A 144,179-nucleotide genomic window follows, 5' to 3' on the forward strand; every position below is an offset into this window, starting at 1 on the left:
CACACCACATGTCTGCCACCCGAAATAAGCCTAATGAACCAACATGACTTCAACACGATGTAACTCATATTAACAGTAGGCCAAACAAGATTTTCTAAAAGACAAAAAAATAAAGCAATTATTTTAAAAAGGTCTCTTTAATTAACAAACAGATTTACAGTTTAATGTCACAAAGTAGACACACTATTAGATTTCACCAGAGCCCTTGATGTGCACTGGCCTTCTCCAAGTCACTAAGCACTCAAACCACATCTCTGCCACCGGAAATAAGTCTTATTTACACTAAAAAAAATAAGACTTACACTAAAAAAAAAATCGAATTTGGGAACGACAAGTGCACTAAATGAAGTGCACTAGATGAAGTGCACTAGATAAAGTGCACTAGGTGAAGTGCACAAGGTGAAGTGCTCTAGGTGAAGTGCACTAAATGAAGTGTACTAGGTGCACTAGTGGTTAGGGTTAGGGTAAGGGGGTTAGGTTTGGGGTTAGAATACAACATTTTAAAGTATGCATACTAAATGTTTAAGTATGCATACTATATATAGATAAGCCCAGAGCCACTGTTGTGCAAGGGGCTTCTCCAAGTCACTAAGCACTCACACCACATGTCTGACACCCGAAATAAGCCTAATGAACCAACATGGCTTCTTTTCCATACTTCAACACGATGTAACTCATATTAACAGTAGGCCAAACAAGTTTTTTTTAAAAGACAAAGAAATAAAGCAATCTTTTAAAAAGGTCTCTTTAATTAACAAACAGATTTACAGTTTAATGTCACAATGGCACCAACCTACCTTCAATTGACTTTTTGAAAAATTTGAACTAACTAGACCATTATGGCTACTACAAAAAAAAAGCACAATGTGTGATGGCAGATGTGCATTCATCCTGTTGAAATAAACCAGACAACAGCCACTGATTTCTTCTGAGGACAGTAGACCCCTTTGGTGTGAGACCCGTCTTCCTCCTGAATGCTAATAAGATCCAGCTCACTTTCTTCAATGCTTGATTCTTTCCTGCTAGCATCTTCCTCTTTTAAATGGGCAAATCAGCAAAAAGCCCCCAATAAGTCTATTTGGAAGCAGCTGCTGTGTAATTGGATTTGTTATTAGTTGAACTGTCAGTAAATTAAAAATTGATCTTGGGGAACCGTTTGGAAAAAAGGCGAGACTACCTTCGGGCTCAGAAGTGGGAAGCAGCGCTGCAAATAGATCGTGAATAATTTCTCAAAGATTGGTTCTTCTAGAACCAAGACATTGAGAACATCCATTGCTACACACATACCAACAAGTTTACCACACACACACACACACACACATCAAACACACACACACAAATCTACACACAAACATGTTAATTTACTGGCACCTTGAGGGTCATTTCTCTTCAGAACACTTGTCATTGTTGACGCTAACAGTGTGCCACTTTTCAAGCCTTTGCCGATAAAGTCATTACACCACATGTGCATACATTACCAACTAATTAGCACACATTAACAACTAATTAGCACTACTTGCCATTTAGAGAAAATTAAACAGTTCGAGACCATTTAGCCATGAGCTAAATACTCACCGGCATCTCACAACCAACACTCTTCTTTACAAATATTATTTCAACATACAATATTTGTTACACTATATTATTTTTATGTAGCGACATGACAAGTTACCTTGTCATGTAATTAAATGCTTTTTTTCTGTTCAGTAATGAGCTAAATATTAGCATAATCTGCATAGTGTAATTAGGAGTCATGGGAATCTTTGTCAGCTTTTGGCAAACTGTTTCTCAGTTTTTTTCTCCAGAAGAGTATCTTAAAGCAACCTGTGTCATTTAAAGTGTTTGAGACTAAGAACATAGCGTAGCCAAATATCAAGAATATTATTTAGACTTTGTTAAACATGCCATAAAACAAGAGGTAAAAAAAAATACAACTTACATTGACTATTTTTACCCATCATGTGTATAACTCGTTGAATTGTCCCATTTTACCTAGAAACAAACAAAAAAAAATGTATTACCAAGTTTTGATTGCACCTCATCAGGGCTCGAGTGTCCCTTAGTCTCAAAATCTGAACTATAATCATGAGGATTAGCTGTGTTTGGCTCCCTAGTACACCCTTTAGCACTTCTTCTCCTTCTTTCAGGATTCTACTGAGATTATGTGTAAAACACGGTAACTGACTGATGATCTGCTGGCAAGAGTAATGAAAGCATTAATGTGTATATATTTCCCATTTCCCAGAAGCCACTGCATGTCCATGTTTTGATTACCAAGGTTACCATAGTAAACAAAAACTGTCACAAAAACTTAAACTATCAGTGGGAAAAAGATTTTTTTGTTAGCAAACACAAGCAAATAATTTACATGATTTGAGTTCCAGTGAAAGTAAACTGCAACTACTTGTTAAATGCTATTGGTCATGATACAGAAGTGCTCAGAATTTTTTTTTTCTGATGTTTAATTATTTCTGAAATTAAACTAAAACATTAATAAAATCAAGTAAACAAGAAATGCTTTTAAAAAATAATATAATCAAACTTTTTATGCACAATTGATCTAACTGAAACTAAAATGGTCACTTGATCACACACCTGGTTCATTGTTAATGAGCACATGTAATCCAACATTACACTTCACTATTTGACTTGCATTTGTTGTTCATGGTTGTACTTGTTCATGCTCAGGGTTCCAGCTTCTTGTTCATGCATTTACTGATTTTATATTTTGTTTGTAAGTTTGCTAATTCAATATAAATATCTGCTTTTCCCTCGCACTAGATGACAATATGTTACAACATGGTACCATGTGCTTGGTGTGGATTGGTGATTCTATGCACAGTATGTTAAATATTTCATTTAAAGTCAAAGACCATTTTGACATCTTGTACAATGAAAAACCAAATTAAAGGTGATTGCTGATGCTTGAATGCATGAATAGATTAACAGAAGATCATACATAAGTGACACCAACCCCAGATCACAGCTACTCCCTGTCAACACATTGGAGACAAACAAATGCATGTGCACCCCGCTGCCAAAACTCTGTCAGGTTGCTCATGATGAGAAGCACAAAAGAGCTGCCTCGCACAAGAAGAAGAGAGATGCACTTTTCATTTATGTTTCATTAACATTTCTCTTTCTTCTTTACCTTACATTTGCCTTGAAAAAGTCTCTCCTCAAGCATCACAGCTGAGCTTCCAAATGTCGAAGCAAAGAAACTCTTGTACCCTGAGCATGCCAATCACTAAGACACCAGATCTGCACCGCCTGCACTCTTTTCTCTTCCTTTACTCAGAGCGTGTTAATGAAAACGCTATCATGTCATTTATCGTCATTGTGATTTTTGTTCACACTATGTCCACATCATGCTGTATTTGAAGGTCACTGTTGCAATACACAGTTAGTTTGGGAGCTATAAACTGTTCTGGTGACATTTCATTCACTTTTAGCCATATGTACTTTCTGATGGCTTTCAATACCAGAATGCCTTCTAAAATAGTAGTAGGAATAATAATAATAATAATAATAATAATAATAATTATTATTATTATTATTATTATTGTAATTATTATTATTATTATTATTATTATTATTATTATTATTATTATTATTATAGTAATAATAGTTATTTATAATGAGCTTTTCACCATAAACATTGACAAAAGAAATCTGGAGCTCCCTGCAAAAGTATTGGAACAGCAAATTTGTTTAGTTTGTCTGTTTGTTATTTTGGTTATTTGAACTTAAAAGCCAAAAAAACCCCCATATACATACATATATATTATATGCACCTATATATATATATATATATATATATATATATATATATATATATATATATATATATATATATATATATATATATATATATATATATTACATGCACCTACGATGACAATTTCAGACCCCTCCATGATTTCTAAGTGGGAGATCTTGCAAAATAACAGGGTGTTCAAATACTTATTTTCCTCACTGTATATATATATATATATATATATATATATATATATATATATATATATATATATATATATATATATATATATATATATATATATATATACAGTAATATAATCAATTGCACTATAGATCAGAATTTCAGCTTAAATTTTTTTGCTAGTTACATTTTTATGAAGAGCAAAGCATGTTTTGTAAAACCTGTTAATTTCCATTTAAGTGATCAAAAAGAATAGAGCATTGAACAATTAATAGCTCTGAATATTTACTCTTGGTTTGAGCCCAATTATTTTCTGTAAAAACAAGATTTATGTTTAAAAAAAGATAAACCAATATCTGCTATTTGGGGAAGAAAAGCAAGCAATTTAGTAGGTATGAAAAGTCGAGAAACTCCACAAGTATTATGAATGTCTTAAAAAAGATTCAAGCTGCGTGTACACTAACAACCAGACAATGATTAATCCATTCAGGAAGCCCCACACCAGTTGATTACAAAAACACTGTGAGAAATGTTAAGAAAAAAACAAATGTGTGCAGAAAGAAAGGATCTGTGAATGACCCATCGGTCAAGCAACAAGGAGGTAGTGTTTGCATGGCTTCTAAAGGCTGCTTCTGAAACACAGTCACTAATCTTGATTGATGAACTTAGTCATGATGGTAGAAGCAGATTGAATTCAGAAGTCTACAGGAACACATTGTCTGCCAATTTACAGATAAATGCATTCAATCTAATTAGGGTGACAATGGCCAAAAACACATTGCCAACACAATAAAAGACTTCTAAACTGAAAGTTTAGTGTTTGACAGGCTGACCAAGTCAAACACTACAATTACTACCCAATTCATTCTAACAGCATTTAAAAAAATAATAATAAAAAAAAAAAAAACTGAAGGAAAAAAAACAGAACAACTGGAAGAAGAATGTAACTGTTTGATGCAGCTAATGCAAGCTAAAATATGATTGCAAACATTAAGTACTGTATTATTTACTTTAATTTGTAACTGATTGCATTAGAAAATTTTTACAAACATATTAATTTTGGCACTCAAGGAGTATGCTAAATATATGGCTCGAGACCAGTCCTCCCGAAACAGCGAAAGCTAATAATCCTGTATATATTGTGGTTACAGTGACTTTCCAGTGAAACATGATTAATGGCTATAAATTCAAGAATGTTATCTATAAATTGTGTTTACATAATTTGTTATAGAGTATAATGATGTACCAATTACTATTTTATATAGTATAACTCCAACATTTTCATCAAGTATGCAGATGACACCAGCGTGGTCAGCCAGATCAGCAACAACAACGAATCGACATACAGGGAAGAGATCCGAAGCCTGACAGCATGGTGTGTCACCAACAACCTGACTATCAACACCACGAAGACTAAAGAGCTCATCGTGGACTTTCAGAAATCTAACAGCAGGAGACATTTCTCAGTCAACATCAATAGAACTGATATAGAGCAAATTCACAGTTCACATCTCTGAGGATCTGTCCTGGCACCAGAACACAGAACACTTCAGCTCTGGTTGGGAAGGCACAACAACGCCTGTACTTCTTGAGAAGTCTCAAGAAAGCTCATCTGTCCCCAGGAATTTTAACGAGTTTCTACCACTGCATCAGCGTCTCCACTATGTGTGAATGCAAAGCCCTGCAAAGGGTGGTCAAAATCGCCCGACGCATCGCTGGCACCCAACTATCTGCCATTAAACACCTTCACCACAGCAGATCTCACAACATCATCAAGGACTCTTTACATCCCAGTCACAAAGTGTTTAACCTCCTTCCATCAAGAAGGAGATACAGAAACATACGCACCAGAACCAGCAGGTTCAGGGACAGCATTTTTTCATCCACCATCACACTACTGTGTACATGGTTCACTTTAAAAACACTGTATATAACTTCTGTACAGTTATACATACAATGTACATATTACATACTGAATTTTTTTATACTCCTTATTCTCCACACATATTGTGCTGCACTATTTTATTTGTGTATTTATATATATATATAGTGGACTTTTTTGGACTACTGCTATCTCCTTTATTCACTGTATATATGTTAACATATGTCGCCATGGCTTGCTCAGGGATAAATGTACACCATTCACCTTAACTGTTAAATTCTGTAAAGCTGTTATGAGGCAATGTCTGTTGTGAAAAGAGCTATAGAAATAAACTTGACTTGACATGCTACATATTTATCTGCACTATTTGCACGATTGCCACTTTTTGCACTTCTGGTTGATGCCAAACTGCATTTTGTGATATCATTCGAACTATCAATGGACAAATACTGAACATTTTTGAGTCAGTAAGGAGTACGAGGCCACTGACCAAACTGCTCTCTATCAAAGACAATCCATTTCACCCTTCTTTATGACATACTACAAAGACAGAAGAGGTATTTTTCTAACAGTCTTATTCGTTTTAGGAAACTATTCACAACCATTCGAATTAGGAAACTATCTGTCTGTCTTTTAAATTTTATATACAGAACCCCATTTAAAAAAAGAAGAAGAATCCCACACTGTGTACAAAAATAAAATAATAATAATGCAGTGATTAACAAATATAATAAACCCATATTTTATTCACAATAAAACAGAAAACATATCAAATGTTTAAACTGAGAAATGTGACTATTTTTAAGGGGGAAAAAAAGATCATTTTGAATTTGATGGCTGCAACACTTCTTATAAAATGCATCAAAAAACTGGAAAGTAAGGTTTGCTAAACAATTGCCAAACAGCTGGAGAAACATTTTGCAGTTAATTAAAGAAATTGGCAACATGACTGAGTATAAAAGAGTACCATAGAAAATGTATCCCTTATGCCTCCAGCTTTACTCTGAAGTAAAGATGGGCAGAGGTTAAAAAAAATTGTGAAAAACTGTATCTACAGATTGTGGAAAGATGTCTGAATAATGTTTCTTAATCTCATCATCTACAGAACATAATATCATCAAAGGTTCTGAGAATCCTGAGAAATCTCTGCATGCAAGTGGCAAGGGTGAAAATGGACATTGGAGGACCTTGATCTTTGGGCCCTTAGCTGGCACTGCAATAAAAACAAGCACGATTCTGTAATAGAAATCACTGCATGGGCTCAGAAACACATTGTGAAGTTATTGTCTATGAAAACAGTTTACCATGTCATCCACAAATACAAGTTAAAGCTCTATCATGCAAAGAAAATGCAGTCATTTTCTCTGAACTAAAGCTAATTTTTAATAGACTAAGGCAAAGTGGAAAACTTTTCTGTGGTCAGACTAATAATTAAAATTTTTTTTTCATTCATTATCTTTTTTAAAACCTTTCGGAAGCCACGATATCTAGACTAAAGAGGAACGGGACCATCTGTCGTTATAAGTGGTCAGTTCAAAAGCCTGTATCTCTGATTGAATAGGAGTGCATTTTTGAGTGAAATAGGCAGCACTCACATCTGGAAAGGCACAATCAATGCTGGAAGGTATACACAGGTTTTAGAGCAACACATTTTTTAGGGAAGGCCTTGCCTATTTCAGCAAACAAATGCTAAACCCATACCGCATCTTTTACAACAGCATCGCTTCTTAATAGAAGAGTCTGGGTGCTGAACTAGCCTTTTTGCACTGAAAACATTTGGTGCATCATAAAAATATTAGTCCCTATTAGTTTAGCCTTAATGAGCAATCCACAGTAACCATATAGATCTCAAAGTCTATTCATTTGGAATTATCCTTAGCTGCAGCAAGTGGTCGCCAGGATCAGTGTTTATATTGACAGAGAGACAGAAGGGGGGAGAGAAAAAGAGAGAGAGAGAAGAGTGGGGAAATTATGAAAAGAGAGACACGTGCATTATTAGGAATTCTTAGTATCCTTATTGTTACATAATAGTTAAAGACATTGTGTTAAATAACCAGAGTACACATTTACAATTACTCAGTGTAAACAAAAAACTATAAAGGTCATAAAATGCATACCATGAATACAAATTAATAAAACTACACTTTACAATACATTATATGAACAAATATTTTTGGACACCTGACTATAAGGTCCATATTTGCTTTTTGAATATCCCATTCCACATTTAGTCCCAATTTGCTGTTATACTAACCTCCAATCTTCTTAGAAGATGTTTCACTAGTTTTTAGAGGGTTCAGCCATAAGGGCATGAGTAAAGTCAAATAATAATGTAGCTGGCAAGCAGGAACAGGTTGGGGACTCATAGTTCAAGTGAAAAGAAGATTTTCTGTTACAGCATCCGAAGACATCCTTTACAATCATGTGCCTCCAAGTTTGTGATAACAGTTTGAAGAGAAACCAAATATGGTAGGAAAGGTGTCCCAATTCTTCCATGTAATTTATATTGGGTAGCAGGCAAACATTAAACTAACAAATAGTCATACACAATAGCTAAAAACACAAATATAATAATACATAAATAAATTTGATTTGTTGTTGAATAATGCTGAATCTTCTCTTTAACTTCTGTTTGGCAATAAAGCTGTGTGCTTTATTGCAGTCCTTGTTGTGCCTATCATACTCATCCTTACTTTAATTGCATTGTTTAATGTAAATACTCCATTTCATCCTTCTCCATTTGTTTTTTTATTTGCATATGTACCTTTAAGATAACAAAAACAATAATAATAATAATAATAATAATAATAATAATAATATTAATAATATTAATAATAATAATAATAATAATAATAATAATAATAATAATAATAATAATAATAATAATAATAGAATCTTCTTCTTTTAGCTTCTCCCATTAGGGGTCACCACAGTAGATCCTCCATCTCCATACCCCCCTGTCCTCTACATCTGCCTCTTTCAAACCAACTACCTGCATGTTTTTGGTCACCACATACATAAACCTCCTCCTTGGCCTTCTTTTTTTTCTCCGTTCTGTTGGCTCCATTCTCAGCATTCTTATACTGATACAACCCATGTCCCTCCTCTGCACATGTCCAAACCATTTTAATCAGGCCTCCCTCACCTTGTCTCCAAAACGTCCTATATGCGCTGATAAACTCATTTCTAATATTGTCCATCCTCGTCACTACCAACGAAAACCTCAACATCTTCAGCTCTGCTACCTCCAGCTCCACCTCCTGTCTTTTACACAATGCTACTGTCTCTAAACCATACAACATAGCAGGTAATAATAATAATAATAATAATAATAATAATAATAATAATAATAATAATAATTATTATTATTATTATTATTATTATTATTATTACATAAAAGCAGAATACATTCCCAAACCAATGGATCAGTCTTTGGCTCATAATCGTATATTAATTAAAGAAAGTAACTTTTTATTTTTCTCATTGAGTACAACAATAAAAAAGCAATGTACAAAATAGTTTTTTGTTCTGAAAAGTTTAAATATTTTAACTTCCTCCTGTTCTCAGTATTACAAAAAATATTTACTAAGAAAATTTGACAGTTATGATTAGAGTGATTAGCCAGTGTGTGGGTGGGTGGTTGTCGGTCTCTGAAATAATTACATGAATTAAGTTTTTAAGTATTTGTTTTGTACCCCATTTTGCATGGCAATGTATAATTCAGCTGGCATGGATTCTTCAAGTTAAAATTAAAGAATTTAAGTGCAGCCTCATCTGAACATGTTCTTTACAAACATGAAGAAAATCTGACCTTTTCAGCAAAGCAGTTATCGTCAGTAACAATCAGCAATAATCAGCTTCCTGGTGGCTCCATCCTCAGCATTCTCCTACCAATATACCCAATGTCCCTCCTCTGCACATGTCCAAACAATCTCAATCTCGCCTCCCTCACCTTGTCTCCAAAACGTCCTACATGCGCTGTCCCTTTAACAAACTCATTTCTAATTCTGTCCATCCTCGTCACTCCCAACAAAAACCTTACATCTTCAACTCTGCTACCTCCAGCCCCACCTCCTGTCTTTTACTCAATGCCACTGTGTCTGAACCATACAACATAGCAGGTCTTACCACAACCCTATAAACTTTCCCTTTCACTCTCGCAGATACTCTTCTATAACAAATCACTCCTGACACTCTTCTCCACCCACTACACCCTGCCTGCACTCTTTTCTTCACTTCTCAGCACCCTGTTGTACGCTTTCTCTAAATCCACAAATACACAATGCAACTCCTTCCGACCTTCTCCTTGAACATTCTCAAAGCAAATAAGGCGTCTGTGGTGCTCTTTCTCGGCATGAAACCATACTGTTGCTCACAGATGGTCACCTCTTCTCTCAGCCTGGCTTCTACTACTCTTTCCCATAACTTCATGGTGTGACTGTGAACCCCTGTGTGACTGTGAACCCCTGTAGTTACTGCAGCTCTGCACATCTTCCTTATTCTTAAAAAATCGGGACCAGCACACTCCTTCTCCATTCCTCAGGCATTCTCTCACCCTCCAGAATCTTGTTGAACAATCTGTCATCTGGTCCTACCGAATTTCCAATCTTCATCCTTTTAAGAGCTGCTCTCACTTCCTCCTTATTGATCCTATCCACTTCCTGCTTCACCATCTCTAAACCTATCTCTATCCAACCTTCTTTCTCTCTCATTTTCCTCGTTCATCAGCTGCTCAAAATACTTCCTCCATGTTCTCAACACACTCTCCTCACTAGTCAACACATTTCCATCTCTACCCTTTATTGCTCTAACTTGCAGCACATCTTTCCCAGCTCGGTCTCTCTTCCTGGCCAATCTGTATGAATCCGTTTCTCTTTCCTTAGTGTCCAACTTCTCATACAGCTCCTCATATGCCTTTTCCTTGGCTTTCGCCACATCCCTCTTTACCTGCTGCGGCATCTCCTTGTACTCCTGCCTACTTTTCTCATCACTCTGTCGATCCCAATTCTGTTTTGCCAATCTCCTTATGCTGTCCTGCACTTCCTCATTTCACCACCACTTTGTCTTTCTTTCTATTTCCAGATGTCACACCAAGTAACTTTCTTGCTGTCTCCCTTATCACTTCAGCAGTAGTTGCCCAATCATCCAGCACCTCTTCACCACCACCGAGCCTCTGTCTGACCTCTTCCCTGAATCTCACACTACAGTCTTCCTCCTTCAGTTTCCACCATCTAATTCTTCTTTCATTCCTCACTCTCCTCCTCTTCTTCTTCACCTCCAAAACCATCCTACAGACCACAATCTGATGCTGTCTAGCTCAGACATGGGAAAACAACGGCCCGCGGGCCACACACGGCCCGTTGGGTTTATTAATCCGGCCCGCCGAACGTGACCAAATTCTATTAAAATAGGTACGGGTAAACATTGTTCAATTTACCTTTCCCCTGTAATGCCCACGTTTCCCCTAAAGATGTCGCACTTCAGCTCCATTGACGTTGTTCGCGTGCAATACTTTCTTTTTCTCTTAAAAGAGCTTAATCTGATACTCTTTAAAAACTGCAACAGTTTCTGACGAACACCTCGGATCTATCCTGAGAATTGCCACAACAAAACTTACTCCAGACTTTGATGAACTGGCAAAATAAGGAGTTCACCAACACTGTTCCTACTGAAACTGAAATATATATATATATATATATATATATATATATATATATATATATATATATATATATATATATATATATATATATATATATATATATATATATATACAGTACAGACCAAAAGTTTATATATATTAATATATTATATATACAGTACAGACCAATAGTTTGGACACACCTTCTCATTCAAAGAGTTTTCTTTATTTTCATGACTATGAAAATTGTAGAGCCACACTGAAGGCATCAAAACTATGAATTAACACATGTGGAATTATATACATAACAAAAAAGTGAACTGAAAATATGTCATATTGTAGGTTCTTCAAAGTAGGCATCAAGAGAATGCCAAGAGTGTGCAAAGCAGTAATCAAAACAAAACCTGTGGCGGTCGTTGGTAACTTGGGCCTCGTCCGATCCAGTTTGAAATTCTTATTTGTGATCTGCATGTTTTATGCTGGATGCCCTTTTAATGCAACCCTCTTAATTTATCCGGGCTTGGGACCGGCACTAAGAGTGCACTGGCTTGTGCAACCATAATGGCTGGGTTATACTTTTTTTTTTATAATATACAAAAATTTTCAATGTTGTCTTTTTTTTTTTTATAATATACACAAATGTTCAATGTTGTCTGTAGACCTTATTCTACTTAAATTCTTTCACAATTTGAAAGTAATGTTGCTCAATGTAAAATTGTAAAGACTTTGAATATCTCATTAATCATGATATAATTAAAAAATTCCTAGATTTTTTTGCAAGGGACAAGGGTGAAAATCAATAATGGTATTTGTGTGCATTAGTGCCTATAGAATAGGCAGCTTGCTGGAAAAGCAAACACCATCTGGAAAGGCACCATTAATGCTGAGTGGTCTGTAAAGGTTTTAGATGACATCTTTGTTTCAGGGAATGCCTTGCATATTTCAGCAAGTCAATGCCAAACAACATAATTTATTTGTTTCAATAGCATGGCTTTACACTAGAAGGATCCAGGTGCTGAACTGGCCTGTCTGCAGTCCAGACCTTCCACCAATAGAAAATATTTGGTTTGTCATTGAACAATATATACAACAAAGAAACCCAAAACTGTTTTGCAGCTTGAATCCTTGATCAGAAACAAAGGGACACCTTCCTCTCCAGAAACTCAATTTGTATAAGTGTATAAGGAGGGGAAAAAAAAGAGGGGATCCTTTACAGTGGTAAATATGCCCCTGTTCCAACTTTTTAAACCTTGCAGAATCTTACTTGGAATAAGACTGCAACAAACATCCCCCATGTAAAAACCTTTTTAATGACAGGGTTGACAGATTGTCACCAAAAAAAAGATAAAATAAAAAGGTCAGTCAAAAAAAATTTCACAATCAAAGGTTTATTATAATTGCAATTTGTGTCTTTCCTATACAGAACCATTTCTATTGTATTTCCTTGTTTTCATGTGGATCATATACATGAGAAGTGAGTATGAACAATGCTAAGCATGGTTCCCATGCAGTAGCTGAAATTACCTATTAGATATTACCTTTATAATCCCAGGAATCCTTCCTTTGTTTCTCTGGTGTAAATTTTAAGATGTGGTTGGACTAGAATTTTTTAACAAACATGGAAATCAGTGGATAAATTGACAGCTACTTTATGCCCATATTGGCAATAAACTACCCATAACATGACTGTCACATAGCACATATTGAACACACACACACACACACACACACACACACACACACACACACACACACACACACACACACACACCTGTTTCATGTTTGTCCTTAATGATCTCTATTTCCCTTCAGGAACTGGAGCTGCATGCAACACCGCTTTGGGAACGCCTCTGCATGACCATGCTCTGAACTACGTGTGTAATCTGTCCAACAGAAGAGCGTGATGTCACTGGCAGGGTGACGTGGCGACTAGGAAGCTATAAAAGCCTTCTGGAAAGGTAAGAATGTAAGAAGGTAAAAGAAAAGAAAATGGTTAAGAACAAGCAATTCTTTAGGCTGTGTGTTTCTCCTTGCCTCCCCTTTGTCATGGGTGGATATACAGAGTCTGTGTGTTGACTGTCCGCATTGCGTACACATGTCTATGGTCCCGGAGCACAGGCTTTGAGAAGGCCACTCTCACCAGTTTCCTCGCCAGTTTATGCCCATATCTGTCTTTTTCCTCACCTGCCAGATCCAGCACCTTCTTTCAGGGTTCAGAAGCTTGCTCATTAGGGGTCCCCCCCTGCGGAGAAGAGGGGAATGAGGGGGGTGCCATACTAGGTGAACCTGTGATCTTGCCTCCACAGCCAGTCCAGTCCGAGAAACTTTTGGAGGAAGTGACTGTTAGCTGTTGCTAAGCTAAACATCGTTTGACCAGCTAAAAAGCAGGAATTACGTCCTCAAAACAAACTAGTTGCCTCCACACTGGTGCCTGCCTTTCTGCACACCAAGGTGTCCAGATCATGCAATAATCCTTATTCAGCCTGCCTCTTCAGCCCCAATGTAACCTTCTACTCTAAGATAGTGGGACTGAAGGAGTACATTTATGGGACAATTCCCTGGATCTCTGGTGCTGCATCGTCCCAAGCCTCTTCTGACCTCCTCTGCTTTGCTGGGCAAAGCATACACAGCAGCGAGTCAGGTCAGTGGCTGCCTGCATACCATGGCAGTCTTGCAGGCATGCCAGGCTGACTTGCTTAAGGAGCTGGACGAGGGAGTAGATATTAAGAACAACGGCATCCTAGAATTGTGTCATGCCACAGTCCATAGGCCATGCCTGTATGCCTTCCCCCCATTGCACTGCTCCGGGGAGAGAGTTCCGTCTTCTTCCGGTAGCCCCTTGTCCGCCGGGCCGGTGTGATGCCCACGAAGGTGTGCCCACATTGTGTATTAGTTGGTTTTTATGTAGTTTATTTTTATTATATACTCTTTTTTTCCAAGATTTATTTTTGTATAACATGTAATGTAAAACAGTAACACATACATGCAATTATACCTCTGCGCCTGTAGGGGGGGCAATGGGACTAGTTTGCCTATGCATCGCCGGAAATTTCTCTCATAACTGAGAAAGATTTAATGAAGGCAAGCCACAGTTTCTGTGTCATCCTTTTTGTTCTCCACTTTTCAGGTGGGTAATATGTTTGAACTTAACAACAGTTGTTGTTATGGCTTTGTGAACATTCAGAGACACTTTTGGTGTTAGTGTAAAGAGTTTTTTCACAAGGCTGGATAAATGCTAATAAAATTAATGCTAATGCTAATGCTAATGTAGCACGGCACCGCGCTAATGTTGTTTAGCAAAGGTAACGTGGCACCGCGCTAGTGTGTGCAAGTAGTACTTTACGTCAGGTTTGTGTAAGCCACGTGCTTATATTTTCACGAGTCAAAATGTGATATCAGGCTCCCTGCATTTTGTTATATTTTATATGTATAGAGATTTGGTTTTACTTTAAAATGATGTTAAGAGATGTTTAAATATAAAATTATATGTTAGTTAGTCTACACGTTTAAAGAAGCTGACAATAAAAACTGGCATGTTATTTACAAGTTGCTGTGAAGCATGTAGTATAAGAAACACTGAATGGTGTGTGTAAAAGTGCATTTAAGGTGCAAGTAACCAGCATGTTAATCTGGAAAGTAATGTAGAGATGTGAAAATGGTATTGTAACAGAATTTGTTTATTTTTGGAGTTTGTGTGGTTTATGTCATGGTTTAAAGACACTCCAATATGTCTAAGAGGACAGTGAATATGGACAGTGAAATAAACTGGATAAATGGACAGTGTTTACAGTGCAGTGAATAACATGTCAATAAACAATAACTGAGAAAGATTTAATGAAGGCAAGCCACAGTTTCTGTGTCATCCTTTTTGTTCTCCACTTTTCAGTTTTATACAGCTCTCTACAGGCGCCACAACCCGGTACCTGTAACAGTTTATTGGGGGCTTGTCCGGGAGCTTCTCCGCTGTCAGGGTGGAAGATGATCCAGTGATACAGACACCTGGGACCAAAGGTGACCAGCCAGGGAACTAGCCACTCATTGGGGAGAGAGATTCGATACGGTTCCAGGCCGGGTGACCCATTGCGTGAAAGAGGGAAGCACTCATGGCAGACAGTGAGAGGAAAAGCTTGGTGTGGACCATCAAGAAAGGCCTGCTCACCCTTTCTGCAGATAAACTGTTCTAGATTGCAAAGTCGCTGTGTCCTGTGCCAGGGGTGGACCAGTCAGCAGTTTCATGCACAGTAAGCACTTGCAAGAGTCTGAGGATGAAGGCCTAGCTCACTTGTTAGAGTTGAAAGAGGTAGTTGTAACTATTCAGTCATGTGTCTGACATACAAATGTGTGTAAAAGGTGATGCTGTCTCACATGTTCCACTGTCAAACTTACAAGTTGATATCACTGGTGAGGAAACTCAAGCTAATGTTAATGTAAATCCAGTTAATGGTGAGACTGTTGAAGTTGATGCTAATGCAATACACCCTTTAGCAAACACAGCTATCAACACACACAACTCAGAAATACAGAAATTACTGTCTAGCTATGAGGAACTTAGTAAGAAGATCACACAGTACATACCCACCTCCACTCTGCAGTCCACACTCCATTCACCTGCAAAGTCACAGTTCACATCACAGAATAGGGACGCATTGAACACTAGACGTTTGGGTGAATATCCCACAACTGTTGCTCATGACAAGTTGGTCTCATTAAGAGAGTTGTCCTATCTACATCGTAGAGAGTTCAAGATTCAGGGTGGTCAGATTGGAGATCATGGTTCAGACATCAGTTATAACAATGTTTGCCGCCAGATTGAAGAAGGGGTAAAGGAGCAATTTAGTGATGCAGAAACTGTTAAAGCTGTCCTCAGGGCAATAAAACCTGGAAATTTCAAAGATATGCTTATGAACAAGGAAGATCTGACTATCGAAGAGTTCAAAATTTTTCTTTACTCCCACCTTGGTGAGCAAAACACCTTGGAGCTTTTCCAGGAGCTCATGTGCACCAAACAGAAGGACAATAAAACACCTCAACAATTCCTGTATAGAGCAATAGGGCTTAAGCAAAAGATCTTGCTGGCCTCAAGACATGATGATACAGATGTGAGGTACAGTCCAAGCACAGTTCAGGATGTTTTCCTCCATACTGTACATCAACGCCTGGGGCCGTCGAGAACTCAAACCATTGCTTGCAGATTCTAGTGTGACTGATGAGACAATCATAAAACAGATACAAAAGATAATGAGCGATGAAAGTGGAAGACAGAGGCGTTTAGGTCCGGCCACCCGTCAAAGGCTCACGACTGTGCACAGTGCTCAGGCTGAAGCAAATGTCATTTAGTCTCCTGGTGTCAAGGAGGAAAAAGTGGAAAAGAAATCAAAAACAGATGTGATCCAACAGTTGACAGACAAAGTTGAGAAGCTGACCAGCCTTGTAGAGGTTATGCAACAGTCAATACAAACACAAAAACCGGGACAAGTCAGGCATGCACAGAGAGGTAAGACAAACGACAGGAGGGAGAAACCATATGGATGTCACAAGTGCATTGAACAGAACTACTCCGCTTGCACTCACTGTTTCCGTTGTGGCGAAGACGGTCATCGAGCAGTGGGATGTCTGAAGAAAACGGTGCAGCAGGAAAACTGGAGCCAGTCCCTGTTGGGGGACAGACAGTGACTGGATCCCTAAAGTCCCAGACACACACCCGCCATACCAATGACCCAGACACACAAAGTGTGACAGCCGTTCAAGCACAAGGCATGACAGAAGTTCAAAGTCAGAGACAAACAAACCCAACCTCTGGTACACCATTTCACATCCTACCGAACAGCAAAAGTGGGCATCTTGCCAAACTCATTGGAAGAAAAGCTCTCACCTACTGTAACCTGAATAGTCCAGCTGTGACTGCTTTGCTAGATACTGGAGCTCAGGTGAGCATGATTGACAGAGATTGGAAAAACAAATACTTGCCAGATACCATTGTTAACTCGCTTAGCGAGATTTTTCAGGATGGAGAGGAGCTGAAAGTCTGTGCAGTTAATGGTGACATGATTCCATTTGATGGCTGGATATCCCTAACAGTTAATTTGATGGGAAATGAAAATCCTGCTCTGTCAGTCACTGTGCCATTTCTTGTCAGCAGTCTTACCCTGGAGAGGCCACTACTGGGCTTTAATGTGCTGGAGGAGATGATACAAGCACAGCCTGAGCAGCTAGTCCCCACACTCACTACCCTACTTTGTAACGCCATGTTGATATCAACTGATAAAGCAGAGCTTCTTGTAAGCTTCATCCAGGCCAGTAAACCCTCTGTACAGTGTGGACGTATACAGACTGGCAGACAAGATGTTGCCATTCCAGCGGGTCAAGTAGCCTGAATAAAATGCCAAGTCCCACCAAGCATGGACTCGTCTGATTTAGCCTTCCTGTTTGAACCTGATGATAACGCATTGCTGGCCGACCTGGATGTTGGCGGTGCTCTGTTGGAGGTGCAAAACCCAAGGAAGCCATATGTAGCTGTACCTGTTGGAAACAACACAAAACACTTAATCCTTTTACCAAGAAAGACAGCTCTTGGCTGCATTCATACTGTTGAGAAGGTGATTCCAGCGGGCCAGCCCAACAACCCAACACCCACAGTAACCATCAACAGTGCTGTTTTAACCCCTGATTGCCCCAGCCCACCTCCATGGCAACCTAATGTTGACCTTAGCCATCTTAACGAGGAAAAAAGGTTAGTGGTCAGTGAAATGCTTGGTGAAAATGATATTGGATGCATACCAAGCCTACAGATGTCGATCACACTTGAGGATACAATACCCGTGCAAAGGACTTACTCTTCAGTCCCTAAACCACTCTTTAAAGAGGTAAAAGAGTACATACAGGAACTGTTGCTCAGAGGCTGGATAGTTAAATCCAAATCCCCGTATGCTGCTCCTGTTGTCTGCGTCAGAAAAAAAGATGGAAGCTTGAGTCTGTGCATTGATTATCGCCTCCTGAACAAGAAGACTGTCCCTGACCGACATCCTCTACCTAGAATACAGGACCTGACAGATACCCTTGGTGGCAATACCTGGTTTAGCATATTGGACCAGGGCAAAGCCTATCACCAGGGTTTTGTTGCTGAAGATTCCCGCCATTTCACCGCCTTTATCACTCCTTGGGGGCTTTATGAATGGGTCCGTGTCCCATTTGGATTGTCGAATGCCCCTGCAGCATTCCAGCGAAGCATGGAAGAAATGCTTGGGCCTCTCAGAGACGAGTGGTGCATCCCATATCTTGACGATGTGCTCTGCTATGCAAAGACATTCGATGAACATGTGGAGGAGCTCCGCAGAGTCCACCAGGCTCTCCAGCGCCTCGGAGTAAAATTGAGGCCAGAGAAATGCGAGCTATTCAAACAAGAAGTCAGGTATGTGGGCCGTTTTGTCAGCTGAGGGGATCAGAATAGACCCCCGTGACTTGGAAGCTGTCAAAACCCTGACGAGTAAAACACCACAGACAGTTGGTGAGGTGAGGAAGCTGACTGGATTCCTGGGTTATTACCGCTCATACATTCAGGATTTTTCCCGAATTGCAAAGCCGATCTATGAGCTACTTCAAACGAAGTCAGGAAAAACCCGGATCCCAGTATGAGGTAAAAGTGCTGGGGGACCACAATTACCCTCCCGAGAACCTGTTAGCTGGACTGCTGTACACCAGGGAGCCCTTGAACAATTGGTCACTCTCTTGACAAGTCCACCTGTTTTGGCATACCCTGATTTCCACTTGCCTTTCACTTTACATACCGACGCTTCAGACCGAGGCCTTGGAGCAGTCCTATACCAGCGCCAGAATAGCAAACTGAGAGTCATAGGATATGGGTCAAGAACACTCACACCAGCAGAACGCAATTACCATCTGCACAGTGGGAAACTGGAGTTCCTTGCACTGAAATGGGCAGTGTGTGAGAAGTTCCACGATTACTTATACTATGCTCCACACTTTACTGTCTATACAGATAATAATCCGCTGACTTATGTCCTGGGGACGGCGAAACTCAATGCGGTCGGTCACCGGTGGGTTGGTGAGCTCTCTGATTTTAGATTTGATATTAAATACAGGCCCGGGAAGTCAAATGTAGATGCAGACACTTTGTCTGTATAAATAAGCTGTATTTGGAAAATGATCTCCTTTACCGAAGAACTAAGGAGCAGAAACAGTTGGTCCTCCCCTGCAAATACAGGGTGCTTGCTCTGAAATATCTGCACAATGAGATGGGACATGTGGGCACAGAAAGAGTCCTCCACCTTGCTAGGGAGAGATTCTACTGGCCCTTTATGGCAAAAGAAATAGAGGATTATGTCACCCGAAAATGTCCATGTATTAAGGCCAAGAAACCTACCACCCAGATCCGTGCACCAATGGGCAGCATCACGTCCAGTTTCCCTTTAAAGCTCGTGTGCATTGACTACTTGCATTTGGAAGCCAGCAGTGGAGGTTATGAGTACATTCTAGTAGTGCTTGATCATTTCACCAGATTCGCACAGGCGTATCCCACAAAGAACAAGAGCGGTAAGATTGCGGCCGAGCGCCTGTTTAGCGACTTTATACCGCTGATTCAGATGATGATGATGATTACAACCCAGGGTATTGGTTGAGAACCCCTTAAGTGAGACAGGAGGCAGGGCCTTCTACCTACCTGAGTATTCGCCAAGCTTTATCCTGGCACCTTCAGAAAGAGAAACTACCCAAGGCACTGATAAGGTCCTACATGATCTCACTAGACCTATGGAAGAAAATGAAGGCAACCAGCATGTGGAGCCCAGCACCGAAAGCCGACCCCTAAACCATCTTGTTGAGCAAGACCACACAGAACTGAGAGAAGGTCGACACGTGAAAGGAAGCCAAGACCGTTTCTCACCTATGAAACATTAGGTGAACCATCAACGCAGACACACACTAATCTTAACTTAGTTTCTGCTCACTTATCCCCATACACACCCATCACCCATCTCCCTTCACCCCCATACCTGCCCATGTCATTCATTACCCCAATGAGTCTACCAGGTTTACAACCCATCTTGTACACTCAGACACCGTACCCACCATATACCCACCATACACCAGTCACATATATTCCATCCACAACGCTTTGCTATTGAGTAGAATTTCGATTACTAAGGATCTTTATGATTAAAGAACAGTTTAAGATGTTTGGTTAATATGTTTGAAGGAATGCCAGGAGCCATTCTTATTTTGTCGGGGAGCGTGTGATGCCCACGAAGGTGTGCCCACATTGTGTATTAGTTGGTTTTAATGTAGTTTATTTTTATTATATACTCTTTTTTTCCAAGATTTATTTTTGTATAACATGTAATGTAAAACAGTAACACATACATGCAATTATACCTCTCCGCCTGTAAGGGGGGCAATGGGGCTAGTTTGCCTATGCATCGCCGGAAATTTCTCTCATAACTGAGAAAGATTTAATGAAGGCAAGCCACAGTTTCTGTGTCATCCTTTTTGTTCTCCACTTTTCAGATGGGTAATATGTTTGGAAACTTAACAACAGTTGTTGTTATGGCTTTGTAAACATTCAGAGACACTTTTGGTGTTAGTGTGAAGAGTTTTTTCACAAGGCTGGATAAATGCTAATAAAATAAATGCTAATGCTAATGCTAATGTAGCACGGCACCGCGCTAATGTTGTTTAGCAAAGGTAACGTGGCACCGCGCTAGTGTGTGCAAGTAGTACTTTACGTCAGGTTTGTGTAAGCCACGTGCTTATATTTTCACGAGTCAAAATGTGATATCAGGCTCCCTGCATTTTGTTATATTTTATATGTATAGAGATTTGGTTTTACTTTAAAGTGATGTTAAGAGATGTTTAAATATAAAATTATATGTTAGTGTGTTAGTATATAAAAATATGTTAATTAAAAGAGTTAAAATACACAGTTATATGCAAAGCTCTACACGTTTAAAGAAGCTGACAATAAAAACTGGCATGTTATTTACAAGTTGCTGTGAAGCATGTAGTCCAAGAAACACTGAATGGTGTGTGTAAAAGTGCATTTAAGGTGCAAGTAACCAGCATGTTAATCTGGAAAGTGATGTAGAGATGTGAAAATGGTGTTGTAACAGAATGTGTTAATTTTTGGAGTTTGTGTGGTTTATGTCATGGTTTAAAGACACTCCAATATGTCTAAGAGGACAGTGAATATGGACAGTGAAATAAACTGGATAAATGGACAGTGTTTACAGTGCAGTGAATAACATGTCAATAAACGATAACTGAGAAATATTTAATGAAGGCAAACCACAGTTTCTGTGTCATCCTTTTTGTTCTCCACTTTTTAGTTTTATACAGCTGTCTACAGGCGCCACAACCCGGTACCTGTAACCCCGGCCATGGTTGCGAACCTGGTAGCCCTTTTTTAAACACCCTCCCTAGGAGATTCCTCTCAGGTGGGATCTCTTTTCTTAAACAGGGGCACTCTATTTTACCCCCACCTGGAGTTGTGGAGTCTGTGGCTGTTGCCCCTGAGGGTCAGTCTTTCCTCACAGACATAATAAATATATGTATAGAAAGTTTAAAATGTCTTTTACATAAACCAGTTCACATCGAAAACTAATTTTCTCTGATTTTGTAATCTTTATGAAAGTTAGAAGAAATGGTATCCGGTATCACCTCATTAACCGTCCATGTGGAAACATAGCAAAAGTTCCGTTTGGTGTCCTGATGATTTACATAATTTAAACCACCATAATTACTTTAAAACATTTACAATAATTTTTTGTCTTCATGCTCTATGTTGAGTTTGGTTTCACTAATAATAAACTTGCATAAAGCATCCATATTTCTCCATGTTCCTGTTACTTAGAGTATTAAAAACATTAATATATGTAAAAAAAAAAAAAAAAAAGGATTAATATATGGTACATTAAGAACAGATAGGAATGTGCGATTAAGTAGCGATTAAATATTTTATTCGTTGCCAACCCTAATATTAACAAGACACTGTGTTTGTTTCACATAATACAAATGCCGATCTTATTATTAGATCCATGGGATCAGTGAGGATGATAAATATAAAAAATGTTTTAATGTAATGTTGTAATGTAATATACCTTACATTAACTGGCAAAAAAGTATTAATTTCTTGTGCAAACAAATGTGTTTTTTTGTGATTTCTTCTTTTGCAAAACAAAATTGTATTGTTCCACAGAGAACAACACTTTCATTCTCTTCAAGTTAATAGGCATCAAGTACATTACACAGGATTTTGTAATGCCGCCTAATTACACCATAATACTGGCATCAGCAGATACGCTGACAGTTTAATTCGGTAGAGTCTTAGATTGAGCCTAACACAGTATTAAGCGAAAAAGACGAAGGTAAATATTATTTGCACTATAGAAGGAAATATCCAATATGTATACTGTATATTTCCTTACACATTTTCTGTTTTGTTCTATTTTCTTTTTCTCTCTTTATTTCACAAGCATAGCTTAACAGCAATATTTCTATATTATCTGTTGTGTGTGTGTGTGTGTGTGTGTGTGTGTGTGTGTGTGTGTGTGTGTGTGTGTGTGTGTGTGTGTAAAAGCTATTATATTCCCATAGAAACCTAAAATTGTTAGGAACACAGAAAACAATAATAAAAAGTTAACATACTAAATGTTGACCTCTCTCTGGAGAGTCAGCAAGGTTTCTCCTGGCCTCAGTAAGTACCTTCCTGGCCAGGCATGAAATGCAAATCCAATACCCCACCTCTCTCCCCACTGCCATACCCTTTTTCTTTCTGTCCACTGGAGTTTATAAAAACCTTGTTTCATTGCAACCTTTTTTTCACCCTGCTCAGTATGAGCTTATCTATAAAGTACTGTTTTTTGCTTAGATGTAAATTTGCTTAACAGGTAAAGACACAGCTAAGAACTACAAGCATGTACGATATATCTCCTTGATTACACTAAAAAGTTTTTAATATATTATAGTAGTAGTTGTAGTAGTGCAGGAGCCATGGCTTAATGGTTAGCATGCTTTTCATCATAACTTTTTAGTAGCAGGTTGGAATCCTGCAAGATTTCCCTGATGTTTTCTCCAGCTTTTCTTCTCCAAGTCCAAAGGCATGGAGACCATGTTGCCTTACAGTTGGACAATAATGTGAAAAAAAGTATTTCACTGGCGTTTTTCAGGTGTGAAATCTTCATTACTTCCTAAGTTAATCACCCAACCTGAAGCCCTATATGATTCACTTATCGAAGACAACAATGTTAGCTATAAAAAAGGTGGCACTAAATATGGCTGCATTACCAGCAATGAGATGCACATCTGTTGTCTGTATACTGCACATTCTATAGAAAATTATTGCCTAAAGGCTTAATAGGCTGTCAGCTGAAAGGTAACTATAAAAATAATAGGGCAACACAGAGGAAGTACTCTCCCATTTACCATGACTGTATTCTTCAATTTAGGGGAAGCCGTGAAGATTTGAAATACCGTTTAACCATACCATATAATAAAAAAAACCATTATTGTCAAAATAGGTGCCAATAAAAGTGAGTACACCCTAAATGATAACAGCGTTGTATGTTGTTTAACCATGCAAAGTTCATGTTTTATATCTGCTTGACAGGACCATACAAATTTGTGTATCTTGTATTTAAAATATTCTAAAATTAGGTGCTTTGAGTACAATTCTCTCATACTGACCACTGGATGTTCAGCATGGCACCTCATGGCAAAGAACTTTTGAGAATTTAAGAATTAGAATTGTTGCTTTCCACAAAGAGGAGGCCATATTTGGCTTTAAAAACATTAGTAACACCCTAAAACAGAAGTTTTCCAAGAGGGGCTCCACTTGGAACAGGCCTCACAAGGGTCGATCAAAGAAGGTAAGGCCTCATTCTGTGTGTCAGGTACAGAGGCTGACTTCAAAAAACAGACTCATTAATGCAGTGGTCTGATAAGCTTAAAATAAACTTCTTTGGCTCTGATGGTGTTCAGCATGTGTGGCGATGCCCTGATGATGAGTATTAAAAAAATTGTCTTGCCTACAGTCAAGCATGGTAGTGTTTGCATCATGGACTGGGGCTGTATGAGTGCTGCTGGTACTGGGGAGCTGTATTTCATTTAGGAAACCATGTATTTCAACATGTACTGTAACATTCTGAAGCAGAACATGATGCCCTCATTTCAGAAACTGGGCCGAACGGCAGTTTTTTCAAAATAATAACAACACAAACACACTGCCAAGATGACAACTGCCATGAAGGTAAAGGTGATGGAGTGGCCAAGTACGTCTCCAGACCCGATCACTATTGAGAACCTGTGGGGCATCCTCAAGTGGAAGGTGGAGAAGTGCCATGTGTCTAACATCCAGCAGCTCTGTGATATCATTATTGAGGAGTGAAAGATGATCCCAGCAACAACCTGTTTTTGGACAGAGTTTTGACATGTTCACTCAGGATGTACAAACCCGATTCCAAAAAAGTTGGGACACTGTACAAATTGTGAAAAAAAAACAGAATGCAATGATGTGGAAGTTTTAAATTTCAATATTTTATTCAGAATACATCATAGATGACATATAAAATGTTTAAACTGAGAAAATGTATCATTTTAAGGGAAAAATAAGTTGATTTTAAATTTTATGGTGTCAACACATCTCAAAAAAGTTGAGACAAGGCCATGTTAACCACTGTGTGGCATCCCCTCTTCTTTTTATAACAGTCTGCAAATGTCTGAGGACTGAGGAGACAAGTTGCTCAAGTTTAGGAATAGGAATGTTGTCCCATTCTTGTATAATACAGGCTTTTAGTTGCTTAACTGACTTAGGTCTTCTTTGTCACATCTTCCTCTTTATGATGTGCCAAATGTTTTCTATGTGTGAAAAATCTGGACTGCAGGCTGGCCATTTTAGTACCCGGATCCTTCTTCTACGCAGGATTATGATGCAATTGATGCAATATGTGATCTGGCATTGTCATGTTGGAAAATGCAAGGTCTTCCCTGAAAGAGACGACGTCTGGATGGGAGCATATGTTGTTCTAGAATTTGGATATACCTTTCAGCATTGATGGTGCCTTTCCAGATGTGTAAGCTGCCCATGCCACACGCACTCATGCATCCACACACCATCAGAGATGCAGGCTTCTGAACTGAGTGCTGATAACAATCCTCTTTAATCCGGATGATATGGCGTCCCAGTTTTAAAAAAAGTCTGACCACAGAACAGTTTTCCACTATGCCACAGTCCATTTTAAATGAGCTTTGGCCAAGAAAAAACGGCTGCGCTTCTGGATCATGTTTAAATATGGCTTCTTTTTTGAGCCGGCAATGGCAAATGGCACGGTGGATTGTGTTCACCAACAATGTTTTCTGAAAGTATTCCTGAGCCCATGTTTTGATTTCCATTACAGTAGCATTCCAGTATGTGGCCCGAAGATTACGTTCATCCAGTACGTTTTCCGGCCTTGACCCTTACGCACAAAGATTGTTCCAGATTCTCTGAATCTTTGGATGATATTATGCAGTTTAGATGATGATAACTTCAATCTCTTTGCAATTTTTCTCTGAGAAACTCCTTTCTGATATTGCTCCACTATTTTTTGCTGCAGCATTGGGGAAATTCGTGATCCTTTGCCCAACTTGACTTCTGAGAGACACTGCCACTCTGAGAGGCTCTTTATATACCCAACCATGTTCATCATGCCAATTGACCTAATAATTTGCAAATTGGTCCTCCTGTTCCTTATATGTACATTTAACTTTTCCGGCCTCTTATTGCTACCTGTTCCAACTTTTTTGGTGCTCTCATGAAATCCAAAATAAGCCAATATTTGGCATGATATTTCAAAATGTCTCACTTTCAACATTTGATATGTTATCTATATTCTATTGTGAATAAAATATAAGGTTATGAGATTTGTAAATTATTGCATTCCTTTTTTATTCACAATTTGTTTAGTGTCCCAACTTTTTTGGAATCGGTTTTGTACTTACATTTCTTGGCAGCTATTTGCACAAAAAAAGTTCAGTTGTTTCAGAGGAAAGTTAATCTATATTACTATACAAGCTGCACATTGACTACTCTAAAATATATACAAGTTTCATTTCTATAGTGTCACTTGAGAAGATACAATAAAATGGTTGCTGAAATGTGGGTAAACAAAATTCATGGTTCAGTACCTCAGTTGTACCTCAGTTTCAGCCTGTCAATCCTGTAAAGCTGAACTACCACGTTATCCAACTGTCCATCCCAGAACCAATACCCATGCAAATAGTTACCCAACGGATATTGAAAGAGAAAGAACGTTGCCTCGCGGCTAGAGCATGCCTATATTGTGGTTATTTAGGTCACTTAATGCGCTAGTGTCTTGTCAAACCCCTACGTCCTTTGATGAGTACAGACCATCTCACCTCAGAGATAACCAACCTCTCAAAATTGCCAGTCAAACTTATCACCCCTACATTGTCACTTCTTCTTTTGACCCTTGCAGACTCTGGCTCCTCTGGAAATTTTATCTCCCAAGAATGCCTAGAGCGCCTCCCGCTCCCTCTGGTCCCAACCGCCCTAGAGGACCTCCGTGGAACCCGAGTATTCACCAAATTAGATCTACGGAGTGCATACAATCTAGTGCGCATGTGCAAGGTGATGAATGGAAGACGGCCTTCTTCACCGGGTCATGCCATATGGACTCTCCATTTCTTCAGCAGTGTTCCAGACATTTATGAATGCAGTGTCCAGACAGTAATTCCATTGGTTTGTCATAGTATGTTATAGTATTGATGACATCCTGATATATTCTCAAAGTCTGACTGAACATTGGCTTCATGTCGCCGGAGTCTTGGAACGATTATGGGAACAGTATCAGTACAGTATCAGTCCTGTGTAGAGTTCCTGGGGTACGTACTCAGTCCATCGGGGGTACAAATTGACCAGGGGAAAGTGAAGGCGTTCCTAGACTAGCCCGGGCTCCATGAAAGAACTCCAACAATTTCTAGTATTTGCTAACTTCTATTGGAGTTTCATATACAAATTTTAGATTGTTCACTGCCCCGCTCACCTTTCTCCTAAAGGAAAAGGCCAAGAACATAGTTTGGAATCAGAAAGCCGATGAGGCCTTCACTGAGATCAAGCAGAACTTCAGTACCACACCTCTCCTACGACACCCTGATCCCCAGTTTCTATTTATAGTAAAGGTGGATGCCTTCTCCAAAGGCCTAGGGGCTGCATGGTCACAACATATGGGTAATCCTCCATGCCTCCAACCCTGCGCCTTCTACTCCAAGAAACTCTCTTCTGCCGAAGAAAACTACGATATTGGTTATCGAGAATTTAAACTGGCTCTGGAGTAGTGGCGGCACTGGTTGGAAGGGGCAACTCACCTATTTACTGTTGTCACCGATCACAAGAAACTCAAATACCTCTTAACCTCCTTCAGGCCATGGGCATTATTCTTCACGCGTTTTAACTATATAATCACCTATCGTCCTGGTTACCCTGGATACCCTCTCAAGAATCCACGCTCCAGATGATCCCATGGACCCGGAACCTATCATTCCTCCCAATCTCATCCTCAGTCCCATAAAGTGAAACATCAATGAAGAGATCAGAACTGCAACCCTTTCGGATCCTGCCTCATCAAAATGCCCTGAGGGAAGGACATTCATCCCAAATCCCTGCTGTCAGCTCCATTACCATTTCTAAAACACCTCAACACTTACCAGTGGGCAAACTGGTTCCCCTACCGGTGCCTTCCGGAAGAAATAGTGTCGGACAAGGGTTCGCAGTTTAATTCCCACATTTGGAAGTCTTTCTTTAAACTACTCGGTTTCACAGTTAACTTATCCTCTGGTTACCATCCAATGACCAACGGGCAGACAGAGCGGAAAATACAAGAACTTGGATGCTACCTCCGATCGTACTGCCACCACGATCAGAACAGCTGGAACCAGTTCCTCCCGTGGGCCGAGTATGCACAGAACTCCCTAAGTCAAGAAACCACCAGCCTGACTCCATTCCAGTACATATTTGGCTTCCAACTTCCACTGTTCCCCTGGACGGAAGAACCTTCCAACGTCCCCATGGTGAATTACTGGCAAGAGAGTCTAGCCTCCGACTGTCCTGCAGGAGGCTCAGCTCTTGTTACATCGGACCGTTCACTATTCCGAGGCGTATTTACGACGTGTCCTATCAGCTCGACCTCCCTCCCAGGTACCGCATCCACACTACATTCCTTGTGTCGCTTCTAAAGCCATTTTCTCCCTCTGCCACAGATAACCCTAGAACTGCAAACGATCCGCCTCCCTCTGAGTTGCTGGACCAACCCTCCGTGTACTCCATCCAAGGCGTTCTGGACGTCAGGGCCCCCTTGCTTGAATTGGGAGAAGAGGAACGCTTCTGGGTCCCCAGACAGGATGTCCTGGACCCGGCACTCCTGGAGGAGTTCCACTTTAATCACTCTGACTGTCCTGCACCCACCTTTTAATCACCTGCACCTGTTTTTTCCATAACAAGGTCCCCTTTAAAGAGCTCCCTCTCCATTCACTTACAATCCTATCTACCATACACTTCACTTCAATCGGGCTTCTTACTGCTCCCGTGCTTCCCTGTACTCATTTTGCATGCTCTAGTTAAATTTTTTGTTCTTTGCACTTTCGTTTTATAGTTCCCTTTGGTTTGACTTTTGTAGGTTCAATAAAACTAGACTTTGTTTTACTCCCGGTTTCTGCTGTCTGGTGATTTGTGACAATTTAACTGTTATATTTATTTCAGCATACTTTAACAAAATGTCTTCCATCCTTCATTAATTCACTCCCTTGATTTGTGGAATTGTCAGGATTTTCTCCTTTTTAAATAAATTTTTTAAGCTAGACATAAAACACGAAAGAATCCATATCCATATATATATATCAGAATAAAATATAAGGGATTCATTAACACCGTAATACTGACGTACTGTTCCAATCAAAGTATAAAATTTGTCTTGTAATTGTTTAATTGGGTCAAGATTGTGGACACAAACTACATTAGGAACTAGCTGTAACATGATTCACTAACCAGTTCTTTAACACTTGAATATAGTGTCACTGTTCACAGCACTTTTTGTACTTTGTTTGTTATTCATGGTTGTTTTCACTTTTGCCTTTCTCATGTGTTTAGTCTTTTGGTGTTTTGTTTGGTCTGTTTGTGTTTTGTGTTTGACATTTTCTGCACTTGCATCTATTTCCTGCAACCAGCTCCACTTCAGTCTTTTGTTTACTTCTTTCTAACTAATGCAAAAATACAGAGAACTGACTGAGGAAATGTGTGTGTGTGTGTGTGTGTGTGTGTGTGTGTGTGTGTGTGTGTGTGTGTGTGTGTGTGTGTGTGTGTGTGTGTGTGCAAGAGAGAGAGGTGTGATGTGCAGTAATAATTTCATTCTGCTAGACCTGCCCCATTGGTTTTTCCTAAGCAGAGTCTGCCAGAAAACGAAAAAGAAAAGAAAAGCAATAATCATCTGCAATTTGGACTCCTGAATCAAAGCCATTTTTTGACTCATTTTTGTGGGTTTATTTCTGTGGTGCCATTGTTCTTGATACATATTTATGTAATATTTCATAGTCCTAGTTTTACCAGCAAATCCATAAAATTCTACTTTTTTTCTCTCGGAAGGTTTGAGGATTAGTTTGTAATCCTAGCTAATCCCTAACTGGCATAGCCTACATTTGGCTGACTGTGTTCAAAACAATTTATCTTGTAATTTAGACTTCCAGCATTGTACTGCGCTCAGCACTGTCAGAGAGACATACAGGGCAGTTTGTACGTGTTTAGACAGCGACAGATTTTTGGAGGGGGAGCTGGTTTTAATGGTACAGAATTTTCTTTGTGGTGCCTTATATTTATCCATAGCTACCTTTCAGCAGATGGTAAATAAGTCTTTAGGCAATAATGCTTTATAAAATGTTTAGTAGTCACTACAGACAACAGATGCATGTCTCATTCCTGGTAATTTTTTGTTTCACCTTTTTTGTAGCTTTACAGATTCTTCTTCTTCTGACCATCCAAGGTGGTGAAAAAGTTTCAAGACCATCTCTGTTTGCAAAAAAATACTTTATCTATGTTTAGACACTATATATATATATATATATATATATATATATATATATATATATATATATATATATATATATATATATATATATATATATATCAGAATAAAATATAAGGAATTCATTATTATCAGTATTACGGTGTTAATGAATTCCTTATATTTTATTCTGATATATATATATATATATATATATATATATATATATATATATATATATATATATATATATATATACAGTGAGGAAAATAAGTATTTGAACACCCTGCTATTTTGCAAGTTCTCCCACTTAGAAATCATGGAGGGGTCTTAAATTGTCATCGTGAGTGCATGTCCACTGTGAGAGACATAATCTAAAAATAAATATCCAGAAATCACAATGTATGATTTTTTAACTATTTATTTGTATGATACAGCTGCAAATAAGTATTTGAACACCTGAGAAAGTCAATGTTAATATTTGGTACAGTAGCCTTTGTTTGCAATTACAGAGGTCAAACGTTTCCTGTAGTTTTTCACCAGGTTTGCACACACTGCAGGAGGGATTTTGGCCCACTCCTCCACACAGATCTTCTCTAGATCAGTCAGGTTTCCTGCCTGTCGCTGAGAAACACGGAGTTTGAGCTCCCTCCAAAGATTCTCTATTGGGTTTAGGTCTGGAGACTGGCTAGGCCACGGCAGAACCTTGATATGATTCTTACAAAGCCACTCCTTGGTTATCCTGGCTGTGTGCTTCGGGTCATTGTCATGTTGGAAGACCCAGCCTCGACCCATCTTCAATGCTCTAACTGAGGGAAGGAGGTTGTTTCCCAAAATCTTGCAATACATGGCCCCGGTCATCCTCTCCCTAATACAGTGCAGTTGCCCTGTCCCATGTGCAGAAAAACAACCCCAAAGCATGATGCTACCACCCCCATGCTTCACAGTATGGATGGTGTTCTTGGGATGGTACTCATCATTCTTCTTCCTCCAAACACGTTTAGTGGAATTATAACCCAAAAGTTTTATTTTGGTCTCATCTGACCACATGACTTTCTCCCATGACTCCTCTGGATCATCCAAATGGTCATTGGCAAACTTAAGACGTGGCTGGACATGTGCTGGTTTAAGCAGGGGAACCTTCCATGCCATGCATGATTTCAAACCATGACGTCTTAGTGTATTAGCAACAGTAACCTTGGAAACGGTGGTCCCAGCTCTTTTCAGGTCATTGACCAGCTCCTCCTGTGTAGTTCTGGGCTGATTTCTCACCTTCCTTAGGATCATTGAGACCCCACAAAGGTGAGATCTTGCATGGAGCCCCAGTCCAAGGGAGATTGACAGTCATGTTTAGCTTCTTCCATTTTCTAATGATTGCTCCAACAGTGGACCTTTTTTCACCAAGCTGCTTGGCAATTTCCCCGTAGCCCTTTCCAGCCTTGTGGAGGTGTACAATTTTGTCTCTAGTGTCTTTGGACAGCTCTTTGGTCTTGGCCATGTTAGTAGTTGGAGTCTTACTGATTGTAGGTGGGGTGGACAGGTGTCTTTATGCAGCTAACGACCTCAAACAGGTGCATCTAATTTGGGATAATAAATGAGTGGAGGTGGACATTTTAAAGTCAGACTAACAGGTCTTTGAGGGTCAGAATTCTAGCTGATAGACAGGTGTTCAAATACTTATTTGCAGCTGTATCATACAAATAAATAGTTTAAAAATCATATATTGTGATTTCTGGATTTTTTTTTTTTAGATTATGTCTCTCACAGTGAACATGCACCTACGATGACAATTTCAGACCCCTCCATGATTTCTAAGTGGGAGAACTTGCAAAATAGCAGGGTGTTCAAATACTTATTTCCTCACTGTACATACACACATATATATATATATATATATATATATATATATATATATATATATATATATATATATATATATATATATATATATATATTGTTCATTGGAATAAAACAACCTCAGTGGTCTTTGTTGGTCTTCTGTGTATCATTGCAACGGCCACACATATTTTAGGTTTTTGGTCTCAAACAACATGGTTATTTTGGGCTTGTTGAAAAGCGAGCATCATAACATAAATCAAAGTAAATTGCCAACCGATTTGTCACTTAATGTGTGTGTGTGTGTGTGTGTGTGTGTGTGTGTGTGTGTGTGTGTGTGTGTGTGTGTGTGTGTATAGCCATATGTTTTTGCTATTGTGGCTTGTTTTTTTTATTTGAAATGTGTGCTGAGTCCTTGTCAGCACTGTCAGCAAAGCACCTTATAATGACTTAGCGTTAACAGTTATTGGCACTTGTGACTCCAGATGTAAATTCTGCTAATATATACTAACAATTGTTCCCCCTGAAAACAGCAAAAAGAATGCTTTGTCTATGTGTCTGATTTATTTCTATGACATAAGTAATCATTCTAATGACTTGGTATTTAGGCTCATCATGGATTCACTGAAGGAATCAACAGTGCTTGAGGTGCCAGGTTTCTATTCAACAGTCCACTGCCCTGAATCGGGTCTTGTGTGTGTACCAATGCTGCAACAATAAACATATGATAAGAAATATAACTGCACATTACATTCTTCGGCAGCATGGTGCAGCAAAGGGTAGTGTTAACATCTCACAGCTCCGGGGTCCGTTCGATCCTCAGTTCAGGTTTATGTTTTTGCAGAGCACTGCAGTATTATAGATGCAGAGCATAAACTCTATAACCATAAAACCATTAATGGATACTAGAAGCATGGAAATGGTATAACAATAAGGTATTTCTAAAGAACATCTGACAATATCAACATTACATCTATAAAATGTTCTAATCCTCACATTCAAGACAAAGAAACTAGTAGTTGCTTTCCAAGCATGAAGATACACAGCTCAGCTTTATTAGTGATTAGCTGTAATTGTTTATTAAAAACCTATCCATCTGGTCACACAAAACTAGGTCCACCTTAATTCAGATACATTTTAAATACAGTATTTTTTTCTATATCTTTCATCCATACTGAGATACAGTTTTTGTATTTAAAGACAAAAATTCTGTTTTTAAATTTCAATCCTGGATAAATAATAATGTCTATTATTATAATGCCTTATAAAGTGGCACTGCTGATCACTGTACAAACAGCAGTTTACCGACAGTAATACCGACAGCTAGTTTTTTAGCACCACAGACAGCGTACTTGGAGGAAAACCGCACATGATAGAGATAAACCTAAAGTCAAGCATGTGCTGCTGGGAGCTACTCATCATAGCAGTGACACAAGGCAAGTGGCTTGTGCTATCGATTGCTCCAAAGCTCTAATCTTTATCTGCCACTTTCAGATTCTCCTGCAAAGCATAATTTCCAATCTCATTGGTGAGCTCCCACTCAATGCCAAAGCTTTCCAAGCATTGAGACATTTTACTGTGCCTTTCTCTCCCTCAGTCACTCCCTGCATGAATTAAGCATCCTTCACGAGTCAATATTGAATTCATATGTTTTATTTTTTTTACCCTAGCCTTGACAAGGTACAGCATGATAATTGTAAAGTATTTTATTAAAATCTTATCTGGCAAAGGTCAATATAAACCAAACCTGCTGTGGCAGAAACCTTCTGAGTGGTCTATATTTCAGTCAGTGTGCTCAGGGCTATTTTTGCTCCAAATAGTATAACCAGTTATCATAACACTTTAAGCCACCAACAGAGGTCTTAGGTGTTTTTAAAAAGGAGGAAATAATGTACCAAAAAAAAAAAACATTCAGTACTCAAGATTGTCAAGTCAAGTGATGGGGACAGGAGGGGTAAATAAAATACCAGTCTGTGAAGTGGAATTATTGTGATGAAGCATGCATATTTATCTGGAACTGAGAGTTTAAAAATACATTAGATAGACAAGCAACAAGTTCACACTAACTCATTGGATTTGATCCTGGCTTAATCATGAGGTGAACTATTCCCATGGAAGAGTCAAGCCACATCACCTGTACTTCTGTTATTGTCTTAAGAAAAAGGTAACTAGATGTTTTGGTTTATTTAGGTTTCTGGGTAAGTGTGTGTGTGTGTGTGTGTGTGTGTAAATCAAGAATAGGAAAACCTGCTTTTTTTCTTTCTTTTCTTGGGCACCACCTGTGTTTAGTCCCTTTTTCCCAGAAGCCCACCTAAAATATTCATGTCTTATATGTCTGTATACTAACTTGTTGAGTCTCCTTTTTTTTTTTACAAACCTAGCAAGGCATGTTCTTTTCAAACAGTTACTCACCCCTGGGATATAACAAATATAAGCCGTTATGCTAAATCACAGTAGATCCAAGTGTCAGAATCTTTATTAAATATCTGTATGGCACACTTTTGGCATTCTTTTAGTCAATATTTTTGCTTCCCCACTTTGAAAAACTAAAATGAGTTTGAAACTTGATGAGTTTGAAAAGTACAAAACAAAAGATCGGACCTGCAATTTTTTATCTGTGATACTAAAAGATTTTTTTTGCCCTTTATAGTACATTTATTGAATCCAGATGCATGTTCTCTTCCTAACAGTTCAACAGTTGAATGAATGTTCTTATGTGTTGGAACTTCTTAAATGGACATACTTTATTTGTTTTTTTTTCTTTTTCTTATAGTCACTTCCTATTTTGTAAAGCTCAACAAACTTTTGCCACTCGTAACAATTAAAAAAATATTCCTTGGTCTCACTGATTGTGATGAATAATAAAGGGAATTTGGCCTGTGTTACCGCATATTTATACTCCAGTGACACAGGATACCTAATCTGGATCCAAGCACGCTATCGAATTACAGACCAATTTCAAATCTCCCATTTATGTCTAAGATTTTAGAAAAGATTGTCGCTGCCCAGCTATGTAACCACTTGCAGGAGAACAATATCTTTGAAGAGTTTCAGTCAGGTTTTAGGCCCCATCATAGCACAGAAACTGCTCTAGTTAAAATCACTAACGACCTGTTTTTAGCTTCAGACCAAGGCTACATCTCCCTATTAGTTTTACTAGATCTTAGTGCTGCGTTCGACACTATAGATCATGATCTTCTCCTCGATCGCTTACAGAATTACATCGGTATTCAGGGACAGGCATTAAGCTGGTTTAAATCCTACCTGTCCAATCGTTACCATTTCGTAGATTTAAATGGAGAGCTATCCAGGATAATGCTAGTAAATTATGGCGTGCCACAAGGGTCAGTTCTGGGACCCCTGCTTTTTACAATATACATGCTTCCATTAGGAAATATTATTAGAAGGCATGGAATTAGCTTCCATTGTTATGCTGATGATACCCAGCTATATATTTCATCCAAACCAGGCGATACAGCTCAATTAGCTCGCATAACTGAGTGTGTTGAAGAAATAAGAGATTGGATGACCCATAACTTTCTGCTATTAAATTCTGATAAAACGGAGATTTTGCTCATCGGCCCAAAATATAGTACACAGAAGCTCCAGCATCTCAGCCTGCATTTAGACGGTTGTTCTGTAACTACTAGTTCAACGGTAAAAGACCTGGGAGTTATTTTAGACAGCAACTTATCTTTCAAAAATCACATCAATCAAGTTACAAAAACAGCCTTCTTTCACCTTAGAAATATTTCTAAGCTAAGAAATATGTTATCTATATCTGATGCAGAGAAGCTCGTCCATGCGTTTATGACCTCTAGAATAGACTACTGTAATGCATTACTAGGTGGATGTCCTGCATCATTAATAAACAAGCTTCAGTTAGTTCAGAATGCCGCAGCAAGAGTTCTTACTAGGTCAAGAAAATACGATCATATAACCCCAATCTTATCGTCCCTACATTGGCTTCCTATTAAGTTTCGAATAGACTACAAACTACTGCTACTCACTTATAAAGCACTAAATGGTTTGGCTCCCATGTATCTATCCAGTCTTTTAACACGCTACAATCCGTCACGCTCCCTGAGATCTCAAAACTCTGGGCTTCTAGTAGTTCCTAGAATAGCAAAGTCCACTAAAGGCGGTAGAGCATTTTCACATTTAGCTCCTAAACTCTGGAATAGTCTTCCTGACAGTGTTCGGGGTTCAGATACACTCTCCCAGTTTAAGTGTAGATTAAAAACATATCTTTTTAGCAAAGCCTACACATAACACACATCACACAGATCACATCATAACCTTGTGCTCCAGAACATCTGATCACATGCACATTATCAACTTGTGCTGTTAATATCATGAACAGCAGCTACGCTAATTCCTCTCCACTGCTTCTCTTTCTCTCCCCATCCCGAGGCATCCTGAGGTTTGGCCAGCTCCAGTCACGTCCCACCTCGTGAAGATTATGGACCTATGGATGATCATGGAGAAGTAGATGCCGAGTGTTTAAAGGCCCTGGCATGGAGAAGCTGATGCTGGATCTATGATGATCACAAATTGTTCTGTATTGTTGAAAGATTTATGACCAAACTTTTGATGTCACCCATATGAGGATGGGTTCCCCTTTGAGTCTGGTTCCTCTCAAGGTTTCTTCCTCATATCATCTAAGGGAGTTTTTCCTTGCCACTGTCGCCACGGCTTGCTCATCAGGGACAAACGCACACCATTCACCTTCACTGTTGTTTTCTGTAAAGCTGCTTTGAGACAATGTCTGTTGTGAAAAGCGCTATACAAATAAACTTGACTTGACTTGACTTGACAGGATATAATAATTTAATCATTTCCTGCCCCTGGTCATCCAGATGTAAAAAAAAAAAAAAATTAAATATGTATTTGGAATGTATATGTATGTATGTATCATCATCTTCTTTTGGCTGCTCCCTTTTGTGGTCGCCACAGTGAATAATTTTTCTCCATACTACTCTGTCCTCTACATCTGTTCTTTTAAACTGACTACCTGCATGTATTCCCTCAACACATTCATAAACCGCCATCCTCAGCTGCAAACTGTAAACCTTGTACATTATTTCATATATATATATATATATATATATATATATATATATATATATATATATATATATATATATATATATATGAGAACAAAGTATTTCTTTATTATTTGAAAAAAATTATAAAAAACAATAAAGACAATCTACTTTAAATAAAATTCTGTTTTATTAGATTTTAGCTACTTTGACTGTTCATATAAATTAAATTGAACAACTTTAAATATAAAACTTTTATAAATATAGTAACTTTTTATAAATAATCATTTATAAAAATGATTATAAATTGAAATTATAATTTCGAATTAAATGCTGCATGTTCTTTTAGTGAAATATAAAAGTTGTGGCTCCAATTAATATTGAATATATGTTTATATAATAAAAAGGTTTTGGGAATCACTGCTATAAGTAACCTAATTATTGTATAAGTGCATTTAAAAAATCCTACATCTCATAATGAAAAAATAAAAAAACGAAACGTAATTTCCTATATATCATGATTTTCTGTTATAATTGTTCGTTGTTACTGTTTTTGTTGTTGTTGCATAAATATTAGCATGATTGGGGTAATTCCTGAGCGTATTTCCACACATCAGACATTAATTAGAGGGTATTCATAGATTTTGTGCTCTCAAGCTTCATTAGTAAAATTTATGTATTTGGTGATTAGAGTGCACCATGAACAATAGTGAATTTCTTTTCATTTGTAAAGTTACTGTGGATAATTTTTTGTGCCATTTCAGCATGATTTTGCAAAATGCTTCCGAAATATTTTCCAGAAGTCCTTGATGCTTTGACCACCACATATTGATGTTATCTAGATTTGGAGATTTGTTTCAATGACAAAGTAAAACTTTCAATGCTCATTCTATAGAAAATCCACATCTGCAGATATAAGACACTGAACAGGAATTACGCAGTTACAAATATGTAATATGTAAGTGCCTTCAGGAACATCATACATTATTCATGTAATTGTCTAGCTTAATATTCCTTAATGTTTTGTTTTTTTGATAAGATTACAGGAGCTAATACATATGAATTTTATTGATAATTTTTTCTGTGGTCTTCCTGTGTCTTCTAATTGACTACAGAGAATATATGCATTCTCCTCTACCACAATAAGCAGAAAAATACCTGACAGCTGCTTCATGGAGCTTGAGAACTGTGCAGCCCAGTGCCACAGGTTTCGACTAGACTGTCCTGCTGGAGCTTTAATGAAAAATATTGAACCATCTCAATGACCCTCATGCTTCATTAGCCACTACATGCAGCCAAGGTTGCTCCACAGCCAGGCAGGTGGGTGGGTGAATAGAGTGCACACTCATAACACCAAAGCCAAAACACACATTTAGGTCCCACATGGTTTACTTAGCAAACATGAGCTATAATACAACAATCTTAATATCGGTTATATTCCTGTGCAGTGTTATGAAGATTGATGTTGCTCTTGCAGATATGAAACACCTGGTTCCCACAGATGGCTTGATCTAAATCGCCAACCAGGATTGCTGACAGTAGCAGATAACACAACTGTACTACTGGACAATTTTTGGATGGGTTTTCAGCCAGAAGCAGAAACGATAACTTTCTTGGACTTGATTAGAAACTGCTAAATTGTGCCTTGCATGGATCATGCCAAATCCTGTGCCTTACCACCAACATTAACATCTGCACACTGTCCTGATACTGTATATAAATTTGAGGTATAAAGTTATCCTGTCCCCACTGGCCTAATTATATAAATAAAGCTTTCTAAGCATTATTACTAGCTAATTTGTTCTTGCAAATTGGGAAAAAGGTGGGTGGTTGTATTCAATATTGTTTTACTCTGTTGTAAGCATAGCTTCCTTGCTAAGTAATGGAAAACAGAATGGCTGGTAGAATAGCAGTGTAATAGCTCTTAACATTTCAGTTAACACTAATGAAGAATAAAAAAACATAGTTTTCATTTCTGATGTTGAGTAGCAACATGTTGCATTTGTTCTAAAAAAAGGGCATGCTTGACTCCTTAAATATCAAGGATATTTAATTATTTTTGAGATAAATAAAAACAGAATGCAATGATTTACATATCTCATAAAACACATTTTATATATAATAGAAAATAGGAAACAAATAAAATGTTAAAAAATAAGATTTTTTTAATTGCATGGTCACAAAATTTGGGACAGGTTTAGGACATGTTTACCACTGTCTCGCACCCCCTCTTCTCTTAACAACAGTCCTGTTTCAAAAGAGGAATGTTGTCCAATTTGTGTCTGATACAGGATTCTACCTGCTTAACGGTATTTTTTTCATATTCAGACTAGTCATTTTTTTTATAATATGCCAAACATTTTCAGTTGGTAAAAGGTCTGGACTGCACTAAGTTTTAATTAAAATTTTTTTCACAGAGTCTCAACTTTTTGGATTTGTGGTTGCAGTTTAATCTAATGAATGAATCCTTTTGTATTGTATAAATTCAGTGTTTACATGAACAGCAGTTAAATGTAACTAATACATGTAATTGTCAAATCTAATATGAAATCTGATGACTGCATATATTCCAAAGGTTATAGAGTAGATATTTTGTATAACAGTTTATTGATTATTTGGTTATTTAGACCAAGAAATTCTGGGCGACCTTAGTCTAGACAGAAATCTTTTGATAATGATAGTATAACGACCCACTAACCCTTCATACTGTGCATACATGTATTGATATTACATATTTCATTGAATCAGTTGACCTATTTTGGAAACTGTGGGCCTTTTTCTGAAGCTAACATTAACGCTGTTGGTATAGATGTGGTTCCCGTCACATGCCATAAGACTTTTTTGCTTAGGGTGAGTAGCCTGGATAATCTAATCTAATAATTTTTACTAATCTTTGAGGTTGTGAAATTTTTATCTGCATTGCTTTTTTTTTTTTTTTGAGCATGACAATTCCTTCTCTGTACTTTCACAAATTTGCTATTCACTTCTGTGGTGACTCCTGATCTAACTGCACAGGAGAGCTTGGTAATACCTTAAGACCCTTATTAGCATTCCATAAACATAATGGGTCACCCATGACAATGAAGTAGGGCACATTCAGGTTATTCTATACGTTGTTAAACTTCATTCCCAGACACCTGTCTACTGTAAACAGTATCCACTCGAACAGGAAAAGGAAGAAAGAGTATTTGAGGTCATCCAATCACTCCCTTCTCTCCTTACAATACACTTGTCAACCCTGGGAGGAAAAAGGGTAAGGAATGGTGTTTCACCCAAGATTTTAGACATATTAATGATTTGATTATTCCAGTTAGTCACCTGGTACCTTATGTCAGTTAGATCTTGTCCTCTATTTCCCATGAACACACTTGTTTCTTTGTTGTTGATCTTTAGTGCCTTTCTGACTGTTTGTGATCAGCCAAATGCAGCATATTCTTCAATCAAATTTAGGCAATGTCACTACACCTGCACACGTCTCCCTAAAGGGTTTATTGATTCCCTTGTTGGGTTCTCTTCTAAGGTGCACACTGTTCAGTCTTTTCTCCAACTGCCCGATGGTTGTGATGGTTATCCTCAATTATACAGACAACATTCTGCTCTCAGCAAAACATAAACAGATTTTCAATGAGGATTTCTTGCTTCTTGGTTTTAAGGTGGCACTTACAATGCTCCAGTTCTGCCTCCGCCTGCTGGAGTATCTGGGTTTTATCATCAGCCAATGTGAGCAGCACTTCTTCTATGATTCAGTAAAAGCAATTATTGATGTCCCATAACACATAAAGGTATGCTCAGTTTACTGAATTATAAATTACTGTCATCAGTACACATCAGACTGTTCATATTATGACAAAGTAGTTAAACAGGGTTATCTAAAAAGAAAACCATATATTAACATGACTCATTACATCAACCATTTTGATATTTAAAGGAATCTCTAATTTTCCCAGACTCTGCCCCGGAGCAGAGGTTATCATCCAGTCAAATATTTAACCAAATCCCTTAAACCTGTTATCCAGGGTATTCCTTTAGGTTTATAGGCCCTATCAGCATCTGCTCAGCTTGTCTCAGATGCTGAGAATGTAGTACTCTCACACCCACTTGTCCTTAACAAAACTCATCAAGTCATCACAATCCTTAATAACATTAAAACTCAGCGCATGACTTTTCATGATAGATCTGGATATGAGGCCTTTTGGTGTGCAACTCCACAATCTCCCCATCAAACTCATTATGTTAAATAATTAATTCATGCTGCTATTCTTTTTATATCACCTGCAGCATGGTCAACAATCAATCAGTCCTTTAAAAAAAAATTTCTCATGTCTATTCCTTTACTAGGAACAGTACAAGCCCTTGCATATATACAAATTCATTTATTTATAGTAATTCCTTTATCCTGGTCAGGGTCAGGGTGGATCTAGAGCCTATTAATAAAGCATTTGGCTTAGGAGAGAATGCACCCTGCATGGTACACCACTCCATCAATGTACATTTACATTTAAAGCACTGTCAGAAGCCCTTATCCAGAGGAACTTTCAAATGTGATGGTTCATCAGTGGTACACCATTCCATTCAAATACACATATTTTCCCCCATGCTATTTTAATAATATAGGCTAATACACTGCCTGGCTGAAAAAAGGCACTACCTGGATTTAATTTAGCAAATAGGCTAGCTTCCTTTGAATAAAAGTGCAGCGATTGATATGTCTCATCTAGCAACACGTTAATTAACCCTAATTAATGAGGTGAGTAGCTTCTCATTTCTTAAACAACCATGCTGGAAGATCCTGTGGTCATAGAAATGATGCTACTAAGTTTCAGAACATTCCAATAACTGACCTGCATCAATTAAACTATACATTTATGGAGATTGCTAAAACTACTAAAATTGAGTTAATAATTGCTCAATGCATTGTTAAAACTGGAAGGATATTGATGAACCATAATATGTGAGGAAGAAATGTGATCAGAAAAAAACAACTGAATAATAGTTTTTGAAGTTCACGTAAACATTTGCTAAAAATCAAATTGTAAAAAACAATTGCTATGTTTACTAATGAAAGTTAGAGCATTTCCATTTGCACAACACAAAAAGAACTTAAGTGATTGTGACTCAACTGCAGTGTACCCTTAAGAAAACCACTTTGGGTAACATCAGGGTAAGGTGATGCACCCACCCAAGTGTAGTGCCTACTATTCAAAGTTGTGGGGGATGCATTATGATCTGGGGTTACATCAGTAGACAGAAATTGGTTAAGCAAAGTTATGTGCTCTGAAAAATGATGTAAACTGACTACCTGAATATACTCAGTTTTTTCCATCAGTGTATCTTTTCTTCTCTGGTAGAATGGGCAGTGGTTCAGGGAGCATGAGACATGATTTTCACACATGGATTGGCCAGACACCTTTAGAATATATGGAATGTGCTGGAGAACACAATATACTGACTCTCTCATCATTAATACAAGATCTTGGTAAAATCTTAATGCAACTCTGGATGTAAATAAATGTGAAATGGCATAAGCTTATCAAAACGTTGCAACATAATTAAAAGCAAAAGGCTGTCCACATTTTTTTGTTTGGTCGTTTTTGACAGACAGTGAATATCCATAATGTACAGATGGATAACAAATTAAGAAAAAAAAATAATAAGTACCACAAACCATCAAAACAGTTTAGAAGTGCCTAGGTATATATTCTACTCTCAAGGAATGTACTGGTCTAACACCATTCTATCAAAATATATTCCCTTATTGTTCTTTTGATCCTGGTTGTGTATCTAGTACATTTCTTGAAAATTCTCTTCAGATGTTCACTTGAGTTGAGATCTGGTAAATGCAAGGGACATGGAATATGATTCTGACACGATATAGCCATGTGCCTTTTTTTGTCTCTAGACCCTGTCTTATCGTCAGCATGTTTCCCTAATGTGTGCACCTGTTCCATGTTATACCATTAATTCGTTTGTTAATTTCTGCTCTTTCTACATTTTAATTATTTTTTTCATGCTTTGTTGATTCCTTGTTTCCAGCATGCATGGTTTTTAAGTGGTGTGCCTCTTTTCTTTTTCAAAATGAGTTATCTCTGTTTTTTAAATGTTGTCTACCTATGGCCCAATGTTACAGACATTGATAATGATTTTGCCAATAAAAAAAGCACATTGAACTGTGCATTATAGGCTGGATAGAATACTCATTCATTCATTTGTTCATTTATCTGTTTATAATCTGAACCTTCACTTTTCAAGTGTGTTTTTTTACAATGTGTCCATGCTAGTGTCCTCTATTTCTTGCAAACTGATGAGTTTTTACATGAAAGGGTTTGCATGGTTTACTGAACAATTTTAGTGATGCAGTTTGACACAATAGAAGCCTTTTACCTGAGCAACTAATCAGAGTCAGCTTGCTTGAGTAGTATTGAATAGATGCTGAGGAAACCAGCTCATTTATGTCCAGCTTTTAGGTCCTTTACTAATGTATTGTAATTTGATTAAAACGTACAAGTCTCTGAAATATGCTGTGCCATGTAAAAGCTAACAGTGTAGCATTGGTGTATACTATATGGGCTGGAGTAATGACTAATCCCCTTAGCTTCATTACAAAAACCACATATTCTAATTTTAACTGACTTATTGGTCACAGTGGAGATGGAGAGTGAATATTTCAAAAAAGCCAACATGAGTCAGTGCAGAGTAAGCATTTTCCATTAGCGCTGTCTTCGCTACTTCACAGGTTAACCTTTGTCTGTCATTCCCATTAAACCTCTTCACCTTTCTGCACTTTTTATTATATGGCATTATACAAGGTTCATGGCTGAGAGTGAGGAAGGTGTCTCCTAAACATTCATGGGGATGTAGAAGCAGGTGGGGGGAGTAACTATCCTTTACTTTTTACAGCTGTCCAAGCACAAGCACTCCATCATTATTTAATAAGCTCTTAGGATGGCATGTAATTTTAAAGCGATGTGGGGTCAGTGATTAAAATGCAGTCCAGCTGGGCTGTACCCTTCTTTTCCATGCTTTTTTTTTCACTGATGCTACTTCACTCTGTTTCTCTCTGTACTATCCTCTGTCATTTTTATCGGCCATTTTCTATCCACTTCCCTCTTTTGCAATTGTAATTAATCCTAATGCTCAGCTGTAATTCATTAGAGTGGGAGTATTTGTGAAAACCTCTTCCATCTAAATAGAGAGTATGACCTTGTTCGTGCTGGGTGGGTGAGAGATCGCTCCCTGTGCGTTAATTTGTGCTGTCTTTCCTTTCTCTTTATTTCTCTGCCTACTTGTGTATGGGGAATATCTATGAGGTTGACCCGAGACACTCCTCATGTAAATGGGCTTGGTGTGCTAGACATCACGTCTAGTTATCACAGGCCGGTAAGAATCTTTCTCATCTTGTGAATGAGAATTAAAACTGACATTTTGTGCTTTAACCTCATCAAAATGTTTTAATTTGAATGTGATGGAATAGGCTACATGGCTACAGCAGCAAGAACAATTTCTTTTTCCAAGCACCACGGACTGAAGATCTACAAGTCTTTACACTAGAACATTATATTGGCCATATTTAATGGTGTAAATTCTCTTATTATTAATCTCACCTTCCAAAAATACTTTTAATTCTTTAAAACTTGGTTAAACTACTTACATTTTGTCATTTCATTTTATTAGCCTGTAAGTTGGCAAAAGTGGAGGCGCAGCAGTAAACAATCTGCAATCTCTCCCCAGACTGTTCTCTTTGATTTTACGATCTTGGTTTTAAAACCGTACCAAAGCATTCAGTCTAAAGCTTTCCAGGAGCATTACTCGCATCATGAATTTAGTCACATCTTGCTACAGTTTCTCTCCATCATAGAAACCATGAATGGCTACAGTCCAAGTCTGATTGGCTTAATGTAATATAATCACTAATAAAAGGTTGTGGTCTTTTCTAATGCTAAAGAATAATCACACAAAAAAAACACCACCTAAACTAAAGTAAGTGATTAATTATTATTAATCAAATTAATAAGTCAAATGTGTAAAATTGTATTAGTGTAAACTGCACTGAACTGTTCTTGACAATGTTACCAACATTGCTACAGAAAATGGTCACATAAATACCAAATACACAATGTATTATCTAAATGTATATTATCATCTGATTTATTTTTGCAATGACACATATCATGATCACACACATCAGCCAGAGCATGTGTAGAAGATATAGCAAGTTGAACAGTTCTATTAATGAAAGTGTAAGTGTAACTGGATGAACACAATTTCTAAATGTTAGGTACAGAGTGAATAATAATTATATAAAATACGTTTTGTAGTCGTATAATTTGCTCAAGTATAAGCAAAAAAGTTGGAGTTAATACGTTATATACGTAACCTAGAGACGTTCCCTTTCAAGAACTCGAGCTGCTTCACAACGCTTTGGGAACGAGAATGGAATCATGCCACAATGACCAGTCCTTGCCCAGTGTGTGAGAGCACATCCAGAGCGCAGGACAGAGGAGCCGGGAGTGGCTCTAAGGTCGAGGTCATAAAACCTGATGAAGTTCAGTGGGGTGGGCAAGCCAAAATCAAGGGGAGGCAAAAAGTCAGACTTTTCACGATTCGAAATAGAAGGCTGGAAGGTCCCAAACAAAGCCCCGAAACAAAAGCAAACAAAGTATCCCGGGATGTAGACAGCCCTCAATAAGAGCAGTTTCCCCTGTGAACACAGGAGGATCTGCCATGCCAGACTGTATAGGGGCCGAGATCGGAGACCCCCCCTGGTGGTTGATGTAAGAGACCACTGATGTGTTGGTGGAAGGTTTATGTGCCACATGAGATGGAGCCTGTGCCAGTCATGATCACTCCCCACCGCAAGAGGGATGCACCTGTCATTAGCATTGCGTGCCGACAAGGAGCTCTCAGGACGGGGCCTTAAGACAGGAATGCCTGTTCTATCCACATATCTCAGGCTCGAAGGGCTTGCCGCGAGACCTTAATAATGCAGAGTGGACTGACCTTCTCTCATTCTCTTGACTGTCGTGAGGATAGCTTCGATCCGAGTGGGAGACAGATGTGCCCGCATAACGGTCAAGTCCCACACCACACCTAAGAAGATGGTTCTCTGTACTGGAGAAAACACACTGTTCTTAGTGTGTAGTCTTATCACCAGCTCCTTCATATAGGCGAGAACGACATCTCGATGACAGATTGCCAGAAGCTCTGATCAAGCTAATATCTATGAATTATCAATATAGTTCAGAATGCGGATGCCCCGAAGTTTTATCGGCATCCATGCATTTTGTGAAGGTACGGGGTGAGAGCACCAGGCCGAACGGGAGGACCAGATATTGGTAAGCTTCACCCCCAAAAGCAAACCTCAGGAACCTCCTGTAAGCAGGAAGGATGGATATGTAAAAGTATGCATTCTTAGATCTATCATGAAAAAAACAGCCCTTAGACCTGATCTGAAACACGACCTGCTTAAAAATAAGCATCCTTAACCTGAGCCTCATAAGGGAGTGGTTCAAGGAGGGTAGATCTAGAATCGGACGCAATTCCTGCATTCCTTCTTGGGAACCACAAAGCTGGCTGTAGAACCCAGACCCTCTGAGTAAAGGAGGGACAACCTTGATGGCTTAAGAGAGTGCGTACTTCCTGTTCCACGACAAGAGCCTGCTCGTGCCCCACCAGAGTGGGACACATCCTGATAAAACAGGGAGGAGAGGACCCAAACTGAATCAAGTCGCCCTTCTCTACCGTGTGCAGGACCCACTGAGACACGTCTGGCAGGCTTCCCCAACCTGCCAGGAAGTCTCATTAGGGAACCAGCCTCTCAAAACTCATCTCAGGTCCATCCAGAGCGGCTGGAGCAGTTCCCTGCAACCTTTGGGGCCTACTAAGAGGCCACGTGTCTCCTCAATCTGCTATGCGACCGGGTGGAGGTGGAGGAAGACACCCGCTGGAAAGGCTGAGCCACAGATGCCTTTCTGTGTCTAATAATTTCTGACATGGACCGACCCACAGCCAGAGAGAGATAAACAGCTAGTGTCTCTTTCACCTGTGGCATCGCCCTATAGCTGCACGCTTTCATCCCCACCACGTTCACACACAGAGACTTGTAGGGTGAAGTGGCGGGGTTGTGAGGCCGGGTGCAGGAAGCACGCATCCAGCTTGCTGGGTGTGCACTGCTTTCTCTTTTTGTACGGCCAAGCTAGCTCGAATTTGGACACGGCTCGCATCACTGCCTCCAGTAGCTACTTGTACAGCACAGGCTGGGAGGAGTCTGTGGGTTTGCTAGCTTCCATAATCTCTCCCTTCTTGGAGGAAGAAATGTGGCTACAATGCGAGCAGTCAACTCCCTCAAGAGCCGACTGAGCATGCTGCTCTTCCAAAGCCACCGGCTGTGTGTATCTCCTAAAAATCATTTTAAAGGTTTAAGCCTTAAGCAGTGATTTTACAACACTGTTTTACAAAAACAGTGGAAAACATATAACGAATGTATTTGCTGAATTTGTAATAACTATGTGCATAAAAAAATGCAGTACTTAAACAATTATTGTAATAATTTACAAACACATTCACTGCTGCAAATCTAGGTTTATTAGGAAAGATAAGGCTCCACTGAACAACATGCTGTAAAGCATTTTGCTTCAACCAAACAATCAATTTAAATAATTATTGTTTTGTTTGCGTCACAGTACTTCGATTGGTGTATTGTTTTTTATATGTTTTGGAATAACTTTTGCATAATAGACGGCATCTTGGTGGTATAAAGTGGTAAAAAAAATAATAATATTGCTGGTAGTTACAAAACAAATGAGACCACAAAAAAAAAAAAAGAAAAGGAAATGGTAAAAGAGGCAAATCTCGGGCTTTAGCCTCCACTCTATAGGCAGGTGTCATGATGTTTTTATTATGCAGCACCTATCATTTCAAACCTTTTATTTTTAGCCAGTAGCATTATGTAAACAAAATGATTGATGGAAAATGTAACCAATGAGTGCAGGATTCTAACGATATAACACTAGCTTGTCTGGCTACCTGTCCATAAATATGAATGCCAACTTAATATCAATAGCCAAACATGTATAACAATAGGCTTTAATGGTCAGCCATTAATTTATATGCAGACTGAATGAATAGAGTATGAATGGCCACCTGAGTTTAGCAGGGAGGGGTGAACCAGACATGGCTTTTACCCTGTACTTTTCTGGATTGCTCCATTACTGATTTCATGTATTTATATATGAAGAAAAAAAAAATCAATTTAGGAAATGTATATTCACGGTACTTCATTTATTACTTTCTATAACTGATTATCTTTTTGAGCAATATCAACTTTAAATAATGGACAGTAAAGCTCAAAGGGTCTTCTCAAAAAAATATTTAAATTGTGTATGTAGCCCACTTTTATCAGGAACTGTCAACATTTAAATTCTGGCAGGGCATTTTAAGCTGTGAGTCCCAAAAGCTGTGGCAAAGACTAACAGGTTAAAGTAAATACAGAAATAACCAATTTAATGGCTTTTGAGTTATTAGAGCAGCAGGCAAAAATAAAAGGTAATTTCATGCTACAGGATTCATCTAGATTTCACAAGCTTCCACTTTAAAGTAGAAATCTCTTATCAGCATGTACCACAGCTGGTTAATGACTAACAGGTGAAGTGTATTAAAATTGTTACCAACTCTAAGTAACATGTATTAACACAGAAAACTGATACTGTTTTATGCTAAATTAAAGAGAGAGAGAGAGTGTGTGAGAGAGAGAGAGAGAGAGAGAGAGAGAGAGAGAGAGAGAGAGAGAGAAGAAACATCTTATCCCCATGCACTCACTGGCAATATCTGGGCAGCAGGTGTTTCACTGGAGGGAGTCCAATCACAGGGCATGTCTGTGCAGCATGCCAGAGCTGGAGCCAATCAATTTCACCAAGAAAAAAGTTTGCACCTTCAAATCCTGCAGCTGAGTCCTTTTCAGAGCATGGCTAAATCTGGTCTATGAGCTGATTGCCATGATCTACATTTTAGGTATTCCTAAACAAAGACAGTGTTCCTTTTGCATGCTTTTGAAATATTGATTTTGTTTAAAAATGAGAGGCCAGGCATTGCAGCAGTTTATTTATTGTAAATGCATTGTTTGTGGGTAGAAAGAGTATAAAATGTAGAATATTGCACAATATAAATCAATTGCACTTTCTCAAAGGTAAAGCAATGCATCTGTGTCTCATAATGCTACACTGACAGCTAGTCCACACTGTGCAATTCAACTGTAAATATAAACTAATATGTTTCTGAATTATAAAAAAATATATGGTTTAATGATGTATGGATATCCATTGATTGGTTCCTAACATTATACTGCTGATAGTATTGAAGTCGATGTAGGTTAAATAATAGCTTGAGGGAAGTCAACAATTCTTGAGTGACTAATACAAAGCTAAACAAGTAATAACTGTTTCAATTTATATAAATAAGATATTTACATAGCCCTCTTTTTAGTCTGTATCATTACACTTTTCAGGTCGCAAAGAGTTTTAGGTTTTGAGTTTTGTACACAATTGGTACAGTTCCAGTGGTTGTGTTAGTAGGCTGTTGTTGTAATAAAACAATAGCCTGAGACGATACCACTAAATGTTGTTGTTTTACATTCGTTTCAGACATACTACCTTAGCTATCATTCTGTATGAAAAACAGACTATTGTTGAAATCGAAAGTCATACAATTTATAGTAAAGCATTTTTCTGAGAACACACAAAGAGAAAGCTCCTCTTGAGCTTATAGAATACTACAAACACCCAACTCATTTACTCTTCAAGAGCCAAATCCTCAATTATCAACAAAAAAGTCTTGACATTTTTAATGGAAAATATATAAAGTTAGCTACAAACTAAAGTAGTCATATATAAAGCCATGTCTTGTGCATGCAGTCAATTAATTCTGCATGTACACATTGTCTTTCAGAACTCAAAGTCTGAACAAATCTACTATTTTTTTGAATAAATGAAAGCAAGAAAGAAAGGAAATAAGATTAAACAATCATTATATTCTCCCTAAAGTTTGTGCTTTGCCATCTAGTTGTGATAGATAAATATCAAACTAATTCTTTCACTCTATTGAGCCCCTGCAGAAGGAAACAGGATTTAGGACAAAAAAAGGAGATAAAGACTTTTGTTTGTTTTTTTTTCTCGGTTTTACTAGTAGCCCTAAATTTTCTTATCCAAAATGCTCGCCATCGTTCTTGCTTGCTTTAGACATTAAACAAACAAACAAACAAACAAAAAAAAAACGTTTTGGTAAACATGATTCCAGTCTCCAGGCTCTTATAAAAAAGGATAGGATGAAAACAAATGTGATTCCTCATTCAAATCCAATGTCTGTTTGTCAGTGCAGAATTAGACACATGGGCTGCTGGGTGTTTGTTATGGTGTGATAAGTGAAATAAGAGAGGTAAAAGTCATGATTCAGAGAAACCAGAGTCTCCAGCGTGCATGCTTCTTGGCTTCGGTCTTGGACTTGCGCTTGGGGGTGGAAGTGTAGACTTCATGCGTATAAGGCAGAGAAGGGTAGGCCGGCTCTACTGCTGGACATAGTCTTGTCATCAATGGCTGGAGTTTGTCTTCTTGCAATTTAAAGTCCAGCTCCACACTAAAAAAGATATATGCAATTACTTGAGGTTTAATCCTTAATGAAATATGAGTGTTATATAATGCAACAATATTATGTACATTGCAGCTATAATGAACAGAAACACCAAATAATCTTGATGTATGGCTTAACATTGTGTCCAGAGTTTTACTAACTGAAAACCTTTGGTGCCTCATGAAACAAGAACACAACAAAGAAGACCCAGAGGTGTTGAGCAACTGGAATCATACACAGACAGGACAACATTCATTAACCAGAACTGCAACCACTGGTCCCCTCACTTCCCAGATGCATATGGACTTTTGTTATAAAAGAAGAGGGATTGCTACACAGTGTTGAACATGGCCCTGTCCCATTTTTTATTAAAGATGTTGCAGCCAACAAAATTACTTTTCTTTTTCCCTAAAATATAACATTTCTTCAGTTTAAACATTTGATGTTGAGGTTCTATTGCAAAAAAATAAGGGTTTATAAAATTTACAATTCATTGCTTTCGGTTTTATTAAAATGTATTCATTTATTTATTTATTTTACATTTTTGGAAATTAAGGTCGTACATTTTTCAACTTTCCACTTTCCACAAAAACAGTTTGTTTGTTTAGAATAGCATTTGTACTAAAATCATTTGTGTAAAATTTAAAAAGAAAGGCCCAACCGATGCATTTTCATTAGTCTCCAGAAATAACTGTTTGTGAACAAAGTGTTTACAACAAAGTGTGAAGTCTGTGCCTTCCTCAAATACAAGTTAAAACTCTATCATGCAAACAAGAAGCCATATGTGAACAGGATCCAAAAATGCTGCCATCTTCCCTGTGCAAAAGCTAATTTAAAATGGATTGAAAAAAGTGAAAAACTGTTCTTTGGTCTGACAAATTATGATGTGCAATTCTTGTTGGAAACCATGTACGCTGCATTCTCTGGACTAAAGAGGAGAGCATCCATCTGGCTTATCATCACGACTCAGTTCAAAGTCAGCATCTCTTATGGTATGGGCATGCACTAGTGCCTAAACATGAACAGGGAATGAACAGTCTGCACATCTGCAAAGGAAATATCAATGCTGAAATATATGTACAGATTTCAGAGCAATACAGTAAATGCTTCCCTCCAGATGGTGTCTTTTTCTTTTTTTTCATATTCTAGCAAGGCAATGCTTAATGCTATACTGCAACTGCATGACTTTTGTGGTTGGAGTCTGGGTGCTGAACTAGCCTGTCTGCACACCACACCTGTCACCAACTGAAAAGTATTTGGCACATCATGAAATAAAAAAATACAACAAAGAAGATCTAGGACTTTGGGGGGATTCCTCTCGCAAAACTCCAACTCCAACTGCAACTGGTGCTGTCAGTTCCCATATGCATAGAAATGTTTTACAGCCATTACATCCAAAATTACTTTTAAGTGGTACATATCCTCAGTTTAAACCACTGATATATTTTCTGTATTTTATTGCGAATAAATGATAAATGAATACTATTTTTATTTACAGTTTGTATAGTATAGTATAGTATAGTATAGTATAGAATAGTATAGTATAGTACAGTATAGAATAGAATAGTATAGTATAGAATAGAATAGTATAGTATAGAATAGTATAGTATAGTATAGTATAGTATAGTATAGTATAGTATAGTATAGTATAGTATAGTACTTATTTGGAATCACGGTTGTATATAACACTAATATATATTTTTTGTCTTTAGCAAAGGTTTGATATAAACCCAGAATTGCATAGAATACTAGTTGTGCAGTTTGTGTGTCAGTGTGTGTATGTCTGAGCTAGCTGACCCACTCTTTTCCTCTATAGTTATGATCCCTATCTGATAAGATAATCTACGTGGACAGGAGCAGTTAAAACCTCAGATTAGCGGCCTGAAGGCTTTAATCTGATCTACATAAATTTACTCTGCATGCAGCCGTGTCCTGCATACTGTGACTCATCGATGAACAGCACTGAGATTGAGAAGCTCTGCAGTTTATAGGCGCATTAACCCCCCTTCCCCTTCCCTAATTTATTTCATTTCAAACACACATAACAGGATGGATATGAGTACAGTCATGATCGTCAATTACATCTATTTATTTAAGATTAGTATGCGCTCTAAATAAATTACAACCACTTTGGCAGGCAATTGTATTCACCCATGCACAAAGCACCTTTTGCTTGTTATGAGATCACTTGGCAATAGAAAACACAGCATTTGTAAAAGACAGAGTGCAGCCTGTGATGATTTACACCAATCTTTAATGCAGGAAAAAAAAACATGTCCTCCAAATATTTATTCCCCTTTTTTTTTTTCTACTTTGACTGTACGCAATGACAAGCCGATGCAATTCTATTGACTGACAGCACTGTACAAATGATTGGAGTCAATTTCTCTTCAGTGTGTTAAATTTAGAAGTAACAGACTTCTTATTATTCTTCTTGCACTGTTTGGGAAGGCTCAGCAATTCTTGGCTGCTATAGATTGTAGAGGAATAGGGAAGCTGTGCACTGCTCCAGCATGTGTCCAAGATTGTACTAAACAATTAATCAATGGTTAAGGTCTGGATAGTTGGTAGCTGGTAGTTCTGTGTTGTCTTGTATGTGGCCAAGTTCATGTTAATATCTGGTAACAAAAGTACTTTTCTGACTATTAAAAAGACTTTGAATCAAGCTTTTATTTAAATGATCACTTTAAATCAATAGTTTGAACTTTTAAAGGACCACAGTCCAATCACATGGTGTTTGTATTATTCCAGCATACATTACATTACATTTCTTTGATTGACAGCATAGTTATGGATTCATAAATCTCTTTCTTTTGTTGGTGCCTGATAAAAGTAACCTAAGGTCTTTCTCAATTATATGCTCTGATGCTTTAGCTGACACACACGTACACTACTCTAACACGCTCAGAAAAATAGGATTTTAGAGAGAATCCCCTTGAGTATTTTATCACCAAATTACAGACTAGTCTAGCTCTGTGTATTGCCATAAATATTTAAATAAAAGGTTTTTCTATTAAGCCACTGCTTCTGTGTTGGCACAAAGCGAGATAGTTAGATCGAGATTGATTGCGATAGATTGGGTGGTGTTTACTCTGTAAGCTGCTGGATCTTTAGCAGTAAGCGAAAGGCACATTGGAGTACCAGCTGTCTGTATCTCAGTAGGTTCCATTGAGGAAGAGATTATTCTGGGGGCTTGGCTTAAACTGTGGACAAAAATTGTGCTTCATTTCTATACTGTAAGACATCAGATATTGTAATTCAAGCCACAATATGACCATATAGAAATATATTAATGTATATGTATGTATATTTATGAGTAAATAATTAAACATGATGCCTTTATAGGAAACTAATCAAGGACTGTGTAAAGTGATGGTTACCTGGATGACACTGCCTACCCCAAGCTGATTATGGATTTTTTTATACAACATATACTAAGTATTTTGTAGAAATTTGTTAATTTGTCATTATTTAATAATTCATTAATTAATATTTTATTCCACAAATCAAGTGGTTTTCTATTAGAACTTATAGCAGGTATATAAAATGATTCTCTCACAAGCATTTTTGAAGTTCAGTTACAAGAATAAATAAATAAAATCAGCATGTTAGCATTAAGGCCTCTTGTATCAGAAAGCTCACAGTTTAAATTGTACCTTTTTAACTTGAAAACTCCTTCAAAAACTTTGCTATTTTAACCAAACATTTTTTTGTTTTTATAATTAAATGTCCTTAAGTGTTGTAATATACTCCTTGCAAGTGGTAGGTCAAATCTATAATGTTTTTCAAAAGAAAAATTAATAAATTAACAATCTTCTCCAATCAGAACTAAGCATTGAAGAGTGCTGTGGTTTAATTATAGTTATCATTCTTGGCACTTGATGCATTATTGTTATTTAGAAACAACTGCTAAAACAAGGCAGAAATGCTGCAATTATCTTCTGCTTTCTGTTGTAAAACATGGTTATCACTGCTGCTTCTGAATCCGTCTGCTGTGCTCCCCTTGTCTGTTTAATGAGCCATCAACGTCCATTCTCTATGATGCTTGGAATGGATAGAGAATACAAAGAAAGGCAAGTTACGGAAACAGAAAATAATTCACTCAGAAGCAAGAGAGAGGGAGGAGGAACAGGACGACTGACTGGACCAGATCACCTGATTGGAACTTCAGGCTAAAATGCAGAACTAGCCATCAACTGTCAGGTCAAGCTCTCTAGACAGGTCAGAATCAGATTGGTGCAATCAGACATTGTCTTTTTCCACTTTGTTTTTGTTTCAGATTGTTTCAATGAGTCAGCAGATCTCATTAGTGCTGACTACAGCCCAACGTTCAAACCGTTGCTGGCTCACATACTATGTTCTCTCTTTAACTCTTTTTATAACAGCATATGCTCCCTTTTTCTAAAAGCTAATCACACAGAGTGAAAAAGAGAGAGCTACTACAGCCGAACATATTCATCTAGACCTGCCATAAAAGTATTGGATTGTCTCAGTTTATCCCACTACCATAAATTCTTTATTGGAAACAGACTTGTGACTTATAATGCAAATATAGTGCTCATATAAAATGAGACAGGGAACTAAATCAACCAGTAAGAAAATAATTAATGTTAACAGGACAGAAGCAATAATTATCCTGAAAAGAAATAAAAACAGGCAAAAATGCTGCAAAGTGATTACTACAGCCTGGTGTAAATAAACTTTATGCATTTCCATAAAAAATGCATGGACCTTCCAGTTAAGTTTTTGCATGCATAAGAGGTATAACAATACCTTACAGTTATTTAAGTTCTTTTGTGGACAGTCATACTGAATTCATATTGGATGATATGAAACACAAATCCATTAAAATGTTTCTTTATGTCAGTTCTCTACATACTATGGCCTGGCTTTATACTTCTTTCCATAATCTTTCAGCAAGTTTATTGAGATGAATATGATAAATTGTACAAGGAGATAGAAAATGCTGGGTATCTAATTAAATAAACAAAATAAAAGAACATTTTCATTTAAAGCCCCATACTGTTTCTTATTGTGACATCAATTGTGACACCACACACATTAATACCTGTATGTGTGGTGGCACATTCTACTTCATACTGAAACTTACAGCCTTTCCAGACCTGAAAAGACCTTCTCTGTTGCAGGTATCTTAATCTTATCACAAGTTCTAGTGTTTAAAAGCAGTTTAAAAAGTGCAAAGTGCAAAAAGGAGTAATGAGATCTCACTTTGATTATTAGAGCCCTATTAACATCAGTCTCTGGCTCATTACATGAGTTAAAATTCACTTGCAGCGTTTAACTTGATTTTAGTTCTCTTACGTTGACTAAATATATTTCCCAACTGCACAGTGTCTTTAACTTTTATACAAAAAGGATATTTAATAACCCATATTTCTCTCTCCCTGTTAAACCTCTTCTCTCTCTCTCTTTCTCTCTCTCTTTCTCTCTCTCAGTCAAGATAAACATGCTCCTGAGGTAACAGTGACCAGTGTTCCTGTCCCCCCCCTCTCCTCGGATATGCCCACTTCATCCTTGCCTGCTTCTGAATGGTATTTTCTTCGATTGGAGGCCACTCCGTGCACTTGGGAATGTTTCACATTAACGGCCTGAGGATCCATGAAATTACAGAGCAACACAGAAGCTTTTGAGGATAGATTTGGACTATACTTAATATCAACAGTCTGCTACAATGACTGAGGACTACAGGTAGCATTTGATCACCATCACTGCATACCTCAACATAATTTATCTCTAAAAAATTTGCATTTGGTGCAACCCAGATGAGGATGGATTCTGTCTTAAGTCTGGTTCCTCTCAAGGTTTCTTCCTTATGCCATCTCAGAGAGTTTTTCCTTGAGACAGTTGCCACCAACTTGCTCACTGGGAACATACTTACACTTATAAAGAACAATCTTATTCATTCTTTATTACCGCATTATCTGTGTAAAGCTGCTTTGAGACAATGTCCATTGTTAAAAGTGCTATACAAAAAAAATTTTTATTTCATAGATTTTTCTGTTTGCACAACATCACTGTATGCAGACATAAACCACATTTTCTTGAAGTAGAGATACCAGTGTAAAAAATTGTTACTGACACAAAAAAAACCCCACTACATATAAACTATCACACATACTGTACATCCTTGCTCAAATTTTCATTATTCCCTGTTTATGTTATAATAGCATTCACTCTGCTGGGAAGGTTTCCGAAAAATTTTGTAATGTAGCTATGGAGATTTGTGTTCATTCAACCGCATGAGCATTAGGGAAGTCAGGTAATGATGTCGGGTAAAAGGCCTGGAGTAAAGTCTGATTTCCAGTTTATCAGAAAGGTGTCCAGTTAGATTAAGGTTCTGTGCTGGCTACTCAAGCAACTTCTTTTACTCCAAACTCACTTTATTCATTGTCATGTTGGAAAATATTTTTGTCTCTTTGTTACAGCGAAGGAGAAACCTTCTTCTATACAGTTGTGTTCTTCAAAGTGTGTTGCGGCGGTGGTCAGAGTGTGATCGTCAGGTGTCCACAAACACTGAGCCATATAGTGTCAATTTTAATTAAATCCAGGTTTCCAAAATTCAATTTAAGCAACTTTGACACTAACGAATTGTGAGATGATGTGTTTGAATTGTGAGATGATGTGAATATGTGGATGAGACTGTTTGTTAGTAGAAAGGTAGGTATTGGGTGGGAACTGGCATATGGCCAAACTGGGACAAGCAACCACTATGCTGATATATTAGAATAATTTAGCCTTAATCCGTAATCCTAACCACCTCCCTTGCTAGTTTAGCATGCAATTGTAACAATTTCAATAAAAAAAATATGCATTTGTAAATATGTTTTTTAGACCCATGTTCTTCCTTTTCAAAAATCTTGTGTTGTGTGCAGGGTATAATTCCGTTTTACAAACCTGAGTTATTATTACCATGTAAATTGCTTGTTTTTTTTGTTATTTAAAACCTATTACACTGCTGGATACATGTGCATGCGTTGAACAATTATCAAACTGAAGAAACCTCCAAAATCAAGATAAAATGCTGTTACACTTGGTTTTAACTATTTATTTATAATAATAATAATAATAATAATAATAATAATAATAATAATAATAATAATAATAATAATAATAAATAATTATGCCTTTTGTATCAGTGGTGCTAAGTGACTTTCCTGGTTTTTACATATACGTTTAAATTAATTTCTAATCTATCTAGACAAATGCATTTCCATTGCCATCTGCTGCGTGGTTGCCTGCCACTTTTATTAACGGGTAAATAGGAAGCTAACATTCACAGCAACTTGTTTGGTTTGAGAGTCCATGTACAGTAGCTGAAAGGAAAAGTGTGTGCATAGTGTATTCGTGTTGTTACATACTGATATAACTATTCATGAATAGATCTCGCATCGCAGTACCTGAGTAAACCTCTGTACCTGTAACATGCAGGAGCATTGTCAAGTTGGAACATTTTTGTGTCTGTTACAGTGAAGGAGAAACCTTAAATCTCCACTATGCAAGTTATTCTATACAATTGCTTTCTTTAAAGTTTGTTGCAGCAGTTCGGAGAAGTTACACGTGTTGTCAGAGTATGATGGTCATGTGTCCACAAACACTGAGCCATATAGTGTAAATTTTAAGTAAATCCAGGTTTCTAGAATTCAACTCAAGCAACTTTGACTTTAAATAAGCATTTACAAATAGATATTTAACTATACTTCCCGTGGGCTCACCACCTGCAGGAGGGACCGTAAGGGATGGTGCTATGAGGATTGGGCAGCAGTCGGAGGCGGGGGCCTGCTTACACTGCTGCCCCCGCGACCCGAATTACGGATAAGCGGGAGAAAATGAATGAATGAATGAATATTTAACTATATTCAAGTAAAATGTGGCATATAAGTACAATATGTTTGTAGGGATCCGTGTGACAGCACTGAACCATAATAACCTTGTTGGTCTTTGGTGACAAAAACATCACTGTGCATTATGAGTGTAAAATTCTTCAATAGGATCCAGAGTGTTTTTCCGCTAGGAGTTTTTCCACTCGTGTCTCATACTCTGTTGTTGACTCGCACACATCTTATAGGTCATCCTATGATTATATAATGATGCAATCCAATGCTCTATGTTGCAGAAAGAATGCCCTCTGGCTCTGTATTACATATACAAACACACAGTATAGTATGAATGATCACAGAAGGAAAAGCCTGCTTTGCCAGTGGCCATAGCACCAAATAATATCCGTAAAAAGGTCAAACAATTCCCATAGCTGATCAAACTGAACATCTCTGACATTACACTTCCAAGTATGCTTTCTTTGGTCTCATCTCTAAAGAAATGTAGCTTGTCTGTTTAATTTTATTTTTGGACCATAGCATGATTGTAAACCAGTATTATAATTTTATAAGGAATTGGTGCAATTAAAATGATTTCTGCTTTCTGATAATGACACCCCAAAGACACATTAACAGCATAGTCAGTTACATAGCTAGCTAGATAACAATGTAGTTTGCACTTGCAAATCAGATCTTCTCTAATGAGCACTAAAAACTATGTAATTGAACATTGCCTTCTATTTAATGCAATCAGAAAGGTTTTATAAAAGAAATTCAGCTGTGTTTCATACAGCATGTGTGGTTTCTATCACTGCTGCCAGTGTGTAAAATGTACACATATGGTAATATCATTAACTGTCCTGTCCATGTCTGATACACTACTACTTCCCAACTCAATAACAAAATATTTACAGAACAAATGTGTTACAGTGATCTTTACACGAATTAGCTGTTAGTACTTGTTATACCGTAGTTCTCATTTTCTCACAACTAGGTGCAAAACTAATTATACAGATCCTAATTGTTTAATAATAAGGAAGGTAAACAAATCAGTTAAATGTCATCTTATGTTATGCTATGTCTTTAAACTGTTGGTCATTTAAATAAAAGTTAAGATTTTAAATCTAAAATGATTATATGGATATTCAGGAATGGTGGGCAATAATGAAGTATTTATACTTTGCTACTGTAATTATTTATTATTTTTATATTTACTTTTTACTTTGACTTTACTACAATTTAATGGATTATATCTTAGATTCTTGTCCTCTATAATACAGAACTATATTTTACAGTTATGCTTAATACGTAAGTATTTATTTTTTTTTACTTAAGTTGAAATGTAAAATTCCTTTTACTGGAGTCATATTGTTAGGCAGGGTACAGTAATCCCCTGTTTATCGCGATGGTTACGTTCCAAAATGGACCGCAATAAACGAAAACTGACATAAACGGATACCACCCCAAAAATGCTATTTTATGTACTCAGTACTGTACTGTATTAACATTTTACTTCATTTTATAATTAATAATTATATTTTTATGAATACATTTTCTTATAAATATTTTGTGCTATCCACGAGAGACCAAGGAAATCAGGCAAATAAATTAGTAATAATTAGTAATTAGTGTGAATAATAAATGAATCGGACATCAGAAGAATTAGTTAGTAACGCGTTAATTTTGACAGCCCTAGATTTTTTTAAATTAATATCTTAAATTAATTTTGTATAAGAAAACATTAACAAGATTTGTGAAAGTATAAATATTGAGTACCTACAAGTGAGTAAATTCTGAGAACAAATATGAATATTTAATATTTAATTGCATAGAATGCAATTGCATTAAATTGCATTAATTTTAATAAATGTTATAGCTGACTTTTAATTTATTACAGGCATTTCTTTAAATGATGTTGAAATGAATGTGCAGACGTGATAAATTAAAGGAAAATTTGTTGCTTGTTTGTGCTGTGGGAGGAACTTTGGATATCATTCCCTTACAGGGAAGTGTCACTACAAATCATTGCAAATTTATTCTGGCTCTTCCTTACCCTGTGATGAATTTTAATCTTGATGTGTATAAGAAAGCTGTAAATTATTTACTATGGACATTACTGTCACCAGACCATAGCTTAACTGGAAACCTATGGGAAAGTTTAAATCAACATATTTTGATTATCCGCCACCATCAGCATCATCATTAATGAAAAACCAACCGAGGGAATATCTTTTGAAAGATTTGTGTTGTCTCTCTGATACAGTTTTTGAGATTTGCCCAGGCAAAATCTCTAAGTGAATTTGCAGTGCATTATAGAACTATACATGCCAGTACGCTATACCCATATTCTCATACATAGCATAATATAAAGAGACTTTTTTGGAGTCAATTCATTATGAAATCTATTAAAATGTCTTACACTGTATAAATAGAAATGTGCAATGTAGTACTGAATTGTTCATTATATTCAGGTTGACTGACTGGACAAAACTCTTCTTCTTTTGGCTTCTCCAATTAGGGGTCGACACAGTGGATCATCCCTCTCCATAACCCCCTGTCCTTTACATCTGCCTCTTTCAAACCACCTGCATTGTTCCTCCTTCGTGGCAGGTCCATCCTCATCATTCTCCTAACGTTATACCCCATGTCTCTCCTCTGTACATGTCCAAACCATCTCAATCTAGCCCCGCTCACCTTGTCTCCAAAATGTCCTACGTGCACTGTCCCTCTAATAATTCCGTTTCTAATCTTGTGCTCCTTGTCACTTCCTATGAAAATCTCAACATCTCAACAGTTCTGCTACCCCCAGCTCCACCTCCTGTCTTTTAGTCAATGCCGTTGTCTCTAAACCATATAACATCGCAGGTCTCACTACAGTCATATAAACTTTCTTTTTCACTCTTGCAGATACCCTTCTATCACGAAGCACTCCTGCAACTCTTCCACTCACTTCACCCTGCCTGCACTCTTTTTTTCACTTCTCTAACACACTCTTCATTACGTTGCACTGTTGACCCCAGGTACCTAAACTCATTCATCTTCTCCACCTCTTCTCCCTGCAACGGCACCACTTCACTGCCCTCCCTCTCATTCACACACATGTACTTTGTCTTAATCCTACTGACTCATTCCCATTCCACTCATTCCACCATCTCCACATCATCCAACCTTCTCTCTCTCTCTCTCTCTCTCTCTCTCTCTCTCTCTCTCTCTCTCTCTCTCTCTCTCTCTCTCTCTCTCTCTCATTTTCCTCATTCATCAGCTGCTCAAAAGACTCCCTCCACCTTCTCAACATACCCTCCTCACTAGTCAACACATTTCCATCTCCATTCTTTTTTTATCTAACTTGCAGCACATCCTTCCCAGCTCGGTCCCTCTGCCTGGCCAATCGGTACAAATCCTTTTCTCCTTCCTTTGTGTCCAGCTTCAAATACAGCTAATCATATGCCCTTTTCTTGGCTTTTGCCACATCTCTCTTTACCTGCTGCTGCATCTTCTTGTACCCCTGCCTACTTTTCTCATCTCTCTGCCGATCCAGTCCTGTTTTGCCACCCTCTTTCTCCTTATGCTTTCTGGCACTTCCTTGTTCCACATCTCTTTGTTTTCCTCTCTATTTCCAGATGTCACTCCAAGTACCTTTCTAGCTGTCTTCCCTATCACTTCTGCAGTAGTTAACCAATCTTCCAGCACCCTTTTACCACAGTTTAGCCCCTGTCTGACCTCTTCCCTGAACTTCACACTACAGTCTTCCTTCTTGTTTCTACCATCTTATTCTTCTTCCAGTCCTCACTCTCCTCCTCTACATCTTCACCTCTAAAGCTATCCCACAGACCACCATCCGATGCTGTCTAGCTACACTATCCCCTGCCAACACCTTACAGTTTTCAATATATTTCAGGTTGCATCTCCCACATAGAATATAGTCCACCTGTGTGCACCTTCCTCTACTCTTATACGTCACCCTATGATCCTCCTTTTTCTTAAAATAAGTATCATCACTTATGCAATATGAAATCACAAAGTTGTTTTCATTAGTCTGGTGGAGTGAGCATCTGTCAAGCCCTAAAACACTCCCACCTCCCTTTGAACCTATCAGCATTCAACATCTCCAGGCTTATAATTATCACTTCATTTAATGACTCAGTAGTCTGTGTATTTATACTCCCTGTTTTTCCACTGTATACTTTATGTCTTGCAATTACAATGTTCATTTTAAAGTTGTGTGGATTTTAATACTGTATAGCTTGATTTTTTTTCTTCTGACTTTGTTTTTTTGTTTCCCATTTCCAAACATTCCCTGTCTAGTGTTTTTCTTTTTTTTTTTTTTTTTTTTTTTTTTTATTAAAATGCTTTTCTGCAACATATTGTGTGAGCCCATATAAAGATCAAAGCTTTCAAAAGGAAACTGAAAGTAATTGAATCCATTTTAACCAGTTCACTGTTTGTGAAAAATGCAAGGCAGACACATAAACACCATTCCTGTTATAAAATACAGGGTTACGGTAGCATCAACCCACAGTGTCTCACCTGTAGATGATGCAGGCACTATTGCGGCACGTGTCACAGTTGGCTGTATCCTGCCCTGTTCGGTATGATAGTCGGCTGCAAAAGAAAAAAGAAAACATATAAAAATATCTACTCTATAGATCTAGAACAGTAGTCCTACAGACATGTATTACATTATGTGATTAAATAAGAGGTTTCAAAGATGTTTTAACTTGATTAACTGCTTTGTCTGGGTCATGCAGTGTCCCTGGATTCTATAGCAGGAACAGTGGGGACAAGGCAGGACCCAGGACCATGAATGTGAGGCCAGAATATTGCAGTGCTCTCACACACATACTCTACTCTACACTACGCATGCTCACTCATTCACAGTTATACCAGGAGGTCTACCACCCAGCAAGTTCTTGAGAGGTGTTAGAAAACTAGAGAAACAGAAAACAGACAAATGCAAAATAGAATAGAAAATAACCCTTGGTGGGCCTTGGTGCTGTGACCTAGCTATCTATTGTACCCATATTTACAAATATTAGAATATCAGCATAAAATGTTCATTTATTTTTTAATTCCATGCAAATGTACACTCATATTTGTAAACTTCTATGCCACAATTAAAGTCTATGTAATGAAGCTGACATATAAATAAACAAACAACAGGTGAGACAAGCTATAGGTAAGTGCAGGACAGGGTCAGTAATGGCTCTTGGCTAATGGCTCTCCAGTATACTGTTATCAATTATCAGCCATAAATTGAAGACAGCTATAGAGAAGCACTTTTCCCTAATTAAAACAATACCCACTCTCCACCCTACTCCACCCCAGGTAACCAGAGATGGCAAAAGTACACACATTCTTCACTCAAGTAGAAGTACAGATACTCATGTATCATGTAAAACATGAGTAAAAAAAACTAAAGTACAGTACTCACTACACTTTTTTACTCAAGTTAAAACAAAGAAGTATAGGCTCTGACATGTACTTAAATAAAAAGGAGCCATTACTATTACCTGTTTTAGTGTCATGCTGGTAACTGGACCTTACATCATATTAATATATTAATACAAAAGAATTTCATATTTTGTTACCTAATGAATGTATCCAGGTTGAACAACCACAATATAGAACACATGTAGAGAAAAGATGATGATCAGGTGATAAGGAATGTCTCTGTACTGAGTCATGTTTACATTGCTTACTTCCTCTGTCTCGTCCACATTAGCAATAATGGACTTCTTGTTGCCTTCTGCCTTGCTCATTGTTAGCTTTATAGTCTAACCTACCTCTCTGGTGTGTGATAGCCAGAAAATGATACACCAGTGATAGGATGAAAAAGCTGCGCATTAAGTACAGTAATGAAGTATTTGTACTTTATTACTTTCCACCTCTTAAGGGAACTGATCTAGTTAGTGAATGCACAATATTTAAATGTACTATCTGAGTTTATAAAGAAGAGAGTTTATTTGTATATATATATATATATATATATATATATATATATATATATATATATATATATATATATATATATATATATATAGACACACACACACACACACACACACACACACACACACACACACACACACACACACACAGAGTGGGTCAGCCACCAATTGTGCAAGTTCTCCCACTTAAAAAATGAGAGAGGTCTGTAATTTTCATCATAGGTACACACTTCAACTATGAGAGACAAAATGAGGAAAAAAATCCAGAAAATCACATTGTCTGATATTTAAAGAATTTATTTGCAAATTATGGTGGAAAATAAGTATTTGGTCCATAACAAAAGATCATCTCAGTACTTTGTTATATACCCTTTGTTGGCAATGACAGATCAAATGTTTTCTGTAAGTCTCCACAAGGTTTTTACACACTGTTGCTGGTAGTTTGGCTCATTCCTCCATGCAGATCTCCTCTAGAGCAGTGATGTTTTGGGGCTGTTGCTGGGCAACACGGATTTTCACCTCCCTCCAAAGATTTTCTATGGGGTTCAAATCTGGAGACTGGCTAGGCCACTCCAGGACCTTGTAATGCTTCTTACGAAGCCACTTCTTTGTTGCCCAGGCAGTGTGTTTGGGATCTTTGTCATGCTGAAAGACCCATCCACGTTTCATCTTCAATGCCCTTGCTGATTGAAGGAGGTTTTCACTCAAATTCTCACGATACATGGCCCCATTCATTCTTTTGGACATGTACTGGCTTAAGCAGGGGGACACATCTGGCACTGCAGGATTTGAGTCCCTGGCGGCATAGTGTGTTACTGATGGTAGCCTTTGTTACTTTGGTCCCAGCTAGGTCACTAGGTCCCCCCGTGTGGTTCTGGGATTTTTGCTCACCGTTCTTGTGATCATTTTGACCCCACGGGGTGAGATCTTGCATGGAGCCCCAGATCGAGGGAGATTATCAGTGGTCTTGTATGTCTTCCATTTTCTAATAATTGCTCCCACAGTTGATTTCTTTACACCAAGCTGCTTACCTATTGCAGATTCAGTCTTCCCAGCCTGGTGCAGGTCTACAATTTTGTTTCTGGTGTCCTTTGACAGCTCTTTGGTCTAGCACTGATTAATTGGAACACACAATTGGTTTGGTGAGCTCATTAAGACTTGAACTTCATAGACAGGTGCATCCCATCATGAGAAAAGGTATTTGAGGTGGCCAATTGCAAGTTGTTGTTCTCTTTGACTCTAATCTGAAGAGTGGCAACATGTGGGTCTCAAAACAACTCTCAAATGACCTGAAATCAAAGATTGTTCAACATTATTTAACATCATTTAGGGGAAGGCTACAAAAAGTTAGCGCAGAGATATAAGCTGTCAGTGTCCACTGTGAGGAACATGGTGAGGAAATGGAAGACCACAGGCACAGTTCTTGTTAAGGCCAGAAGTGGAAGGACACATAAAATATCTTGACAGGCAAAGGCGAATGATGGTGAGAACTGTCAAAAACAGCCCACAGAACACCTCCAAAGACCTACAACATCAACTTGCTGCAGATGGTGTCACTGTGCATCGTTCAACAATTCAGCGCACTTTGCACAAGAAGAAGCTGTATGGGAGAGTGATGCGAAAGACAAGCCAGCTTTATTTTGGAATAAGGTGCTGTGGATGGATGAAACAAAGATTGAGTTATTTGGTCATAACAAGGGGTGTTATGCATGGCGGCAAGGAATCAGTCACAAAGTTGAAGTTACGCCGGAGCTGGATATTTCAACAAGACAACGACCCAAAACATCGCTCAAAATCTACGGGCATTTTTGTAGAGGAACAAGTACAATGTTCTGGAATGGCCATCACAGTCCCCAGACCTGAATGTCATTGAACATCTGTGGGGTGATTTGAAGCAAGCTGTCCTTGCTCGGCAACCATCAAACCTAACTAAACTGGAGATGTTTTCTAAGGAGAAATGGTCCAAAATACAGACACTCATTACAGGCTATAGGAAGCGTCTATAGGCTGTTATTTCTGCTAAAGGAGGCACTACTAACTATTGATGTGATTTTTCCAAATTTATGCACCTGTCTAATTTCGTTTTGATGCATATTGCGCATTTTCTTTTAATCCAATAAACCTCATTTCACTACTGAAATATTACTGTGTCCTTCAGTTATTTGATAGATCAAAATTAAATTGCTGATCCAAACACCCAAATATTTATTAACCCCTGACAATGCATACAACTTCGCATACAACTGTATATATATATACACACACACACACTATATGCACATACAGAGCTACATTATATGGACAAAAGCATTGAGACATCTGACCTTTCCAGCCATATGTGGTTGCTAAAATAAAAATTTCCCTTCACATAAATTTGAAGATACAAACCCGTTCCACCATAACAGTGCCCATGTGACCTCCATGAAGATGGTGTTTACATGTTTGCAAGTGGAAGATATTGAGTGGTCTGCTACAGACCTCTGACCATAACCCTACTGTCTATTTTTGGGATGAATCACACACTGACTGCATCCCAGGTCTCCTCACCTTTATTAGTCAGCACCTGAATTTACAAATGAACTTGTGGAAAGTAGTGCTAATTTAGCCACAACTTCACAACCACAGTTTCCAAAATATAGTGGATCTTCCCAGAAAAGTGGAGGTTATTATAACTGCAAATGGGGACTAAATATCAAAATTATGGGGATGTTCAAAAAATTAACATGCAAATCTTATGATCAGTTTACCACACTTTTGTCTGTATATTGTAGGTTAAATGTTCTATGGTGGCCCTGAATGCTTAATACTAAATAGCTGTGGAAGGGCAGCATTCTAGATCATCTCAGGATTACAGAAAGGCATTGAGAATCCAGGGTTTTCATGATATCCCCCTAGCTATAGCTCTGTGAATATGCACAGCAAGGAATTTGGCTGTGCATCACTCCGGCCAAGTTTTCACAGATTGATGTATTATTTGTGTGCTGCCATGACAGGAGATTCTCATTCCTCCTGAGAAAACACTCAGCACCCAGAGGCCATGCAGTTATGTCTTTTCATTAAAGCTTAATGAAAACTTAATTGCATCACTTTATTTGTCAGTGCACTGGAACGTCATTGTGGTCATTGATATTCTGTACGTAGTCCCGTGGAAAACAGTGTTTTATGTGGTGCGTCACATACCCTACAGTTGCCTAGTATAGATGTAGATTCTCTGATATATGAAAAAATAATATCAGTGTAAGATGCAACTGAATACATATAGTATAGTATAGTATAGTATAGTATGAATGTTCAGAGAATACAGTGGTGTCTAGATGTATGATACCACGTTTTTATTTATAGAGTTTATGTACAAATTTTTAAAAACAGCCGATTTTAGAAAAGAAAAAAAAAATATATATACAAGATTATGCACTATATTTCCAGGTCTCTATTTAAATGTAAGCAATTTTGTTATTTTGCCATGTGATTTCTAATAAACACAGGAAATCATCTAAATATACAAAGGTATCTTTTTGTTACTGTTTTTGTTGTCAATAATATAAATGAAATGAGAAAAGATTGCAGAATAGAAGCATTTTCACTTGTTTGCCTATATTTGTATATATACCCCATTGTATATAAAAAAAGACAAGCACTTTTTCTGACATAGGGCATCAGAGGTCTGCATTGTTACTGTGTTTATGCAAGACACAAGAAAACAAGCACACATGATGCTTATCGAACAAAGAAAGATCGTGTTCATTAACATAAATAGGAGCGTGCAAACCATTAAGAGTTCATTCCTCCTTAGTAACTGCTTGGTACAGTATTTTTAGGCTGCTAATTTGTTTATAATAGAAACAGTTTGAGATAATTAAAGATTGGCCTTGTGCACTTGTGTTGAATTATGTAGCTGAGTTTGAGAAACTGTCAGAGCAAGGATACTCAGACATGAATATTTGGAGCATTTATCAGTTACAGGTATATTAATGAACACAAGAAGTGGGACACAACTTTTTCAGCCATATATGGTTCCTTTACAAACTGTGACCACAAAGTTGGACAGGATGTCTTTTGATCTTGGCTGAATAGGCACAATCCAATTGGAACATCTTCTAAGAAGAGTGGAGGTTATTATAACAGGAATGGGGACTAAATGTGGAATGGAGTGTTTAAAAACCAAATGATCAAGTGTCCATAAACGGTTGTCCATATAATATATGTAGATAGTAGGGGTGTAACGGTACCGAATTCAATGCTTTTTACTTGCGGAACATAGTTAAATTCTGAGTTCCCTCAGTGTCAAACCGCAAGTTTGTTTAGACTCCACCTTGCACTTTGAGCGCAATTTTTTTGCAAACGACAAGTGGCAAGCAGCTAATGCTAGTGCTATGGATTCTTTAGTGTTTTATATTCCGCTTAATTAATTTTTCTTAAAAGGAGAAAATCCTGATGATTCTGCATATCGAGGGAGTGAATGAATGAAGGATGATAGGAATAAAGACAATTGATAAAGCATGCTGAAATAAATAGAACAGTTATCTTTAGAAAGTTAAATATTATTTTTACACACACACACACACACACACACACACACACACACACACACACACACACACACACACACACACACACACACACAATATCTTACATACACATCTGTATTACCAAAAAGGGGTATAAATGTAAACTGTTTAATTACATTTTACTCAATTTAATCAATATAATAAAATTGTTTCTATTTTATTTCATTTTTTTTACATTTAAATTATTATTTTATACATTGTTTAACAAAGCAGGTTTTTTTTTTTTTTATTTAAAATTGTTTTAAAAAATGTACTGTTTAAATGTTGATCACAAATGTTAAGCAATTTTATGATTTGCATTTCTTCTACCCAACTGTACCAAAATTGTATCAAACTGGGACTTAAAAATTTATGTACATGCAGGACCATTATTTTGTGTACCATTACACCTCTAGTAGATAGTGTTATAAAGTATAACGGTTTTTTATGCTCAGTGTATTTGCAATATTTGCCTAGTTCCAGGTTAAGCTTACTAAACCACTCATATCCTGTTGAAGTTTAACACTGTCATACGATTTTTAATAAGCACTGTGCAAACCTATGCCAAAAATGGGAAGGAAAATTTTTTTATCGTATTATTGCAGTCACTATTTAAAGTAACTATTTATCATTTCTGTACCGTCAGTCTGCAGTAGACCTTCACAAATCATGTAAACACAAAAACCTTTTGGGTCCAATATGCAACCCAACAAAACAGCTCACTTTTGCACCATTTCAAACAGCAACTTCTAAGGGTTTAAGTACTCAATTTGTCAAAGTGCAAAAAAAATATCACAAATATTATACTAATTGAACTACTCTCTCTTGAAGTTGTGACTTTTTTTGGATGTGCTATGTCAGTGTTTACAGAGGGGCTCTTGTCTTTCCATACTTTGCTGCAGGGAGCTGGCACAACATCTTGTGCTAACCTTAGTATTTAGCTTAGTACAGTATACACTGGGAGAGACATTTTGGAGCCGTGGGAATACAATAGCAGAGCACGGCACCATGCTTCATCATTAACCTGTGAAAAACACCCTGGCAGGTACATCCTGCATTACATTACACACTGCATCACTGTTGCTTTACAGTTGAACCATGCAGTGTTTGTGTGCAACTGAGATTAGTTTTTTTTTTTTGGCAAAATTATGCTAAAAAAAAAAAAAGAGTGAAACAACTACTGATTATTTTTTGAAATACCTATAATTAGGGCCTAATCTGAAGATTAAAAGGTAATCTTACCTATCACAACAGAAATCAATGTAGGGATCAATGACATAATATAAGTAAGCATGTTGGTGTCAAATGCAGGTGGATTGTTGTTCTGTTATTTCGTCTTTCTTGGGAACCTGACACATATTCTAGATATTACAGATAACAAATTACAAGCTATTTTAGCTCATAAAAAATGCATGTCATCTTTGTTTAGTGTTCTTTGACAGAAGGAGCTAGAATATTGGATTACATTTTGACAGTCATTATAGTAGGCTTATGCCAAACTTCATTGCAAGCGAAAGTGAAATAATGACTTTGGATTGTCTTTGCTCGTACTGATATCAAACGATAGGACTGTGTCTGTTATTTCTATATTATTATACCACCCTTCGAATCGACTACAAACTATTGCTACTTACCTACAAAACCTTAAATGGTTTAACTCCCATGTATCTATTCAGTTTTCTAACAGGTTACAATTCATCATGCTTCTGAGATCTCAAAACTCTGGACTTCTAGTAGTTCCTAGAATAGCAACGTCCACTAGAGGTGGTAAAACATTCTCACATTTAGCTCTTAAACTTTGAAATAGTCTTTCTGACAGTGTTCAGGACTCAGACACACTCTCCCAGTTTAAGTGCAGATTAAAGGCATATCTTTTTAGCAAGGCTTACACATATCACATATCATAACCTTGTGCTCCAGTACATCTGATCAAATGCACATTATCAACTTGTACTTGTTAATATTATTAACAGCAGCTACGCTATTCCTTTCCACTGCTGCTCTTTCTCTACCCATCCCGAGGCATCCTAAATTTGCGCCAGCTCAATTTGTGTCCCACGTCATGAAGATTATGGATTTTTAAAGAAGTAGATACTGAGCCAGCAAACATTCTGAACCATCTAGAGACGTACCAGCGCCAGTTGGATTCCACCTCATGTAGAGTTTTGACATTGGACCTTTTTGAATTTTAAAAGGCTCTGGCATGGAGAACCTGGTGTTGGATCTATGATGATCTCAAATGTTGAGCTATTTTATGAGTTGCTCAGTAGCTCCTGGTTCCATAACCCTAAATGACTGTATAAGATTGTAGAAAGGACATTACTCACAATCTTAAATTCCGGTGCTCATGTTAGTTCTCACTCGCCGGTGTTTTGTATTGCTTTAAAGACTTATAATCACGCTCTTAATATCACCCAAATGAGGCTGGGTTCCCCTTTTGAGTCTGCTTCCTCTCAAGGGTTCTTCCTCGAAACATAAAATTTAGTGGCCTTCACCTGTAAACCCATTCCTGTTTTGGGGTTGTCACGTTGTTGCTCCTCTAGTGCACCTGCTGTTATTTTCATTAACACTTTGGATATATTTATGCATTCGGCTGCATTATGCTAGCTTTATGAAATATATGGCCTTAATTCTAAAAAAGATGCTGTGTGAAATGTAAATAAATACAGAATGCAATGATTTGCATACCCATAAAAATCCCATAAACCCAAAACAGAACATAGGAAACTTATCAAATGTTTAGACTGAGAAAGTGTAAAATGTTAAGAAAATAAATATGTAGTTTAAAATTTGATGGCCAGAACACATTTAAAAAATATATAGATGCTCATAAAATCCTAATAAAAATAAACAGATAGAGGAACTTTTTGCAACTAATTAGGTTAAATGGCGACAGGTCTGTATTATTATTAGGTATTTTAAAAACCTTTTATAGAGGCAGAATATCTCAGAAGTAAATATAGGCCGAGATCCACCAGTCTGCAACTGTACATATACACAACTGTATATACAAAATTCAAAATAATGTTGCTCATCAAAAAATTGCAAAGACTTTGAATATCTCATCATATACAGTAGGTATTACCATCAAAAGTTTCAGAAATATGGAAAATCTGGGGGAAAATCGATATTCAAATCCTGTGATCTTTGAGCCCTTGGGTGATACAGCATTAAAAACAGGCATGATTCTGTTTTATAATTCAATGAAGAAGACAAATGTGGATGATTCAGAAATACTGAATACTGATCTTATCTGGGCCAAAGCTCATTTAAAATATACTAAGGACAATGAAAACTGTTTAGATTTCTGTTGTGGTCAGACAAATATTTTTTTTTATTCTTTCTGGAAACTATGAACACTAAATCCTCTGTAATAAAGAGGAAAGGGACTAACCAGCTTGTTGTCAGTGCTCAATTGAAAAACCTGCATCTCTGATGGTACGGAGTGCATTACTGTCTATGTAATGGGCAGCTTGCATATCTGGAAAGGCACTATTAGTGCTGAAAAATATGCGATGTATGTGATGAAAAAAAAATGCCTTGCATATTTCAGCAGGACAATGCTAAAACCACTAACTGAATTTATTGCAACAGCATGGCTTTGTGGTAGAAGAGTCAAGGTGCTGAACTGGCCTGTCTGCAGTCCAGACATTTCAGCAATTGAAAACATTTGGTGCATGATGAAATAAAAAAATATGACAAAGACCCAGATAGACTCATGTATAAGACATAAATGGGACAGCATTCCTCTCTCAAAACACCAGCAACCGGTCTCCTGAATACCAGATGAATGGGGGATAAACAGTTGTAAACATGACCCTGTCACAAATTGTCCTGTTATAGCCATCAATTTTAAAACTACCTACATTTATCTTCTGTTCAGTTGCTAATAAAATATTGGTTTAAAAGATTTGCAAATTCTTGAATTCTGTTTTATTTATTTTATACAAAGCTTCCCAACTTTCATGGAATTGTGGTTGTACATACGGAAATAGCATTTTGGCTAAAAGTACAGTATGCGAACACCTAACCATCACAACCATGTGCCTGGTTAAATTATCATCCTGAAACCAAGTGCATTTTATGGAGTTGATTCTGTCTTCCCTGCTAGACTTTTTCGGGAAGACTTTCTACTAGATTTTGGAGTGTGTCTGTGGGAATTTGTCCTTTAGCCACAAGAGCATTCGAGAGGTCAGGAACTGATGTTGAATGTTAATGCCTAGCATGCAGTGTTTTTCATTCCAATGGTGTTTTTTAAGGTTGCTGTTGAGGTCAGGATTTTTGTCCATATAGTGTAGCTCTATTAAGGCTGAGGCAGCCCACTTCCAGAAAATAAATTCAGAACCAAGACCCCTGGATTTTAATTACAGAAAATCATAATGTGAATAGAACCACATCCTAGATTATGATGTGTATTTGAATTTTAGAGAAGACCAACATACAGTATAAGGATCATGGTCTGTCATCTACATACTTTTGCCAATATATTATAAGCAACAGACAGTATAGGGGCATGCTTTTAATACTAATTAATAATTGTGATTATCATGCACTGTTATTAAAACTGTGCCTGAAAATGTTTGTGGTGAGTGCCTTTACTTTTGAGAAGCATGGCTTTGCCTCAAACAGAAATGTGCTTGGTATTTTTTCTTTTGTTGTTTTTGTTTAATGGAAGACGCTTAAAAATCCAAGTTAGTTATTTGTTAAAGAAGCTTTTATTGTCATTTCAACCATATATAGCTGATGCAGTACACAGTGAAATGAAACAATGTTCCTCCAGAACCCTGATGCTACATACAACAGAAAACACAGGGCTTAGTACTAGGTGCACTTACTCTTGTTGTATATTGTAAACAACTGTATGTTGTTTATTATTTTGCCATTACTCACCCCAATGCCAACTGTCCAGCAGTTGTCCACTTTTAAGTGAAAAATCTGTTGGCCATTTACTTTGATTTATGTTATGATGCTCGTTTTTTTAACACAATTACCATGTTGTTTGAGACCAAAAACTTAAAATATGTATGGCCATTGCAATGATACACAGAAGACCAACAAAGACCACTTAGGTTCTTTTATTCCAATGAACAATATATATATATATATATATATATATATATATATATATATATATATATATATATATATATATATATATATATATATATATATATATATATATATCCTGCTTGTTAATTTCTATGTAGAAGAACATAAGTAAGGAGTTAAATAAAACAAAATTACAGAACAAATATTATTTAACACAAAAATATATAAATCATAATCATGAAAGAAAATACTAACTACTGTGTAGAATCTGTTTTAGGGTGTGCATTATATAAAACAAACAAACAGTCATCCAGTAAACAAAATACGGCAGTGGCAATATTTCCAAACGTAGTCTTCAGTGCTAATTATGCTCCGATAGGCCGAACACACAGAGAGAACTTGTATGGCTTGCACATGCTGATGCGTTAGCTCACACTATGTTAACAGTTGCACCTCGAGATCTTGCATCCACACAAATGACTGCAGACATATATATCACTCTTTAGAAAACAACACGGGTACAAGAAACTCACAATCCATTTTTTGATTTACTTTATAAATCGATGATACTGGATCTAGCTAAAAGATGACATCACCAAGCATCTTTTAAAGAGCCCCTGTGTTCATTCTCACCAGGCAGGCATAATCTGTAGCATATATAAATTAATGCACCTTAAACTACCACTCGGGTAAATTCTCCCCTGCACCAGTGTAAGCGCCCTCGATTACTCCTTCAGGACCAGGATACTCTCAACCTCCTTTACTGCTTCACAGAATACAGTAGATCTAGTTGAATGAGTTACAGTGGCTGTGTCCAAAACAGACTTGGGCTTATGGTACATGTAAGTGCTGACCTGCATTTGATCTCTTGCTCCCTTTGTCTCAGGAGCTGTGTCAGACATTTCCTCTGTTTCGGAGGTCCTAGCAAAATCAGACACACTTAAACTGGCATGGTCAGCATCAGCCACTGACTCAACACCTTGTGGGCAGACAGACTGGATACCCCTGGATACTCCCCTTCTTTGGAGCGGTCAGACTAAACTTCTGGAGCTTTTGATATTTTTCTGGGTGCCGGCACAGGAAGATTTACGCACATCCTTACACCAACTCTGTGTACCCTCTTTGTTGGCCCTCCCTCTAGAGGCTCTACTGTATAGGTATTTCCAAGAATGTCTATAACTCGAAAGACTGTTGGTCCCCAAGCATCCTGAATTTTGTTTCAACCTAATTGCCTGTTTCTTAAGTACACCAGTGAACCTACTTTAATCCTCTGACAATAAATTCTGTCTTTCTGCAATTCAATACGCTCAGCAGCTTTCTGTTAAGAATATTCCCTTGCCCTGGCGTGCGCATGACTTAGACGTAGTTGGCAGATATTCTGGCCAACTCCGCTTCTTTTCCGGTGGTAACAGAAGGTCATGCAGCGTCCGCTCACATTATTGTTAATAGTAGGATGATAAGGTGTAGTGTGGCTCTTCTTTACACCATAAAGCTTACAGAGTTCAGTTACAACTTCGCTTTCGAAGTTATGGCCCTGGTCTGAATGCAGGCGCTCTGGGACCATTCCCTAAGCAATACCTTAGCTGTAATGTCTGCCTTTTGGTCACAAGTAGGAAAGGCCTGGGTGAATTTTGTTCTTGACATTTGACATTTTGACATTCTCACGTCCATCTAATGTGGGTTCCAGCACAGTGAAGTCTACAGCAACTTCTTCCAGCAACCTAGAAGCCAAAAATTATTTAATCGGTGGATGGACCTTTGGTTGCAGCATTTTAGTTAACACACAATGCTGACAGTGTTTAATCCACTGGGCAACAGCATTGTGCATACTCACCAAAAAGCATCTGCTTCTCAGCAAGTGCAAGGTAGGCTCAATGCCTTGATGGCCCATAGAGTTGTGCACACACTCCAGAACTGGTTTATTCAGGCTAGAAGGCTGATAACATTCCCCATCTACCACATCCCTAATCACTCAATACAGTAAACCCTGATGCTCCCTAATCCTATTCCAATGCTTTAACATGGACTGAACAGGTTTAGGCAGAGCAATGCGCTCCTTGCCATATGGTCTCTTCTTTTGCTCCCACAACCTCCTAAGTACACTAAGCACAAAATCCTGCTGTTGGAAGGCACGAAGCTCGTCTGTAGTATAACCTGGAAAAGTGGGTGTATTTTCTTGCCTCAGCCTATTAGGATCATCATTTTTGGATTCCACCACCCGTATCTGCTTTACTTTACAGCTGTGTAGCCCAGCAGCAACAAGTCCATCTCCACAATAAATGGTTTTGTAAAGTCTGCAAAACCTAGTATAGGTGCACATGCAAGCTTATCCTTGAGACTGTCAAAAGCAGCTTGGCATTCTTCAGTCCACAGACACCGCAGCAAGTGATAAGTTTAGTTTGCACTTCCGCTATTTAAACATGAGTTTACCACATTATGCAAGGGACCGGCTATTTTGGAGAACCCCTGAATGAATCACCCATAGTAACTGCAGAACCCAAAACCTCTGACTGAAGAAAATCAAATTTCTCCAGCTTTACCTTCAGACCAGTCTCTTGAAGCTATGTAAACACAGTGTCCAGTCTAGCCAAGTGCTCCTGAAACATTGACGAATACACTAAAATATGATCTGGGTAGACTAGCAGGATCTGGAACACTAGGTCAATTATGGTGGCTTGCATTAACCTCTAAAAGGTCGCAGGCCCATTGCAGACACCAAACGGCATCCGTAAGTACTCATATAACCCAAAAGGGGTTGAGAATGCTGTTTTGTGTCGATCTCCTTCCTCCACCGCCACCTATTAATAGACACTTGCTAGATCAATTGTGGAGAAATATGGTGCTCCCCGCAGAGCATCACATCTCTTATCTATGCGGGGTAGGAAACACATCCCTTTTGGTCTTCTGATTTAGTTTTCGGTACTCTACACATAACCTGATGCTTCCATTTGCCTTGCACACTAGAACTTTAGGTGATGCATAGGCACTGTTACTCTCCTGTATGACCCCCTTCCGTAAAAAGTTGGAGATAAGTTCCCTCACTTCACAGTACTGATTTGGTGGAATCCTACAATATGGCTGTATAACAGGATCATCATCTGTCAAACGAATTTCGTGTTTAACCTTATCAGTATATCCAAGGTCCTTATCCTCTACAGCAAATACATCAAGGTACTTTGTTAATAATGACCTGAACTGAGTTTGCTCCTCCTCACTACCAGCCACGTCAATCTTATCCAAGATCACCTGTAAACAGTTTCTATTAGGCTCACCCTCTACATCTACAGTCACTTGTTCAATGTCAGCTGAGATTCACTGAAATTTCACTTCACAATGCTGTGAACTCTCTACACACACTACTTTTGACAGGATACCCAGCCGCGTCCTAGGGGACAAGAACACATCCTCCAGAGAAAGATTTTAAATCTCAAAAGGTATACAAAAATTATTTGCCTCAACAAGCATGGGAATGACTATCAGACCTCCTGACAATGGAGTACTCAAAGGTTCTAACATCCTAAGCTGTCCAGTTCCAAGATCTCTATTAGACGCCCTTGCCAAGATAGTCACTACTGACCCAGAAGGTATTCGCTCTGTCCGTTTCCCAGCGACCACTGCAACACGTGTCCTTTTAATAGTACACATCTGTTCTTTCTGGATAACATCCCTCCAATCAGAATCCACTTTTGCATCCAAGGTAGTATCAAATTCTGCATTGACTAGCTGCCTACAATGAATGATTATGTTCATGCTTATAATACATGGCAGTGATTTGTCAGGGCTAACAATGTCTTTAACAACTAAGAAGCCACAGTGCGGCATCTTGATTCCCATGGCCTCAATCTCTAACTCCAAGTAGCCAAGATAGGGTATGTCAAGCCCATTGGCAGCTGTGAGTTTTAGCCAGCCAGTGGTGGAGAGCATGTCACTATCTTTCCCACACAGATGGTTCTAAAAATACTGCTCAGTTATTGTGCTCACCTGACTACCAGTGTCCAGCAGGTACTGGGTGGCAACACCACGAACCAAAAGCTCAACTACAGGGCATGTACCTACAGCGCGTTTTATCAACTGGTCACAAGAAGGCGGGACATCCTCTTAGTCAGTTTGCCTTCCCCGAATTGCCCGACTTGTGATGATTGGGGGGTGCCACTTCCCTGAGAGTCAGGGAGAACAGGCTGAGCCAACGGAGTACTTGGCTTTTGAGTACAATTCTTTGCCACATGTCCAGTTACTTGACACCTAAAACATATTGGTAGCCCTTCCTCAGTGAATCTAGGTTGAGACTTGGGCCTACTAATGTTTACACTTGTGCTACCACCTTGTGCAGTGAGATATTTCACTGCATGAGTCAGCTCACTAATTGCCCTCCCTTGCTTGACTATGACCTTAAATACGTCCTTTAAGGTATCTTTACGTTCACGTACCTGAAGTGCTAAACAATTAGCAAAACTACTACTATGTCATGACTTATTTGCTCTAAGAACCACATCTGTGCTTCATTTCGGACATCAATCATAGTACAATCAGGGTGATTGCAAACTAATACAAAGTTTCCACTTAAGAGAAGGATCCCAGACACCTTCTACAAACTGATCCCTCAATGCTACCTTCAATTCAGCTACAGCATCTGAGGAACATTTCAGAATCAAATTGAGTGCTTGTGACAAGTGCATGAGCGAACTCTCTTATGCTTTCCCTTTCTAACTGCTTGCAACTATGACACTAACTATGTCTCCAAAGCCTTCTCTGAGATATACAAACAGTTCACTAACTCCATCATCATCACTGCATAAATGTACCTCTTCAAGGGTTGCCCCTCTTAACAGAAACATGACGAAATCATACTGGTCATTGTCAGACTGGTCATTGAATAGTATGCAGAACATGCTCGACCTCTTCTATAAAATCATCGACTGACCTGCCATCTTTCTCAGTGTCACCACTATAGGGCGAAATGTGCCTTTCTCTTGGGACATAAACAAAAGATCTCTGATTCAATGCAGAAATTGCAGCCATGGCTTCATCATGCCTATTCTGTAATTCCCTTCTCTGTTCTGGCAAACTAATTTCACTATGGTTATCATCTAGTTCCAATATTGTTAGATAAAAGTTCTTAAAAGACTTTAAAAAAAGGATAACGTCTTGACGTCCTTTCAATCAGACGTAGCAGTTCCTGCACAGTCTCTCTTTGTGCTGGTTTCTGCTGAACTCTGGCTGGGCCTCAGCTATAGTCCTTGAAGATCCACCGATGTCCTTTCACAACACCTGGTGTCTCTCTCTAGTTCACTTGAACTCCCAGCCTCTTCACCACCACCGTATTATTTAGTGTAGCTTGTACTGCACACTTTTACAAAAGGATTTAATCTCCTAAACACTTGGAATACCCCACTCTTGGTACCAAAATTTGTGGCCGTTGCAATGATACACAGAAGACCTATCTATCTATCTATCTATCTATCTATCTATCTATCTATCTATCTATCTATCTATCTATCTATCTATCTATCTATCTATCTCTCTATCTCTCTATCTCTCTATCTATCTATCTATCTATCTATATACACACACACACACACACACACACACACACACACACACACACACACACACACACACACACACACACACAGAGTGGGTCAGCCACCAATTGTGCAAGTTCTCCCACTTAAAAAATTAGAGAGGTCTGTAAATTTCATCATAGGTACACACTTCAACTATATATATAGTACAGACCAAAAGTTTGGACACACCTTCTCATTCAAAGAGTTTTCTTTATTTTCATGACTATGAAAATTGTAGAGTCACACTGAAGGCATCAAGGGCTATTTGACCAAGAAGGAGAGTGATGGGGTGCTGCGCCAGATGACCTGGCCTCCACAGTCACCGGACCTGAACCCAATCGAGATGGTTTAGGGGTGAGCTGGACTGCAGAGTGAAGGCAAAAGGGCCAACAAGTGCCAAGCATCTCTCGGGGAACTCCTTCAAGACTGTTGGAAGACCATTTCAGGTGACTACCTCTTGAAGCTCATCAAGAGAATGCTAAGAGTGTGCAAAGGAGCAATCAAAGCAAAAGGTGGCTACTTTGAAGAACCTAGAATATGACATTTTTCAGTTGTTTCACACTTTTTTGTTATGTATATAATTCCATATATAATTCCACATGTGTTAATTCATAGTTTTGATGCCTTCAGTGTGAATCTACAATTTTCATAGTCATGAAAATAAAGAAAACTCTTTGAATGGGAAGGTGTGTCCAAACTTTTGGTCTGTACTGTATATATATATATATATATATATATATATATATATATATATATATATATATATATATATATATATTTTTTTTTTTATTTATTTATTCACATACACTTGCAATCAGAAATATTCAACCCCTAAAATGTTTTAAGGATTTATAAATAAAAATATTTTCAAAGTGCAGGATTTTGCTTTGGGTGGCTTCTTAATGAGTTTAGTGATACATAAAATCAACACAAAAAATGTATGATGTAGTATTTGTGTGTAACAGTATATTTTGTAAAAGATCACCATGTCACAATTATTTAACCCCTATATAATATTGTTGTTTTTAAAGCTTTCTGACAGTTTTTATGGCCTGAAGTGGAGCTGAAACATCATTAAGCCTTTGGGAACTCTATAACAATCCTTCATTTGCTTCAGCTGTGATGCATATATAAACCCCGGCCATGAAGGTGTTCAAGGTGAGTTGCAATCATGGGAAAGACAAAGGAGCTTCCACAAAAGCTGAGAGAGGAGATTATTTTATCACATCTAAAGGGCCTTGGGTATAAGAAGATTTCCAAAAGATTTAACATTCCAAGAGACACCATTGAGAGCATTATCGGTAGGTTTAAAACTTATGGAACAGCTGGAAACCTGCCTGGCCGTGAAAGAAAGCTCACAATTTCATCAAGGGCCTTTAGCAACTTAGTCAGGACCACTAAGAAAAAACACTGTGTGACTGCAAGACAGCTACAGGATGACATGATGAAGGCTGGTACAAGTGCTTCAGTGGCAACTATAGGACGTGCACTGAATAATCAAGGACTTCATGGCCAGACACCAAGACGCACTCCACTCTTGACCTCAAGGAACATCAGGAGTCGACTAGAATATGTAAGGAGGAATTTGGAAAAACTACAGAGTTCTGGGAGACAGTTCTATGGACCAACTGGAACTTTGACATATGGACCAGTGGTATGTCTGGCGTGCAAAAGGTCAGGCTTATGACCAGAAGAATACCATCCCCACGGTCAAGAATGGAGGTGGGTCAATAATGATGTTGGGCTGTTTTTCTGCGCCAGGAACTGGCAATCTTGATTGTGTACCTGGCATCATGGATTCCAAGAAATACCAGGTCATTTTGAAGAAGAACGTGATGTCTTTTGTTGATAAATTAAACCTTGGTGATCATTGGATCTTCCAGCAAAACAATGATCCCAAGCACACCTCCAAATCAACCAAAGCTTGGTTGGGGAAAAGATGCTGGAGTGTCCTGGAGTTGCCTTTTCAGTCACCAGATCTAAATCCAATTGAAAATCTTTGGTGGGATTTGAAGAAGGCAGTTTCAGCACGGAAGCCGTCAAACGTCACTGATTTAGAGGCTTTTGCACGTAAAGAACAGGCAAAGATTCCAATCGAGAGGTGTAAGAAGCTTGTCAGCACTTAGTTTATAAAAACTAAAGGGCGCCCCACAAGGTACTGAAGCTGGGGGTTTATTAATACTGCACATGCTCATGTGTTTACAAGACTTACAATTTTCATTTAAACTTTAAAGTTAAGTGAACTTCTGTTGTCAAAATAACTCCTGTATCAATAAATATTTTTTTTTATTTTTACGTGTTTTATTTTTTCTCATTTATTTTAATTATCGTTCATCAAAATCACTGTATTGTCTATTGAGGTGAGGGGGTTGAATATTTCTGATTGCGAGTGTGTATGTGTATATATATATATATATATATATATATATATATATATATATATATATATATATATATATATATATATATACACACACACATACATACATACATACAGTGTTACCCGTTACTTTTATAAATGAATTAATTTTGGCTGAAGTGTAGACTACAGCCTAACTTGCTTACAGCAGCGTCACATTGTAGGATTGGTGGATAAACCACTGTAAACACGAAGAAGACGCATTGTAGGATTGGTGGATTACCCTCTGTATACACGAAGAAGACACGCTGTGGGCGTGTCTCCGTTTATTCTGGTCTATGCGGCAGTAATGGCGAGTCGAGGCGAGAGCAAGACGAGTTTCTCAAAGTGGAAATATGCTCATTATTTCACTTTAGTTAAGTATAAAGACAAAAACTTTTAAGTCAAATGTAAGCTGTGTCTTTCTGGTTCGAAGCTCGTATGTACTATATATATATATATATATATATATATATATATATATATATATATATATATATATATATATATATATATATATATATATATATATATATATCTCCTGCTTGTTAATTTCTATGTGGAATATATATATTATAATCATAAAAGAAAATACTAACTACTGTGTAGAATCTGTTTTAGGGTGTGCAGTATATAGAACAATAAACAAACAGTCATCCAGTAAACAAAATACGGAAAGTCAAAGGTAGACTTCAGTGCCATTTATGCTCCAATAGGCCGAACACACCAAGCAAACTCATATGGCTGCACATGCTGGTGCGTTAGCTCACACTATGCTAACAGTTGCAACTCGAAATCTTGCATCCACACAAATTACTGCCCCTGTGTATATTCTCACCAGGCAGGCATAATCTGTTGCATATAGAGATGAATGAAACTTAAACTACCACCCGGTTATATATGAAAAGAAAAGTATGAATATATAAACTCTGGCTTTTTTATTTTGTCCAACACTGGCAACATTTCATAGTTGGAAAGTGACACTTCAAAATCATATACCATCAGATGCATATTCCATTTTCAAATGTTGATCATGTGTGTATTCCTTATGAACACATCAGAAAGGACCTGAAAAAAAAAAAAAAATTAAAATATGGCATCCTTGCTAGGGGTTGCTTTGTGATTACTATTGTCAGCCAGCTACAGGGATCTGTTGCCAGTCTGCATGACAAGCCAGTCGTGATAATGATCAGAAATTGGTTCAGGTGGCTAAATTTATTTTTGGATAGGTTGTAGAACAGTAGTCCTTGAAATTATTGTTGCAAAAAAGGCATACCCACAAAATGAATACCATCCAGCAAAATGATTATTCCCATAGACAGTTAAGTATTAAGTCCATTAGCAAGATAGACACAATGAAGTTAGAATTACATCTACAGTAGGTCTCTAAAGTGTAAGTCTAGGGAGTGTGGTTCATAGTACAGTAGATGTGCCAAATTTCTAGGGAGTAAATGAAAGCAGACTAGAGAGGATTCATTTTTCATTGAAAACAATAACGAAAGAGATACAGAAGAAATACAGATACATATAATATATAATATCCCTAGTGTAAACCCTTCAGGATTATATGAAACGCTAAGTCTACAGTATATTAGATTGCAGAATAATACCAGAACTACTGGACACTCTAATGTTTCAGGTCTTTCCACCTTGCCTGTCTAGGCAATGCTGTCATTTGTTTTAAGTCTCTATTCAATGCTCAAGGAATGCAGAAAATCCCTCTGTCAAATCTTTGTTGGCCAGCTGAGACAAACAGGAGCTTTTATGTGCCCCTGCTGCTCTGCTTCCCCTCATGAGCACAGCTGCTTTAAAGACAGCACAGGCCTGAGTAGGGGATCAGAGGGTGTCACTCTAATAATAACTGCAGAATGGCTTGGAAAGCTCTCTAACATGCACACACATACACAGAGAGGGGTATACTCCTTTGGAAGATGAAAGGCCTGCTTAATGAGGCACTACTAATTGAGGCTGTTTGAGTGGTGGTTTTGCACTTCCAAGACCAGGCAGGGCTTTTGCTTCTTTCCCAGTAAGGGAATTAGCCAGTACTCCACTGTTTCTGTGACCATGTGAAGCAGGTTTTAAAGCCATCTACCCCACTCACAGCCCTGGTGGCCCTTTAATGTTAATACTGAGAGGGTTTAGCTCAGGTCCACTGCCAGGGGTGAGTAGCCTAATTAAATATTATATTCAAAGATATATATTCAGAAAATATTTTTGGTTGAATGATGAACCATGTAACCAAGGTCTTACACTAAACCAAAAGTGTCCAAAACATGGCCCATGGGCTTGAACTGGTCTGATATATGTTCTAATCTAGCCAACCAAATAAATATATTATGAATATTTTTGATAAAAATGTCTTTTTTGTGGAATATAAATTCATTGGAATATTTATGGGGAAAATAGAGTTTGTCTCTTTTAATTCCGGCCCAAAATAAAGAAATAACACTGGGCTATAAACTAAGCAACTGCCAGAATGTGCTTAAATATACTGTATGGCCAAAAGATGTGGATATCGGACCATCAGACTCATGTATGGGTCTTTCCCAATCTGTTGTAACAGTTTATAACTGAGCATCCAATTGTCTAGAATCTTGGCATTCTATATTTTTAAAACATTTTTTAAGCATGTTTCAAAATAACAATCATTCTGCCCAATAAGCTAAGACCTTAAAGGCATGGTTTGCCAATGTTGGAGTGAAAGAACTTGAGTGACCAGCAGAAAGTCCTTGCTTCAACCCTTCTATTTAACTTTTGAATGAACTGGAAGGCCGGCTGAGATCAGTGTCTGACCTCTCTAAAGCAAATTCCCACAGGCACACTGCAAAATCTAGTAGAAAGCTTTCAAAGAGAAGTGTTATTAAAACAATCAAGGGAGACTATGTCTAGAATAGGATGTTCAAAAAGTAAATATAAGTGTCATTTATATGGTCTATGAAATTCTTAATTAGCAGGATAAAATAAATGTCTCTTTTCAAACGAATTTTATTAAAGGTTTCAAAGCAATAGTGTTGAAGAGGTTGATGTGTTATCTTTTTTTTGTTGTTCAGCCTGCTTTACATTGTGAAAAGTGGCCCATACCCTGAAATGAGTCTGACACCTCTGATGTGTAAAACTATAGAATACACAGATACCACATACATGTAATACATACTTGGCACACATGTAACACATGTAGCTGAACAAGCAAACTGAGAATATCCAGAATTCATTTTCACTGGTTTTGCATTCAACTGTAGGTGAAAATTCCACTGTTTACTACAATACAGTCCACAAACCTGAGCCAAAAGTGCACCAACCGCTTAAACAACTAAAGCCTTTTCTGGGTTCAATCTGATTTGCATACTCTCAAAACTTCAGACAAACAGTTTCAATGTGGTTCATAGTATTTACAGAATAATATGCTTTAATTTGGATAGCTATATAATAAGCTGTGATAAGCTAATATGTGGTCAGACTTCCAGTGTTTCACCTCATATGGAAAACTTTTAGTATTATTCCTCTCTTATGAGGTCATAATCTTATGGACTAAGACAAGACTCTATAAAAAAAGGGGTATATAAGGGAAATGTAAAATTGGTTTGCTTCAAATAATTAAAACAAATTTCACATTCCTTTAGCCTTTTCACTGAAAAAGCATGCTAGATGTTTCAAATGGTATTGCAAAGTGAATGGTCAATTAGACTGATCTGAAATCCATGACAGACAGTCAGAGGCTCTGTTACTGTCACTGTGGAAATATATAGGTATGTTGCAATGAGTATGTGTACAATTACATTTTCTACTTACATTATAAACAAATTTTTAAATGTTTATTTAATCTTGACATTAATTTGTAGGGGTTCTTGTGGCCAGTTAAATGGGCTAATAGCTATGTGATCTTAATAATAATTATTGAGATATTGATTATTATTAAAAACACAACATATTATAATCGTGGTTTGTGTTTTCTACTAAAACATTGTTCTTTAATTCATATTGAGTTTAGGTACAGAATCAGTTGGCAGCCACATAGGCCTATAATCTTTTTATTGGCATTTGAAAACTCGTTTGGGATTTTTGTGTCAAAGTAACATATCAAACATCATATAACGTTGGCTCTATGCATATGCAAGAGAAAGGAGTAAATTACATGTGTAAGTATACAGTAATTAATATGTCTTATGAAAGGCTATTACACTAATACATCATTCATTACCCTAAAAACAGTTTGAGATTCACATACTGTAAACTTATCCATCTTTCAATGAACACTAAATGCTATATTGAGAAGGTACAGATAACGGTTTGGAAGTATAGAATTTGAGTGAAATATATGTTAAAATATAGTGACTCACCCCTCCCTCTGTGCCTCTCCCTTCTCTAGTTCCTGAATGACCCCCAGCAACACTTTAATAGTCTCCTGGCTTGAACTGATGAGAGTTTCCATAGCCTGCAGTCGGGCTTTCACATCTCCATCTGTCCCAGGCAGTGGAATCATCTGCCCACATACATGACCCCTGGTGACTTCATGGGTTTCCAGACCACCAAAGCCGAAACTACCATGGGAGTGAGCCTGACTGGTATCCTGGGAGGGGCAGCTGGCTGCATGTGGTAAGGTCTGAGACTGCAGACCATTCAATGGCACAGGATCTTTTTTAAGTTTACACTGCACTGAGGGACTGTCCAGACATTCCACTTGTGTCAAAGATGTCCATGCTATGGGGCCTGTAACCTTTGAAATGACACCTCTGTCCTGCAGAGGTTGTGTTGATGAAGATGAGGAGGAGCTTTTGGTGCAGTTGGGCTCTTGGTCTACTCCGATTTCAGTCTGATTGGGTAATCCTTTGTGCTTGGAGCTACTTCCTTGGACACACTCTTCTTCCTTTGAGTCTGGTTGATGCAGTGTTGCATCTGCCTCCCTGCCTTGACCTGTGGAATCCAGGCTGCTATCTGGGCACAAATCCTGCACATCAGTACATGGTGGCATACTGTGCAGAAGCACTCGAGTCTTCTGCACCCTTGCCCCATGTGGCCTTTCCTCCTCTGTAGCTTGCACTTCACTTAAAAATCCATTGTTTTGGTTCTCATAGTTCTCCACCAAAGCTGTGTGTTTGATAGTGTGCCCCTTTTTGCGATCAAAGGGAAAAGTCTGATAATGCTTTTTTAATTCAGGTGATGTTTGCACTGCTGTGCTCTTGGTCACATTAGGTATGGATCGGCGTGCTGGCATGGTCATGTACCTTGTGTGTACGACCTTGCATGAAACAGAATGTGCTCTGTCTCCCCGGGCTAGACGTGCTGCCTCATTCTGGGCTTCGCAGATGTCCTTGAAGCGGACCTGCAAGGCTTTGTTCCTTTTGTGCACTACGTCCCCACTTTTAGTGCTCTCACTTCCAAGGGTTGGACCTCCGGTCTCTGAGTCTGACTCTGAATTTGACAGGACGCAGGGGCCAGCCTCCTTACTAACCATCACTCCTAAGTGAGAGGGAGAAAGAGAGAGGGGGAAATACAGTGCATAAAATGACAGTGATTGCAGTTTCAGCACAGATGGCCTAGTTTTATTTACTGTAATAACTCACGACATCCTGGCAGCCAAAGCTCATTTTTGTCCCTGTTTTATTTAGAGGGAGAAGCTGTGACTGACATTGAGCTTGTTGAATTCAGACTCATATCGATAATGATGCTTGGTGTGTAGAAATGCTCTGAATGTACTCTGATAGCCTTTTGTAAAGTTAGTCTATGTATTTCAATTTTTGACAGCAAATATAGAAACAAAAAAGATTAATTGAAGATAGAACAATCTGATAGCATTCGAGATGAGGTCTATGCTGAAGTAAAATCCTGAATCCTGAATTGTACAGTTATATACAGTGAGGAAAATAAGTATTTGAACACGCTGCTATTTTGCAAGTTCTCCCACTTAGAAATCATGGAGGGGTCTGAAATTGTCATCGTAGGTGCATGTCCACTGTGAGAGACATAATCTAAAAAAGAAATCCAGAAATTACAATATATAATTTTTAAACTGTTTATTTGTTTGATACAGCTGCAAATAAGTATTTGAACACCTGTCTATCAGCTAGAATTCTGACCCTCAAAGACCTGTTAGTCTGCCTTTAAAATGTCCACCTCCACTACATTTATTATCCTAAATTAGATGCACCTGTTTGAGGTCGTTAGCTGCATAAAGACACCTGTCCACCCCATACAATCAGTAAGAATCCAACTACTAACATGGCCAAGACCAAAGAGCTGTCCAAAGACACTAGAGACAAAATTGTACACCTCCACAAGGCTGGAAAGGGCTACGGGGAAATTGCCAAGCAGCTTGGTGAAAAAAGGTCCACTGTTGGAGCAATCATTAGAAAATGGAAGAAGCTAAACATGACTGTCAATCTCCCTCGGACTGGGGCTCCATGCAAGATCTCACCTCGTGGGGTCTCAATGATCCTAAGGAAGGTGAGAAATCAGCCCAGAACTACACGGGAGGAGCTGGTCAATGACCTGAAAAGAGCTGGGACCACCGTTTCCAAGGTTACTGTTGGTAATACACTAAAACGTCATGGTTTGAAATCATGCATGGCACGGAAGGTTCCCCTGCTTAAACCAGCACATGTCCAGGCACGTCTTAAGTTTGCCAATGACCATTTGGATGATCCAGAGGAGTCATGGGAGAAAGTCATGTGGTCAGATGAGACCAAAATAGAACTTTTGGGTCATAATTCCACTAAACGTGTTTGGAGGAAGAAGAATGATAAGTACCATCCCAAGTACACCATCCCTACTGTGAAGCATGGGGGTGGTAGCATCATGCTTTGGGGGTGTTTTTCTTCACATGGGACAGGGCGACTGCACTGTATTAAGGAGAGGATGACCGGGGCCATGTATTGCGAGATTTTGGGGAACAACCTCCTTCCCTCAGTTAGAGCATTGAAGATGAGTCGAGGCTGGGTCTTCTAACATGACAATGACCCGAAGCACACAGCCAGGATAACCAAGGTGTGGCTCTGTAAGAAGCATATCAAGGTTCTGGTGTGGCCTAGCCAGTCTCCAGACCTAAACCCGATAGAGAATCTTTGGAGGGAGCTGAAACTCCGTGTTTCTCAGCGACAGGCCAGAAACCTGACTGATCTAGAGAAGATCTGTGTGGAGGAGTGGGCCAAAATCCCTCCTGCAGTGTGTGCAAACCTGGTGAAAAACTACAGGAAACGTTTGACCTCTGTAATTGCAAACAAAGGCTACTGTACCAAATATTAACATTGACTTTCTCAGGTGTTCAAATACTTATTTGCAGCTGTATCATACAAATAAATAGTTACAAAATCATATATTGTGATTTCTGGATTTTTTTTTTTAGATTATGTCTCTCACAGTGGACATGCACCTACGATGACAATTTCAGACCCCTCCATGATTTCTAAGTGGGAGAACTTGCAAAATAGCAGGGTGTTCAAATACTTTTTTTCCTCACTGTAGGTTGTAAATTAAACTCCTTTTGTTACATTTGTAACTGTCACAAACGTTAGGGCATATACCATTCAAATAATCTCAGACTTTCTGATTAACTAGCACTGTTAAATAAGAAAATCTTTTGCGTCATCGAAAATGAAAATTTTGTTAAAAATTCACAAACACCAACTAGCAGTTGGTTACTACAAGGAAGGGGTTGCTGCTAAAAATAGACTGTTTGCTGTGCAAATTGTCACAAGCAAAATGTGCCAGTTTTGTAATTTGTGACAGGGCTGCAATTAGCAAAATATAAAGTGACTGCTTGAAATCACATAACCTCGTTAATAATAGATAATGAAAAAGCAGAGGGATAAAGACAGAGCAGTCTTAACAGTTCTTAACCTCAGCCTGCCCATTTTTTGTTTTTTCATGCTACCCATGCAAATTTTATATTAAACTCAACTCTTCTAAGAAATTTTGAGTACCATGTTTGTCACTTTTAAACAGTATTTTTAGTATTTGTAATGCTAGAACCTCAAACTGAAAATTTACTAAAGAATATTTCATTAATACAGTATGACGTGAATATTGTAGTTCAAAAAAATTAATTAGCAGTTATAAAGGTAAAATGATGTTTGCATAACCATGCATCACTCTGGCTATGAAAGCCTTAATTCATTGTAATCAGCTGCAATCAGAGATAACATTATTAGTGAATGTAGTCCACCTATGCATAATACAATTGTTATATGGTTGCAATATTCAGTTTTCAGTATATTCAATATTCAGTTATTATAAGTCAATCAAGTTGTATGTTATTCCCTAATTAATAAATGTATATATTAGCAGAATACATTTCTGAAATCGAATTCATGTGTTTATTTTTGGAACCTGTTGCTTTTAACTCTAATTGTGAAGTGCAAAATGCTGTCACTGTCAGTAGGGAAGGCCACCATTAAGATAAAAAAAAGAAAAAAGAAATAACAAGCTAATCAAAGATAATATTTGTGGCTAAGACATTTATTCAATTCATTATTTAAAATAAATAAAGTGCTGGTGAGCTCAGGAACACAAAAAGGCTTGGAAAAATTCATTATTTATGGTGGACAAATAAAAATTCCTTTCCCTGGTGAAAAGAAACCATAATATTTGGCCAGCTCAGGACACCTTGCAGGAGGTAGTTGTGTCTGTGTCTTGAATCATGAGAAGATTTTAATACAGTGGTTTATTGCAAGATGTAAACCACTGGTAAGTCTCAAAAACAGTGAGACCAGAAGAAGACATTTATGGACAGATGAGACACAGGCAGAGGTGGCTAAAGTACACACATCCTTCACTTAAGCGGAAGTACAGATATTCATGTTTTAGTTAAAGTAAAGAAGTTTGAGCTCTAAGCAACATGGACATGGAGAAATATTGATGATATATGCAAATGTATGCTTATTATTAGTGAAACCAAACTCAACACAGAGCATGAAGACAACAATTCTTGTAAATGTTTAAAAGTAATTATAGTGGTTTAAATTACGTAAATCATCAGAACACCAAACGGAACTTATGCTATGTTTCCACACGGACGGTTAATGAGGTGATACTGGAAAAACTGTACCTCTACTAACTTTCATACTGATTACATAATCAGAGAATATTTGTTTTCAATGTGAACTGGTTTATGTAAAAGACATTTCGAACTTTCTATTCATATATTTATTATGTCTGTGAGGCAAGCATTCACTAAGATTCTGGTTGTTTTATTTACCGTAATTTCCGGACTATAAAGCGCACCCTAATTTCAGGACTATAAAGCGCACTCATATACAGTATAAGCCACTGAATTTTACAAATATTTTTATTTTTAACATGAAAATAGAAATTTCATTGATCTAATGTTATAGGGTTCAGTTTTATGGCTTGAAGTTTGTAAAACCGGGAACAACCCAGGAAAAATTCATAAATTAGCCGCTTCATTGTTTAAGCCGCGGGGTTCAAAACGTGGGAAAAAAGTAGCGGCTTATAGTCCGAAAAATACGGTATCTGTTTGTAAAGGGAGATGACAGAGATGGCAGCGAGCACCCCCTGTCTGTTTTCTTTATTTTACAAAAGCACAGCGTTTTGTTGTTATTATGAGTGTATGCAAATAAAAGTAGACCCTTTACAGATTCAAATTATTTATTTCTCTGTATGATCAAAAAGGCGGGAAAAAAAAAACCCCGCTCCAACTCGTTTGTCGACCGTTAGGGGGTTAATTGTGTGAGTCAAAGCGGATTTTGGTGTAAAATTTGAGACGGCGCATCAGTAAAACAAATGTTCACTGATTACAAAAATTTTTCAATGGAGTATATTTATTTATTTATTTATTTATTTATTTAGATCTTAGCAAAGAAAGGACATTGTAAATAAATGTATGTTGCACTGAATGTTTTAATTTCTTTTTTATATTTAGTTATTTATTTATGTATTTATATTCTTAATAAAAATGGTCAAACAGAAATGCATGCTGCATTGATAGCGCATTAATAAAATTTTGTGCAGTTAAAATGAATTAGAATTTTGACAGCCCTAATTAATATATTAATACAAAAAGAATTTCAAACTTTGTTACCTAATAAATGTATCCAGGCTGAACATATACCATATAGAACACAAGCAAAGAAAAGATGATGGTGATCAGGAATGTCTCTGTTTCTGTCTCTGTCATGTTTGCATCACTGACTCCCTCTGTCTAATCCACGTTAACCCTATACTTCTTGTTGCCTTCTGCCTGCTCATTGTTTTCTTCATAAACTAGCCTACATCTGTGTTAAGTGAGAGCTAGGAAATGATACACCAGTTGATTGAAAAAGCCACGCAATGACAGAAAATAGGTTGATGGGCTGAAATCGGCAAACAGTGAAAAGAAAAAATATTGACATTTCACTAAATTAATAGATTAAAACTAAAGTAAAGAGACTATTTTGAAAATGAAAGTACAGATATTTGTGTAAAATTTTATGACAGAGTAAAATGTCAGATGGCATGGGCATGTATATAAAAAAATCTGCTAGGCACTGTAGAGATGTACAACATCAGATCAGAAAAGGTTTTTTCCACGTTTGCCTAATCTCCAACATGCATTTTGGCAAAGGCAAAGCTCAGATTTGAGAGTTGCTACTTTAATTTACAGCCAAGTTTTTTGAAGTGTTTGGGCTATGTTTGTCCTGTAGAACTGCTTCTCTTTTCATACAGTATGTATGTTCAAATCTGTAAAATGCCAAAATGCATGTTGGAGACTAAGCAAACATATGGAAAAACATTCTCTTATCTGATAAGATTCAAACATGTACATTTTGGCTTTGCTACAAATCATTATGTTTGGCAGAAGAACAACGCTGTTCGCTTAGAGAATACAACACAAAACCATGGTGGATAACATGATGTTGTGGGGTGCCTTTTTTTTTTATTTATAAGAAACTATTCAGCGGTGAAAGCAAGATCTGTGAAGCCTAATATACTACAGAACTAGGCAAAAACATATGTAGTCTGTTAGAGATTCGAGAGCAAACTTCTAAAATAAACACACCTTTAAGCTTTTTGCATCATTGGAATCTTTACATTTTCGTTACATTTTCTGTTCATCAGTGGTCCCCATTCAGTTTGACAAAACTTGCACAATTTTGCCTGGATGAATAGGCAAAAATATCAGCAGCCTGATGTGCAAAGCTGAAGAACACTTCAGCAGCTGTAGTTGCAGCCAAAAATTATTTTGGCAAATGCTGCAACCAAAGATCATTCTGAATAATAATGCAAAAAATTATTATAATTTTTTTGTTAAATAAACATTTGTTTTACAAAAACAAATTTGCACTGCCAAGACTTGGCACACAACCAGCCAGTCTAAATTCAGTACTATTAGTAATACTAAGACTAATAGTAATACTAATACTAATACTAATTCTAAACTCCATTAAGATGGCACATTTTATTTCCACTCTCACAATTTTAGCTGCAAGCAGGGCAACTGACATTGAAAACCTTGTGAATACAACTGACTATTCTTGAACTGGTTGAAAGAGAACAAATAAAAAGACCTTAAAACACCAATTAAGTGATATGATTTCATACACAATGTTACACAATGACACTGGATGCAGAGATAGATTTATTCCTATATACTAATTTCTTTAAATAATAGCTGCAACATCACAATACCACATTTACAATTGCTAGTTGACTTTTTTGTAAGTGTTTTTCACATTTCACGCTTAATTTATCAATGAATATTAGTTTAGTCTATCGCTGGACAACTTAATCACTTAGAGCTGCCCAGCAGCCTCAGTGTCTTAAGTTGTCTGATTTTCACTGTGTAAGCTCATCTGAGTAGACAGTAATACACTTATCCACACTTTATCATGAAGCTGTCGTTATAAGCTACTATTAATTCTAATTTGCCCTTTTAAAAATAAACAAACAGAAGGCTCCGTCAAACAAATAAGGAGGTTGCAAAAAAAAGCCAAATTAATGTATTATTTGATCACACATCATACATCCAGTGATGAAAGTAAGATGTATAAACTATAACAGAACTGTGTGTCGATGATGACCTTTGTACACGGTTTGCCCAAGGCTCCTAAATCTCCTATATATGTTGCAGAGTAGCTCGTTCATGCATTCTTGACCTCCAGACTAAATTATTGTAACGCATTACTAGGTGCATGTCCGGCATCATTAATAAACAGGTTACAGTTAGTCCAGAATGCAGGCGGGGTTCACACAAGGTTGAGAAAATATGACCATATAACCCGATCTTATCCCTATACTGGCTATTGCTACTTACCTACAAGGCCCTAAATGGTTTGGCTCCCATGTATCTATCCAGTCTTCTAACACGCTAAAATCTGTCACATTCTTTGAAATTTCAAAACTCTGGGCTTCTAGTAGTTCCTAGAATAGCAAAGTTCCCTAAAGGTGGTAGAGCATTCTTACATTTAGTTTCAAAACTTTAGAATAGCCTTTCTGACAGTGTTCAGAGATCAGACACACTCTCCCAGTTTAAGCATAGATTAAAGACTCATCTTTTTAACAAGGCCTACACATAACACATCACATATCATAACCTTGTGCTCCAGTACATCTGATCAAATGCACAGTATCAACTTTTGCTTGTTAATATTATGAACAGCAGCTATGCTAATTCCTCTATACTGCTTTTATTTTTCTACCCTTCCTGAGGCATCCCGAGGTTGCGCCAACTCCAGTTGTGTCCGACCTAATGAAGATTATGAACCTTCAAACCTTCTTATGTAAACAGATGGCAATGGCTAATTTATTTATTAATTTGATCATTTAAATAACATCATGCTTGTAGCACACCTGTCAAGTGGTGTGATTTTTTTGGGGTGTGATTAGGATGAAATAAATATTAATCACACTTTTGTTATTATTTTTTGTACTGTCATATTTGTATTAGACCTGATATACTCATTATGCTTTTTTTTTCACAGCATGAACTCCAGAATTAAATATCTGTGAACACAGTCAGCCATCCACAAATATAGGTTAAACCCCTATCATACAAAGAAAAAGAAATACAGTATGGGAACATTATCCAAAAATGCCACCATCTCTGGGACAATGGTCATTTAAACTGTTCTGTGGTCAGACACATTGAAATCAGAAATTCTTTTTGGAAACCATAGACTCTGCATCTTCAGGACTAAACAGGTTTAAGAGCAATGCATGCTTTGATCAAGACAATGCCTTTTTCAGCGAAGGCCTTTCATATTTTAGCAAGAGAATTCTAAACCACATACTGCATTCATTACAACAGCATGGCTTCATATTAAAATAGTCTGGGTGCTGATCTGGCCTGCCTGCACCTTTCACCAATTTAAACCATTTGGAGCATCATGAAACAAAAAAAATACAACAGAGAAGTCCCATTAATGTTAAGAAGCTGACATACTGTATTAGACATGAATGGGACCACAATGCTCTCCCAAAACTCCAAGTACTGGTTTCCAAAGTTCCCCGGTTTCCAAAAAAATTCCAGAAATCACAATGCATGATTTTTTAAACTATTTATTTGTATGATACAGCTTCAAATAAGTATTTGAACACCTGTCTATCAGCTAGAATTCTGACCCTCAAAGACCTGTTAGTCTGCCTTTAAAATGTCCACCTCCACTACGTTTATTATCCTAAATTAGATGCACCTGTTTGAGGTCGTTAGCTGCATAAAGACACCTGTCCACCCCATACAATCAGTAAGAATCCAACTACTAACATGGCCAAGACCAAAGAGCTTTCCAAAGACACTAGAGACAAAATTGTACACCTCCACAAGGCTGGAAAGGGCTACGGGGAAATTGCCAAGCAGCTTGGTGAAAAAAGGTCCACTATTGGAGCAATCATTAGAAAATGGAAGAAGCTAAACATGACTGTCAATCTCCCTCAGACTGGGGCTCCATGCAAGATCTCACCTCGTGGGGTCTCAATGATCCTAAGGAAGGTGAGAAATCAGCCCAGAACTACACGGGAGGAGCTGGTCAATGACCTGAAAAGAGCTGGGATCACCGTTTCCAATGTTACTGTTGGTAATACACTAAGACGTCATGGTTTGAAATCATGCATGGCACGGAAGGTTCCCCTGCTTAAACCAGCACATGTCCAGGCATGTCTTAAGTTTGCCAATGACCATTTGGATGATCCAGAGAAGTCATGGGAGAAAGTCATGTGGTCAGATGAGACCAAAATAGAACTTTTGGGTCATAATTCCACTTAAAGTGTTTGGAGGAAGAAGAATGATGAGTACAATCCCAAGAACACCATCCCTGCTGTGAAGCATGGGGGTGGTAGCATCATGCTTTGGGGGTGTTTTTCTGCACATGGGATAGGGCGACTGCACTGTATTAAGGAGAGGATGACCGGGGCCATGTATTGCGAGATTTTGGGGAACAACTTCCTTCCCTCAGTTAGAGCATTGAAGATGGGTCGAGGCTGGGTCTTCCAACATGACAATGACCCAAAGCACACAGCCAGGATAACCAAGGAGTGGCTCTGTAAGCATATCAAGGTTCTGGCATGGCCTAGCCAGTCTCCACACTTAAACCCAATAGAGAATCTTTGGAGGGAGCTCAAACTCTGTGTTTCTCAGCGACAGGCCACAAACCTGACTGATCTAGAGAAGATCTGTGTGGAGGAGTGGGCCAAAATCCCTCCTGCAGTGTGTGCAAACCTGGTGAAAAACTACAGGAAACGTTTAACCTCTGTAATTGCAAACAAAGGCTACTGTACCAAATATTAACAATGACTTTCTCAGGTGTTCAAATACTTATTTGCAGCTGTATCATACAAATAAATAGTTAAAAAATCATACATTGTGATTTCTGGATTATGTTTTTTAGATTATGTCTCTCACAGTGGACATGCACCTACGATGACAATTTCAGACCCCTCCATGATTTCTAAGTGGGAGAACTTGCAAAATAGCAGGGTGTTCAAATACTTATTTTCCTCACTGTATATGGACTGTTGTTCACCTAAGAGGAGATGCTACGTAGTGATTAACATGGCTTTGTCCCAAATTCAGAAATAACCTTTTTTTTCTTAAATGGTACATTTGCTAATTTTAAACATTTGATATGTCATGTTATGAATAAAATATGGGTTTATACCATTTTTTGCAATTCTGTTTTTATTTAAATTTTACACAGAAAATGGGGTCATAGTTTACAGAAGTTATTACTGATATCTCTGGCATTGCCTTGTTTATTGTTGTTTTTTGTAAACACACTTTGCTCTATAGGTGATTTCTGTCTATAAATGATCAGTAATTGGTTTCCTTTCATATATTCTGGGCATTAAGTCTTTCAAAAATGTAATATACTACAAAGAATATAAAAAATATACAGTTGTCACTTTGATTTGTATTTATGTCATCTTGATATTTATATTGCATTGTGCTTCTCTCTTTTATTTTTTTTTATTTCTCTATACTTGTCTTCAATTAGACATAATGTATCTAATCCATGATTTATCTTTCTCTTCCTAATCCCATTTTGCAGGTGGTAGTGGTGGTGGTGGTGTGTGTGTGTGTGTGTGTGTGTGTGTGTGTGTGTGGGTGGCTTGAGCTGATTTTTCCCCTCTACTGGACACTGTGTTGATGATGAAGTAGCCCTAAACCTTAGCCTAGCCAAAATCATAATGATTTTTGAAGCTAGTGTAGCGTTAAGTTTATTCCACATGGTCGACCAATCTAAAATCCCAAGGGCACTGCCATTAAGTGAAAAGTGAAGTTAGCTGAAAAGTTCGTTCAGCCTGAACTTGGGAACCTTTTACTGGATATAGATAATTACATTCAATAATTTAGGCTAAAAGTTAAGGTATTTTTTGTACAGTCCCTCATGGATGAGTCATAGGTTTTTTTTTTGTTTTAAACTAGTGGTTTATCCATGTTTGTTGTGCTTTCTATAGCTGCACTACTATTAACACACAAAAATGTTTATGCACACAAAAAGGGATGAGAGACCTGTGCAGGATCCTGTCTGTTGACACAACATCATTTGGACCCAGAGGGTTCACACAATCCACTAATTATAAACACAATTTTAGAGGTGTGTCAACCTTAAGCATGCTCATTATAGTTCTCTATGTAATGTTTATCTCACATGTAAGTAAAACATACACCCAATAGAAAATCACTGGAATCAAACCGAAATAAATTCTATATGCCTTATTTAATGTAGTAATAGTTTCCCTGTAGTTTCTTTGAAAAGCATTTACACATTAGTGATAATCTTATATAACCAGGAACACGACGATGAATAGATTGTTTATGCAGAAACTCATTGTCTCAGGTCATGTTTTTATTGAGCTGTGTTATATTACAGATGGCCCAACTTCAGCTGCAGCTATCCTTTATGATTTACTGACAAGGTTGTGCCTTTGGGCATTCGTTGCCTTAATCACCAGCACATGCCAGTAACATGCAAAATTCAGCTGCAACACTTAAACATGTGTAGTAATACATGTTGTCAAGAATTGTCTATGAAAACAAAAACTATGATATTATAATCTGAAGTATTTACGAACATAAATCATTTTGGGTTTGGTAAGTTTGAAGCCAACCTCCATATAGTAATCATGATAGGGAATACTTGTAAATGTCTAGAATAGTGCATAAGTATACAATTTGAAGCCCAGCTTTAGTTTGTTTAATCAATTATGGACATGTCACATTATACTGCCGTCACTATTTATAAGTACTGCAGTGTTTTTTTTTTTTTTCACACTTCCACAATCAAAGCACAGAATGAAGCCGGATACTTGTGCCTGCCATTTTGTGTACACACGAACAAAGGAAAATTGCATAAACCCACCCTTATGTGATGCATCTGGTATGAATTCAGGGTCACTCTCATTCTGAGACGATCTTATGTCATCCTCGGGCTCAATTCAAGCCAATTTAGACTGGACGCATTTCTGATGAGTGCCACATGCAGCAGTTACTTATCCATCTTAAACAATTCATTCCACACCAGCTGCTTTAGAGGCGGGTAAAATGCAAGCCCATGTGTGACACTGGATTTTATTTTTTGCTGTCCCAATTTTTTCACTTTCACTCACAGTGAGTAAAGTAAGTAAATTACACTTCCTATATGCTGTGAACCTCCATTCAATGTGGGATATGTACATAGTCATATTAGTATTTGTGCTGTATAAGTGATTTGAAAAAAAAAAAGATATGATTCAAAAGAAAATAACAATGCAGGTACTGTTTACTTAAGTACCAGCATTATCCGGGTTGAGATGGGTTAAGTGATCAAAAGATAGGCCAGCTACCAAAAGACAGGTAAATACAGTATGTAAGAATAGTGCTGGTGAAGTTTCTGACTTACTGCTACTAATGCTACTAGTTATTTATAAAACAGAAAAGTAAGGCAATAGGAAAATACTAACATTTTTGGATCAGTCTATTAAAAAAGGTTAAAAGCAAACTGCAAACTGGTCTCCCAGTTCTGCCTGTGATTTTGCACCTGGTAGCTTGTCAGGCCTAGTTGCATTTTTAGCAGTAATGGATTTATAGCTGCTCTGTTTTGATCAGCAGCTGCTTTTGTGCAGATTCCTTTGCCTAGCAGATGAATGACTGTTCTCTGACTATTCCTGCTGTATTGGATTCGGCTGACCTTGTTTTTTCTTCTTCTTCTTCTTCTTCTTCTTGCTGCTAACATAAAGATGCTCTTCAAGACTACGGATTAGCCACCTTATTGGCAAACCACGGTTTCAAACTGAGGAGGAGCACAGTAGGATCAAATGGTTGTTATTACAACTGCTCGGCAGGGAAGGATGTGAATCAGAAACTCAGAGCTAATCCTGCTAAGGAAAAAAAGCAGACGAATGGAAATATTTGAGAGGGAAGGAATCCCTGTAAATCCTGATGAAAATCCTGGTGAATTGATGGCATAGAAGAACATATAGCAGAAAGCGTAATAGAATGAATGAGGATAAAAGAAAATGATGTGCTTTTGAACTAGGCTGTACCCATCTATATATATTTGAACAATTGTGTAAGTAATCATGTATTGTGTTCAAGTCACTAGATCTAAATAAAAAATGTGTTTAAAATATTTGGCCTACATGGACAAATGATGGAGGGGACAGAAAAAAAGTTGAGTTTGCAAAGATGAGACATAACTAATTTAAAACAACCTTGTTTTTCTTCCATGGAAAACATAGGTTGGACATTTGAAGAGTGTGACAGGAAAGTAAAAAAAAAAAAATATATATATATATACTATATATATATATATATATATATATATATATATATATATATATATATATATATATATATATATATATATAGGAGAGCAGGACAATTAGGGGGAATGCACTAGTAGGTGGGGAGGAGTAGAGAGAGAGAGAGAGAGAGAGAGAGAGAGAAATGGAATGGTTAAGGGGAATGAGAAGGAGAAAGAGAAATAGAGGTGAGTTTGATGTCCTCCTGAAGATGTTGAAAACTAATATGGTATTTCTTTCAGTAGTGTATAGTGAGCAAGCACACGAGCAAGAAAGGTATTTTCTGAGGAATTTATGTAAACCACTGTCACATACTGAAGAACTATATCATTCTCTCACAGAGAAAAAGAGATCATCACATGCTCAGGCAGCATCAAGAAGGAAATCTTTCTCTTTCACGCACACAATCTCCCATATGCACCTACATACACATTCTCACACACTCACACAGCCTTTCTGTTTCTGTAAATGTTCCAGTTTAGCTTCTATCACTCAGAGTTGGCCCCAGTAACCCTTATGTGCTTCAGGATATTTCGGAATCCAACCACTTAAAACTGGTGGAACTAAAAGCATTACAACACTGGTCTGTCTAAAGGCAGCCAACTGGTTTGGAGACTAAAATATTTAACCGAAATGGACCTGAACATATTTAGCTATTATTGATTTAAAACACAAACTATATGACAAATGGGTTTCAAGTCTATAATCATAATAAATGATGGTGCGGGTAATCCAATGGTTGTGAAACCTCTTACATAAAAGTATTATTACGTCAATAACACCAATTCAGCAATTTTTTATATTGTACAGATTTTACAATGTAAGATCATTTAAACTAAAAATAAGCTATACAAACAGAATACAAATGATTTAGCAGAATCACTAAGCTATTGAGCAAAAAAAAAGGTGCATCAGCTGTGCATATCTTCATCAAGCACTTACTCTCTGACTGCTTGGACGTCAGCTTGTCTGCATCAGCCGCACAGTTCTCATATCTGATTGCAAGCAGAAAAGAGAAACGCAGAAAGGCACACTTACCCTGAGAGGAGCATGAGAGCAGAACGAGAGCTGCAGCCTCCCGTTGCACTGGGACATCTCCGTTCACTTAGCGCATCTCTCTGGGGAAGGCTCGAGGAGCTGAGACACTCGCAGTGTTGCTTAAGGTGATGCCGGAACTGTGCCTCACACACAAGCACGCACACTCACGTCGTAGAAAGTGTGTGCGTGAGTGCGAAGACACGGACGGTGTTGCACGTCCACGCTGAATAAAAAAAAGTGAGGATCTGCTTGGGAGGAGGGTTTAAATTCCAGAAAAGTCCAGAATATATTTCTCAGTTTCTCGCATCACTGAGGGGGTCTCACACTTCAACACGCTCTTGGCACACACCATGGACACACACGCTCATGCACAGATTCACAGAGGTTCTCGGTCTCCCACTGCTGCAGTCTTGTGGATGTGTGTAAGGAGGGGATGTAAAAAAAAAAAAAAGGAAGGGGGTGAACAGGGAGGCAGAACAGGAGATTGAATTGGAAAGGGTTAGGGAAGAGATAGAGAGGGGGAAGTGTGAGAAAGAGGAGAAGGAAAAGAAGTGTGGTGGAGAGAAAAAGAGAGAGAGAGAGAGAGAGAGAGAGAGAGAGAGAGTGCTCTGGGAAAGTCCGGACTCATACTAGTCAGCATGCGTTGATCAGTAAGCAGTTATATAATCACTGAACAGGGAAATGTGTGTGCGCGTGTGTATGTGTTTGTATGCCTGCATGTTTGTCTTCTGTTCTGTCAGATTGATTTTAGCTTATTAGAAGATGACACAGAAAAAGAGAGGAGAAAAAAAGAGAGGACAACAGAAAGGAGAAAGGTGGATGCATCAGTAATTAGAATGTTAATTAATGTGTGTCTACTATTTGACTAGTAATTAACAGCAATCCTCTGGGACTGGATCAACCACTTAACCACTGCTTCTGACACAGCAGGAACACACACACGCATTGTCATTTTATTCTTAGTAGTATGTTTTTGTTGTTGTCAGATAGGATCCTAATTTAAAGATACCACAAGCTTAGGCCAAATGCTATGTGAACGTCTTGTATGCATTTAGAATACTTGTTTAATCTCTTCATTTCTTAGTATATTTTGCCATCTATAAAACATCTACTCAAAGGCAAAAACATTTTATCTGCATCACTTCAGGCTTTGTACACTTTAAACCTTTTGGCCCACCATTATCTAGCTAATCAAGACAAGAAGGCTAGACACGGCTAAATGCCTGCCGCTTAACTCCTTAGGACCCTCTCTGAAAAGGAAACCCTCTGTTGACTCTTTTTTAGCGATGGACAGGATGGAAGAAAGAACAGGAATAATAAACAGATTGAAAGGTTGGATTGATTGTATAATCCAGTAGCTATAAGAGATTGGTGAAAAGGTGGGTTTTTAGTCTTTGTTTAAAGATACTCAGACAGTCAGATGAAGTTCATTCCACCACATATGTAATGACAGAGAAGATGCCTTGATGCATTATTTCCTGTTACGACAAAAGATGGTGGTTCCAAAACAAATTGATTTGGATGTAACATTTAACTCTTTATTTTCCTTTCCTCTCAGCAGCAGGGTGCATTATTCCTACCTATTAGGAAATAGGAAATGTACAGTGAAATTATGTATTTGGTCTGTCACAATGCGTAGGTAGGTGATACATGTCCCTTAATGCCATGAAGACTAAAGAGCTCATTGTGGACTTCCAGAAATCCAACAGCAGGAGTCACGCCCCTGTCTAGATCAACAGAACTGAGGTAAAATGGGTCTCCAGCTTTGAGTTCTTAGGAGTCCACATCTCTGAGAATCTGTCCTCGCACCAGCACGCTTCAGCTCTGTTTAGATAGGTGCAACAGCATCTGTACTTGTTGAGGAGACTTAAGAAAGTCCATATGTCCCCAGGGATATTAATCATTGCATCATTGCGGTGATTGCATCCTGCATTAAATCAGGGTGCGGTATGGAGCTTTACTGTGTGTGAACTTAAAGCCCTGCAAAATGTGGGCAAAATCACCCAACACATCACTGGCACCCAGCTACCTGCCATTGATCACCTTCACCACAGCAGAGGTCTGTGCAGAGCTCACAACATTATCAACTACTTCACACATCGCAATATATATATATATATATATATATATATATATATATATATATATATATATATATATATATATATATATATATATATATATATATTACACTTGCAATCAGAAATATTCAACCCCTGAAGAGTTTTAAGGATTTATAAATAAAAATCTTTTCAAAGTGCAGGATTCTGCTTTGGATGGCTTCTTAATGAGTTTAGTGATACATTAAATCAACACAGAAAATGTATGATGTAGTATTTGTGTGTAACAGTATATTTTGTTAAGATCACCATGTCACAATTATTCAACCCCTATATAATATTGTTGTTTTTAAAGCTTTCTGACAGTTTTTAAGAAGTGGAGCTGAAACATCATTAAGCCTTTGGGAACTCTATAACGATCCTTCATTTGTTTCAGCTCCACTGCATATATAAACCCCAACCATGAAGGTGTTCAAGGAGTTGCAATCATGGGAAAGACAAAGGAGCCTCCACAAAAGCTGAGAGAGGAGATTATTTCAACACATCTGAAGGGCTTTGGGTATAAGAAGATTTCCAAAAGATTTAACATTCCAAGAGACACCATTGGGAGCATTATAAGAAAGTTTAAAACTTATGGAACAGCTGCAAACCTGCCTGGCTGTGGGAGAAAGCTCACAATTTCATCAAGGGCCCTTAGCAACTTAGACAGGTCAACTAAGACAAACCCCCGTGTGACTGCAAGACAGCTACAGGATGACATGATGAAGGCTGGTACAAGTGCTTCAGTGGCAACTATAAGACGTGCACTGAATAATCAAGGACTTCGTGGCTCGACCTCCAGACGCACTCCACTCTTGACCTCAAGGAACATCAGGAGTCGACGAGAATATGCCAGGAGGAATTTGGATAAAACTACAGAGTTCTGGAAGAAAGTACCATGGACTGATAAAACCAAACTGGAACTTTTTGGACATATGGACCAGTGGTATGTCTGGCATGCAAAAGGTCAGGCTTATGACCAGAAGAATACCATCCCCACGGTCAAGCATGGAGGTGGGTCAATAATGATGTTGGGCTGTTTTTCTGCGGCAGGAACTGGCAATCTTGACTTTGTACTGGGCATTATGGATTCCCAGAAATACCAGGTCATTTTGAAGAAGAACGTGATGCCTTCTGTTGACAAATTAAACCTTGGTGATCATTGGATCTTCCAGCAAGACAATGATCCCAAGCACACCTCCAAATTAAACAAAGCTTGGTTGGGGAAAAGATGCTGGAGTGTCCTGGAGTTGCCTTCTCAGTCACCAGATTTAAATCCAATTGAAAATCTTTGGTGGGATTTGAAGAAGGCAGTTGCAGCACGGAAGCCGTCAAACATCACTGAGTTAGAGGCTTTTGCACGTGAAGAATGGGCAAAGATTCCAATCGAGAGTTGTAACAAGCTTGTCAGCAGTTTTTTGTTTTTCTCATTTATTTTCATCAATATCACTGTATTGTCTATTGAGGTGAGGGGGTTGAATATTTCTGATTGCGAGTGTGTGTATATATATATATATATATATATATATATATATATATATATATATATATATATATATATATATATATAAAATGATTGAGAGATATTAATACTTATCATCAGAGTACTTAGCTAGCTTGCTAGCATCAAAGTAACATCTATATAAATGCCAAGTCCAAGATTTCTCAGCAAAGCATTGCAAAGTTTGCCTTGCATCCACTGGCATGCCTTCTTGGCATATTGTATCCTGCTCCCATCTCTTTCACAGGAAAATGATGCACATAAACACTGTCGTCTACATGATGTAAAAGAAGATGTGATTTATCAGACCAGACAGGCTAACATTCACTCCCGACACACATCTATAACGCGGGTGCGGGCAGTAAAATACTTGTGTGTGTGAGTTGCAGGAGAATACAATACTTCTGGAAAAATATAAAAAATATATTTAAAAAATATTATTAATTAATTATTTATCTACTGCAAACTCTCACGTGGTTCATGCGCAGACTATTAGACTACTAGAATAATCTATAATCTAGAATACACTAATCAAAAATGTCTGAAGCACAAGACAGAGGTGAGTCTCTAAATGCTGCAAATATTAAAAATTGTATGTGACAGCAACATGAGTACTTTGCTGCAACAAATGCAGCAAAGTGGTCATGTACAACAGGCACAAGTCTGGAACTTCAGGTCTGAAGCCTCATGTGTGAACAGTTTTGAAAGGGCAGCCTTCCCTGTCGTTTATCGCAAAGCAATCAAAAGTGTCAAGTGCACTAAAAGATGAAACGAGAGAAAAATTTAGTTTGTTCCGACTTTAGAACTTATAACACCGTTTTTGGCAAGGGTTTTAATAAACTAGCACAGCACCTCGTTGACACAGCAGCCAAGATTGGAAAAGTCAATGTGAAGGAAATGCTGCCTTATTTAACGACAGTGTCACTAAGTGAAAGGGCATGAACACTAAAAAGAGCTTTTGTCAATGACATGATCAATACAATTGTGAAATATACGTAATTCCACAGTGACAACTGACATCTGGACCAAAAATTATCGGAAAACTTCCTTCCTATCAGCCACAATACATTACATAGATGCAAATTATGACTTGGTGTCAAGAATGCTGTTTGCAACACTATTTGATGCAGGCATTTTAAAACTGGCAAACATTTGCTATTTCCAATTCTCAGAGTATTTGGATTGGATAGTTCACAGGCCAAGAAACTTGTTTTTCTCTCTGACAGGGAAGCGAGGATGATGGCAGCTTTAACGCAGCTTCACAAAACTGAACCGTAGTGCTCACATATTCAACACCATTTTTTCACAGGCGTTCTCATTGGCTGTGTTGGACAAAACACCCGAAGTTGGCCACATTCTACATTCATAACTCCCAAACTGCGACAGTTAAAGATGATTGATGATACCGAAAGACAAGCTGTGATACATGCTGTCAAAGTGCTAGTTGAGGAGTTGGGGTTTGATAAAGACACAGGGAATTCTACCACCACAAGCAAAAAAGGCTACTATTTATGATTTTGTAGAATGGAGGGATGCTGATGATACCATAGACAAAGACGTGTCAATCAATTCAGAAATAGTGTGATATTTAAAGGTAAAGTTGGACGGATCAGAAGCACATGGGCCCAAGGATGTTCTCCAGTGGTAGAAAAGACAAGGTCAAGAATTTCCGAGATTAAGCAAATTACCACGCTCTGTATTGGGTATTCCAGCTTCCAGTGCACCATCGAAAAAAACTTTCAGTATTTGCGCATTCTCGAACGAAGACGCATAATCTGAAGCCCTCATCATTGAATGATATGCTATTCTTGCATAAACACATTAAGGAGATGTAATTTAGGTAAATTCTGTTATTATTATAATTATAATTATTATTATTTGGCTAAATATTGAAAATGTGCCTTTTTTATCACATTGTTTCCGTTGATGTTCTACTTTCTAAGAAGTTTGTTGTTCATGTTCTATGTTCATCATATACACAAGAACCAAACTTTAATAAAATAAAACGTTTATTTTCAACGTTGAATTTTTATTTATATTCAGAAGGGAAGCAAGTAAAACAAAATAAAAGCAGATTAGCAAAATAATTAAACTACTTATATATTTACATTTATGCACAAAACTTAAATATTGCGGTCCAGAGAGGAGCGGGTCTGAAAAAATCAGTCTTGTGCAGGTCTCTACCTGCGGGTGGGAGCAGGACAAAAAAACACATTTTTGTGGAGCGCTGGTCGGAGCAGATGTGCGGCGTGGAACTCCTCCAGGAGCGCTGGATCTGTCCCGCCTCGCCACCCATGACCATTCCGCAGGGCCGTAGCCCACCCAGTTCATGAGGTATTCCAGGCCTCTGCCCCGACGACGAGAGTCCAGCACCTCCCGCACCGTATAGACCGAGGGTTGTTCCAATACTTCAGGCGGAGGGGGCCCGACCTCGCTGGGGCGTTGGGCAGTCGGTGGATGGTGTGGCTTGAGAAGTGACACGTGGAAGGTGGGGTGTATCCGGTACTGTGGTGGGAGTTCCAGCCAGTATGCCGCCTCATTGACCTGCCTTTTGATCCTGAACGGCCCGATGTACTGGGGGCTCAGCTTCCTGCAGGGAAGCCGCAGTCGGAGATCCCTGGTGGACAGCCAGACCCAGTCTCCGGGCCTGAAAGCGGGGGCTTCCGACCATCGTGCATCCACATGTCGCTGGGTTTCCCTCACTGCCCTGCGCAGCTGAGTGTGTGTGGCCTCCCATGTCCGGACGCTCTCCCGGAACCAGTGGTCCACCACAGGCACATTGGAGGGCTCATCGGACCAGGGAAACAGTGGGGGTCGGAAACCCAACACGTATTGAAAAGGTGTGAGACCTGTGGTGTCTTGCCGCAACGAGTTCTGTGCTTTCTCTGCCCAGGGCAGGAACCGGCTCCACTCCTCCTGGTCCTGATGGCAATATGTCCTCAGGTACCTCCCCAGTTCTTGGATCTTCCGCTCGGTCTGGCCATTCGACTGGGGGTGGTAACCGGACGACAGGTTGACGGTGACTCCCAGTAGTTGGAAAAACGCCCTCCAGACATGTAAGGTGAACTGAGAGCCTCGGTCTGACACTATCTCCTCCAGGAGGCCGAAGTTGCGGAAGACGTGATGGAAGAGCGCCTCCGCTGTTTCCAGAGCTGTGGGGAGGCCTCGGAGAGGGACTAAGCAGCAGGTCTTGGAGAACCGATCGACGACCACGAGAACGCAGGTAAAACCCTCCGACCGTGGCAGGTCTGTGACAAAGTCTATGCCGATGTGTGACCACGGCCTTTGTGGTGTAGGTAGGGAAACGAGTTTGCCCATTGGAAGATGTCGTGGAGTTTTTGAGATGGCACAGATGTTGCAGCCCCGGACAAACTCGGCCACAGTGTTGCTCATACCTGGCCACCAGTATCGCCCCTGAACCAGACGCAGGGTCTGCCTTCTGCCTGGGTGCCCTGAACCGGGGACTTCATGGACTGCTCTGAGTAAGGCCTGTCGACACACCGGAGGAACAAAGGTCCGGTTCCCGGGACAACCAGGTGGCGCCGGTTCTCCTCGTGTGGCCCTGCGGATGTTCTCGTCCAACTCCCATATGATCAGGCTCAGAACGATCGTCGGAGGCAAGACAGGCCCAGGCTCGGTGGGTTCCTCAGGTCCATACACCCTGGAGAGAGCATCGGCCTTACCGTTCTTTGATCCTGGCCGATAGGTGATGCTGAAGTTAAACCGGGTAAAAAAGAGAGCCCACCGTGCCTGACGGGGGTTTAGGCGCTTGGCCTTACGGAGGTACTGAAGGTTCTTGTGGTCCGTGATGACTGTGAAAGGATGGACAGCCCCCTCCAGCCAGTGTCTCCACTCCTCCAGGGCCAGTTTGATGGCTAGGAGTTCTCGGTTACCAATGTCGTAATTCTGTTCTGCTGGTGACAGCTTTTTTGAGAAGTAGGCACAGGGATGGAGTCAAGGGGGAGTCCCCGACTGCTGGGAGAGGGTGGCCCCTACACCCGTGGAAGATGCGTCCACCTCAACAACAAACGGGAGCTGGGGGTCAGGACGACGAAGAAGCGGAGTGGCACAGAACCTCATGCGTAGCTCCTCTAAGGCCTTTTGTGCCTCTGGGGTCCTGGGGAACCGGCAGTAGAAGTTGGCGAAGCCTAGAAACCTCTGGAGTTCCTTGATCGAGGTGGGAATGGGCTAATCCTGTACAGCCATCACCTTCCTTTCATCCATCCTGATGCCTTCTGCGTTGATGTTGTAACCCAGGAACTGTATCTGGAATATATCTATTCCATATCTATATATATATATCGATGGAATTCACAGTTGGGACGGTTGAGATATAGCCGGTTTTCTCGCAGCCGGGCTAGGACCTGGGTGACGTGCTCGTGATGTTCTTGCAGCGTCCTGGAGTAGATCAGGATGTCGTCAATGTAAACGATTACAAACCGATCGAGGAAGTGACGGAAAACCTCGTTCATACAGTTTTGAAAGACCGCCGGAGCAATGGAAAGGCCATACGGCATGACCCGGTATTAATAGTGACCAGAGGGAGTAATGAACATGGTCTTCCACTCGTCCCCTTCGCGGATGCGCACCAGGTTGTACGCGCTTCGGAGATCCAGCTTGGTGAAGACGCGAGCCTCACGTAGTTCTTCCAAGGCCGCTGGGACCAGGGGGAGCGGATACGGAAGCGGGGCGATCTGTGCATTAAGGCCCCTGTGGTCGATGCATGGGCGTAATCCCCCGTCCTTCTTTAACACGAAGAAAACAGCTAGAGGCCGCCGGGGAGGAAGACTGGGTGATGAAGCCCTGTCGGAGGGCCTGTTGGATGTAACCCTCCATTGCTTGGTGTTCCGGGGCTGACAAGGGATAGACCCGACCTTTCGGTAGCTTAGCACCAGAAATGTCTGAAGAAAGCGTGAAATTACTCACCGTCTGACGAGGAGGCCTCACAGGACATTGGGCCACACGATGTCCTCTCTCTCCACAGTAGAGGCAAGCTCCAGCCGCCCACCGGCGCTCCCTTTCCTGCCGAGACAGCCGCTGTGACCCGAGTTGCATGGGTTCGGGTTCTGGAGTTGTTGCCACCGCCATAGCCTGTGCTGGTTTGACCTCGGGGGATTTGCAGGCTGCCAGGTGTTGAGAGACTCGGATGGATCTTTGGATAAATGCCTCAAGCCCCAGAGAGTCATCATAAGTGGCCATCGCCAGCCTGAGCTCCTGATTTAGGCCTCTGCAATATACAGCCAACAGCGCTTTCTCATCCCAACCACCAGATGCCGCGAGAGTGCGGAAGCGGAGGCTGTAACTCGACACGCTGTCTGTCCCCTGGTGGAGGTTAAGCAGCTGATCGGCGGTTGAGGTATCCCTGGGGGCGGTGCTAAAAACCTCTGTGAAATGACTCGTGAAAGCGGCGTATGACGTCAGGGCTGGGCTCGCTAGCACTCTTCTGGTGAGTAGCGAGATCAGAAACGCGACCTTTGCTCGTTCGCTAGGAAAACAAACATTGTGGTCGCATCTCGATGTAGATGGCCGCCTGAAGCAGGAAGCCATGACATTCCGCCGCAATTCCGGAAAAAGACGCTGGGAGAGCCATCGGGCTGCTGGATGGTGGAGGAGTTTGGTGCGCGGCTTCCGGCCGGAAAGCCTCCCGAAACGTGGCGGTGAGCTCCCTCACGAACTCGGATGCAGCAACGGGCTGGTCCTCCATGCTGAGGTAACGCGTTTTTTTTCCTTCCGTGTTCTGGTGCCCCTCAGTTTGTGCAGGTCCGTTCTTCTGTCAGGCGAAAGAACGTGCCGGAAACCGAAGTGAAATCCACAAGGCTTTTTAATGAGAGAAAACAGGGCAAAGCACGAAACGGGAAACCGTAATGAAACCCCAGGTTAGCTAAACCAGGTGAGAGCTAAGATCAGACAGATGCAAAACAATAACACATAGAGTCACGTAGCCAACGGTAAACTATGCTGTGTAGCTTGGGTAGTCCGACAGTGTTCTGTTGCCTAAGCTGTAAAACGGACAATGAGATGGTGGAGGAATGGGGGTTATATAGCATGGGAACTGATGAGGGCCAGGTGTAGCTGATTAGTAAGTGGGAGAGTGGCTTGGAGTGATAGGTAAAGGTGTCGCTGGTGGATCCCTGACAGCGGGACAGAACCTTGCGGAAAAATCGGTTTCCTGCAGTGCAGATCTCTAGTTCAAAGTCCCAAAAGCTGGTGAGAGAATCTGGCCCAGTTAAGTTAATATCTTTGGTGTCCTTAAACACTGGGTGGTGTGGGAAGAACGCCAAGATGGCTGCCAACCTGGAAATGTGTGCTGAGAAACCAGTAGTGTGAGCTGCTAAATTGGAAATGCGTGCCACCAACCCGAAAGTGCGTGTCACGAACCTGGAAGATTCTGACAGTACATTTGATGTGTAAATTTGCCAATCATTGCATCCTGGTTTTGTTTACATTTTACTGGGTGCCTTAACTTTTTTAGAACTGGGGTTATAGTATGTGCAACATATTTCAGAATGATTATTATTCTTTCACAAAGAAAAACAATCTGGATGGGACTTGTGGGAGAGTTTTTGTAATGCTGTGTGTGTAACGTCTCTAAGAGCTCTATTAGTTTGTGCTAGAGGCAGAGGAGGACAAGGTTTAGCTGCCTCTCACATTCTGTCTGTTGGTGTTAAGACAGTCTCAGCTGCCCAGCTATGGGAAATGGAGAACTCCATGGCGGAGCACTTCCAGAAGTGATTCCAAGAAAGGAAAGCACGATGTGTACTGACTTGGTTTCTCTAAGGACATTAAGTTATCAGCGCTCAAAGTGAATTAATCTAGACATGCAGTGTAGTCATCTCCTCCCTTACTTACAATGTATTTATATAATAGAAAATTTTGCATATTTAATTTCCTAATCTGTTAAAGTTAAGGCCACTATTTGTATGTATTTATTTATTAATTTTTTTTTTGCAAAATTAAATCAATTTAAAAATAAACATTAATTTCTTTTTTAGCACATTAAGGTTTTGGGTCTGTATTTTCCAGTCTGCAGACTCTCTGGGCTATAAGGTGGTCTGTTTTTTTAGTTAGTTTAATTGTTTTGCTCTCCCTCTGCTCATAGTTTAATTAGATACTCATTGTTGGAAAAGAGTAAAAACCTTAATGAAACTTTATCAAATTAATGAGACAAAATGTATTATTGGAAAATTGTTTAATTTAGGCTATAGCAAACAAACCAGAAACCAAATCTATATTTCAAAACATAGACCAGTAGTCTTTGACATGGATCTAAATGTAGAATCAATGAGCCACCCACCAAGCAGATTCTATAAATAGGCTTAATTTAAATCCTTTTTTTTCATTATACTTGTATAAAATTAGAAAAATAACTATGGTATGGCTGATGATGTACCAAGTTGTGTAAAAAGTAAAAGACATATTCTGTAAAAAAAGAGTGGGAGACAGATTACCTCTTTTCAAATGTCAATAAAAAAAAGTGTATGCCTCATATGTGAAGCTAGCATAGTGGTGTCCAAGAAACACAACACACAGGAACTTCAATGCCAGCTGTCTTCTGGGTACATCACACAGGATAAAAAAGTTTGAATTGAAAGCAACATTAAGCAGGGCACATTTCTTTTATCCAGACCTTGCAACTGAAGCTTCATTTGGGGTTCCTAGTTTTTTTTGACAAAACACAAAATAATAATTCTTGTATTGTGACATTGTCAAGAAAGCAATGACTATGATGGTAAACACACTGTTTAGGATCACAAAAATGGGAATGAAACGATGTCTGAATACAAATACAAAGCAAAGAAAAAAACAGTGTAAAATCAGACTTTTTGTTGCAACTGTGGCAAATGACTTCTGAATATTTAGTTAAGTTTAAATATTTACAGTTAAAATTATAAATGTATTTAGCTATGTTATTTTTATTTTTATTATTATTATATATAAGTATATTTTTTCTTCTCTTGGTAATGATGTTTTGTTCTTGCTTGTATTTTTCTTTGATCTTAGACATTATTTATACATTATTGCACAAGTGGATTATTGTTCACTTGCATGCACACATTGCTATAAAATATGCCATTGTCCAGCTTTTGTTGAAATTATAGGAAGCCCTATTTGTTGTCATGCATACAGCAATCCCTTTTTTTATTATGATCTGGTTCTTGGGCTTGTGATTCTTCAGTAATCTTACTTTTGCAGTGTTTCGATGTTCATTCATAATGTTAATTTACAACAGCACTGAAATGCAACACTGCAATGAGTGAATGTATATGAATATATTTATATATTTTTTTCAATACAGTAAAACATTTTCTTTGATAAATATAATTTTAGCTGTAATTGCTTATCCGCCAATTGGACATACCAAGATTGTGGCTGACGTGCAAGTATCTGGGAGGGAAAGAAACTCTTTTCACTTATTTACAGTTGCATTGCATTGATAGTTAGCCATACTCCAAAGCTAAAAATAGTGTGATGATGAGAAGGAAAATTCTTTGCTCCATCTGCTCTCTTCTCCTCTAGTTAGATGCTCAAGCTTTCTTATCTCCCTGCACATGAATAAGCTTGTTGACTCATGCCTCAGCTGTGCCCTTGTAGGTCATTTTACTTCCTTTTTGCTGTTTAGTAGTGTGGTTTGTCACAATTAATTTATAGTCAATAGCATTTGTTTATTTTCCATCTATTAAAATTTAAATCACAAAGAAATTCCACATAGTGTTTATCATTTTTGCTTTTTAGATCCAGGGTTCCCTGAGCTACATGTCCTCCCTGTGGTCAAATGGGTTTAATCAGAACTTCCACTCATTTTTTAAACATGACAGTAGGTGGATTATTTGCTTTAAACTGCCCCTAGGTGGGAATGTGTGTGAATCTAAAATTAGGGAAGTCAGTCCACCTATTTTTTGACATTTTGACATGTATTTTATTTATTTATTTATTTTTTAAATTGGGACAGAAAGTAGACATTTTTAGACACATCATCCTTAGGCTGCTTGGCTCTGTAAGTGCCTCCAGGTCTTTTACTATAATCCTGTGGTAACTGCTTGCTGTGTAACTACTAGGTGTAGTAGTACATTAAGGTGTATTATTAATGTGGTTTGGGCAGATGTAATGAGACCTTAGGAAACTAGTGCATCTAAATGTCCTCTCCAGTGCAGCATATGGTCGATGGAAAGCAGATGTGATTAGTATCATAATTGCTGATTGTATAAATTCCAATTCCATCTTTGCAGTGTGAGCACAACTCCTGGTATGTACATTAAAAAGAAAACAGAGTGGTAAGTAACACTTGTACATTCCCCACATTCAGAAGTTTCTTTCCTCTTTACATACTTGTATGCACACAAATACACAATGTTATCTCTATAATAACATGGGGTTTAGTGATCATTAGACACAGATGGTGGCTGCTCAAATAGCCAAACTTTAATTGTTATCTGTACTACTTATAGCAACACACTGACCCCAATTCTTTCAAAAAGCAATGCTTCAGAACACATTGCAATTTAAATATGGTGTTACAAATCAAACACTGACTGAAAGTAAAAGACTTCAGGATTCATTTATGAACTGTAATTAGGGGCACATTTTGTCTCTCGTTTGTCTTTACATGTTTTTTTGTTCATGGTTGTCTATGTTCTATGTCTTATGTTATGATTTTTTTTTTTTTGTTCTTTTTGTGTTTCGTTTTATTGTGTTTTGGTTTGTATGTGTGCACTTTATAAAAAATCACAAAATGTCAGATTTTTACTGGAATTAAACCAAACAAACAGGATACAATATAAAATGATTTGTTTAGGGTAACTGCAAATTATTTTTGTTGTAATTTAATCCTCTTGCACTGCTACATGCTATGCTAATAAAGCAATTTCTTAAACCTAAGGAATTTAAGTTTACTATTAAGTTACACAATGTCACCAAATGTATGTAGATGTATGACCATCATGCCCATATGTGGATCCTTCTCAACTCTTATATTGCATAGATTGTATGCTTTAGAATTACGATTTCCCTTTAAGCTTAGGTAAGTGAGGCTGTGGGAGCGTGGTCAGATTGTGTCTGGTTGTGTTTTCAGTAACTGTTGTGTTGTGCGAGTGGTGAAGCGCAAACTTGAATAGGGTGGAAACACACACCCTTCACACACCGGGTTCTACAAAAAGTGCTACTTTGTTTTGTTTTTTTTTGGAGAGGACATTGTTACAGAACCCCCCTCCTAGTAACACCTTCAGAATGTCTTCTGTGTTCACCCAGCATTGCTCCTCTGGATCGTATCCTTTCTAATCAACCAAGTATTGTAGTCACCCTCTCCTACATCGTGACCTCAAGAGGCATGCTCCATCAATGGAAGGAGAGGTTTAGGCTTGGGTCATTGCTGCTCAGTGGTGTGCAAACCAGCTTGAAAGGAGTGACATGATCAGAAGGTGAAATACAGTACTGAGGAGGCAGTTGCAAACAGTAAGTAATAGGGTTGATCTGGCACACTATCTTGAATGGTCTGATGAAACGAGGGCTTAGTTTTCTCCATAGTAGCTTTAGTTTGAAATTGCATGTGGATAGCCAAACCATCTGGCCAGGTTGAGTAGAGGGGTGAGAGGATCTTTTCTGATTGGCATTTAGTTCTTGGCTTTAGACAGCTTTTTGCAGGCGTACATTAGCAAATTTAGCTCGCAAGAAGAAAAATATTTATAAGTAATTATAATGGGTTATAATTACTCAATTAAATTAAGTTGTTGAATTAACGGTAGTGGAATTAACGTTACAATTATTTGGTCTGTTTGTCCACCAAACAGACAGTATAATCTTTTATTAATTCTACAAAAGGGGTATCTCCCCAGCCAAGAAAGACGTGACCCCCCCCCCTTACTTTATACCTTACAAGTAATAGAGCATGAAATACGATAAAATATTGCAGTGACTTTGAAATGTGAGTGCCACTCAGAGACAATCACTTATGAAAAATAATGAATAAACAATTCAATGAATAAAACAAATGCAACATAGAACTAAGTACACAAACATACATAAAAGAGGAAAAGAAGTTAAGAATATGTAAAAGGAGGAAGAGAAGAAAAAACGAAGAAAGAGAGAGAAAGGAAGAAAAGGAATTGCAAGCTTAACTTCAAAAATAACCACAACCTAAATGAGAATCATCAAGAAATTCAAATTCACCTTAATAAAGGGGCTCGAGCTTAAACACGCATTTAAATAGTCTTAAAAACGGTTATTTGTATTGGCTTTTGCTGAACGAGTGTTCGAATGCGGTAGACAAAGGAAATTCTTGAAGAGTCCGTTAGAAGGCAGTTAGAAGTTTTTCCAGGTTCTCCTAAAGTTCTTGAAGGTAAAGCTTGTTTAAAGATCTGCCTCAAAGGGTTTGAGTCCCGTCTCAAAGGAGAGTTCTTGAGCCACGATTAGTGGGGTTCAGGACATTTTGAAGGTCCCCAAGCCACACCCATCTTTGGTGGAATAGCCAATGCCAGGCATGAACTTTCAGAGGGCGAAACTTACTTTGTTCTTGCGTTTGTGGGGATAACTTGTTTATGCTTGGTTTGGAGAACTTTTAAAGTTTTATGTGTGTGTCTTATACATTTTTATGTTGTTTATGTTTCGTATTTTAACATTACCAATTTTGTGCCCTGGCTTATCAAAATTGCCATATTGTCAGGTATGCTCCAGCCACGCCTCCTTCCGCGGCTCTCTCTCTGCTGCTCCCAGCACTAATTGCCGACACCTGTTCCACATTACCTGGCCCCTTCATAAATTCCTATTCCAACTTTACTCGCTGTCGGATCTACTTGTCATGTTATGTGATTTACCGGATTCCAGACCGCCAGCATTTCCCGCTTGATTATGCTCTGTGTTCCGAGTGGAAGGATTATACCCACTATACAGATTATACCCACCTTCCAGATTATCCCAGAGTTACGGTTAGTAACTCTCCCTGATTCTGGTTTTTGTGCTGACTTTCAATAAATGATGATAGAGTTACTCCCGCTTCCTACAAATGTTCACTGCTATGACAGAAGATCCGACCCCACCGAACAAACCAAGATTGCTTTCTTTATTTCTCTTTTGTCCAGGGAGGCTCTCTCTTGGGCCTGGAAAATGTGGAGCATGACCGGGGGCAATTTTGGCTTGTTTACCAGTTTCACCCGGAAATTCACAGGGATGTTTGGGATGATAGCAGTGTACCTCCACTTCAGCCCCCACGGTTCTGGGAAGTCCCCGGACTGAGTTACTGACGTCAGAAGGAGCCAAGCCAAGTTCAGTCTCCAAGCCCCATGGAGTACACCGCCCAGCCTTCAAGTCCCCTCCCAAGGCAATGTCGTGGTCCCAGGTCTCTCTAAAGGCCCTGTCACATCCCAAAGTTCCTTTGAAGGTGACGTCGTGCTTCAAAGTCTCCCCAAAGGTGGCGTCACAGCCCAAGGTCTCTCCAACAGCCATAGAGGGTGCCATCGTGCCTCGAACAGCCACAGAGGGCTCTGTTGCACCTTGGACACCCATGGAGGGTGCCGTCATGGCCTAGAGTTCCACCAAAGGTGTCACTGCACTCGTAAATCCTGCCGAGGGCACCGTCGCACCCCAAAGTCTGCTCCAAATCTCCGCAGAGGGCGTCACTCAGTCGCTGATCTCCACTGAGGGCGTCCCTCAGTCTCTGATCTCCACCGAGGGTGTCGCTCCACTACAAACTTTCGCAGAGGGTGTCGCTTCGCATCAGGTTCGTCCCGGCCTTCCCCTGATTCTTGGCGATGCGGGCTTGTCCAAGTCTTCCCTCTTCCATGCCTCCTCCTTCAGCCCTGGACAGGTGGCAAGACCCTCCACGGAGTGCCCAGGCCCGCCTGGCGAGGATGCACTTGGGGCGTCAGGTGCCGCCCCTGGAGGAGGGGTAATTTTAGGGATCCTCCTGCTATGCCTTCCTCCGCGCTTTCTCTCTGCCGCTCCCGGCACTAATCGCCGACACCTGTTCCACATTACCTCGCCCCTTCATAAGTTCCCGTTCCGACCTTACTCGCTGTTGGATCTACTTGTCATGTTTTGTGATTTTCCAGATTCCAGACTGCCAACATTTTCCGCTGGTTCATGCTCCATGTTTCGAGGTGAAGGATTATAATCGCATTATAACCGCTCTACGGATTATCCCCGTGTTATGGTTAGTAACTCTCCCTGGCTCTGGTTTTTGTTCTGACTTTCAATAAACGATGATAGAGTTACTCCCGCTTCCTACGTGTGGTCACTGCCATGACACATATTCACCATATCAGTTAAATGACATGAGAAAAAAAAACATTGATTTAGCAAGGTAAGAGCATTAATATTTCTTTAGAAAAGTTGTCTTGTTCTGTATATACCTGTAATTGTATGTTACTATGGCTGTTTACAAGGCAGCACATCAATTAAAACATTAATAATCCAAAGTGGAACTGTTTATACATAGGTTTGAATACACATTTTAGACAATTAGAATTTAGACTTAAGCATGGTATAAACAAGACAATTATTGTGGTTGTAAAATGCACAAATGCAAAGTATTGTTGTAGGACACTACTATGCAAGGATATACTACAAACAACCATAGGTTTCATGCTGCAGCAAGTGACTGCAATATTTTCAATTTAGTCACACAAACACTAGAACCTGTGGCATGTCCTACACTATGCTTTAGTATGTTCAACATAGGGAGTCTATGTGCCTCTCTGCTTCACAAAAACTGTTGTTCTGTGATAAGTTCAGAAGACAGTCTTTTTATCAGAGGATATCCCGGGCTTGAATTTCCCGAAGGAGAGCCGCACACAGCTGTTAAACGTACACTTGTCACATCAGGGAGCAAAGAACAAAAAAACTATCAAATTGAAATGTGTTTGCAGTACTGGGCTGCTTGCTAATGTCACAATTGGAACAGTAGAGAAATTATAAATTGTATGCTCAGTGTTACTGGTTAAATATGTTCTCTTAGAATTTTTTTTACCTGTCCATTGTAGATATTGTAAAGAGAATATATGCAGACTTTGAAGTAATAAATGAACTTAAAGCATGATGAACAACAGCAGCTCCATTTCAGATCACCTCATTAATCAATGCGTGGCAGATGTCAATAGTGTCACAAGGAACCTGTCAAATAAAATGGGAGTATTTAGGTGTAATTAGTAATCACAGCCATCCTATGTTGCTTTTGAATGACTAATACATACCAAAATCGAACATATTATTAGGTAATTTAATCTTGTTTCCCTCCTGCTAGGTTTGTTAAAGTGTAATTACAGGCAATTAAATTTGATTTAAAGTGTCAGGTTAGGGTTATGGTTTCAAAAATAAGATGAGTTGAGTCCAACAATTGTGGTCTGGGCTGGCCTCTGCTTACTGAAGGATGTGATTTATAAGGTGGTGATAAATGATTTAATGACACGAATATCCCTCTTCGTATGCTTCATTAGTAATTAGCTCATCAGGAGTTTGAATGTTTATTGCATTTTGCAGCTAAAAGAAATTAAAGAATACATGATTTATTTTTCGGGCCAGCTCCTTATGTCTTTTCCTTAGCTTTCGCCACATCCCTCTTCACCTGCTGCTGCATCTCCTTGTACTCCTGCCCACTTTTCTCATCCCTCTGTCGGTCCCACTTCTGTTTTGCCAACCTCTTTCTCCTTATGCTCTCCTGCACTTCCTTATTCCACCACCATGTCTCTTTGTTATTGTAACAAACTCAATGACCCCGTACTGGAAGAAAGACAGACAGGCAATAGTTCACCAAGCAGAGCCATCTTTATTCACTTTCGTTTTCACCCTGGCGCTTTCCCTTCAAGTATTCACGGCAGGGCTCACCCACAAACTCGCGGCTCGGGACGCCCTTCCTTCCCGACGTTCGCCGACGGTCTCTTCCAGATTGGCACGCGCTTCCTTCGGCGTCCGCCCGTCTCACTTTTGGATCGGCCGCTTTCTCCCTTAGCGCCGCCCGAGTTTCCTCACTGGCCGGCACGCCTTTTCTCGCGTCCTCCCGAGATCACTTGCCGGCCGACACATCTTTCCACCGGCACCCGCTCGCGCTTAGTCCCCGTTCGGTGACCCTTCCTCTCGTCTCTCTGCTTGGTGACTCTCTCCTCTTTATTGGTGTTGCCGGACTGAAACAGAGCGCACTGATTACTCTCATCAGCTGCAGGTGTTTCTTACCGCTCGTTCCGTCCGGCTCCGCCCTCCACTCGTGCCCCGCTGCCACAGTTATCCTTTCTATTTCCAGATGTCACACCAAGTACTTTTCTAGCTGCCACCCTCATCACTCCTGCAGGAGTTACCCAATCATCCAACACCTCTTCACCACCACCAAACCCCTGTCTGACCTCTTCCTGAACCTCAGACTACAATCTTCCTCCTTCAGCTTCCACCATATTATTCTTCTTTTAGTCCTCACTTTCCTCCTCTTCTTTTTTGCCTCCAAAACCATCCTACAGACCACCATCTGATGCTGTCTAGCTACACTGTTCCCCACCTTACAGTCTCCAATCTCCTTCAGGTTGCATCTCTTGCATAGAACATAGTCTACCTGTGTGCACCTTCCTCCACTCTTATAGGTCACCCTATGATCATCCTTCTTCTTAAAATACGTATTCACCACTGCCATTTTCATCCTTTTAGAAAAATCCACCACCATTTGCCCTTCCACATTCCTCTCCTTAGGGCCATACCTACCCATAACCTCATCACATCTGTTCCCTTTACCTACATGCCTATTAAAGTCTGCCCCAATCACCAATCGTTCTTTGCCTATGTAGCTAAGATCAAATATCGCCAGAGATTTGAAATGTGAGCGAAGACAATCACTTATGAATAATACGCATTTTATGAATGAGACAAACACAACATAGAACTAACTACACAAACATACAAAAAAAAAATTATAAATAAAAAGGAGGAAGAGAAGGAAAAAGGGAGAAAGACCCCACTGGCTGTCGGCTCTACACACTCATGCTAGTAATCTCCTGGATTCCCGACTGCCAGCACTCCCTGCTGGTTCCTGCTCTGCGTTCCGATCCGTGACTGCCAGCATTCCCTGCTGGTTCCTACTCTGTGTTCCGATCCTTAGGATTATACTTGTGTTACGGATTGTACTCGCTTTACGGATTCTACCTGCCTTTACGGATTATCCCTGTGTTACGGATCCTACCCGATTTACGGATTATTCCCGCGCCACGGATCCTACCCGCTTTACGGATTATCCACGCATTATGGGCTATACCATATATTCGTAACGCTCCCAGTCTTGTGCTTGTGTGAGGAATGTTAAATAAACAATGATTGAGTTACTCCCGTTTCCTTCGCGTTGTCACTACCCTGACAGGTTACTTGCATTGGTTACTTTGTTGAGACAAGAGTCTGGATGCGGTAGACAAAGGAAATTCTTGAAGAGTCCGTTAGGAGAAAGTTAGGAGTTCTTCCAGGTTCTCCTGAAGATCAAAATAGGAGAAGTTCTTGAAGGTAAAGCTTGCTGGAAATCTGCCTTAAAGGGTTTGAGTCCCGTCTCGGAGAAAAGGTTCTGAGCGACGATTGGTGTTGTTCAGGACATTTTAAAAGTCCCCAAGCCACACACATCTTTGGTGGAATGGCCAATGCCAGGCATGAACTTTGTTTAAGGTTAAAGGAATACCTGGGACATGAAATCTAAAAGACACCAGCCAGACCCTACAGACTGTATTTGATTGGGATGTACAGTGAGGAAAATAAGTATTTGAACACCCTGCTCTTTTGCAAGTTCTCCCACTTAGAAATCATGGAGGGGTCTGAAATTGTCATGGTAGGTGCATGTCCACTGTGAGAGACATAATCTAAAAAAAAATCCAGGAATCACAATATATGATTTTTAAACTATTCATTTGTATGATACAGCTGCAAATAAGTATTTAAACACCTGTCTATCAGCTAGAATTTGACCCTCAAAGACCTGTTAGTCTGCTTTTAAAATGTTCACCTCCACTACATTTATTATCCTAAATTAGATGAACCTGTTTGGGGTCGTTAGCTGCATAAAGACACCTGTCCACCCCATACAATCAGTAAGAATCCAACTACTAACATGGCCAAGACCAAAGAGCTGTCCAAAGACACTAAAGACAAAATTGTACACCTCCACAAGGCTGGAAAGGGCTACAGGGAAATTGCCAAGCAGCTTGGTGAAAAAAGGTCCACTGTTGGAGCAATCATTAGAAAATGGAAGAAGCTAAACATGACTGTCAATCGCCCTCGGACTGGGGCTCCATGAAAGATCTCACCTCGTGGGGAATCAATGATCGTAAGGAAGGTGAAAAATCAGCCCAGAACTACACGGGAGGAGCTGGTCAATGACCTGAAAAGAGCTGGGACCATTGTTTCCAAGGTTACTGTTGGTCATACACTAAGAGGTCATGGTTTGAAATCATGCATGGCACGGAAGGTTCCCCTGCTTAAACCAGCACATGTCCAGGCACGTCTTAAGTTTGCCGATGATCCAGAGGAGTCATGGGAGAAAGTAATGTGGTCAGATGAGACCAAAATAGAACTTTTGGGTCATAATTCTACTAAACGTGTTTGGAGGAAGAAGAATGATGAGTACCATCCCAAGAACACCATCCCTACTGTGAAGCATGGGGGTGGTGGCATCATGCTTTGGGGGTGTTTTTCTGCACATGGGACAGGGCGACTGCACTGTATTAAGGAGAGGATGACCGGGGCCATGTATTGCGAGATTTTGGGGAAAAACCTCCTTCCCTCAGTTAGAGCACTGAAGATGGGTCGAGGCTGGGTCTTCCAATATGACAATGACCCGAAGCACACAGCCAGGATAACCAAGGAGTGGCTCTGTAAGAAGCATATCAAGGTTCTGGCGTGGCCTAGCCAGTCTCCAGACCTAAACCCAATAGAGAATCTTTGGAGGGACCTCAAACTCCGTGTTTCTCAGCGACAGGCCAGAAACCTGACTGATCTAGAGAAGATCTGTGTGGAAAATCCCTCCTGCAGTGTGTGCAAACCTGGTGAAAAACTACAGGAAATGTTTGACCTCTGTAATTGCAAACACAGGCTACTGTACCAAATATTAACATTGACTTTCTGAGGGTGTTCAAATACTTATTTGCAGTTGTATCATACAAATAAATAGTTAAAAAATCATTGTGATTTCTGGATTTTATTTTTTTTTTATTATGTCTCTCACAGTGGTCATGCACCTACGATGACAATTTCAGACCCCTCCATGATTTCTAAGTAGGAGAACTTGCAAAATAGCAGGGTGTTCAAATACTTATTTTCCTCACTGTATATTAAGTTTTCTTGAACATTATGAAGGACCTGCTTTTAAATTTTTTTTCTGGAAGTAAAAAGGCAGCACATACACACCCATGCATATCAATGGAGTGTTGGTAGAATGTGTCAACATCACAGCTTATTCAAATTATGTGAGGACCACTCATAGACACAAAAGATCTCCAGCCTGGTCAAGATAGAAGAATAGCCTTTATTTGTCAAATATGCATTACAGTACATTGAAATTCGTCTTCGCATATCCCAGCTTGCACAGAAGCTGGAGTCAGAGCGCAGGGTTGGCCATGATATGGCACCCCTGGAGCACAGAGTTAAGGGCCTTGCTCAAGGGCCCAAGAGTGGCATGTTAGCGATACTGGGGCTTGAACCCCCGACCTTTCGATCAGTAACCGAGCGCCTTAACCACTGAGCTACCACTTCCACCAGCATCCATTCTTCCTGAGAGCTCAGAAAAATAACTCTCTCTCCTTAGACATCCTGGTGAACTTCTACCATTGCATCATTGAAAGCATCCTGACCAGTTGTATTACAGACCAGTATGAAAACAGCTCTGTGTCAGACCGGAAAGCAATGCAGAGGGTAGTGAAAACTGCACAACTTATCATTAGAACCTCACTCCCAAAGACTAATGACATTTACAGCAAACACTGTTTTAGGAAAGCTTACAACATCACTAAAGTTTCCGTTCAGGAACACGAGCTGCGTCACAATGCTTTGGGAACACTTCCGCTTTGCTCTTGCTCTGCATCACGTGTGAAATCCGGCCAATGGCAAAGCCTGGCATGACCGGCGGGTGAGGAGCATGCTCAGTTGGCCCTCAAGGGAGTCGACTGCTCGCATTGTAGCCAGTGCACTCTCCGCTTGCTCTTCAGGGAGAATGCTTTCCCTTCAGTGGTTTCTTCCCCCGGTGCAAACAGTGCAGCACCCCACATTTCTTCCTCTGAGGAGGGAGAGATCATGGAAGCTAGTGATCCCACAGACTCCCCCCAGCCTGTGCTGTACGAAGCTTTTGGAGGTAGTGATGCGGGCCTGTCCAAGCTCGAGCTACCTTGGTCGGACGAGAAGCTAGATGCGCGCTTCCTGCTCCCTGCACCACAGCCTACATGCCGGGGCCTGCCGTTTTTCCAGGATCTGCACATTGAGGTGTCCAAATTTTTGGATAGCCCATATGTGGCCCACCTTTTCACCCAACAAACCTCACTGGATGTGAACATAGTGGGGATGAAAGAGTGCAGCTATGGGAAGATGCCATGGGTGAAAGAGATGCTAGCTAACTATCTCTCCTTGGGTGTAGCATCATCTCTTAACGCCCTGGTACTGCCCACTAAACTGTTGCAAGCCACTTAGTTTCTAGTGGGCAAGGCTTACGCGGCAGCGGGTCAGGCTGCGGGTTGCCTCCACACAACGGGTGTGTTTCAGGCATACCAGGCTGACCTGCTGAGGGAGATGGATGAGGGATTCAGCTCTGGGACTGAAGAGGCATCTGTGGCTCACCCTGTCGGATATTTCCGACAGGAACAGGGCTTTCCTACTGAATGCCCCAATGGCCCCTCCTGGCTTGTTCGGTGACACCGTAGGTGCAGTCATCGACAAGTTCTGGGAGGTCAAGAAGCAGTCGGTGGAGTTCCAGCGGTATCTCCCTCAACACTCCAATGGGGCCTGCTCTGCAAGCGCAGCTCCAGCCTGCCACTACGAAGCCCAAAAACAGACCATTGCCACCCGCACCCCGTCTGGAGGGGCCCAAGGGCCCTCGACGATGCTCTAGGCCCAAGCCCAAGGACCTGCAGACCTGAGGGTTGTCCTCTCCAGCAAGCGGACCATGCAGGCCCTGACTACCAGAGAGCCTCAACCTTAGGAGGGTGGTGTACACCTCATTACACGGTACCCGTCTCTCCTCAGTGCCACCAGGAGGTCAGGCTGTTAACCCTGCCACAGGATGTGCTTCAGGGCACAGCCACCTCCAGTGGGTGTCTCCCTCCACCTCCGCCCAGCCTCGTAGCGGATGGAGGAGACCCGCCACCTCTCAGGAGGCCCCAACGGCTGCCGGGCACTGCCCCCAGACCCTTTTGGGGTCAAGGCTCACTCCACTCTGAGTGTGGTGGCTTCTACGGCCTGGTCCGCTGGAGTCCCACTCCAGGACATTTGCAGTGCCACAGGCTGGTCCACCTCACTGACCTTCGTCAGGTTCAACGACCTCGACCTTAGAGCCACTCCTGGCTCCTCTGTCCTGACCTCTGGTTGTGCTCTCACACACTAGGCCAGGACTGGTCAGTGTGGCATGATTGGACACTTGTTCCCAAAGACGCAGTTCCCAAAAAGTTCCCAAAGAAGCAGCTCAAGTTCCCAAAAGGGAACGTCTCTAGGTTACGTATGTAACCTTAGTTCTCTGAGGGAACAAGACGCTGCATCTCCAAGCCACACTCCCTGCATCCCTGCCACACTTCCATTCTCATGTTCAGAATCCATCTCCCGGCTCCACTTCATGCGTATTTTGTAGCTTCCTGGCCGGCCGTCACTCCGCCGGTGACGTCGTGCTTTGCCGTTGGCCGGATTTCACAAGTGATTCAGAGTGTGAGCAACGCGGAATCCTTCCCAAAGCATTGTGATGCAGCTTCTTCTTCCCTCAGGAAACCAAAGGTTCCATACGTAACCTAAAGATGATTTCTCTCACACTGCTCATACACTGTTTGCACTCCTGCCCTCTGAGAGGTGCTACAAGAGCTTCCGAACCAAGACAAGCATGCTCAGGAAAATATTTTTTCCCACAGCTACTATTTCCTGTGAAGGCTGAGGAAAGCCCAACTTAACCCATCTTAACAAAATTCTACAGAGAGACTATCAAGAGCATCCTAAACAGCTGCAACACTGCTTGGTTTAAAATGTGCCCAGACTCGGATAGCAAGACCCTGCTATATAGCAAGGACAGCTGAGAAAATCAGAAAATTACCAGGTTCTCTTTTCCCTCCATCAGGGACATTAATGCCACAGGCTGTATCCGCAAAGCCACTAGCATTGTGGATGACCACACACACCCCTCACATACACTCTTTACTTTCCTTCTGTCTGGAAAAAAGGCACCAAAAACATTTGGGCCTTCAGGGACAGACTGTGCAACATGTAGTGTTGTTTGATGTAGCAGCTTTGTCTTGCAAAGACATACTTTCATTTTGCTGTGTACTGTACCACATGTATATGACAATAAAGCAAATTGACTTAATGTACATAAATGTTAAAAAGGATTAGAATTCCAAGATGATGTTACAGAGAACATGTTACAACATGAATATGTAGTCCCAAATAATCTAACCGTTAGATTTTTATCATGCCCAAAAGAAACTCAATTCTTGGAGAGGTTTTCCATACGACCTGCTATGCCCGTGGTGCCTTATCATATCAGGGAAGAAGAAATACACAGCACACAGAATGCATGTTCTTCCTCTTCTTCCGTTTATTGCAGACACAGAACGTATATATATATTTATATTTATATATATATATATATATATATAAGGTCCCCTGGTGGTCTAGTGGTTAAGATGCAGCGCTCCCACCGCTGCGACCCGGGTTCGATTCCCGGTCAGGGAACCATCCCCAGCCACTCTTAGTGCCGGTCCCAAGCCCGGATAAATTGGGGAGGGTTGCGTTAGGAAGGGCATCCAGCGTAAAACATGTGCCAAATCAAACGTGCGGAGGATCCGCTGTGGCGACCCCTAACGGGAGAAGCCGAAAAGAAACTTACTATATATATATATATATATATACAGAGAAAAAGGCTGACCTGAAGATGTTACCTGTTTAGACAAGAGGATATACAAGCCGGAGATGTGTGAGCCCAGATAAGGACTCCCTGTTTACCTTACAGACTAACATCGTAAATATTCTATAGACACTGAACAGACAAAGGAGTGTGTGTGAAACAGTGTAAAAACCATCTTAACACTAACAGTAACAATGTTATTTGTCAACATAAATGTAATTATAAAATGTTACATACATTTTTTAAATCTTATTTCTCATCATTATTTATTACCACAAGCCAATTTCAACAAATCTTTTTATTTAAAAAGCATAACATTTATTTAATGAGCAAGACTGTTACAACTCTTGGGTAACTATATACAGGAAATGAGTTACTGTCCTAAATACTAATAACTACAAGATAATTACTCAGTAAGTAGGTTAATGAGTTCACATCTATTAATATTATTATTTAATTAATTATATTTTTCCTGGCAAACTACTATTTAACTATATTTAAGTGTTTTTTTTTATAATAATTGCTGACCACCCCAAAATTAATTCTTAATATCAAAGTCTTATCTTATTACCATGAATATACACCTAGCACATCAACTAAAACAACACATTAAAATGTTGCATATGTTAACTAAATAAGACCTCTAAGTATTATTCTTCTTCTTCTTTCGGCTGGGGTCGCCACAGCGGATCATCCGTCTCCATACCACCCTGTCCTCTACATCTGCCTCTTTCACACCAACTACCTGCATGTCTTCCCTCACTACATCCATGAACCTCCTCCTTGGCCTTCCTCTTTTCCTCCTACCTGGTGGCTCCATCTTCAGCATTTTTCTACCAATATAATTCATGTCCCTTCTCTGCACATGTCCAAACCATCTCAATCTCGCCTCCCTCACCTTGTCACCAAAACATCCTACATGTGCTGTCCCTCTAATAAACTCATTTCTAATCTTGTCCATCCTCGTCACTCCCAACAAAAACCTCAACATCTTCAGCTCTGCTACCTCCAGCCCCACCTCCTGTCTTTTACTCAATGCCACTGTCTCTAATCCATACAACATCGCAGGTCTCACCACAGTCCTATAAACTTTCCCTTTCATTCTTGCAGATACCCTACTATCACAAATCACTCCTGTCACTCTTCTCCACCCACTCCACCCTGCCTGCACTCTTTTCTTTACTTCTCTAACACACTCTTCATTACTTTGCACTGTTGACCCCAGGTACCTGAACTCCTCCACCTTCTCCACCTCTTCTCCCTGCAACCGCATCACTCCACTGCCCTCCCTCTCATTCACACACATGTACTCTGTCTTACTCCTACTGACTTTCATTCCCCTTCTCTCAAGCGCATATCTCCACCTCTCCAGGCTCTTTTCAACCTGCTCTCTACTCTCACCACAAATCACAATATCATCTGCAAACATCATAGTCCAGGGAGACTCCTGTCTGACCTCGTCCGTCAACCTGTCCATCACCACTGCAAACAGGAAAGGGCTCAGGGCCGATCCTTGATGCAGTCCAACCTTCACCCTGAACCAGTCTGTCGTACCTACTGCACACTTCACTGCCGTCACACTGTCCTCATACATGTCCTGCACCACCCTCACATACTTCTCTGACACACCTGACTTCCTCATACAATACTCTGCCTGGCCAATCGGTATAAATCCTTTTCTCCTTCCTTAGTGTCCAACCTCTTATACAGCTCCTCATATGCCTTTTCCTTGGCTTTCGCCACATCCCTTTTTACCTGCTGCCGCATCTCCTTGTACTCCTGCCTACTTTTCTCATCACTCTGTCGATCCCACTTCTGTTTTGCCAACCTCTTTCCCCTAATGCTCTCCTGCACTTTCTCATTCCACCACCACATCTCCTTGTCTTGCTTTCTATTTCCAGATGTCACACCAAGTACTTTTCTAGCTGCCTCCCTCATCACTCCTGCAGTAGTTGCCCAATCATTCGGCACCTCTTCACCACCACCAAGACCCTGTCTGACCTCTTCCCTGAACCTCACACTACACTCTTCCTCCTTCAGTTTCCACCATCTTATTCTTCTTTCAATCCTTACTTTCCTCCTCTTCTTCTTCGCCTCCAAAACCATCCTACAGACCACCATCCGATGCTGTCTAGCTACACTGTCCCCCGCCAACACCTTACAGTCTACAATCTCCTTCAGGTTGCATCTCCTACACAGAACATAATCCACCTGTGTGCACCTTCCTCCACTCTTATACGTCACCCTATGATCCTCCTTCTTCTTAAAATACGTGTTCACCACTGCCATTTCCATCCTTTTAGCAAAATCTACCACCATCTGGCCTTACTCCCTTTCCACTTGGTCTCCTGAACACACAGTATATCTACCTTTCTCCTCTCCATCATATCAGCTACCTCTCTCCCTTTACCCGTCATAGTACCAACATTTAAAGTACCAACCCGAACCTCTACTCTCCTACACTGCTCCTTTTCCTGCCGTCTCTGTAGACGTCTTCCTCCACTCCTTCTCCTCCTTCGGCCAACAGTAGCCCAATTTCCACCGGTACCCTGTCGGCTAACGATACCTGTGGCGGTCGTTGTTAACCCGGGCCTCGACCGATCCGGTATGAAATTCTCATTTGTGATCCGCATATTTTTAAATTGGCACATGTTTTATGCTGGATGCCCTTCCTAACGCAACCTTCCCCATTTACCCGGGCTTGGGACCGGCACTAAGAGTGCACTGGCTTGTGCCCCCCTAATGGCTGGGTTAAACCTCTAAGTATTATTCAACTAAATTTCAAGTTGCGCTTTACAGCCACAACCAAACCAGGTTGCTAGGTTGCCCATTAACAAAACCAATTTGGTCACATTGACTGACCTATCTGAGCCCAGCAACCCGGTTTAAAAAAAATAAAAAATAAATAAAAAAATAATAAAAAAAAATAAAAAAATAAAAAAAAAATATATATATATATATATATATACAGTGAGGAAAATAAGTTTTTGGAAAGTTCCCCCACTTAGAAATCATGAAGGGGTCTGAAATTGTCATCGTAGGTGCATGTCCACTGTAAGAGACATAATCTAAAAAAAAAATCCAGAAATCACAATGTATGACAGAGCCACTCCTTGGTTATCCTGGCTGTGTGCTTCGGGTCATTGTCATGTTGGAAGACCCAGCCTCGACCCATCTTCAATGATCTAACTGAGGGAAGGAGGTTGTTCCCCAAAATCTCGCAATACATGTCCCCGGTCATCCTCTCCTTAATACAGTGCAGTCGCCCTGTCCCATGTGCAGAAAAACACCCCCAAAGCATAATGCTACCACCCCCATGCTTCACAGTAGGGATGGTGTTCTTGGGATTGAGACCCCACGAGGTGAGATCTTGCATGGAGCCCCAGTCCGAGGGAGATTGACAGTCATGTTTAGCTTCTTCCATTTTCTAATGATTGCTCCAACAGTGGACCTTTTTTCACCAAGCTGCTTGCCAATTTCCCCGTAGCCCTTTCCAGCCTTGTGGAGGTATACAATTTTGTCTCTAGTGTCTTTGGACAGCTCTTTGGTCTTGGCCATGTTAGTAGTTGGATTCTTACTGATTGTATGGGGTTGACAGGTGTCTTTATGCAGCTAACGACCTCAAACAGGTGCATCTAATTTAGGATACTAAATGTAGTGTAGGTGGATATTTTAAAGGCAGACTAACAGGTCTTTGAGGGTCAGAATTCTAGCTGATAGACAGGTGTTAAAATACTTATATGCAGCTGTATCATACAAATAAATAGTTTAAAAATCATACATTGTTATTTCTGGATTTTTTTTTTTTTAGATTATGTCTCTCACAGTGGACATGCAGCTACAATGACATTTTCAGACCCCTCCATGATTTCTAAGTGGGAGAACTTGCAAGGTGTTCAAATACTTATTTTCCTCACTGTATATAGATAGATAGATAGATAGATAGATAGATAGATAGATAGATAGATAGATAGATAGATAGATAGATAGATAGATAGATAGATATAGATTAGATTCATATATATATATATATATATATATATATATATATATATATATATATATATATATAAACACACATATATATACACATATATACATGTACAGTATTAATGATTCTAGTCTTGATTCTAGAAATGTTTATGTGGCAGAGTAGTAGTAATCTCTGTCAATGAAAACGGGAATTTTTAATTCAATAATCATTTGTCAGCTGCACTACAACACTATATTCAACTATGGCATCATAATCTTGTCTCAGAAACAAAGGAAAAAGTATAGAGAAGGTAAGCGCCGCAGGGATGCAGGGAGTGTGGGACGGAGACGCAGCGTCTCGTTCCTTCGGGGAACTAGGGTTACATTCGTAAACTAGAGACGTTCCCCTTCAGGAACTCGAGCTGCGTCGAAACGCTATGGGAACGAGTGTCCAATCATGCCACACTGACCAGACCCTGCCGAAAGAGTGAGGGCCTCGGCACCAGCACGCAGAACAGAGGACCCCGGGGTGCCTCTGAGGTCAAGGCCATAAAACCTGACAAAGGTCAGCAGGGTGGACCAACCCGCAGCGTCACAGACGTCCCGGAGTGACACTCCAGTGGACCCGAGCGAGCCCTGACCACGATTGGAGCGGGGACCAGGACTCGCAGCCGAACAACGGCACCCACCACCTCCAAGGACTCGTCCTGTGGAGATAAGCACCCAGTGCTCGCACTGGACACAGACGGGTCTCGTAACCCCTGGTCGGGGGCTATAAACAGAGAAGGGCAGAATGCCTGTAACACGACACATCGTGTGGGAGCACCCAGCCTCGTGTAAGGAAACACCCTGGCCATGCCAGGGGGCAACTCCAGGCGGGACGAGGCAACTGCCAAGACACAGACAGGCACTCAGGCCACAGCCTCCGGGCGCCGCGGAGGAAACGTGTCACCAATAGGACCTAACCAGCAAACACGGAAACCATCATGGGAGCATGCAACCTCCAGATCTAACGTATGACAAATCAGTCCTCGGACTTGACCTGAGACACGACCTCTCTAAATGAGAAACCTGAACCAGAGCCTCAAAAGTGATTGGTTCAAGGAGTGGAGATCCAGAATGGGATGTAACCCAACGTCCTTCTTCGGAACAACGAAGCACGGGCTGTAGCAGCCTGACTCTCTGAACAAAGAGGAGGGATCCACCTCGATGGCCCGTTTCCTCGGGAGAGCATGCACCACCTGTCCCAGGACCAGAGCCTGCACGGGTCCCACCAGGGTGGGACACACCCCGTTGAACCGGGGAGGAGAAGACGCGAACCGAATCGTGCAGCAATTCTCCACAGTACGCAGGACCCCCGAGAGACTCCAGGCAGCCCTCCAGACTGACAGAAAGTCTCCACAGGGAGAACCTACCCCTCGGGGCTGGCCCCTGACCCACTCAGAGCGGCTGGAGCGGTGCTCTGCAGCCGACTACACCTCCTGAGAGGCGGCGGATCCCCTCATCCGCAGCAACCATACGGGTGGAATACGGGGAGCAAACCGCTGGAGAAAGCTGCGCCCTGAACACGACCCATGGCAGGGCTAGCAGACAGTCGTCCTGAACCCGAACGGCAGGAGCAGCGCACTGCAGCCGGTAAAGCCCCCTAAGAGGCAGCGGATGACCCCCATCCGCAACGAACCTTTGGGCGGAAATAAGGGAGTTAACCGCTAAAGGGAGGCAGCGTCCTGAACACCCTGTGGCAGGGCCGACAGACCGGCCTCCCGGTGGTGCATGAGGTGCGCACCGCCCTCCAAGATGCAAGCCATCAGGCTTAGAGTGTCGCCAGGGGGCCCTAGGACCTCCCCACGGGAATCGGGTGGCAACACTCCCACCGGGCTATTTCGCTGTGCCTGGACGTACCAGGGCGAGGCTGCTGCCGAGCAGCCCCATCGGAGCAGCGAGGAACTACCACAGAAATGCCACCGCGGTCTCCTGAACCCACCAGCAATCGCCCTTACCTACAGCGTTACCAGGTCAGGCCAGGAGGGGACACCATGGTGCTCAGAAGGAAGCTCGCATCATCCCCCATAGCAGGTTAGCCTGGTATGCCTGCAACACACTCATCGTGTGGAATCAACCTGTAGCCTGACCTGCCGCGTAGCCCTACCCCCCAGAGCCAAGCGGCTCTTCGTAGGCAAACCGATAGCCGTCACAGACGCAACACTCGGGGAGAGATAGCTAGCTAGCGTCTCTACCACAAGCGGCATCGTCCCGTAGCCACGCCACTTAGCTCCAATAACATTTACAGCTGCACAACGTGCACAGCGAAAGAACATCGGAAAAGCATGCGCGCACACATGATAACATGGAAGGTTTTTGTGGACCACAAAGATTCTGAATTAATTAATCACAACTTGATGCTGATTAAAGAATTATTTATTGGTGCCATTCATGTTCAAGGTTTAGGGTTCAATGTTGTTAATTTGTCAAACATGCATATTACATACACTTGATGTAGTTAAATGTTGTCTAAGGTTGCAAAAAATTTGTACAACATCCAACATCCAAACCCCTCTTTCCACTTGTTAATGGAAATGAAATTATGAAATGTTTCATAGTCTGGCGTGTTCCATCCTAGACTCAGAATCCCTTTAACTCAGACCAGAATAAAAGAGGTACTAAAAATGATTGACTGCTTACAAGAGTAAGTGAAAATAACCGAGGACCCCGAAGCATGAGGTTCACTGTAAAGGTGCTGTATTTGGCAACCTTGCTCACTGTGGATACAGAATTTTAAAATGCAACCAACATTTCACGAATGCATACCTGAACGATTGGACATCCTCTGTTACTATAGAAACATAAGCTGAAGTATGAGCATTAAAAAAATATTTATCTAATTTTTATGAAGTGATTATCTCTTTAAATTGTTATGTCGATGGCACAATACTTCTACATACTGTTTAATGGAGTGGGATATGGTTACAAAAGCTATATCCTGAACACCCAAAATGTTTATTGAGAATGCATAATAAGAGGTAGATACAGTATAGATAGATAGATAGATAGATAGATAGATAGATAGATAGATAGATAGATAGATAGATAGATAGATAGATAGATAGATAGATAGATAGATAGATAGATAGATTTGTTGTGTGTGTGTGTGTGTGTGTGTGTGTGTGTGTGTGTGTGTGTGTGTGCAATGCAGAGAGTGGGCCGCCTCTCTGTTTGCCTCTTGCCTCTCTTCCTGTAATCTGCATCCGAGGGTTAATTAGCACCAGAGCACCTCCTCGTTATTAGAGCTCTGCAATTACAATCAGCACATTGTCATGCCGATCACAGAACAGAACAGACAGCACATTAACCTCAGTAGTAGCCTGCACTCATCCACTTGAACTTTTTCTTGCAGGCCTACGCTCAATGCTGCAAAGTCAAACTCAGTTTGTTTGGGCACAAAATGGCATTTTGTAAACATTTATGAGTGAGTTATAATTATTTACCTTTAGGTAAAAGCATACACTTTTGCTTAAAAATGTTGTCAAATTTAGTTTGTTTTTGCACAAAATGATGTCCAAGGACTGCTCTACATAGCATGCGATGCTCTTACAAAAAATATGTAAATCACCCAAAGCCATCAGCCAATTATACAAAGCACACCACCTCGAGAAAAAGAAAAAGGCATGATAGTAATTGGGAAAGAAAAGAAATAAAAAAATCTATCTGAAAATAGATGAAAATGCTAGAAACTGGACTATTTAATTGGACACCAAGAGCCAGGAACCACTGGTATGAGATCTGCGGCTTAACTAGTTAGTTTACTCAGCCTTCTAGCCTAAAGCTAGAGATGCCAAGTTTAATGTTAATGTACAGTGTTATTATGCACTAACACATGGCGGCATTAACACCTAGCTACTAGAAAGATCACCAATCTGTAGGCCAGCTGGAAATGCAGCCTCAGTGTCATGCAATATGGGCAAAGGCAAGGGCAAGTGCAGAACATTTTGAACACTGCAGATGTGCAACAAAGAGACACACAGCCTTGACAACAACAATAACAACCAAGATGAATATTCAATACAATTGTTGATTACAAGTCAATATGTCTAATAATACTGCATTTTTTTTTTTTTTTTTGCAAATAGCACAGAATATTAAATATTCAAGATATTTTGTATACATTTCCTTTTATAGCTTTACATTAGATTTAAAATCTAAAAATGTCTGCATTAGATTTTTCTAAATTTAAAGTCACAATTAATCCAAATCCTATTCTTACAAGCGTGTGCACACACACACACACACACACACAATTTTAGACACCTATTCACACACCTATTTACACCTGAGAGCATATTAGAGCCACACATCCTCATACTAGTGTGAATTTTGGAGGGGGAGTAAACAAGAGAACCTGGAAGAGAACTCAGACAAGAAAATGCATGCTGCTCTACCATCATCACTTTCTGAGCAATTTGAATGTATATACTGAATTACAGCATATGTGATTCTAAAACAAAAGACTATTATATAAATCACTAGGCTAGTGTCCTTTATAGTAAGAAAGCTGGAGATGGTAAACACAGTAAATCTTCGACTTAAAGCAGAGAAGCTCTCTGCTCTCATGAGTAATTATTACAGATTAATGGCAGTGTAAATGTGTGTAAATTGTGTGTTATGTGTGAAAGAGAGAAAAATTAGATTTTTCAACTTACAGACTCCAGTAATATTCTGATGTGAGCTTAAGGAGGCTGTACACCTGAATAACTCAACTTGGCTAGTCTAATATTTCAGCAGGAGTAAAAATCACACCCTGGAAAAGTGACATTCAGTGTTATTTCATCAGTGCTGCAGTGAGTTAGATGGTTTGAGATGTTCAAGTCAGCTAAATTTGCTGGCTACTTGTATGGCTTTTAAATTCATATCCTGGGAGAAAATGGGCAAGCTTTTGATCTTCTCAATTCAACCATTATCTAAGTACAAAATCCTGTTAATCAGCATGAGTTAAAATAGAAGCTACTTAAACACATTGTTAAAATGACACTGGAACATTTCTTCTTATATTGTATACTCAGTTTTTAACTATAGTATTGTCTGATATCCTTTATTTTTTACTAAGATTACTTTTGTTCGAACAAAGTCTGTGAAAAAGAGCCACTAAAAACAGTTCTAAGATTCTGGTCGGAAAAAAGAAACATTTTGTCCATCTAAATCTATTGACCAGACCTTAAAATGTTAATTACTCTGCTTATAATTAAAAGTTTGTTTAATGTGAACCAATTTTATATTGACTCTTTCATGTTAAACAATGTAGTATAAAACTGAATATGAGGCTTTGACAATTCATAATGACTATTATCCGGGAAAATAATACATTCTAGAGCCACTTTTATGGCCTGTTTATGAGCTGTGGATGTGCTTAAAGGGGAAAGCCTTGAGACTGCTTGTAGCTATTTATTATTATTATTATTTTTAATGTGCACTTTGTTTTTGCATATGTTTCCTGTGTTCTGGATTGTTTGTTTCTAAATTGATGCTATAATATCTGCCAGACTGATGCACTTCACTGAACCATGTCACGTGACTGCCTGCACACCTGAATCACATTTACAGCTCATTAGCACTTGGTATATAAACTCATCTTTCACAACACTCTATGTCTCACACTTGTCATCCACAGTTGTTGGTATTGTTCACAGTTGTCTTTATGCTAAGGTTATGGCTTGTTTGTTTTGTGTTTTAATAGTTTGCATGCTATTAAAATAATCTGCTTGCATCTGCTTCACACTAAGCATTATTCTGTAAGCCATCTTTGAGACCTACAGTTCTGTCCCTCCCCAAATAATATCCGGTACACTAAATGTACAAAGGTTTGCAAACACCTGACCCATAAGATTCATGTGTTTCTTTTAAACATCCCATTCCACATTTATTCCTTATTTGATATCATAATAACCTCCACTCTTCTGGGAAGATATTACACTAGATTTTGAAGTGTGGTTGTACTCATTCAGTCACAAAGGGGGAGCATAAGTAAAGTCAGGTACTCAAGTAGGATAAGGAGGCCTGCTATAGAGCTCTGACATCAACCCTAGTGAACACCTTTAAGATGAACTGAAACACTGACTGCACACTAGTTCTAATTCATCTTAAAGGTGTTCACCAGGGTTGATGTCAGAGCTCTATAGCAGGCTACTCACAGGATGTTCCACTCCAGCCCATGTTAACCATACCTTCATAGAGCTTTGTTAGCAATTGTGTGGCTGCAGCATTGTGGTAACATTTTGGAGGAGAACCACATATTGCTTGGAAAGCCACACATTTTATTTAGGCTGCCAAAAACCCCTTAGGTCTGTTTGACTGTTTAAACATGTTACATGTTTTAAATGTTACATGTTTTAAACATGTTTGACTGTTTAAACAAGATTACACATCATCATCTGAAAATCTATATATAACACTGTTTAAAAAAAAGATGACAATACAAATAGGACACAATTTAGGTATTGTGTTGTATTACTTCAAAAGAATATTTGTCAGTCTTTCATTTCTTAGCATTATAAGTCTGACTCCATGGTTTATACACAAGGTAACAAAACAGATAGACATTTGATTAGATCAGCCATTACAAACCCATATATAATCCAGCTACTCAGTTGATATTTTACTCTACAAGAGATGTTTCTGCACCTGTCTGCCAATTGTTGGCGTCTCTCCATTTCCTGAGGGCTCAAATTGATCGAGGCTGAGAAACGGGAACACTGGGGCTGTGAGGATAGGAGTACTACCCACTGCGTTGCAGTGCCATGTATTTAAATTGAGATAGGCCAATTTAAGGCTTGAATGAATAGAGGAATTAATATGAATATGTTGCTTGTTGATCGTTCTTTTGTGCTTGCACTTTATTAATACATTTCCAGTGAAAAAATGATTTACATCAAACTCCAAGTGGGAATTTCAAATTATAATTAAGGATGCTTTGGTTTCTCTGACCAAACATGGAAATGAAGCAATTAAGTTACCATAATTTCCGGAATATAAAGCGCACCCATATATAAGCCGAAACCACTGAATTTGACAAATATTTAAATTTTTACCATAATGTCTACACTAATGTACTTTACAAAGGCTTTAACAAAAGACACGTTACACACGGTGTAATATGTTGCGCTTCCTTTAAGATCATAGCGGTATTTTGGGAATAGCCTGCCACTGCATTTTTCCAGTATTACTGCGTGTGTTCAAGACGAGGATTATGTCCTTATTATTTTCTGATGCTGATTTCTAAGTTTCTTTGACTAACCCTTAACGCTGTTGCCAAGAAAAAAAATAAAGCACGAGTTTTGGAAATCTGTCTGTGCCTATATGATTTCTGTTGCAACTGGAGTTAGCACGCTATCCCTTCACCCTGACTCAACGCGCTACAACGGCTTGTATCTAAACAGTAGCCGACCAAGTAAGGCATTGTTCACTGTCTTCCTCCTTTCTTTCCCAGCTATTTCTCTCGGGAGTTTATCTTTTGGCATCGTCGTGCGTTAAAAAAAAAAAAGTTTTTTCACCAGAAGCCGTGCAGCCCAGAACACAGGTGAGGTGCGTTTTTTTGTTTCCGTTCGTAAATTTCATTGGTCTAATGTTATGTCGCTCAGTGATTTGGCTTGAAGTTTGTGAAACCGGGAAAAAAACGAGGAAAAATTCATAAATTAGCTACTTCATTGTTTACGGCGCGGGGTTCAAAGCATAAAAAATACGAAAACTGAAAAATACGGTACATAAATATGCAGTGCATTTAAGAAGTTTTTTAAAGTACTAAATTGAATACTAAAATAATGAATTACATAGATAAATAAGACCACCGTCAGGGTTCAGCCCACAAACCAGAAATGGGAGTAGCTTTATCCTGTTTATTGTGAACGCACACACACACACACACACACAAGTCATGTAGAGATACGAACTGAATCGCGAAAAGAATCCACGGGATGTAAGTAATCCACGGTACGGAAGCAAACCATGGGAGGATAGTAATCCACGGGAGGAGAGTAATCCACGGAACTAAGGTAATCCTCGGAATTAAGGGAATCCACGGAACCAGCGGGGAATGCTGGCAGACCTGAGTAAGGTCGGTGTCCGTAGCCATTGAGTAGGTTCGACACGAGTGAGATGGGAATGGAGGCTTATATAGGGGAATCTGTAACGAGAGACACCGGTCTCTCAGAACAAGGCAGCATGACAGCTACCGAGGGGGGCATGGCAGGTGGATCCCTGACAACCATCTTCTTCAGTTTTATTGAAGATTAGGAAGAGTTTACATTTTTGTCAGAGTAGTAAATGACAATTATAGCTAAAGTTAGATAAAAACATACAGATTAGTAAAAAGATGTCTGTGCAACCAATATGTCCCAGCTCAATCAACATTTCATCAATGTCAAGAATTAAACATCTGGGGGAAAAACACACACCTGCTTTTAGTAGGTTTGATTTACAGTGCTGATTTACAAAATCAAAGCTATGGCCTGTTCAGGTATGTGACGAGGCCAAATCACATGCACATTACTGTAAACAGTGTGAGCTGTGTATTAATAGTCTCTTGGTGACTGCTGGATGCTTGCAGGCCATCTGCAGGCTGAATGAGAGCTCCTTCTAGGCCTGTTTAGATGGATTAGTTTTCACTCTGGTGGATAGAACAGATGCTTGTTTTTTTAATGCTATTATTAGGGCTGGAATATAATAAACTACACGTACTCTCCCTACAGTATTAGAATGTGTTTCAGTGTAATGGTACTTTTAGAGTGTATTGTAATGAAATCAGAATATTTTGACTTATTTATTGATTGATTAATAGATTGATTGATTGGTTGATTGCAGAAAACTATCAATCAAAATAGAGCCGTTTCCTTATGATCGTGAAGACAGATACCATAACTAACAGCTGGAACCAAATTCCTTGTGTGTGTGTGTGTGTGTGTGTGTGTGTGTGTGTGTCAACATACTTGGCTAATAAACCTGATTCTGATTCTGACAATGCATGATAATGATTTCATGTACAGGTAAGACATCAGCTTATTTGATGTTTTACAATATTACATCTGTGTATTAAAATCAAGATTTAATTTCAGTGTTCAGCAGCTGAACTAAGCATCTGTTGATTTACATAAACACTTTATGCAGTGGTATACAGTAACAAAGTAAATGTAATTCGTTACTGTATTTAAGTTGCTTTTTTGACATATCTGTATTTTACTGAAGTATTTCCACTTACTTTAACTTCACTACATTTCAAAGTGAAATATCTTACTTTTAACTACATTTTGTAAAATCAGTTGTTTCTTTTTATTCATGAGTTCATAAGTTAAAACTTTTATGAATAGTGTTGGGAGTGAAGTTTAAAGTAATTAAAGATGTACTGTGGTTTCAAATAAGAGCCAGAGAGAGAATACTGTGAGAACAGCACAATTTGGAGTCATGGGACAGGAGTATCTAAGAGAGAGAGAGAGAGAGAGAGAGAGAGAGAGAGAGAGAGAGAGAGAGAGAGAGAGAATAGGACATTATTGCCATAATAAATCAGAGAACCTTGGATACTTAAGTACATTTAAAGGCAAATTCTTTTGTACTTTTACTCAAGTGAAAGTTTAAAGGGAGCACTTTTACTTTTACTTGAGTAATATTTTACCTAGTGGCTCTACTAATATTTTACCTAGTGGAACTCGAGTACATGCTTTGTTTACTTCATTCACCACTGACTACATGAACAAAAGCATTGGGACACCTAACTTTTCCAACCATACAGGCACACAACTGTATAGTATGTCTTTGCATGCGGTACAATCAAATTCTCTTTTCAATTGAGCTAGGAGACCCAAACCTGTTCCAGCCTGGCAATGACCCTGTACACAACGCTTCATGACAATATGGTTTACATGAGTTGGAGTAGAAGATCTTGAGTCTTGCTATAGAGCTTTGACCTCTACCCTACTGAACAATTTTTGAATTGGATTTTATGATTAGGTGTTTATAGACTTTTGTCTATATAGTGTATCTTAGTGACAATACACTAACACACTGATGCCCTGAATTTTGACTAGATTACCAACAGTATCTCCAGCAAAAAACACCCCTCACCCTCTGTAAATCTATGATAGGTCTATCTACATAGACATGGTGCTTAGAATCAAAAATCTCAACTTTGGAATTCAAACATTGTCTTTGTTATAGTAAGTTATGAAGACACGAGAAATTTGGAAACAGAACAGGTAACAGTGAATAAATTGCTCCTGCTCACACCCCTTATTTGTTAAATGTGACATTACTTAAATACATTAAAGGTCAAATAAGACAAGACTCTCTTCTATAATGAATAATTACATGCATTGCAGTATGAAGCAGATTAACCAGAGAGTTCATTTCCCAATATGTGATTAATCTATTTGCTCATTTTAATTGGAGCTGTAGACAATCAAATTAGAATAGGTTAGTTGAGACAATATTTTGTGGCCTATACAGATATATTTGTTTTACTGTTAAAATACTGGCAAGTTTATGACACTCTTTGCAGACCTATGATTACTTTTGCTCACCCTGAGACAATGTGCCAGCAGTTTTGGTCCTTTTATTGATTATATTGGCAACAAATAGTACAACAAACTGGCTCCACTGTTAAATGCGCATGTGCTTATACATTCAGGCTGATATTGTGTATTGTATTAAATTGCAACTTTTAGGCTTATGGCCAAGATAAGTTGCCAGACACTATTCATTTTTAAATAAAAAATAAGGGAGCAAAACAAATCCACATGAATGCCATTAAACATTTTCATGTGCCTTGCCTTTCAGAGTAATTGTGCATATAGCTTGTACCACTGAATAATGCAACTGATTGTATTGATACACGGCATTTGTTGCTGGTCCATATTGCATGTGATTGTGTTCCAGGCTAACATGTTTTCCAGATGTTTTACATATGGGCCTGAATAAACATGTTAGACCCTGTTTTTAGACACTGTTTTTTTTATTATTTTGAATCTGCAAGTCCTTTCTAGCTAATTAACTGGCAATGGAAGAAGACTGTTTGTGTAATTGAGTTTATAATATCAAGCGGACAATATAATACAGTACATATTCCTTTGTTAGTGAAGGATATTTCTCAAAGTGGCTGACAGCAGGGAGACCAGCTTGCAAGGAACTAGTGCTATGCCAGCAAAATGTTTTAAGGGTAAGCAAAACAAAAGCTGAATATTTTGAAGCCATCTAATATATTTGGGCCAACACAGTGCACTTTTGTGGACTTAAGCCCAATCCGGGAACTTTGAGCTGCACCACAACGCTTTGGGAACGCCTCGCGTTGTCCACGATCTGAACCTCGTGTAAAATCCGGCTAATAGGCAAGTCCTGACGTTATCAGCGGGCAACGTTGTGTAAACTAGGAACCTACAAAATGGCTTAGAGATGGTAGCGACATTAGGTTCTTTCTGTTCAGGTAAGCGCTTTGTGTGTGAATCTGTGCAGTCATGAGCTTACATGCAAGCAAAAGCTCCGATGTGTTGTTTGCTTAGCTTAGGAGCATGCTTGGTTGGCTCTTGAAGGAGTCAACTGTTAGCATTTTTAACTGTGTGGCTTTGCGATCCTGGCTGCTGGCGGGCTCCTGTTCCCCGGGGAAAGCACTCATTCGGCGGTTTCTACTCTCAGTGTGTGTAACGTTGTGCTACGTTTTTCTTCCTCCAAGGAGGGAGAATTTTCGGAGAGTGCGCGGTGCGGCGCTAAGGGGTCGCGGGGCTCACAGCTCCTGTATAATGCCGTGCTCCGTATTTCTTACTCCGACAAGGGAAAATTGTCGGATGCTAGTGAGCCCACCACTCTTTCTCGACCTACACACCCGGGTGTCTAGGTCCTGGGAAACCCCATACGCAGCCTGTACCTTTGCCCCGCATTTGCTGTATGTGAATATAGTGGGGGTCAGGGAATGCAGCTATGGGGAGATGCCCAGGGTTGTAGAGACGCCGGCTGGCTATCTCTCCCCAGGTGATGCATTGCCGAAGGCTCTAGTAGGTAGGTGCTATGCAGCAGGTCAGGCCGGGGGTTGCCTCCACACGATGAGTGTGTTGCAGGCATACCAGGCTGACCTGCTATGAGAGATGGCGAGGGATTCAGCTTTGGGGCTGATGATTTAGGATTTACGTTGCGGTGCGACCTAACCCTCAGAGCCACCAAGGTATGGCGCGGCCGTAGGTCGGTAAATGTCAGCCCTAGTAGCCACAGAAGGGCTTCATAGTCACATAAGTGGCCCTTAGTTACCTATCTGTAAAAAAACACTTTCCTCGTGGCAATTTCCTCCCTGAAAAGGTTCGGGGACCTACAGGCTCTGTCCATGACCCCGTCTCGCCTGGAGTTTGCCCCTGGCATTGCCAGTGCTTTCCTCTATTTAAAACCTGGGTATGTACCTAAGGTACATACCTCCCGACCTGTCGTGCTGTCCCGACCAGGAGAATCAAAACCGACTTATCTCCACAGGACAAGTCCGTGGAGGAAGTCGGAGCAACTGTTTATCTGCTATGACCCTAACAGGAAAGGGTTTCCTGCCAATAAGCAGACTCTCAGTAAGCGTGTTGTGGATCTCATTTTCTTACTAGTCCTCTGGTCTCCCTGCTCCGCTTGGGGTCAAGGCTCACTCCACTCGGAGTGTGGCGGCCTCTACGGCCTGGTCCACTGGCTGATCCACCCCGCTGACTTTTTTGTCAGGTTTTACAACCTCAACCTTAGAGCAGCTCCGGGCTCCTCTGTCCTACGTTCTGGTTGTGAAGCTCTCACACACTAGGCAGGGTCTGGTCAGTGTTGAGTATTGATTGTAATTAGATATAAATCTAAAAGTTAACCTTTTAATATTGACTTAACTTTCACCTGATGAAAAAAACAATAAATCAAAAAAGTTGTCAAAACTAACCTGCAATATATCTGTGTATATATTAAAGTATCAATTAAATTGCATACATGAAAGAGCAT

General features: G+C 39.3%; 1 protein-coding gene across 2 annotated transcripts; it reads right to left on the minus strand.

Annotated features, from left to right (window-relative positions):
* Positions 1 to 49,482: 49,482 nt before the first annotated feature.
* insyn2ab (inhibitory synaptic factor 2Ab) lies at positions 49,483 to 102,346 on the minus strand. Of its 2 annotated transcripts, XM_083545380.1 has the most exons (4): positions 101,603 to 102,346; positions 86,695 to 87,814; positions 63,379 to 63,453; positions 49,483 to 51,022 (listed from the first exon to the last, which is right to left on the minus strand). In XM_083545380.1, exons 2-4 carry the CDS (start codon positions 87,807 to 87,809, stop codon positions 50,839 to 50,841), a joined length of 1,374 nt encoding a protein of 457 aa, XP_083401506.1. In that variant the 5' UTR covers positions 87,810 to 87,814; positions 101,603 to 102,346; the 3' UTR covers positions 49,483 to 50,838. The 2 variants fall into 2 exon arrangements, 1 of the variants encoding a protein (XP_083401506.1); XR_014534206.1 differs by lacking the exons at positions 49,483 to 51,022; positions 63,379 to 63,453 and adding an exon at positions 83,447 to 85,132 and having other exon boundaries at positions 85,458 to 87,814.
* Positions 102,347 to 144,179: the final 41,833 nt, after the last annotated feature.

Source organism: Silurus aristotelis (assembly GCF_946808225.1).
Source record: "Silurus aristotelis genome assembly, chromosome: 6".
Taxonomy (NCBI): Eukaryota; Metazoa; Chordata; class Actinopteri; order Siluriformes; family Siluridae; genus Silurus; species Silurus aristotelis.

Bases quoted from the DNA above. Each gene is read 5' to 3' on its own strand.
- insyn2ab (XM_083545380.1), bottom strand. From the start codon at position 87,809: ATGGTTAGTAAGGAGGCTGGCCCCTGCGTCCTGTCAAATTCAGAGTCA. The intron at 63,454-86,694 runs GTGAGTCACTAT...TTTCTTTTGCAG, and splicing joins GGAGAGGCACAGAGGGAGGG to CCGACTATCATACCGAACAG. The intron at 51,023-63,378 runs GTGAGACACTGT...TATCTTTTTTAG, and splicing joins AGTGCCTGCATCATCTACAG to TGTGGAGCTGGACTTTAAAT.